General features: G+C 38.3%; 2 protein-coding genes across 3 annotated transcripts; one reads left to right on the forward strand and one right to left on the reverse strand.

The window, feature by feature from the left end:
• The first annotated feature begins 4,693 nt into the window (after nucleotides 1-4,693).
• On the forward strand, nucleotides 4,694-20,477 carry BNIP3 (BCL2 interacting protein 3). Its single transcript, XM_026670704.2, has 6 exons — nucleotides 4,694-5,356; nucleotides 8,748-8,925; nucleotides 13,100-13,184; nucleotides 14,817-14,923; nucleotides 15,575-15,724; nucleotides 17,334-20,477. Exons 1-6 carry the CDS (start codon nucleotides 5,311-5,313, stop codon nucleotides 17,383-17,385), a joined length of 618 nt encoding a protein of 205 aa, XP_026526489.1. The 5' UTR covers nucleotides 4,694-5,310; the 3' UTR covers nucleotides 17,386-20,477.
• A 900-nt stretch (nucleotides 20,478-21,377) lies between these two features.
• On the reverse strand, nucleotides 21,378-60,781 carry PPP2R2D (protein phosphatase 2 regulatory subunit Bdelta). Of its 2 annotated transcripts, none has more exons than XM_026670702.2 (10): nucleotides 60,287-60,781; nucleotides 59,946-60,038; nucleotides 39,937-40,034; nucleotides 39,050-39,215; nucleotides 36,260-36,372; nucleotides 34,535-34,712; nucleotides 32,594-32,758; nucleotides 28,302-28,471; nucleotides 28,119-28,210; nucleotides 21,378-23,479 (listed from the first exon to the last, which is right to left on the reverse strand). In XM_026670702.2, the coding sequence occupies exons 1-10, from the start codon at nucleotides 60,291-60,293 to the stop codon at nucleotides 23,200-23,202; spliced, it is 1,362 nt and encodes a 453-aa protein (XP_026526487.1). In that variant the 5' UTR covers nucleotides 60,294-60,781; the 3' UTR covers nucleotides 21,378-23,199. The 2 variants fall into 2 exon arrangements, with proteins under 2 accessions (XP_026526487.1, XP_026526488.1); XM_026670703.2 differs by having other exon boundaries at nucleotides 59,946-60,035; nucleotides 60,287-60,779.
• Between the last annotated feature and the right edge of the window lie 83,398 nt (nucleotides 60,782-144,179).

Raw genomic sequence — 144,179 nt, forward strand, 5'->3', positions numbered from 1 at the left:
AGCTTTTCCATGCTTAGAATGGGTGTGTAACCATGTAACCTATGGCTTATCAAATGTTGCTGAAACTTAATCAGCAAATTAATCAGCAAATTAAAGCCAAGAGGTGCTGAGACCACAGTTCAATAATACTGGAGAGCTATAACCGTAGATTCTCATCCTGAGAGCAGAAATACAATCGGAATGCAGCATTCATGTTGGACTAAACTCCTGGTTGAGATCCTACTGTTACATGTACTGTTTATGCACACAAACAACCATATCAAAAAGAAAAAAATGTTTTATTTGCATTTTTCATCAAATCACCCTAGACGCTTATTAGTCTTTTTGATGGAAATACATTCATTCTGTGTTTTAGGAACATATGAAGAATGGTTGCAGGATTTGAGTTTGGCTAGTGTAGAGAAAAGAAGGACTAGGGGTGGGTATATGATAGTAATATTACAGTATTTGAAGGACTGCCACGAAGAGGAGGGTATCAATTTATTTTCCATAATATCAGAAGGCAGGACAAGAAGCAATGGATGGAAACTAATCAAGGAGAGAAGCAACCTGGATTTAATGAGAAACTTCCTAAGTGAGGACAATTAACCAGGGGAACAGCTTGCCTTCAGAAGTTGTGGGTGCTTCATCGCTGGAAGTTTTTAGGAAAAGACTGGAAATGGTAAAAGACTGGAAAAGACTTATCTGAAGTGGTATAGGGTCTCCTGCATGAGCAGGGGTTGGACTAGAAGATCTCCAGTGTCCCTTCCAGCTCTATTCTGATTAAATTGCCATCTTTAGAAATCAGCATGTTAGTGATTTTAGTTAACCCTGAGCCATGTGGCTTTGATCAAATCTGGAGTTAAACAGTCTCTTGAAACAGCTTCAGGCTTTGCGCATCACACTTCTCTCTTCCTCTCCTGTAACAGGCTTCTGAGCATGTATCTGGTGAATATTTAAAATATTCTGGCCGAGTTTGCAAGAGACAAAGCTCCTTTGTCAAAGCAAATCCCTTCATCTCTTTATCTCCGTGAAGACTCAAACCACTCCCTGTCCACAATATTATTGAACTCCAACAAAGAATAATAGCCAAAGCTCTTCATTTATGTTTGTTCAAACCATCTTATGCATGCCCAGCCATTACATCCAATCTTGCATGTTGCAGAATAGCTTTTACCAGTGGCATTCATTCCTGCTATTGTCAGCCTGGTTTACCCTTCTAGGACATCCTGACATTCAAATGGCTGCTAACATCAAAATAGCATTGCCCTACTTTGTAAGTGATGTGCAGATCTCCTCCGCAATAAACAAGAGACTATTTTTGCCTCCAGCTATCCCCACCAGTTTAGAAACGATTGCAAAATTTCCTTCTTGGTTGTTTATGCAGCTGGTTCAAGCAGGCGATTGGGAAATCTTCGAGGCTAGAGTTCGGTCTGTGACTCAACTTTTCGGTGCTAATGACTGACAGAAAACTTTGTTCCTACAGCTGATTGTGTTTACATATGGTCCATCGATGGAGTGGCATTTTTGTTTTCGCATGGGAAGAACTTTCTTAAAATTCAGCAAAAGCGTAAAAATAAAAAATAAAATATAAGAAGCCCACATGCTAGGCAGTATAGGTAGTGTTGTGGTTAGCTGGTAGCAGGTACGGACAACTGAGGAGAGAGAGGACTCAGATGAGAGGCCAGAACCATTAGGGAGTGGACTGCTGCCTTCAGAGATTGTGGGGGATGACAGCAGTGATGAGGAGGTTCCCAAGGAGCCTGTGCCAAGTGCTCACGTGCACAGGATTGCTTGGAGGAAAGAGCAGCTACAACAGCATGGGCGACTTGGGAGTAAGACTGCAAGGTAATGGCCCTCCTTCAAGAAGATAAAAGGCAGCTGTGCAGCAAACATTCTTTGTAGGAAGCAAAGATATTTTGAAACTCAGCCTCGTGGACATTACAGTTGGTATTTGAAGACTCTTGTGTTGTAAACTATTTATTCTGATAAACTTATTCTATTCAGTGAAACTATTTATTCTGGTTTTTTTTGGCAGCCTTGCAAAAACTTAGCAAGGCTCTTTCTTGTCGGAGCTAATTAGCTAGAAGCAGCCTTTTAACTGTGAAGAAACAGGATTCATAGATGAAACATTAAAAGGTTGTGCTACTGCCTTTGTCTTGTGTCTGCTCTCTTGGAACCAGGTTTGGGTCAGAACAGGTAGTCCTCAACTTATGACCACAATTGAGCCCAACACTTTTGTTGAGTTTTGCCCCATTTTTCAACTTTTCTTGGCACAAGTGCTAATCAGTGAAATTCTTAAGTTAGTAACACGGTTATTAAGTGAATCTGGCTTCCCCATTGATTTTGCTTGTCAGAAGGCCGCAAAAGGTAATCATGTGACCCCAGGACATGCAACCATCATAAATATGAGTCTGTTGCCAAGCGCCTGAATTTTCATCACATGATTATGGGGATGCAACAACGGTCATGTGAAAAACAGTCATAAATCATGTTTTTCGATTCCTGTTGTAACTTTGGTCACTAAATGAACTATTGTGAGGACTATCTGTATTATGTCATGGCGGTTACCATTGGGGATAGTTAGTCTTGTAGTTTGAAGCTAATGCTGTATTTTTCCAATGAAAACATACTAATCTTGATGCTGTGCTGGTGGATAACAAACCTGACTTTCTGATACACATCTATTCTTGTGTGAATTTCAGATGTTTTGAACTATTTCCCAAAACACCACTGTGGTGGCACAGTGGTTAGAATGCAGTACTGCAGACTATTTCTGCTGACTCCCAGCTTCCAGAAGTTTGGCAGTTCGAATCTCACCAGGCTCAAGGTTGACTCAGCCTTCCATCCTTCGGTGGTCGGTAAAATGAGGACCCAGATTGTTGGGGGCAAAAGGCTGATTCTGTAAACTGCTTAGAGAGGGCTGAAAAGCACTGTAAAGCGGTGTAGAAGTCTAAGTAAAATTGCTAGTGCTATACAGGTTTCTGCAAAGCACACACACACATAGGAAAAAGCTAGTTATGGAGTTGAGCTGTTCTATGTTCTTTATTTTCATTTAATAACACTGAGCGCAGTGTAGTTTATTAGATGAGGTTATTATACAAACATAATTATCACAGGAGAAATCCTCATTATTTAATTGTATCCATGTTATAGTTAGGTGTAACTATTATGTGTAGCTCACCTTCATGGCCATTGCAACATTCTGTTGCAATGTTTTTGCCTATTTCTAGCATTTTGTTCCAGTTTCAGGCAAAAAAAATGTTCATTTGGATGAAATATATTCTCTTAATGACAAAAAATGTTGTAAAATCGGCTTCAGTCTCATGGTGATCTGCTTAACATACTGTAATTCTGGATCAATGATGGACATAAGTTGAGCGCTATCTGTATAACTATGAAGAGGCATTGGGATAGTCTGAACTTTGTCATGTTTCGTAGAGAACTGAAGTCACTGCTGCACAATAGCATTCAGAGTGGCTTTTCCAAGAGATTAATGAACTTCAGCACAAATGGAACAAGTTTACAGTATTCTCTTATCTTTGGTCTTCAAAGGGTTGGAAAAGGCCATATGCTTTAGCGACTTTGCAGGATTGTAACTGGCAGGAAATGGAAATCCTCTGAATGTCTTTTAGACCTTTGATTTTGTCAGTTACTTAGTTGTTTTGTATCTCTTCGCAGAGCTGTTATTAGTTACTTGCAGCCCATTTCTAATATACCTACTTTTAGTCTGGTGGTGAGCAACGTGCAGCGTTGGTCTGATTTCTAAACACTATGCAAACAATCCATTCAGACCTCTGGAAGATGCAACTTCTCTTGCCTACTGAGTAGAAATTAAAAGGGGCAGCAGTGCTGAGAAAAATGCATGATCAAAAGGAAAAAGGCAACCAAAAAAGAAATCGGGGATAGCGAGAACTTATCCGTTTCCTCAGTTTAGCGGAGAATTGTAAATACGATCCATTTATATATAACAGAATATCAGAGTTGGAAGAGACCATGCAGATCATCTAGTCCAACCCCCCCACTTGGCCAAGAAGGAGCCCCTACACCATTTCTGACAGATGGCTGTCCAGTCTCCTCTTGAAAGCCTCCAGTGATGAAGCTACCACAACTTCTGAAGGCAACTTCTGTTCCATGGGTTTTTTTCTGTCAGAAAAAAAAAATTCTCCTTATTTCCAGGTTGAATCTCTCCTTGATCAGTTTCCATCCATTATTCCTTGTCTGGCCTTCAGGTGCTTTGAAAAATAGCTTAACCCTCTCCTCTCTGTGGCAGCCCCTCAAATATTGGAATATTGCTATCATGTCTCCCCTGGTCCTTCTTTTCACTCCTGCAACTGAAAGGCATCCATCTATCTCTACGTGAGGCAATCGGGTAGGCCCTATTCGAAAATACGGCAAGCCGTCAGCAACTAGAGCCGACCCCAAATTTAGATATTTAACCGCGACAATCAAAAAGACTCTGCTTGGCCTGTCAATCACCGCCTCCGCGATAGGGAAGCGGAACCACAGCTCACAAAAGGTTAATGTTCCCTGAGAGCCAAAATGGGTAAACAACTCAGGCTGGGGGCGCGCACGAGAAGAGCAGCGCGCGGCGGATTAGACGTGGAACACCAAATCCATACTGAGCACCTTAAAGTTTAACCAGAGCCGAGGCGGGATTCCTTAGCCTTCGTCCAATCGAGAACGGCTAAGCTACGCCCCACCGACCAATCCCGATCTTTTGCCGACCCACTTCAGCTAATCCCGCAGAAAGCGAGAAGACGCTAACTGCAAAGCGGGCGCGCGGGCGGGCGCTTCTTTGTTTTTTTTTTAGATCCCGCAACTGAGTCCTCCCCCCCTCCCCCATGCGTGGTCGGGATGGGGAAAGTCCTGTTGCTTTCTCGAGAGCGCGATCCTTCTCGCGGCTCGATCGGGTAGACAGATCGATCGATCGATCCGATCACTGGCAGCGGCCGAGGCACCGATCTCCACAGCCGCTTAAAAAGACACCCCTTCCCGCCCCTGTTGGCTTTCAGCAAAGCGGGGAGAGGAGGAGGAGGAGGAAGAGGAGGGGGCGTGCCGAAGCTTGGTTTCGCCAGCCAATCGGGGCGTCCCGTTCCTTTTGACGTCACAATCCCGAGAACCTGCAGCGGCGACAACAATAACAATAGCAGGCAGGGATTGTTCCCCGGAGCCGAGCGGCCGAGGGGGAGCGTCGAGCGGAGCCAGCCGCCAAAACAGCTCGTCGCGTGTCCGGCAGTAGCGCTTGCTGCTGGCCGGAGCCGGACAGGAACAACCCAGCCAGCAACTCAGGAGGGACCCCGAAATAGAAACGCCTCTGTCCCGCCAGCTATGGCCTCGGGCGAGTCTTCGGGAGTGCAAGAAGAGAATTTGCAGGGTAAGAGAACCTCCCTCCTTTCAAACACACAGCAGATGGGGAAAATACAAGGACAGAAAAACTTGGGACTCCTTTAAATACTGGGCCTTTTATAGAAGGGGCCTCTGAAGTTATACTTTCCCGGACTGATCAGAAACAAGGCTTCCTAGGTCAACCTAGTTTTGAAACTCTTCCCCCGCCCCCCAAAGGCTTGGAATTAATATTAATATTCCCTCTAGGACAGGTGGTCCTCGATTTACAACCTCTCATTTAGTGACCGGTGAAAGTTACCAATGGCACTGAAAAAAGAGACCTGGGATCGTTTTTTTTCACTCTTACAACAGGAAAAAGGGACTTCAGTGACCATTTTTCACGCTTACGACCGTTGAAGCATCCCCATGGTTCATGTGATTTAGATTTGGATGCTTTTGATAACTGACTCGTATTTAGGACGGGTCGCCCATGTCCCGGGATCATGCAATCCCCTTTTACCATCTTTTGACCAGCAAAGTCAATGGGGGGGGGGGCGAAACCAGATTCACTTAAAGGACTGTGTCACTACTATAGCAACTGCGGAGACTGAGTTAACAAACAGGATAGAAAAAGTCGTAAAATGGGGCAAAACTCACTTAACAGAGATGTCTCACTTGGCAACAGAAATGTGAGGGCTCAGTTGTGGTCGTAAGTCGAGGACTACGTGTAATTAAAATTTCTCTAGAATTATTTCTGGAGGGCAAGAGAAACAAAGGATGAGGAAATACCGAATGACCTGGGGTTACCTTTGCGTCATTCAGGGTTTCCTCTGTTTCTTGGAGCTATCAAACTCTTATAAGAGTTTTCTCTAGTTTGGACTTTTTCTTGCCATTGAGTTGATTTTTACCTTGGCCGGCTCAGAACCAGCAAGGGGGAATGGTTTTAAAATAGCCCGTGTTCTTTGGAAGGGGAGAAAAGACAGCTCTGTTGTAACTTAGCAGCTATGTTCCCTGGCTGTGTGGTATAGTATCCTTGCCTATGTGACTCAGCCCTTTACTAATAGCTTTTACTGTTGTAAATAATTGGCCTTGGAACTTATTGACACATTGTGCTGGTTCAGAGCTGACATCATGGGATTTATAGCCCCACGTAGAAAAACTTGGAAGTAGAATGCAACATAAAAGGGACTTCTTCCTGTTTTTAGATTGGGTTTGTAATCAAATAATGTTAGAGGTTATCTTTTCCTGGGGTTTGGTCACATAATGTGCCAAAGGAAAAGTGAGCACAGAATTATTGTTTTTATGTTTTATTGCTATTGTTCGTGAAGGAAAGTATCAGTATTTTGTCCAACTTGAGAAAAGTTCAGTAAACATTTCCAGAAAAGCTTTCCAAATATTTGGTCTTGCTTACTTTCACTTGATACAAATACTTCCTTGGGAATCATTCTAATTGATTTTGCTTGGAACTTTTAAATAGGCTGGTACAATGTGTTGATAGGTTGATGTATATCCCATAGGAAGTATACTTCATCCCTGAGTATACATGCACAATAGATATAATACAACACACAATGTCACTTTCCCTTCCCACTCCCCAGACACTAAAAGAAATTTAAATTGAATCTTTCCTATTGGACAGTTAGGATTATAGAAACAAATGTACATTCTTCAGAGAAACTTAAATGGGAGAATAAATTAATCATACACGCAGGGTTGTGTAAGATGTAAAATCTAGCACTTTTGCCACCACATTGTATATTTTATATTTTGTGAATTATGCAGTTTTAGTTCTTAGCCTTGTTTTTTTGGTGTACAGAGTAGATAAGGTACGAATCTGGCTTTTAAACATTATCTCTTTTTTTAATGAATACTCTTATACAAAGAGCATATATTATTCTCTTTTCCAATTTTCTTATTCCAAGTTAACTGGACATAGGTACATGTCTTCCATTCTCTTCTCTTGCAGTTTTGTTAGTTAATTCCTCATGAGATTCCAAAAATAGGCTGGAAGAGAAATTCAGCGGCTGTGGCTTTTCTCAAGATGAAATTAGGCCTGTGAAAAGCATTGTCTGTTAATTTGCAGTCTGCCACATTCAGATCAAAGTACCAGAGAGCTTTTATTTGCCTAAGCCTTGTGAGCAAGAACTACTGTAGCTTTTTATAATATCAGTTTGGTTTTTGTGAGGGAATGTTTCACAAGACTTAGACTGTTTATTCTTCAGGTTAGCCTAGGCAGGAATTTCTTTGGGTAACGTTCTGCAGTAATTAAATGAGATATGTTGTGTGAATGCAATCTATATCTAAAGATCTGATACCAAAGAAGCCCCATACTGCCTATTTCCTGTCAGCGGATTGTCCTTTCTTTCTGCTCATTTGACTTCCTGTTTTCACCTTCTGTATCCTGAGCATCCTGAGAATTGCAGTCCATAGAAACAGGCCAGTGAATGGCACTGTAAAATATACAATTGGGACAGAAAACTGTCCATAAAAAAATAAGGAAGACAGATGTTTGGATAGAGGAATGTTTTCTGATAGTTCGATTCTCTTATGTCATTTCATTATAGTTCCACACAAACCCATTTTTCAGCATGATTTCGCTCCACTTACCTTAAAGTTAGCTTACTCTCATTTAAATCATGTGGATTCCAGTTTGCTACCTTTCCAATAACTAAAGACCCTTACATGTTTTTTAAACTAGTGGTATAGCCAATTATTCCTCACAATGATAATTAATATCAGTCTGTTATGGTTACAACTTTTTATTTGTGGACTGCATCATGTTTTCTTTTAAAATGCATAAGCCTTTTAAGTAAACTTGAAAAAATTAAAAATGAGAATAGTCACATCGTGGAAAATGAGCTTGCTGTACAATTAAAATGAGCACCTTGCAGAATTATAGTTTGGTCTACTGATTTAAGGCACCAGGCTAGAAACCAGGAGACTGAGTTCTAGCCCCACATGAGTGACCTTGGGCCAGTCAGTCAACCCACCCTTCACTGGGTGTTTTGTTGTGGGGAAAATAGAGGGAAAGAGCATTAGATATGTTCCCCCCTTCAAGTTATTTATAAGAGAAATAAAGGCAAGTTAAAAAATCTTTTTAAAAAAACCATTTTATACTGTATAGTCATTAGAGTGCTTGTATAGTAAATATAGAAGCATAGCTTTTGTTTTGAGCAATAGAGCCATGAGATACCGTAGATATAAAATGCTTATGCACTGCTGGGGGGGGGGGGTAGGGGAAGGAGACGCCATATACCATTGCCACTGCAACAGAGTTTTATTATTAACAGGCAATAAGCTGAGTATTCTTTGTGCCTCCTAAAAACGCAAGCCGAGGAGGCGGTGAAGTCGGACTTGAAGCAGAATGTCAACAAACGAAAGTGGCTGGTTTCCTAATAAATCCTTGTGGTTTTTGTTCTTTCTCAATGTTTGCCAAGCAGGTTCCTGGGTAGAACTGCACTTTAGCAGCAATGGGAACGGGAACGGTGGCCAGCCGGCCAGCCAGGAACAAGTTCCTGCTTCAGTTTCTATTTATAATGGTGACATGGAGAAAATTCTTCTAGATGCCCAGCATGAGTCTGGAAGAAGTAGCTCGCGCGAGAGCTCTCACTGTGACAGGTACTCTGACAAACACACACACACACTGAGGCAGCACAGGCTGCTCACACAATGCATTACCTCCTCTTTCAGTTAAATGTTCAGGTAGTCCTCGACTTACGACCACAGTGATGCCCAACATTTCAGCTGCTAAAGGGGACATGCTGCTAAGGACCCCATTTTACGATCTTTCTTGCCATGTTTGTTAAGTGAATCTGGCTTCCCCATTGTTTGTTCCAAACCCCAGGACACTGCAATGGTCAGAAATATGAGTCAGTTGGTCACAAGTATGAAAAAGGGTCGTGAGTCACTTCTTTCAGTGCCGTTGTAACTTTGAACGGTCACTAAAAAGGAATGGTTGTAGGTTGAGGACTACCTTTACCTTCTGGCTGACTTTCAGATATTTCAACGATGTTTTTAACCAGCCATAGGCAATGCTTCTCCATGGGTGTTATCGAGGATAATGGGAGTTATAGTCTTAAAAACATGGAAAGGTACCGGACTGGGGAAGTAAATGCATGGCCCAATGTTATGCGTGGCCTCTTTGGATTCTTGAAAGCAGTGGGACCTAATTTAAGCAAAGCTAAACGTATGTTTTGTTTTTGATTTGTCTGGGTGAAAGTGTTTTAAATCAGGGCTCTCCAACCTTGGCAACGTTACGACTTGTGGACTTCACCTCCCAGAATTCCTCAGCCAGCGCATGTGCTGCCTGAGGAATTCTGGGAGTTGAAGTCCATAAGTCGCAAAGGTTGGAGACCCCTGTTCTAAATAGCTCTATTAGAAGTCTGATCCGGATGATGCAATTATCCCTGGCCTTGCAGCTGATGCCCTTTCTACTGATTGGAGACATGGTCATCTTGCCCTCATGGTGTGATCCGTTCTTTTTTGTTTTTAAGTTCAGCTTTTTATTTAAACAAAACTGGACTTGTCTATTAAGTGAGACATTCCAAAGCTAACAAGAGGCATGGCTTGGGAGAATGAAGTGATCTTTCATTGTGAAACTAAGCAAATATTAGATTAGGGTTGTATGCCACTTTTGGGACCAGTTCCAGACCTGATTAACTTGGAGATGATGTTGGCTTTTGAGAAAAACTCTGGGGAAAGCCTCTTTTGGGAAAATCTGGGCTTTGAATTGTAATTCCTTTGAGGGCTTTGCGAGTGGGCTGTCTTTCCGTTTGTAGGAATTTTGCTCCATTTCCTGAGCTCCGACCAGTTTTTACTCTCATCTCTATCCCCATCAAAGAGGTTCAGCCTCATGTTCCTAGAACTTATGTCTTCCTGCACAAATGGATGAGAACTAATCTGCTTCCACCCAGAGGTGGTATTCAGCAGGTTCTGACCAGTTCTGGAGAATGGTTAGTGGAAATTTTGAACAGAGAACAGTCAAATACCACTTCTGACTGGCCCTGCCCCCATCTATTCTCTGCCTCCTGAGTCCCATCTGATCGGCTGGGTCTTCTTTTGTTGCCCTGCCCAGGAGAACGGAGCTGGAAACCAGGTTAGTGGGATGGGGAGGGAATGGGATTTTGCAGTATCCTTCCCCTGCCACGCCCACCAAGCCACGCCCACCAAGCCACGCCCACCAAACCATGCCCACTAAGCCACCCTCACAGAACCAGTAGTAAAAACATTTGAATTTTACCACTGCCTTAACCCCAATCCCGCCCGTACACCCTGGCCACACTGATCAGGGGAAATACCAAGTTGCAAAGCTCTCCCTATGCTTTCATTTTGTCTTCACAGCTGCTAGGGAATGGTGGTACAATGGATAAGAAACATTTGGAAGTTTCCTATATTTTTCTTTATACTCCACCTCTCTCGATAGACTTTCCATCATAGCAAATTTTCTGATATTTTTTGCAAATTTATTTGGCACACGCACAGAAAGGTATGTGGTTAGAAATGCCTATAAGACGGGTGTCCTTGCAATTTTATTTCCGTTTTGTATGGAGAATGCTATGGGGACTTTTTTGGGTTATAGGTTGTTCTCATTTAGCAACTACCTTGTACAACCATCATCAAGTTACGATGACAATGAAACTTTGTGGCCAATCCTCACATTTATGACCTTTGCAGGTCTGCACAACAAAATAAAATTGAAGTAAGATCGTAAGTACAGTCATGTTGGTGACTGGTTCACTTAATGATTGAATTGCTGGTACCAATTTTGGTTGCTAAATGAGACCTACCTGTGCCCCCATCATCAGGAATGAGGATAGCGGGACTGTAGCTGGGAGAATGGACATTGATGGATTATATTATAGTCTTTCACTGGTCCCCCGGACGGGAGGAGATGGAGTCTGATTGGCTTATGATATTTTCTGTGTTTTAAAATTCAGTAGAAGTAAAGATGATTGCAATCCATTGCATGTTTCTTGGTGAATGATTGAAAGGTTAGAGAGATTGCGGTTGTGTTAGGATCCTCAGTACTTAAAGAGTCAGGTGAAAGATGGGAAGTAGCATTATGCCATTGGCTAAAGCTATTGTCTTTGAAATGTTTATCTATTGACTTTGTCCTAATTGATACCTACATTTCCCTAGGCCAAGGGTCTTCAAACTTGGCAAGGTTAAGACTTGTGGACTTCAACTCCCAGAATTCCTGAGCTAACATGACTGGAGGAGGAATTCTGGGAGTTGGTCCACAAGTCTTAAAGCTGTCAAGTTTGAAGACCCTTGCCCGAGGCCCACGATAGCGAACCTATGGCACGTGTGCCACAAGTGGCACGCAGAACTATTTGTGCTGGCATGCGAGCCGCAGGCAAACTTACCTCACTGTGCATGCGTGTGCCTCACAGCTGATTTTTTTTGGTTGGTTTGAGGTCTTTTTCGGCTTCCCAGAGTCTTGGAAAAAGCCTCTGCAAGGCTTTTCAGGCTGAATTATAGGCCTGTTTCATCACTTCCTGTCAAACCAAAAATCAGCTGTGAGGCGCAATGCAGGTAAGGGGGTGGCGGGGGGGGGGGAATTGTGCATGCATGCACAGGGGGCAAGGGGAGGGGATGCACATTGCATTCTGGGTGGTGGTGCGCGCACAATTTTTGGCACAGGAGCCCAAAAAGGTTAGCCACTACTGTCCTAGGTGATTGTATACTGGTGCTGCATTTCTTAAGCTTAGATTGCATTTCTTCCTCTTCTTTTCTCTGGAGTATCTTTTAAAGCGTATTCCTGAAGACAGAGCCTGTCAGTCATGAGTTGCTTTGGGTGCCTTTCTGGCCATGTAAAAATGCTTTAAATAAATTAACAAAAAGAGGGAGCCCAGACAAACAACTCTTTGCATTCCAAAGCTTGTGAGTTATAAGTGCATAATTTTAAATCACACAACCACTATATACAGTAGTGTTGATGTACCTGACCACTTATCTGCCATTGGGCAAGATACTTATCCATGGCTAATTGAACTCTGGCGTAAGTTAATTTGAGTGCAGTGGGATTGCTCAACACCTGGAACCATAAAATAACCACAGGGATAGCATTTCCACAGTGGATTAGGTGATTAGCTAGTTTGTGGTTCAGTGTGTTTTGCAAACACAGCCACAAAAAGATTGAGATATTCAGGATTAGAGAACTGGATCAGACTAAACTTAACTAAAGTGCCTTTTTATATATTAAAGTTACATGTAAATTAAAATGCATTTAAAGTCAAAACAGGATTATTTTGTAATGGGGCTGATAATTAATTGGGAAGGGAAAGCTTAAGCCTTTTCTATGTAGTTATTAGTGCTGATGACATTAGAAGCTACCTACTCTTAATTGACACTATGAGGGATTCCAGGAACAATTAAATAGTAATTAATTTTTTGCATTTTTGGATGATTGTGCAAGTACTAAACAGATTGTGGTATTTGCTCACTCAGACTCCCTTTACATAGGTTGGACCCACTAAACATTTTGTGAAGAAAGCTATTACTTTTTTCACAAAACCAGAATTGCTATCCAATTTACCGTGAGAAGATGTCCCTACTTTTAAAAAAACAAAAAAAAACATTCTGTCCGTTTTACCAAGGTGCTCCAGAATGCATAACATACTTTTTCCTATTTCTGTTCTTATCACAATAAAGAGGCAGGCTTGGCTGCAAGATCTTAAGTAGCCTTGTGAACTTTATTGGGATTTGAAGTTAGCTTTCTATGGTCCTGATAAAACATGAATCAGTAAGTCTTGTTCTTGGTTGGTTATTCTCATTTTTTTCCCCCCCAAAGTCCACCACGTTCCCAGACACCTCAGGACGTTCACAGAACTTCAGAAGTGGAGAGTCGTGCCAGCGGAGAAAAGAATAGTTCTCAGGTAAACTGCTCACAAAGACACTCAGATAAGAATTGATTTGTGTGTGTGTGTGTGTGTAGTGTTTTTCTTTAAGAGAAGAAAATCCCTTCTTCCCGGGAGATTGTATTTTCTGCGGAGTCTCATTTATAGATGGGAAATGTGCTTTGTAGTTTTTTTAGCAGACCCATTTCAGTTTTGGCACACAGTTTGGAAAATCACTGCATGAATGACACAGTTGTATTGGAAACTATCTAAACACTAATGCTACTTGAAGGAAAATGCAGCTGCTGGAACTTTTATTTGTTCCAAGCATGTAACTCCGGCTTAGTAAAATTGGCTTCAATACTCTTTGAACTTCTCTGCAGTATTTCTGTTGCTATCAGAAATCCAGTTAGCTAGTATGTAGGAAGCCAGTTGATCCTCTTTAACAAGGAATCTTTTCATGCTGGAAAAGCTTTCCATTTGTGAAGTGGCTTTGTCAGGATTTTGCTATTTCTCAGTTGTGACTAGTTTACCTTAATTCAGACACCAGAGAATCTCTCTTGTCAAAATTCGGCCTCATCTAACCTCAGACTTGGTTGAGTTAGCTTGGCTTGATTTGAATTTCACAGAGCAGTAGACTATTGTCGGATTGTGAAAGCTGGCTTCCAAATTCCTAGTGATTTAACTTCAGATAGAAAATGTGAGCTCATTGTATGGATGAGTGGAAGTATAGAGAAGGGTTGCTGTACAGCCCAGAGCCCCTCTCTGAATGAAATGGGCAGTTAAGAAAAAGAAAGAGATGAGAGAAAGAAAGAAAAGTAGATAGATAGATAGATAGATAGATAGATAGATAGATAGATAGATAGATAGATAGATAGATAGATAGATAGATAGATAGATAGATAGATAGGAGAAAGATAGATGATAGATAGATATATGGTTAAATAAGAGGTCTCCAAACTTGGCAACTTTAAGTCTTGTGGATTTCAAGCTATGCTGGCTGGAGAATTCTGGAAGTTGAAGTCCAGAAGTCTTAAAGTTGTCAAGTTTGGGGACCCCTGAGATAGATGATAGATAGATAGATAGATAGATAGATAGATAGATAGATAGATAGATAGATAGATAGATAGATAGATAGATAGATGATAGGAGAAAGATAGATGATAGATATATAATTAAATAAGAGGTCTCCAAGCTTGGCAACTTTAAGACTTGTGGATTTCAAGCTAGGCTGGCTGGAGAATTCTGGAAGTTGAAGTCCAGAAGCCTTAAAGTTGTCAAGTTTGGGGACCCCTGAGATAGATGATAGATAGATAGATAGATAGATAGATGATAGATAGATAGATAGATAGATAGATAGATAGATAGATAATAGAGACAGATAGATAGATGATAGATAGACAGGCAGACAGAGAGACAGAAGGATAGATCCATGTGACACTCTCATTTATTTGTGGCTTCTCAAGCTGCATCTCTCCTGAGACTTTGTGCCTCTTTAGTACCTCCTTCACGCAAACTGTGTACTTGGACTTATATTTCTACTATGAAACTCCAGGAAAAGCCACAACGCCTTTAAGGAGCAAACAAGTGGTACCCTGGATCCAAAGTCCTTAGATATTTCTATTCTGAGAATGGACCCAGGTCACTTGATTGTACCTATCTTTGTTTTAGTCTGAAGAAGATTTTCTGGAAAGAAGGAAAGAAGTTGAACGGCTTCTGAAGAAAAATTCAGATTGGATGTGGGACTGGTCGAGTAGGCCTGAGAATATTCCCCCCAAGTGAGTGATCTTGATAATGAACAATGCAGATTTGTTTGTTTCCATTATTATAAATATACTAGCTCGATACCCGTGTTTCGCTACAAAACTATGTGGTCGGCCTTAGTTTTTGGGGAGGAAAATAAAGGGGAAAAATTCTGCTTCTGCCTACCAGCATCCATCGATATTCATCTGGCTAGAGTCCTGTCAGTGTGTGAGAGAGTTGAGGGCTGTTTGGAAACTGAAACAGTATTTGCTGTGTGAGCAAGAAGACAGCAAGGAGCCTGCACATGGCTTAACTCAACTGTTCTGTACTAAAGCTGCTTGGTGCTGTGAAACTAAAACTGAAACTCCTCTCTGCTGCTTGTGTTTTACATTTGGAAGATATTTCTTTTCAGGTGGGGAGGAGGAGCAGAACTCCTTAGCATCAGAGCGTGTTAATAATAATATACAAAATACTAATGCTCTGATGGTCATTTCGAAAAATCCTTTCTTAGTGAGCACCTAGAAGCCAAGAGGAACTTACATGCCAAATTTCAAGTGTGTAGGCTTTATGATTCTGGACATTTTGTGATGATGTGTGAGTGGTATTTTGCTTTTATATATATAGATAAATGGGATTGCAAACTGTTCCGAATAAAAAAAAAATGTTTTTATCTTCTCATAAACCAGGGAATTTCTCTTTAAACACCCAAAGCGCGCAGCTACACTCAGCATGAGAAACACAAGTGTGATGAAGAAGGGAGGCATATTTTCTGCAGAATTCTTGAAGATTTTCTTGCCATCTCTGCTGCTCTCCCATCTGCTTGCCATTGGACTAGGGTAAGGATTCATTTTAGATCATCTACTCTGACAGCCAGAAATCTAGTGGGCTGCATCAACAAGACCTTCTTGACTCCTCATAGTAGTACTATTGGAGAGAGGGAGAGACCACTGCTTACCAGCACAGCACGTTCCTTAGCTGCAAAAGGTGTGGCATTCACTCCCTGACTATTCCAGGTAGGATTGAAAAAGCTGCTGCTCACAATCCTGGAAAGCTTGAGGCTGGGTTCACAAATGCTAAGATGTCATGTGGGAGCTCGGTCACTAATATTTCATAATTTACAGAGTGCACCAAAAGAGGGGAATCCAGTTTAGGCCATTGATGGTAGTCCAGATGTTGATGAAAAGCAACTTCTAGCATCCACAGGAAGCCAAGTTAATGATGAAAGATGTTGGGAATTGTACTCAACATCTGAATGGCATCAGGTGCCTGCTTCTGAGAAGACCACATATTGGCCTTACAATTTTGCAGCAGATTGCCTTCTGCTTTTTTTTAAAAGCATTTTATAAAAATACCCTGATTTTATAAATGTTAATGTGCGGAAAATATTTAGCTGGCAGGTTATCTGTACCCTACCTTGCATATACTTGTAGTCCATATGTACACATAGTCTTAAGTCCTAAAATCCTAACTGCATTATGGCTTCAAGTGTGGTGAGAATCCACTCAATGACTTCCTAGTGACTCCTCTCAGATATCAATCACATCATTTGCTGCATTGTACAACCTGACAAATATGCCTCCTATTGTTTATAAGACCAATCATTGGGGTCTTATGTTATACACTGTTGTTGCAAAAGTAGTTGTTACTCATAAATTCGCAGGTTTATGAAATGATCTAATTCATTTGTTCATAATTAAACTATGGAATGAGCATACAAATGAATGTGAAATCAGTGGAAAACATGTTTTGATACAGGTAAACCTCAACTTACAACCACAATTACATCTGGAATTATAGTTACAACTATAATTTCACCTGGAATTATAGTTTTAGGTCATGTTGGTTGCTGAACGGGTCATGGGACCATGCCCAATTTTATGGTCTTTTTTTGCCACGGTTGTTAAATGAACATCATAATCGCTAACAAATGCAATGGTTGTTAAGAAAATGTGGCAGCAAAAACTATACATTGCATTGAAGTGACCATGAGGCACTGCAAATGGCTATAAACTCAGGCCAGAAGTCAAGCATCCAAAATGCAATCATGTGATTGCAGCCATTGGAACTTCCATAATATATATCTTTTGGGGGGATCTATCATACCTTCGAATGATCATTAAGTGGTCATCATAAGTCAAGGACTACCTGTAGTATCACCTGGACTGATAATGTTATTTTCATTTTATGCTTCTAATGTATGTCAAGAATATTTTTGAACAATTACATTTGAAAATAAAATCTAGAATCTGGGAATGCCAGCTGGGCAAATGAAGTCCACACATCTTAAAGCTACCAAAATTGAAAAAAAAAGCTGCACAGATTAGTCCATTTTTGAGTGATTTGTGTCTATAGCTGACTTACATTCACAAGAAAAGAGGTGAGTTTGAAAATGCAATTGCAGTTCAAATTCATCAGAATTCTTACTTGGTTGTTTTTGTGTTTCAGGGTTTATATTGGAAAACGGTTGACAATCACAGCTTCCAGCAGCTCCTTGTAAAAAGAAATGAATTTGTCTCTTTTGCAAATTGTCACAAACTTCATCCAGGCATCATAAAGCGGTGAACTGAAGAAATTTTCAAATTGTATAATCATAATATGGGGGTGTATGTTTTATTGCATAAAAGGCTCTTGCAAAAGGAAATGAAGAATGTCCAACTACCCAACTGCTCTTATATGTAAATTCCTATTTGCATGATTTAATAATAGTGTAGCTTAGATCAGGAGTGGGGAAACCAGAACTACAACTTCCAGGAAACTCCAACTTTGGGCCAGTAGCAAAGGATATTGGGATATGTTGTTCAGCATGCACAGTGGCCCACATTTCATTTTCCTTGCTGAAGATTTTTCTTCGTTACTATTATTGCAAGAATAAACAGTGTAGGAAAAAAAAAAACCACCCCCAAATATTCTGTGAATATTCCTGGGAAGGAATTAATGTACAATTTGTTTTTGTCCAGTTGCGAAAAGACTCGTGTTGATTAGTTGTGAAAAAGACACCACTGTAATTTCAAAAAAAAAGGAAGCTATGGACAACAAAAGTAGAATGGCCTAACATTTCTTAAAGAGTACACTTTTCCTACTTGAGATGAAATGAATTAGTAAGGCGCTTTGAAATGTATACATGAATCAGTGCAGTGTTTTGATATGTGTATGTCTTAATGTGGAACCTTTTCTTTCTGTTTCCAGCGAAAGTTTGTATGCAGCTGTCGAGATAATGGTTTAGTAATACATAATCTGATTTTTCTCAGTCAGCCCAAAATTGTGTGGTCAGAAAACTTATAAGAAAGAAAGCCCTTAGGAATTTCTTCCAAGAAGTTCATTGTGGGAAAATAGCATTACCCATTCCGTTTTCCCCTCTTGACTGATAAACAGAAATCTCTTGTCTCTGATTTCAAGGCATTGCTTAATGTTCTAAGTCATCACCAGTGAGTCATATTGGGGTAGCTGGGTCTGCCTTTTTAATCACAAATGCTGTAGCTGTTAGCCACTGGTCTGTTCTGTGTGAATAAATAGGAATTTGCTCAGGGTGAATGATGGCAGTTATAGAAGAAGTATCCATTTGTCAGAAGCTGCTTTGCCGTCTTCGCTTTTCCATGTTGGTTTTCTTCTTTCTTTCTGCTGTAGATGCGCAAGGAGCTGGGAATATATAGATAGATCGAGAGACGGAGGAAGGGAGGGAGGGGAAGAGAGAGAGAGAATGGTTTTTTTCCCCTCCTGCATATTGCTGTTTTTATTCTAGATGTACAACAGACCAGATCCCTGTTAATATAGAATGGAAACACAATGAGCATGAAGACAAGGCATAGATGGCTTGACATTCACACACGTTCTTTCCACATGTTCAACATTGAGTCATAGTATCTGATAGAAATGTTAAGGAAGATTCATTTCTAGTCTGAAAAATGTCTTCTGTGGTTTCCATGTTCTATTCATAAGGAAGATTTACAAAGTATGAGTGGTGGTGAGGGCAATCCAGGCTTCCCCATTCCTTACAAAAATTGGGGACTAAAGGTATAGGGCCTATGCTAGGTTCTGGACATAGTTTCAATAACCCCTAAAAGAAAATGATATTTTAAGGGAGGATATCCTTATGCTGAAAACTATGAGCAAAGGCCACAATTAAACCTGCAAGCTCAGCATTGAACTGGCATTGTTTTAAGGCCTCCCATTATACATTTTAGCTGCCTGGCTTCTAGCCTAGTAAGACTTGAGATTTTCTCGTACAAAAAAACAATGCATTGTAGCCTCTTGTTACTTTTATTTAAAGGTCTTATTGTTCATCGGTTACAATAAAGGATGAGATTCATTTAGGATTTACACGATGTATAAACCAGACAGTACAACTTATTTAATAAAGTGTCATTTAAAAAAAATTGCCTTAGCTTTATGTGTGAAGGCAGCTTCTGGGTTACAGCATGCATAGCATTGCCGAAAGGTTGGCTTGATTAAGTACTTTCATAGCTATTCTCTCAAGAGGGTTTAATTTAAAAGTGTGGGAGAGGGTAGAATATCAGTCAAGATGGCAGCTGCACCCATGAAAACAAAGTCCCATCCCCTTTTTATGTGCGTTGGGATAAGGAGGTGGGATTTCAGTCATGCAATACCAGCTGCTGGTTTTTTTTTTTTTTTTTTGATTCCCTGAATATTCTGCCATTATGGACTCCCTAATGAAAATTTGTTTTGCTCTTTTTTGGGGGGTGGGGGACATGATTAAGATCTATCTATATTATGCTTGTGTAGTATTGGTGTGATTTTTTTTTTCTTACACCAATTTTGATCTTATTTGGCATGTGATTTATTTTATGCTTGAGTTAGAACTGGAATGAATAACTGATACTGTGCCCCTCAGATCATCCTATTGCAATGCTGCTCAACTTTGGCAGCGTTAAATGTGTGCACTTCAATTTCCAAAATGCATGGCTGGCTGGGGAATTCTGAGAAATGAAGTCCACGCATTTTTCACAAGCTTGCATCATTTGCAGTAAATGCAATTTATCAACTGAATAACTTTTAATTTATCTAGTTGCTATATATTTATACAGGTGGAGGCACCACAGGTTTTATAGTTTGTCTTGAACAGATTCTTTTTGGAAAAAAACAGATAGCAGCTGTGTTGATGGGTTGACTTAACAGGTTTAGCGACCAGATGGTTTTTTTTAGACCATAGTTCATTATTATAAGATCATTATCTTGGTGATTGCAAATTAAATAAATACACCATCATCTGAAAAGAGAAACTTTGTTCTTTTAAATTTCATTTATTGGAAGCCGTCATAGATTTTATGAAATGGGGATTTGCCTTGATCTAGTAAATTAGCCAATATTATTCAAAAATTGCTTGTTCTTCAATTAGCTACCGTGTGATCACATTTGTACTGCTGATTTCACTTTTTTTTTTAAAAAATGAATCGAAGTATGTACAATAGTTGTATGACAATGTCACTACTGGCTATCATGTCAGATAAATGGTGAGCATATAAAATGTTTATTTTCCAGCTTTTTATCAAATCAGTAAGCTGTGAAATAGTGCATCAGATGTCCATATTTTTGTTTGCTCTGTGCTAAACCAATAAAGAAAGAGTAAACTTATATGTTGCTTTTGAATTCTCTAGTGCACTAATGTATGATGAAACTAAATAAACATAAATAAAGATCTTGTGTTCTAAATAAACATCTTGTGTTCACAAGAATGCAGTAAAAAAGCTGGAACACACTTCCTCATTAGTCCAACACATGAAAGCCACAGGTCATAGCATCGACTTCAATGGCACCAAAAGCCTAGCCACTATAGAAAACCCCAGCTACAGAATCATCAGAGAAGCCATAGAAATTGATAAAAGACCTAATAGTATGAATAGAAGAGACTCCACCAGACTATCAATCATCTGGAAGCCTGCACTCACAAACAAAAAATCTCTATACCACAATCCAGGCAAGCACCTGGACACAAACAGACCCCCCCTAATACCTTCAGCCCAAACACGCCCCAGCCAGCTACCCAAATAAAACCTAGCTTCCTATTAATTAATTATTGGCCATTCACAAGAAACCAAGCTGCACTAAGAAACCCCAATGCACAAAACACAAGGTTGCCAACCAATCAAGAACACAGCAACTCAAAGACCAATAAAAACAGACCTAGACTCCCAGCCAATCAGGATGAGGAAAAAACCAGATAAAGCAGAAAGCCAGCACCAAATTCAAACCAAAAAAAACGCTGCCAAGCCTGACACACAAGATTAAAAAGAACCCAATACACAAGCCTGGGGATGGCAGAGGAGATTCTGCCCAAACTATAATAATAAAAGCACAAATATTAAGACGTGGGAAAATACCCGAAGAAACCTTAATACCATACATGTAAATACTGGCGAAAACATATACACACACACACATATATACATATATATATATACATACATATATATATATAGCGTTTAATGCAAATTTAGAAAAAAAATGAAAAAGTTTTAAAGTACACAGTACAAATTCAGGTAAACATTTAAAATTTATTAAACCTTTTGATCAAAATAATAGAACAATTATATACAAACCCATTGTATTTGTTTTGCAGGAAGGCCGGGGGGGGGGGGGGGAACAAAGTCAATCTAATGGTTAAATGACCTATTGGTTCCACATTTCAAGATTTGCAAATAGTGTCACAACTGATATACAGTATATGATTTTTATTTTTAGATCCACCAAATTGGTGTTAGATTCTGAGGACGAGTGGCACTCCATGAACATTGACAGGATAAGATCAGAGACACATTCCTCTTGCACACTCACACTTTTAATAATCATATTAAACCTTCATTTAATTTAGAACATTAACAAATCACCCTATCTTATCTTCAGGAAGCTCAAAGGGCCTGAATTTTAAGGGGCATTTCATAGGCACATTCAGCAGTTAACTTTACAGAAAGTGGAAGATACGTAATTTATCAAAATTGTGCCCATTGCTATTTCTTAGGTTCACTCCCAGAGATGTTTACAGTGAAATACTGGGGAGTTATTCCTACTTCTATTAAAAAAAAATCATAAAAGAGATGTATTTTTCTTTACCCCTGTTTCTAGTGGAAACTTAGCATTCTATAAATACATTTCCACATCAGCCTTAAGACAACCAGGTCTAGGTCTCCTAGTGTCACAGGCCCAGATTAAGAGTTGAAATATATCTAAATGTGCTCCTGTTTGGCATAATTACTTTTAATAACATACAAGGTTGAGCTTCAGGGGCAATATACTTGCATCTGCTTATGCTTAGTTTAGTATTTTTTTTAAAAAAATATTGAAAACAAAGAACTAAGGGTAAAAAATGTAATGCACATTAATATATGCACATTACCATTAATTGTAAAGCATATTTACTATTAACCAAAACAATGATTATTGAAGGTTCTGATGTACATGGCCCATTGTGTTTAAGGCTACATGTAAGTAATTGGGCTGTTTTTCATATCACCTCTTTTGTGCATACCATATATCTTCTTTTAAACATAGAAAAGCAATACAAACTAGGGTAAAGACAACAGCTGGATACAAATTTAGAGTTTGAAGCAGTAGGACACCACCCAAAACTGCTCATTTTGTATAATAAATATTTTTTGGGACAAACTATTTTCAAATCTTTCCATCGGATATCTTGCACAATCTCAATACATGCAATAAAAAAGACTGAATACATACTTTCAGATTTAAAAACACTTTTTTATAGTTCGTTATTTTTATTAAGTGGTTTACACCAGAAGGTGTGGTTATAGATACAGTTGGTGAGTAAATATACATGAAAAACCTGTCTACACACCTGACTCTAGACTTACCTATATGCTCCAAGGTAGAAACACCTAAAGCTTAGATGAAGGCCAGAGAAAGAATGCTTACAGGCATAAAGCACAAATATATGTTCTGAAAGGCCCAAATATTACAGCAGATAAAGAGCATGTGAGATAGAAATTACATTTTTATGACAATTTGTTTCTTGGGTGTTAGATTTTTGGTCTATCAACTGGAAAGGAAGGCTCAGACTTAAATAAATACATTTTTTTGAATATTGACTTTTATTAAGTATTGTCCATCAATTCTGCTTCCAGTGGGCTTTCCTTGTTTACAAAAATCAATTCCATGTTCCCCCCTCACTGAAGGCAGAAATACACCACGAACAAGTCCAGGCCAGTTTCTCTCCTTTGCCTATAAAGGGAAATAAGTGCATCAATGTTCTTTACTGGAAGGACAACAAGGCCATCTCTGACAGATAAACAACAGAGCTTAACTATTCAAGACGACAACTCTGTCCTCAAATAAGCCGTCTTTAATTAATTTTGTCTTGGAATATATACAAGTTATTGGTTGCAGCTACAGCAATGATGTTCTCTGCTGGGTGCCACGCTGTATGAAGGATCTTCTTATTGAAGTCCAGACTGTCAACACTTATTTCATCTTTCTTTCTTTTGCCACCTGTACACACTTTCCGGGGTTTTAAGATGGCTCGAGGTTTGCTACTTTCTCTTGAGGCCTCTAGTGTAATATCTCGCCGTGTGTTCCGATCAAACATCCTAAAGAAGTTGTTATAGGAGCCAGTCATAATGGCACTGTAGGAAAGGAAGAACAATATTTTACTCATTTGTTTCATCTGGATGAAAATAATTGCTATAAATGTCCACCTAAATAATCACTCAATTTCCCTCTCTTCGCTGTTCACTAAGTCAGATAAGGATTGATACTTTTTATCTTATTTTTAAATAAGAACTTTACCACACACACACACACTTTAAGTAAATTGTTAATGCAATTACGAGAGAGAATTGCAAACAATACAAACTAAGGGAAATAATCTACTTTTTTATTTCATATTTATTTAATAGTCACTAATTTGCTAATACACTATAATAGTTCATATAAAATATTATGATAGAATATCACAAAATCCAGGAATGACCATGCAAATGTGCCTGACTATTGTAATGGGATTGGACTTTATTGTGACTGGCTCAATTATTCAGCTAAGCATTATTTCACTTGTTCTAGTAAGTGGATTGTTGACTCAAAGATCAGATTTGTAGATTGATGTTATTCACTCATCATTTGTGTCACCAAATGTATAGCTGATGTCTGTCACGTTAAATATATACTATCAACATATCTAGCTAATTATGCCAATTACAACTTTTTAAGAGCATTTTATGGGTACAGACATCAGGATTGGAAAGATTACCAACATTACATGTGTCTTGAGATAGAATCAGTTGAGGGTATCCTTTCCCCTGCCCCCCAAAATGCAGTTTTGGCTCCCCCGCTCCCCCCACCCCCCTGGGGCCATAACTGTAGAATGCCAGTTCCTGGGAGATTTAATGTAAACTGAACTCTAGTTAAATGTTTTATACAGTTTCTGGTGAAGACCACTTTTTATTCTCCAGGCTTTATAAGCTTTATCATTATACTGCAGTTCAGCATTACTTTATCTGTCGGATCAGCTCTCTCTCTCTCTCCCCCTCAAAATCAGCTGTTTTGTCATAGTGCTGCAATTTTTAAACATTCCGCTTGTTTTTAAAGGATGTTCAATTTTATGGCTGCATTTTCTTCAGTTTAAATTGAATTTTATGCAATTATGCTGTTACCTAAATGCGGTCAATCTTTAATATATCATTGCCATACTTCATGCTGTCCTCAATTTATAGGCTATTTTATACGACAGCATTTTTAAAAATAATGTAGGCAGAAGAGACCGGATTCAACAGTATAGTCATCTATACTCTGTTTTGAATGGCTGGCGGTAAGTCTTAAAAACTAAAGTAATCTCCAGAATCCTTTTATGGCTTATCACTATTTTCTTTATAAAACAGATTTGAGAAATCATGCCACTGTTATTTAATGATTTGCTGTGGCATTTCTTTAATGCCAGTTTGGGTGGTTGAGGTATTAAAAGTATCTAGAATGGTGTGCTTAAAATGGAATTCATTAAATAAATGGTTAAACAAGTGGTCTGCTGCATACATTGTTTTCAAATATTGATTTCTAAAAACCTCTTTATGGCTTATCTGGGACAATACTGTCCATTCTGGCTACCAGCAGTTCTCTGGGTTAACAGGGAGAGGTTATTTTTGGCCCAGTATTTTTCAATTTTTTAAACAGTAGGTAGATGCAGAAATTTTATATGCAGTAACTATCATTTGCCATGTATATATACAATATTTAAAGCCGTTGCCTTTAAAATTCCACTCCATTAATATATACAATATTAATTGGTCCACTAACAGGAACTGACCCTGGCATTTATTTCATGCTATGTGAAGAACTTGTCTCATCACTTAACAATAATTCTGCTTATGGCAGTGTTATTATTATTTTTTGAATTATATTTATATTAGGCCCTTTAGGCCCATTGTTGAGATGCCTTGCAGTGGAACATTAAAAACACTTAAAGTTGCATAGATTTTTAATAAGGCAATTTGATTTACGGAAAATTCATTAAAATCACTTTACACAAGTAGATCACTTATCAGAAACACTGAACCATTTCAACACATAGAAGTGAGCTGAACGGTTTGAAAAGGGCCAGTTATTCAGTGAAATCCCTCCATGCTTCTGACTTTGGGAGGATCTGAAACAAGGCTGCAACTTTGTTCTCAGATGTTTATAACGCAAAGGAGTTTAGTGGTGCCATAGGTCCTCTCATACCAAAAATCTTTATGAACTTTGAAAACTCTATACCTATTGGAATTCCTAGGGTGGGAAAGTACCCTGATTTTTGTTTCTGCTCTATTGTTTGTATCTTGCTTTGCTGCTAGAATCTAAACAGGTTTATGGGGATGGAGGAGAGAGAAGTAGTTTTTTTTTAAAAAAAAGTCTTTTCTTTCTTTGAATTCACCCAAATCTTATTTAAATTTTTGCAGTAGAGCATTTATCATATCAGCATAGTCAGTCTCTGTTTTCATTCTTCCCAGGAGGACAATCCCTGTTTTCTGTGTGTTTACTTCTGTTTAAGCCTTGCACAATGGGATTTGAGGTAGTTTCTACTTTATATGCTGTATCTTAAAAGCGAACGTAACATCACCTTATATTATTACAATGTATCAAATACACAACTGTGAAAATAAACTCATAAGTAATGCAGAAGCACCAAGAAGCTCATAGCTTGTGTTTTAACAAACTAAGTATGAATAACAACATGAAGTGGGGCACTGATTGCAGTGCAAGCATGGAAGATAATAGTTGAGTGGATTTTGGAACAGTAAGGGAACTCCCTCTAGTTTCCAAATGTGTGGGAAGTATTATTGTGGCAGGATAAAACAGAAGGAAAACATATCAACAGAAGGAAAACCTAGAGGTTGAAGCATGATAGTTTAAGCTGCACCGATAGCAGCAAATGTGGCTCTTCCTTAGCCCAGAGAAAGGAAGAGATGCTTTTTACAAGGCAATGGTACAGCATCCTTCAATATCCTCTGAACTCTTTCCTCTTTATCATGATCAACAGTGTCACCCTTTCTATTCAGTCTGCAGCATGAAACAGGAATTCGTGTGACAACTGCACCTTCCTCTCCTGGTACTTCCATAAACCCCTAGCGATAAAAGCAACCCAAAGAAGCTCTCCTCTTTACTAGCCCAAATCTCATTTCTGGTGAGATTCAGCCAGAGGAATGGCAAAGGTAAATTAGGCTTGTCCTCAACTCTTTTTTTCTTGATATTACTAAGCCCAGAAATCCTGCCACTATATTCTAAAACTGAACAACTTCTTTCTTAAAGTCTTTTTAGCCACAACTTCATTGGTTCCAGAACTGGAAAAGCCATTGGAGCGCATAGTCAACAGGGTCTATCAGGAGGTAGCTATAGTTAAGAGAGGATCTATGCATTTGTCTAGCATGTAAAACCCTTCATGGGAATTAAGCAACCCCTCTCCTTGAGGGGTGTCTGTTCAGTTTAAGATCAATTGTAGAAGGAAGAGGCAGGCCGAAGTAGCTCTGGTTTTGGAAGAAATTCTCCCAGCAGCTTTTCAGCCAGTGTTATATGATTGGCAGAAACGCTAAGTTATAGACTGCTTTTTAGCAGCAATTGACAAATTCTTGCCCTTATCATTTCCAAGTTTGAGTAGTGCACACTTTGGGCAACATTTAATTGTTATTTGCTTTGGGTTAATTTCACACTCAACACTGAATAAAAACGTGTAAGCCTATAAACAGTCCTTGTTCCTAACTGCTGTTAAGAGTAGGTAGCAAGGGCATGAATAGATGTTGGCTACAGAAGCATTTTCTACTTACTGCTTTTAAGAGAAAAGCTAGAAATAGAGAAGCAGGGCTAACATTGGTTTGAGACATGCTTTAAATCAGGGGTCTTCAAACTTGACAGCTTTAAGTCTTGTGGACTTCAACTCCCAGAATTCCTCCTCCAGTCATGTTAACTCAGGAATTCTGGGAGTTGAAGTCCACAAGTCTTAAACTTGCCAAGTTTGAAGGCCTTTGCTTTAGTTGCAATTCTCCAGTTCTTTAATAGGCCTTGGCCACAAATATTCATTTTAAAGAGCTCGCAAATAATGAGGCTAAAAGTAAGCGTTTTTCTTGATAATTTAGAGACAGCCACAGGGTCCTTAACTCATCCCTATCTTTGACTTAAAAGAGATACAAATAAGTCTTTCAAAAAATTATTATGCTGAATCCCTTAAAGTTGTTTGGCAGATATTTTGCAAACTTAATAATTGCTAGAAGGCGGTTTGGCAAACTACAACCCATGGACCGGATGTGGTTCACCACCTAAAATCATCTAGCTCACATCCCCAAAAGAAAGAGGGAGCAAAACAGGAAGAGGTGCTTGTGGCTCCTTAAGTTTATTTTGGCAATGGGTTCACTAACTCTCAGGGTATAGATGGGAAGTCACATCCCCTGGAAATGGTGGCAGTAGTGAAATGTCTCTGTTCCCTTCTCATAAGAAATCTGCTGACCCTTCCTTTAGAACGTCTACCATACTTCAATTTTCATCTCATAAAAAAGGTAAGTTTAAACATTTTTATACCTCCAAATTTCAAAGGATGAGTTCAGATCCAATCAAACAATCTGCAAAGTATCAGGATTATGAATAAACATCTGGAGGCACCTTTATTAATCTATTATACATTCTGATTATATGTCGTCATACTGTAAATATGTTAAAGTGAACTGTATCTCTTTATTTTTGCTGCAGTTAAACAATATAACCATTTTCAATATTCAGGAAAACTTCTGAAGTATATAACCCACTTACCTATCAGAACCATTCCAGCAGCATTCAAATTTGTCAAAGATGCAGTCATTCTCATACAGTGAACAGAGTTTGCTTCGAAGATATTCATGAACCTTAAAATATACAAGTGTGGAACAGCATGAGAAGGTTTTCCATTGCAGATTATTTATCTATTTTCCTTTTTTTAAAGCATGAGCACTATACCTGATAGGTCTCTACTGGCCTGTTTTCCATATTTAGATCCCATACTTTAACTGAAAGATAGTCTCTGGTCATCATATATCGACCACTGTGACTGAATTTTACATCTGATATTGAAGATATTATTTCTGAAAAGAATGATCTGCTGCTGGGATCTTCAGGCTCCTCAAAGACTGAAAATTACAAGATAGGGATGAAAACAGTTAATAATTATGTAGATGAACATTGTTACCTTTTCAATAAATTTAGGCTTAGCTAAAGCAGTTAGATAGTCCTTGACTTACAACAGTTCATTTAGTGACCGTTCAAAGTTATAACGGCACTGAAAAAAGTGACTTATGACCGTTTTTCAAACTTACAACCATTGCAGCATTCTCATGGTCATGTGATCAAATTTCAGACACTTGGCAACTGGTTCATACTTATGACCGTTGCTGTCTCCTAAGGTCAAGTTTATGACCTTGTGTATAAGCAAAGTCAATGGGAAAGCCAGATTCGCTTAACAACCAGGTTAGTAACTTAACAACCTCAGTGATTCATTTAACAACTGTGGCAAGGTCATAAAACGGGGCAAACTTGACAAATGTCTCACTTAACAACAGGAATTCTGGGTTCAATTGTGATAATAAGTCGAGGACTATCTGTTTTTCCAGACAGTATGCCTTGAGAGTGACTGAAATATAGCTTGAAAGCCCAGAGTAGGTTCACAATGAGATAGGCGGCATATACATTTACTATGATAAATTAAAGAAATGTCCATTCTGTGCCTGTTAGAATGGCTACCAAAGTGACTTTGGATACACATATACACTTATATGATGCTCTACATTAATATTTCTTAAAATGTGGTGCTAAGATCTTGGGAGTCCCTCAACACTCAGGGTTTCATGAAATGAATATTAATCACTAACTTAAGTTGAAAAAGAACACAATACTGAAATCCCATCAAATAATTCTGAGAAGAGGCAGCAGCAACGGTGTCAATTTTAATTTTTAATATAATAAATATAGTTAAATGTAACCTGTACAAACAAAAACTCTTTTGGATCCACCATAATTTTTTAAAGTGGCAAAGGGTCCTAAGATAAAAACATTTTAAGGAACTCAGCTCTACAGTGGCGGTCCCCAACCTTTCTGGCTAGGCTGACCAGAGGGGGCGGGGAGGGAGGAGAGATGGTTCTATTGTGCAGGTGTTCGCGCATGTGCAAATAGAGCTTACTGAGTGTCCACTGGTCATGCAAGTGGTGCTGCACACACACTCTCACCTGCCACTTGCACGGCCCGGTTTCAAACAGGCCACAGCCTGGGAGTTTGGGACCCTTGCTCTACGGGATGCTCTCTATCATACCAAGTTGACTGCCATAACTTTTGAGTAGGATGGCACTCTTCCACATTTGTATTTTCTAATAACTTATATTAAGATCAGAACATACTCCAAAGATAAAAGATCTGATTACCTGCAACATTCCAGTTTCTTATTTATTCATTTTATTAATCTAAGACAACCAATCAAACCAAATTGGATGGGGCATGATAGAAACTCTACAGGTACCATAGCAGGTGCTTATGAATAACTATTTGTGCTCAAAAAAACCAGTAAATAAATTCAAGTTTTAATCTGCTTCTTGCTAATGCTAATGTGGCTTAATTTCTGAGTTTTATTGGCATTTCCTTAATCATACAGAAATAATGTTACTTTTGTTAATCTCTGATCTACAATTTATAAACTTTATATTTAAATATTCAACAAACAATATTCTTCCCAAGCTTCAGGCTTCAGGCTCTTGAACAATGTAAAACTAATCAACAGTAAGATACATTTCACCAATTGGAAGTACACAACAGTGATATTATTTTATCTTTTAAATTGTTTGCTACCCTGAATCACAAGGTTGAGGTGGTAGCCATATAAATGGAAACAAATAAAAACGAACATAAGGACAGGTCTAAATATCTTGGAAAAAATTGTAAATTTTAAGTCCCCTTCTAAACTAGAAATGGTCTACATTTAATTTAAAATGTTCTGTATCACAATTCCCCATGATAAAGGAAAGTAACAGTTCTTGATATTAAACATATACAAGATGGGATCTGCAAGGATTCCTCTGCTAACAATCTAATAGCTCAGGGTATAGTTTATGGGAAGAAAACTTCTAGCAATCAGTGTAGAAAAAAAAGTCTTCGTACAATGTAAGCATCTTGGACCTGAAAATCGACTAGTACAATCAGGGAAACTGCATAAAATCCTAAGAATTCTTCTTGTTTGCTCACATGATTTATTCTAAAACAGTTGTAATCAGAAAATAAATTATTTTCAAAATGTGAGCTCCTAAACTTAATATTAAAGGTATTAAAGCGCTATTAAAAATGATCAATATATAATCATGAAATATTTTATTTCTGGAAACTACGTTGAACCACAGTTTTGAGAAGTCTAGCTTTTTATTTATTTGCATTTACTAATGAAAGCAGTTGTTTCAGGCTTTCATAAGCAGAGTTATCTAATAATAAGAAAACAATTTGAAATGCTTCAAGATACTACCTGGCAAACCAATCCAATAAGGTGGGGAAAGAGAATCTTTCCCGGAGGATCCTCCACTTCCTGCGTTCTGCTGTGCTCATGCCAGCTAGGGCAGAAGAGAGGGTTGCAGCTTTTACCTTTGTAAAAATATCTTGCCAATTTGGTCTTTTTAAAAAAACAAAAACCCTCTTCCCATTACATTCCCATTACAAGAGCCGCGGTGGCGCAGTGGTTAGAGTGCAGTACTGCAGGCCACTTCTGCTGACTGCCTGCAATTTGGCAGATTGAATCTCACCAGGCTCAAGGTTGGCTCAGCCTTCCATCCTTCCAAGGTGCGTAAAATGAGGACCCAAATTGTTGGGGGGAAAAGGCTGACTCTGTAAACCGCTTAGAGGGCTGTAAAAGCACTGTGAAGCGGTATACAAGTCTATGTGCTATTACTATTCCCCAAGGGAAAGCAGACAACTACATCAGCTCCAGGGGCTGATATAGTTTCCCATTCGCTCCAGAAGTACGCCTGGAAAATATAGGGAATTTGGATCACAATTGGATCCAAAGCCTTCCCCAGTCCAGCCCTAACACTCCCCCAGAACCTTACTGCAGAAGCAGTCATGACATACTATTCATGACAGGACAATTTTCCGTTGACCCATCCATGAAACCACTGAATTTGGCCTAAATCATTCCAAAGATAGATAACCTTCTCTAATTTCTCATATTGTTCATGTGTCAATTAATTTTACATCATAATTGTTAACAGCTTTGTTATTTAATTTGCATTTTATTCCTCGCCACACTGAGTACTGTTTCTTGGGGGCGAGATGAATGCATATTAAAATACTTCATAGTTCTATATTTGTACAAGCTTCTTAGGAGCCTATTTCCACATTTTTAAAAATGGCACCAGATTAGGAGCAACAATATTTACTATGCATAAGCATTAAGCTGAAAAAATGTCCAACCCCAAAACAAATGGCTATCATTATTTTCTCTCTCAATATCTAATTACAAATTGCAACAGAGTATTAGTATTTTTCAAACATAATTACAATTGCAGCCTTAACAACTGAATTCTTTTAAAAAATATATTATGGAGAGTTTCCAATTGAATATTAATTTTTTTTTTAGCAGACTCAAAACAAGACCGTGACCTTGAGACATCCCTTCAATATGTAGGATGTTTAATTTTGACTTTAGAAATGTTTACACACGATTTCAAATCCAAGACATTAAAAAACAGATTTGTAATAGAAGATTTTGTTCTGTCAGCTTAATTAACTTAATTACTAAAAGAAGCTATTTTCTACCAATCCAACTGATGTAGCAAAAATATACTGAAACTTCTTAAAACAGCTTTTTTTCTAACCAACTAGTTAAGATAGGATTGCCAAAAACTGAGAAGCTATATTTTATAAATGGGCAAACTAAATTATATTAGTCATGTCTCACACTTTAGCCTTGCTTAAGAACTATCTAAAACACAACTGTCAAACTTGATGTGTCACATTGCCGTTACATGACATTTCACGACGTTTTTCCCATTCGCGGAGCTGGGGTGGGTGTGGCCTGCATGTGATGCACCTGGCCTGCGGGCCGCCAGTTTGACATCCCTGATCTAAAACAATAGGTTGATTTCCTATTCTTTAAAATGCAATTCTTTCACTGTAGGAATGATATTGAAAACTTCTTTACTGGCAATTATTTAGTACTTATTCACAAAAATGAACATACCCATTTCATTTCCAAATATGCTTTATAAAATCTAACTACTTACATTTTGAATGTCTATCACAAAGGGCTGAAGAACGCATATCACAGAGCCGAATAGTTCCTTTGCTACTGCTGTAGACAAACACATTACAATGATGAGGATGAAACTCCGCTGCAGTTATCACCTCTGTTAATTCCTCCATATTAGCAGGCTTTATGTCTACAATATCTGAAAGTTGCTTGTGAAGGTTAATATTGATTTGGTTATCCCAAAAATCCAACTTTACAGAGGAGAAACGTTATGAAATCTTTAAATAAAATTATGTTGCTACATTCAGAACTTTTATCTGTGGCATTTAATGTAGTTTCTAAAACAGTCACTTAAATTTCAGAACAGCTTTATGAAAATGTTTACTGTTTATTGACATAATTTTAACTGTTTTAGCATTTCAGATATGCAAGATTCAAGGACATGGTAACAAAACTATGCTGTTCTGCAATTTCACTTTCACTGTGCAATTACATTAAATGAACTTGATATTTTATGAGACTTGTAATTTATGAACAAGCCAAGAGGCACTTTATGTTCAAGGGATCAGAAGAATTCATACTATCTTTGAGTGTAGTCAAGCCATTGAATTTTCAGGAACATATTTAAAGAGTCATGATTATGTGCTGTCCAGTGTTGACTCCGTTAGCAATCACAAAGGAAGGTTAATTTCATAATGATGTGTCTTTAATCTGGTCCTTTAGGTCTTCCAGTTTTTCATTTGTTGCTACTGTAACTAAGTCCACCCATCTTGCTGTTGCCATCGTCTTCTTTTCCTTCCAAGATTAGAACCTTTTCAGGAAGCTCTAGGTCTTTGCATAATATGGTCAAATGATGATTCAATTCTGGTCATGTGTGTCATGCTCAAGTGAGAACTCTAGATTGATTAGTTTGATGATCCATTTGTTTTCTTGGCTCTCTGGTATCCATACGAGTCTTCCATAAAGCCAAATTTCATAACTGTCAATAACCTTTGTCTTCAAAGTGCAACTTTAGTTTCCAGTGTCACAGGGAAAACCTGCACAATTCTGACCTTTGTAAGTATAAAACATCACACCATCTGAATAACTTTTCCAAGGTTTTGCTCTACCAAGTGCTAGTTGGTGTCTCAATTCTTCACTTTTTCTTTTACAAATGATCCTAAAAGGCAGAAGATTTCTTACACTTTGATATCTTCATTGTCAACTCTAAGGTTGGTTTTTCAACCTATTGTCAAGTTTGGTCTTCTTTATATTTTAGTACCATCTTTTTCATTATTTCCCTGGACATTTATTACTAGAACTTGTAGATCCTTTGCATCTTTGGCTATTAGAGTAGGATATAAGCATAATGTTGGCTACTGATGTTTCTTTCTCCAATTTTAAGCCGCCTTGTTCTTTTAATATTTTAATTAAACTTTCTTTAATGAATAGTCAGCCTATAGGCGGAAAAAATACGGGGAAAATATACAGCCTTGCTTCAGTCCTTTGCCAAACCTCAAACTGTTTTAACATGCTCTGTTCATGTTTTTTTCATGAGGACCATAAGATCGCCTTAGATTTCCATTCTTCTAAACACATCCCACAGCTTGACACGACTGAAGGCTTTCTGTAATCAATGAGACAGATACTGACTTCTCAGTGGTATTCTTTGGCTCTCTCAATGATCTAGTGTGCATCAGCTATAAAGAGAAACAGTACACCCAGTGAAGTCAATAAGAATTGTCACTTTTCTTGGCAGGATCATAAAAAAGATATGTCACTGCCTTTTAGGATGTACTTTGATTTTCTGCTCTAGTCTACACATCCGAATTCTTTGGTGGTCTAATTTAATTTAAATACTAACAAGTTCTGCTTAGATTCTGTGACAAGGCAAGATCAGTCAGGTGCTGCCACCTGCTGAGACTTAACCAAGTATTAAACAGTAACTATTTCACTCTATTATATTTATACATTTTTCTTTACTTAAAAAGGATACTAAAACTTCTATCTGTGATTTCTAAATGCCACAGGTTGATTCTTAGGTCATCTGCAGAAAGGTATGTTTCATGATCACTATTTACTGAAATAGAGTTTATGTGATATGTGTGTGCATTTGCAAATATCCTTCGGGGACTTGCTTCTACCATGAGATCCATGGGTTTCAATATTGGCACCTAAAAATTGAGAAAAAGATATTAATTTGAAACTTCAAATTAGCCTGATTGCTTTAAATGTTATTCCCCCCCCCCAAAAAAAAACCATTTAGGTGGTTTGCTCAAACTGAACAATCTATGCCCCCATTGAAATAAATTGAATGGAATTACTTCCAGGGAAGTGAGCATACAATTTTAACCTGGGTTATTATTACAAAGATGATACTGCCACAAACTACTTTTGCCTTATCCATATTATATTTTTTTTTTTGCAAATACTTCCCTAGTTACCCAATGAGTTCTATGCTATCATTCCAGAGAAGTTTCAGAAAATACCTCATAATCACATCTTATTAAAATTAGTAACAAGTGTCTGAAGTATCAATAGCATTTAGAAAGAAGCAAGCGTGCTAACACTCTGCTAAAAAGGTGTATCTGTTTTTGTACTTTATAAATCAAGATTTAACGCTGTGCATAATTACATTAATATACTTTGTAAAACTGCATCATCTGGGCTTTTCACATGCTCAACATCTAGCATCCGACTTAGTGTAATATTGCAAGCATCATCATCTCAAAAACATTGGATATAATAAATAGAAGACAATCCTGAATTTAAGATGATCTACCTCACCACCTCCTTGCTGCAAATTAAAGAAGAAACTTGTCTTTCTTCCTCCCTTTACCTTGTCAGGGAATCCAAGACATCCCTATCACTTTACAGGTAAATTATTATTTTTGGGGGAGCCCAGAGGTGTCTTTTTTTCAGATAGACCCTGCTAACACAGTAAAAATCTTCCAAAATAATTACATTAACTGACATACACTACACAAACTAAAATGAAACCTAACTTTCATTTAGCATTAAAACGTTCTGCATCAAGCAGCAGATATTCAATATAGAAGATCAGTTATTTCAAATACTATTTTTCTTTAGTCTTTTTATGCAGGACAGCGAATTTCAGAAGTCCTATATTAAAGGAATATAGGAAAACAAAATCAGACCATCCGGATTATGATTGTCTATACTAGGCAGTGACAACCTGTTAGTGACCTAAGGGCATATGTATGTAATACCGGGATTGGGGGACAGATAAGGCAATAATGGGAAGCTAGGTTTTTCTTCTCCTAGATTGGGAGAGGGGATGGTAGAATATTCTTTTTAAACTATTGAATCTAATTTAGGATTTATGCTTTCATTTGTTTTCCACCCAAGAGAGCAGAACTACTGCCAATTTCTACTTGTGGTTGGAATCCATATGATAGGATTTAAAGGCCAAATGTAGCTGAGAGAGCTTAAAATGCCTATGCCTGATTTTCTTGATAATGATTCTCCAAATAGCAGCTTTTCTTACATTTATGTTTGTGGGCACTGATTCTGTGACTCTTTACAATACATCCAAAAAAATCTGCCAAAAATTACTTCGGTAATTGAGGTACTACCCAGGATAATAAATAAATAAAATATATTCTAGCACTCTTGCTCAGAAATGAATATTTTATGGCTTAAATGCAACGTAACAGGTTCAGACATTATTCAGATTTTATTATTAATGTTAAAGAAATACCCGTAGCGCTGTGATTCTAAATGGATCCCGAAGTCGTCCATCTTCATCTTTCAAGTTATAACCTTCAGCTCTTTTATCCCTTTCACTGATTTTCCATAATTTAATAGTTTTATCTGAAAGGAGAAAGGTTTCAAGCTAATAATACATTACTAAAAATATCTGAATATATCACTTATTATTCACTTCTTAGAAATAACACAGTATTTTGCAATCTGGAGCAAGTGCCTCTTGCTTCTTCCCCAAATTTAGGGGAGAGATGCTTCTTTTTCTGCAGGACTGCCATATATACTTTGCACTCTTTGAGAACTTGGGGTTGGGGTGCGGTTGGGCAGGGCTTTCATTGAAAACCTGACAGAGTGCTTGGATTCCAATCCAACATTTACTTTAGATTTGATAAAAACAGAGGACACTGAAGCTTTGCTTACAACCGGTGCATAATTGTATTTTGACAGTGATTATCCATACATTTGCAAGCACATGTATAAAGCCATACAAGTTATTTATTTGTTAAGTGAAACCTGTAACTCTGCTTTTGTCCAGAATTATGGCATATGATAAATAAAATAAAAATAAAATAAAAATAAAATAAATAAATAAAATAACTGTTTGATAGATTAGATAGGAATTAGGATAGGATACATACAATTTCAAGTGCAGCAGGGGACAGACAATTCCTGGAAAACAGGACTATCAATAGGCACTAATCTCTGCACAAACAATGTAACTTAAAGGACAACTGCCAGAGAATAACAGGGAAAAGGGCTTCAGGTAATCCTTGACTCTCGACCATTTGTTGCCCTGTGATGCATTATTTCATTCAATTGAAGGTTATAGATGAGAGTTTTATGCAGAGATGAATGGTATATATCATTTTCAATCTTTTGGCGCCATTTTGTGGCTAAAGAGGACAATGGGGAAGAATGCCTCTAACAAAGGAATAATAAGGTAACTGAACAAGTGGCAGCTTAGCTGTTAGTTAGAAGCTTCAAGCCAAGCCAGGTGGGCTCCTGGCCACACTGTGAATGGAAATTAAATTGATGAACTGGCAACCACAAACACCAGAAAAATGTCAGGGTTTGCAGAATAAGTTGTAGATGACATGCAGCTAGAATATCCATTATCTCCAGTACCACGCCAATTAAATGATAAAAATTCTGCAATAGTATAAGACAGGGGTGTCAAACTCGATTTCCATTGAGGGTTGCATCAGGGTTGTGTTTGACCTTGGGGGCCTGAGGAGGCGTGGCCAAGGGGGCATGGCCAGCTGGATGTCACTCATCGAAGCAACATTTTAAGCTGCAACGGCCTCCTGCAAGCCTTTGCCAGCGAAAATGGAGCCTGGAGGGCTGCATGCAGCCTCCCCGAGTTCTGTTTTTTCTCGCAGAAGGCTGCAGGAGACCGTCATGGCAAAAAACGGAGTCCAGACAGGCTGCGCACTGCCTCCCTGAGCTCCATTTTCACTGGCAGAGGCACTGTGGGCCATCCTTTGTTGTTTCCAGGGCAGGCCAAAGGGCCAGATCTAAGCACCCCACGGGCCGGATCCAGCCCACAAGTCTTGAGTTTGACACCCCTGGTAAAAGATGAAGAATTTTGATACAACAGAGACGTACAAAATAGCACTAGTTGTGAACATGAAATGGAATGATCCTGCAAAAGAGGATTGGAATCCGTAAGCATCAGAGAAGCTATAGGAGCATTAGAGCAAGTTACAAGTGGAGTACAGGACATACCTCACCTCATACACCATACAACATTAGGGAGCACAGAGGTGAGGCCCTGGTAACCCATGCCCTCACAAAGACTTTTTCTTTGCACCTAAACATTATGGATGGAGGGGGTATTAGGTTACCAAAAACATAAATAATAAAGTCAATCTCATCCTTTCTCCTGCAGTACTCACATGACATTCAAAATATACTAGGAGCTACAAAGAATGCTTTGGTTTGTGTTATTTGTAGGAGTATGTATTCCATTAGTGCTGTAGTGCTTTGTTTAAGGACAGAAGCTTTTTAAAGATACACTTGTAATCTATTTTAAATGTGGGATATATGTTTCTAGATTTCCTTAGTGATTTGATATGTGACTTTTTTCTGCGAAACAGTTTCCTTCTTGGGTGTGGATTTGTGAATAAAGAGAACTTAAAGAGAATTTTTATTACAGGGTATATACTTTGTCATTAATTTCTTTTCTGTAAAATAGACATTTTGTTGTAAAGATTTGAAATTTCAAATTTAGCTATTCATTCTGCTTTTGATGAGGGGATGTTATTTGGTACAGAAATGAAATTGTTACAAGGGACAACGGGCTTCTGAGAAAAAGAATAAAATATATTAGCTTGAAAGAAGTTTTTTAGTTGCTTTCTTTCAAATTCCATGGCTTGGGAAGTGCACAAAACCAAAACAATAGAGCCATCAGAATAATTTAAGCACATATGGAAATTTGACTGGGAGCAAGATACTTCATGAACCATTAAGGGAAAAATAAAAGCCTACAGTCAAGAACTGCCACAAGGAATATGTTTATTTTCAACATATTATTCTGAATGTTTAAGAACAGTAGAAAAATCTAGAGTTCAAACTGTTAAGTCCATCAAACATTAACCTGATGTTCTATTTAGGCTTACAGTCATTTATTGGGAAACATGCTCTGCTGAAGGCTTACGAGCAGATACAAATATATATGTTTATTACAATTACATTAGAAATTCAAAAATGAGGAAGTACCAATATGGAAGTCATCAGATGCAATTAAAGCAACTACAGCACTATTATGTAAATAAAATATATTTACCATTTGTAGATAATAAGAAGTGAGCAGCATTCTGTTGTGGTAACCACCTAATTTTATTAATTTTTTCCTCAATTTCTAGACTTTTCAAGTAGTCAAACTCAGGTTCATGACTCTGAAAGGTACTGTAAACATTATATTCTCCCCTTGAATGAGGACGGCTTTTATTCTGCAAGGAAACAAATGTGTGAACAGAAAAAAAATAATATACATTCTAATGAATGAAACATTATAATGAATCAGATGGAGCAAAAACTCTTAATTCTTAATTTCTATGGTATTAACAAATTGGGGATAGGGAACTGAAAGCTTTTCTAGTTATCACTGAACTACAATATCACCACAATCTGTAGTGATAGGAAATACTGTCAAAACAATATTTCAGCAACATCTGGATGACCACATATTTTTTTTTATCCAGTAATAAAGATGGCTCCAGTGAGGCGCAAAGCAAAGTATTCTTGTATGACACAGAGGCAAAGGCAAATGCATGCATAGTAAATGTCACAATCATATGACATTATAGAAGATCCTTGTGCATGCTTATTCTTTACAACATTTCTTGCAACATATGACATTATAGGAAGTCTACATGCATGCTGATTCTTTAATACATTTTTAATTACTCTATTATTCCCAGTCTTCTATTTGCTATTAAACACAAATTTTATGTATGCAATATCTGTTTAAAAAGAATAATCTGACAAATAATTATGTATAAATGATGTTCATAGAAAAAAATGTTACTGGTTTGCCTAGTTCATTATCAATTTAAATTTTAAATAAAAATACCTTTAAAATTTTTAATATGTGTCAGCATAAACAATGACATTTGATTATGATGTAACATCATTACATTATAAAATAATTTTAAACACTTTTTCACTGACCTCTGGTTCCCTTTGAAATATAACCACTCTGCCACCTTTGTCTCCTGTTGCCAGAAGATCTCCAGAGTAATTAAATTCAACCGTTGAGATAATGTCAGCTGTAAAAATAAAATATAGATCATTTTATAATTTATAATTGAGGATAAACTAATATATTACAACCATTCTACACTGTTACGAAAGAAAATCAATGACTTTAACTTTTTTCAAACTCTGATCTTCTTGTTATTACCAGTCCTTTGTCATGGACAGACTTCTTGGTGACTGGAGTTTCCATGGTTCTCTACATTCATGTTTAGTCACTCCCAATTGGGATTAAATATCTTTTGTCAATGAGTTTTACTGCTGTACCCCAAGAGCTGCCTTTGTAGTTTTTAACAATGACGGATGCAATATCCAATTTCGTTGTCATTTTAGCTGCTCTGTTAAGAGGGACAATTTTTAAAATAAGCACTCGGGCTTATTTTTAGGAAGGTCTTACTTTTTTTAAGTGCAGGAGGTGACGAGTGTGGGGGCCCACGGGAGTGCGAGTGCAGCTACCGCTGACCTCACTCTCTCTGTCCCACTGTCTGCTTGCCCACGGTTGCAACAGGCCAAGCTCTTGGCATGCCCCAGCCTCTACCCACCTGCCTGCTGGCCCAGCTATTGCTGGGACACTTGTCAGCTGCGGTGCCTTGCAGATGCTTTTTGCCCTCCTAGTAGGACAGGTGGAGGCCCGGGCATGCCGAGAGTTTGTGTGATGACCCGGGGTGTGGCACAAAGGCAACACAGTCAAATAAGAAATAAAAGTCCATTTATTATCTCCAACTTTACCCCCAATGTCCAGGTTACCTTCGGTTGGAGAAAAATTCTCCCAGGAACAGCCTTTAATTGTAGAAAATTCAGTCCAAAACAAGGTACATACAGACTATAACTAAAAATCCAAACAAACAAAGCTGCAGTAATTAACTTGACAGGGCAGGAGAAAGACTTTCAGATTTGAAAGCACAGTAACACTCACACAGTTGGGAAGATGCCAGGAACACAGATAAGTCACGACGATACCAGATACATTCACGATTTGCTCCCAACAACTTTCTGTACACAGCTTCCCTTTATAAACACTGTGTTCCCAGCTGCAGCTAATGAAGGGACTCAGGGCCCTTTCCTGCCCCGTAAGCCACGCAACTCACATTGCTCCCTTCATGCCCTAGGATGAAGAGGGGGTGGCCCTGGGTCTTTCTCTGAATTCCCTCTCCCTTGCTCTACCTCTCCCCTGCTCTGCCCAGCCGGACTGTGCCCTTCCCCAGTTTCTTCCACAGGCAACTGAGCCACACTCACACTCCTTGTCAGCTGTTCAGCCTTCCCCTCCGAATCAGATTCTGACAGGGGCATGAGAGTTTGGTTCCAATTGAGGCCGTGGGCAGACAGTGGGAGGGGAGGGGAGGGCCAGTGGTAACTGCTCAAACACTTATCGCACACAGGGAGATGAAGCTGTGTCTGCTTGCAAAGGGGACGCTTTGAAATGGAACTAATTTGCTCCACTCTCAAGCACCCCACAGGCGACCAAACACTTTTGCAAGCAGATGGAGCTTTGTCTCCCTCTGGGCAAAAAGTTTGCAGCAGAACCAGGTAGAGGCAGACGCAATCCCAACATGCCGCCCACTCCATCCCACTGTCTCTTGGCTTGCCTGTGGCCGCACCAAACACACACCTGTGCAGGGCATCGGGATCACCTGCCTCCATCCTTCACTTGGTGCTGCTGCCACGCAAGCCTCCAGCGAGTCATGCAACCGCGCAGCATGTCTGGATCGCCTATCTTTCTCCTTGCCTCCACGCTTGGACTTATTGGTATTTGTGCTGTGCCAAGGGGCCAGAGGGCCGCGGCTGCTGCCGGATACCATCGACCCAGCATGCTTGACGCATCTTGTGCTGGCCACGCCCATCCCCCAGGCTTATTTTTGGAGTATGGCTTATATTAGGCCCACCCCAAAAAATCAGGCTGGGGCTTGTTTTCAGGGTGGGTATTATTTTTGGAGAAATACAGTATATAGTATTGTTCACATAGCTTTATATATTTATATATTTGTATACTAGTGATTGCATGGCTTCTGCAGATGTCATATGCTAAATAAATAAATAAATCTCTCCATTGGATCATTACAGGAATTGTGCATGGGGCTGCCTTGAACACCAGCAATAGTTGGTCTAGAATACAGCAATACAGGTAATTATAGTAATTTTTGCTATACTCACATAATACCATTCCTCAACGCATGTATTGCCTAGCAGCTTCTGGGTATAAATCGAAATGCTAGCTATCACCTTTAAAGCCCTACTTGAGAAACCACCTTCTCTTCAGGATATCTGGTTCTCTCACATGCTCTCACAGGAAAGGTGTTATCTGGGTTCCTTCACTCAAACAATGCCATCTTTGGATGCATGTAGCCTGCCTTCTACATAGTGGAAACTATCTTCTGGAATAACCTTTGTTTCAACATATGATTGGTCCCAATTCTGCCAGCCATTAGAAAGGATGTGAGGATCAGAGCTGAAGAAGCTTCTTAGATGAGAAGCGAAATGTCTTCAGATAAAAACAAAAAAGTCCAGTTGCCTCTTGAAAAAGCACCTATGACCTGGATGACTGAGAATCTCCACAGACACTGTGAGGATCTGGCTTTTTCCTGAAAAGTGTTGGGAATGTGTTGTTGTATGTTGGGGACTTACTGGATGATGGTTTTACTTCTGTCTGGACTCCTACTTTATTATTATTTTTCTATTTATGAATTGTGGTCTGCATTCTTTTTGTTAGGTTATTGACCTTTGTGTAAGTTGCCTAGAATTACCTTGAGTTGATCACTTAATCAAGTCTTATTTTTATTTGAGAGTAATAGCATATAATAAAGTAGTTTTTCATTAAAAAATTAAAAGTATTCAAGAAATTTTAACCTGAAAAGCTATTTACTTGTAGATTTTGTAAAGTTGAAAATGTTAACTATATTTTCAGTAAGTGCTTTCTATTTTACTAAATTTATGTCATGGTTTTTTTTTTTTAAAAATAAATCTACTTAATGCTATATAGAAGAATGGATTTAAGGATTAACAGTTTCACTAGAATTGTAATGTTGTTACAACACTGAGTGCTTAGGAAAAAAAATTATTTAATGTCCATTGAGAAAGAATGTAGCAGAAAAGACCCCGATGAACTTAACGTTTTCACTGTTATAGAGTGAACAAAATGAAAAGGGGGAGGGACCCACATAAACACACAGATGGCAGCATCACAAAGATGCTTACATTATTTTTATAATTTAGGGAGAGAAAGTATATAATCGGATTAAGGGAACTAAAAGAAATTATAATGTAACATTATTCTTTTACTGCTATAAGGGAAAAAAAATTAAAAGCACTATAAATGTCTTCCTTGTTTGACTGGTGCTTTGTTTAAATCCTCCAAAATCTTCATGTACGAAAATTTTTAAGGAAAAAGAAAAAAACCATCCTGATTCTCTAATCGGTTCTGCTGCTGCCCTAGCATTTAAGATTTGTTTATTATTATTAACCCATTATTCTTGGTTATTATTAATCAAAAAGCTAAAAATATTAGAACTGTCAATATAACAGTGATCCTACTTATCTAACAGAATATAATAAAGGAATAGGGTGAGAGAGAGAAGAAGGGATTATACACAGAGATTAGATAATGTTCAAGGGTTTTATAGTTATGATTTTGCTTCCTGATTGGCCTTGAATTTTTCCCTTCCCCATAGTCAGTTTCTGGCTCTAAACCTTAACATAGCAACTCCTTAATCTATGTTTTATTACCTCTCAGATAAAGTAAGGTCAAAACTAGCACAGTCAAAATGCAAAATCGCCTACTTCACAGAAAATGCTATGCTTTATTATCACAAAGAAAACCACAACAAAAAGAACATTTTACAATGACAATTAAATCCAAGAAAAGTTTAATATCAAAAATACTGAAATTCTATACAAACATCCTGGATTTGTGAAATAAAATGCTTGATTGTTTTAGAAAGACAGCAATATTAACTGCGGATATAATAATAGTTTCTGCCAAGCATAAATCATCATGTTGTATCTATAGCAAGGATCTAAACAGTTAGATACACTGGAAGGCTTATATTGAATGAATATAAAAAGATAAAGGATTACAAGAAAAAAAAAAAAAGAAAACTTTCCTCTCCCCTCAGGTTTTCTATATCTTTAGTATCTAACTTTGTACAACCAATGCAGCTGGGTAGCAAACTTGTGACCATCTCAGAGTTATCTGAATTTTGGCAGCCCAGATAAATTAAGGGGAAAATGATGCCACTTGAGGGGGCATCATTATTACAGAACTGTTACCCAAGTTTACCCAGCAAATGGTAAACATATGAAAAACGTATCTCGACTGGGTCTGTGTTTCATCTAACAGGCTCTCAGATTTGATTTAGATTATGCTATCCTGTTTGAACAATCCCCATCTTTGCTGCTTCACTAGTTTCAGTTAATGACTAGCTCTTACCATTTGACAGCTTATTCAGACACACTATTTCTCTTTTTTTACCCATCTTATCAAGATGTTTAGTTAACAGTATCTATAATTTGCCCAGACCAGTGGTTGCCAACTGGTGGGCCATGGCCTACTGGTGGGCTGCAAGAAAATTTTGGTGGGCCACAGAGAAATCTCACCCCCAGAGCACCTCCCCAAAGCAATTAATCCAGGCTGCGCAGAAACACAAAGCTGCGCTGCCCACATGGCTCACGGGAATCCTCCCCGCCCACTCACTTCTTACCCAGCAAACTTGCCTGCTAAATTGATATTTTTCCTTTTTCCGACCATCACCTGTTCTGCTATGCCGGGAGATTTAGATTAGCTAGAAAGCAGGAAATGATTGCATTTCTTGCTTTCTAGCTAGTCTTTAGATCTTCGGCTCTGCTTTTAAGCACAGCTGAACCTTCCTTAGGACTGAAAGTTCTATTATTCAATGCAGACTCACGGCAAGCAAATTTTATGTAACAGACTCAGGTAGCCAATGGCAGATAGATAGATCACTAAATGAATCTGTGATTCTGTGAGCAACTCAATCTGCCTGCCTGCTATGCCTGATTTTGGGTAAAAGTTGCTCTTTTTTATAAAAAAATTCAATATTTATATAAATATTTATAATTATTTATATGCAAGCCATGCCCAGCCAGTCACATGACCACCAAGCCACACCCACAAATTAGACCATGCCCACAGAACCGGTTAGTGGTCCCTTGGATTTAAAATGATGAGTTTGGTGGTCCCTGAGGTCCAAAAGGTTGGTGACCCCTGGCCCAGACCATATGACTCTGGATAACAAACTAACGCAAACCAAAATAGAAATGAATATGTCCTATGCCTTAAAAAATCCAACCAAGTTATGACAAGAAATCAAGAGGCTTATACTTCTGAGGATGTTTAGACCAACGTTTCCCAACTGTGTCAATTTAAGATTTGTGGACTTTTAATTCCAGAATTTCCCGGCCAAAATGAGAAATTATGATTTAAGGTTTGGATAGAGCAGAAAACTAACCACAATACATCGGAAACAAAAAAACCACTTTCCATTTGCTTACAACCAGTAATTTAACAAATAATCATGTTTTTATATTGTGGCTTATAACCTTAACAGAAACCAAAGTCTATTCAGTGACTTTATTCATATAATCTGTAAACAAGCCAACCAAATTATACTTATTTGTTTAGAAAGATGGAGGGAGGGAGGGAAGGAGAGAGTGAGAGAGCCCGCTCCTTTAGTTTTGTATCCAATCTAATCAGTAAATATGTTGATATATCAAAATTACCTCCATTTTCTGAGCAAATCAACTATCCCAACTATTGTTGACTATAAGATCTTATTCTTTTTCTTGCTCTTTCTTTTAAGCATTAAAGATGTATGCGTTTTTTGTGATGAATCATCTGAATACCTGCAACTATCTCTATGTTTTTCTTTATCATATTCTATTTACTTTTTTGTATCCTCATGGGATAAGGATAGGATAGGATAAGATTTTTGCCTCCTTGCTCTATATTTGTGGTCTGCATGTCCCAAAGACTTCAGGAAGTGAAAGTATGTGTCCTAGGTAAAAAAAGTATTGATAGATCACTCGCCCAAGAGAATAAATTATTCTTAAATGTAAGGAACTGGAGAAATGGCCAAGAACAGAATAACACTGGTGAAAAGAGCAAAAGTTTAAATCAACTGTCATTAAGACAGTTTTTAAACTCCTGTATATAACAAACTAAAAAGATAAAAGGAATGGACTACACATTAAAGTCTTAGGCATCTGAAAATTGACATGGACTTGAATAAGACATCTTGAATAAGATCATACCTCAGGGTAGAGTAAAAGTATGCAAAACAAACAAAAATAGAAAGTAAAGAAAAAGTGGAGAAAAAGCATAGAGTTTAACTTTCACCCTTCTTTCTATCAAGTAACTATGATACAATCTTTATCTTTTCCCCTTTTTCTTCATTCTTCTAAAACAGTGGTTCCCAACCTTTTTTTCGCCCCGCACCCCTAAAGAAATTTCACTCGAACCTCGCACCCCCTGAAATAAATAATAAATAAAAATGCCAACATATAGCCAATATCCTATTATTTACCTGGACTTTTCTCGCACCCCCTGGAATATCGTCTCGCACCCCAGGTTGGGAACCCCTGTTCTAAAACATCCAACTGTCCCAACTATTGTTGACTATAAGATCTTATTCTTTTCTTGCTCTTTCTTTTAAGTATTAAAGATGTATGGGTTTTTTGTGATGAATCATCTGAATACCTGCAACTATCTCTATGTTTTTCTTTATCATATTCTATTTACTTTTTTGTATCCTCATGGGATAAGGATAGGATAGGATAAGATTTCTGCCTCCTTGCTCTATATTTGTGGTCTGCATGTCCCAAAGACTTCAGGAAGTGAACTTACTAAAACATCCAATTTGATGTATTCTTGTATCAACAAAAATTCATGTAAGGTTTCCGATTTTTCAAAACAGACTTTATCCCAGGGTCATGTAATCAGCTTTTGCGACCTTCTGACAAGCAAAGTCAATGCGGAAGCCAGATTCACTTAACATCCGTGGTATTAATTGAACAACTGCAATGATTCACTTAACAAATGTGGCAAGAAAAATCATAAAATGGGGAAAAACTCACTTTCTCACTAAGCAACATGAACTTTTAGGATCAATTGTGATCGAAAGTCGAGGATTACCTGCAATGTTTTTTTTTTAAAACAATAAATACTGGAGGTCTGCTCTAAACTCATACCAGACATCATCTCATTGCTTGAAACGTAAGACCCAGCTTCTTTACGAGAGCTGATTATTCTAGAGGCCTTACATTTTTTTCCAACAAAGATGGTAAATGTTGAATCAATGTGTAAATGACTCATATCTTTTGAGTATTGTCCATTTAATCAGAATTTCAATATCTATTAATAACACTTAAATTAAACTCCGATCATGTTGTAAATTGCAGTAGGATTACAGATAGTTTCAAGTGTTAACAATCTTCTCTCAGCAAGAGTTTTGGCCATAAGACTAAAATTATATGGGCCTGTGGTTTTTTAAGTCTCAGAAAAAGGTAGAATATAAATGCAATCAGTAAGCATGCTTCAACAAAAAAACTGATTGGCAGAATCACCTCATACAGGGCAGACTTTTAAAGGATTTATATCTGTTTCACTGTATGTTAATATTTAAGAGATGTTAATTTATGCTCCTGAACTATGCTACAAAAATGCAACATTATTTTTTTAAAGTTTATTTTTGTGCATGTTATGTGTTGATTATTAAAAAACTCAAAAAAACAGAATGCTTGCATTTCCCCTCCACCAACATTACTAATTCTAAAAATAACTATACTGAATCATTATTTTCCTCATTTCTGGTTACCATTTTGGTAGATATTTTTTTTTTCAAAAAAATCAAGATATTAATATGTGACCTATATACCTATAGTGTATGCTATTTATACATATTAATAAAAAATAACAATGGTCCACCCTGCATTTTGTTGATAGCCAGCAAAAGGACTCATGGCACCCATAAGCGGATGGCTGGTACTTAGCAAATCAATTTAAGAAACTAGATAGTCTCAGCATAGGAGGACAGGACAAAGCTTGAATTCAGGCTAGATTCCCACTTAGTTTATACTCTTACCCCCAGAAACTTCCAGCGTGTATATAATTGTTTGTCTTTTTTAAAAATAATAAAAATAAATTTTATTAATTTTCTATTAATAACTGTTTCTGTCTTTGATGCTATAAGCTAGCCTGCCTTCTGTAACAGGAATCCCCATCCCTGGGCTGCACAAGCTATGGGTAAGCGTGTGTGCGTGCAGCCCCACCCGTGCAAGTGCTTGCAGGGAGGCATACACCTGCTGCTCAAATGAAGCTGTGCACACGCACCTCTCCCTTAGGCAACCCCCCCCCACCATCTGCCAACCCAGAACGGTTGAAGATCTCTGTTCTATAGGATAAGACCCTGGAATTTTGGTGGTAATACACCTTGGGAGTCTTAGTCTTTAGCTGACAGTCTTGTGTATTCTTAGTCGATGCAGGTGTGGCATGAGAAATATTCCTTCTGGCAGAATTTATACTGTTAAGTTTCATAAGAATACAATGTATTTCTAGCACAAAAGGAAGAAGAGATTGCTTAAATTGGGTGTGTCATGAGTGAAAGGAGATATAATAGGAGATAGAATATAAACTGCTCAAGAAGAACGGAGAATATCACATTGTGGTGATTCCCTCATCTGCTCCCCCCCGACTCATTTGTCACTGCAAGTTGAAAATACTTATTTGATCAAGTAGTCGATCAATAATATTTGATCAACTAAAATCTAATCCTGAATGAGTCTGCCAAAGAACTGTTTACATAAAACAGTGTGTGCACCTCTAACTTAATTTTGATTTCAGGTTTCAAAACGTCTTAAGAGGCAACCCTGAACAACCACAGTTGCAATTGTCTTTCATTTGTCCACTTATCTCTTCATTATGATTTTTTTTACTGCTAAGGGCATGTGGGTGAGATAAGAGATGCAACTAGTGTGTCTGCTGCCTTATTACCCAATAGCCAACCCACTAAATCAGGGGTCACCAACCTTTTGGACCTCAGGGACCACCAAACTCATAATTTTAGATCCCAGGGACCACTAACCGGTTCTGTGGGCGTGGCCTAATTTGTGGGTGTGGCTTGGTGGTCATGTGACTGGCTGGGCACGGCTTGTATGTAAATATTTTTTTTTATAAAAAAGAGCAACTTTTACCCAAAAGCAGGCAAAGCAGGCAGGCAGATTGAGTTGCTCACAGAATCACAGATTCATTCAGAAATCTATCTATCTGCCATTGGCTAGCTCAGTCTGTCACATAAAATTTGCTTGCAAGTAAACTCACAAAATTAACTCACAACATATCATGTATGTAAATATTGATTTTTTTTTTTATAAAAAAAGCAATTTTTACCCCAAAATCAGGCAAAGCAGGCAGACTGACTTGCTCACAGAATCATTCAGTGATCTATCTATCTGCCATCAGCTAGTTCAGTCTCTCAAATTTGCTTGCTGTGAGTCTGCACTGAATTTGCTTGCAAGCAAACCTTCAATATTTGACTGATTAAATATCTCTGGATTGGACTGTATTCCCTGTAAAGGAGCTGTATTTAAGGTTATTCCTTAATTTAGTTTTGCTACCGGATACACAGATGGCTATAGTATGAGAAGCATTTTTTTTAACTTCAGTAAGCACACAGTCTCTAATTATTTCTGAATTTGCCATGTTCTTGCTGCCTCTCAATTTTCTTTTTATTTGGGAATGCCCATGAAAACCTTAAGACCCTATGCAAGCTATACCAACTTCAAAAATTTGAGAGCTACCAGTTATGTCTGCCTCTAAAAAATCCAGAAAACGTAACATCATTTTAATGCCTGGTGGTCTGCTTTACAATTCATTTCCAAATTCTAGATCTAATTCTAGCTATGACCTTTAAAGCTGTAAAACTGCTGTTCCCAAAGTGCACGAGGGGTGGGGGTGGGAGTGGGGAATCTCATCTTTTTAACTGGTATGTTAAACGTGTACTTTTAATTGTGGTGATGAATGATGCTTGTCACCAAAATTCCTATATCAAGCCTTAACAATTTATGAGTATTGTTTGATATTTTATTTTAAAACCAATTCTGTGTATGAATGTATTTGCTTCTAGGATATTTGTGAGAAAATATAGAATGTGCCAAGAAATTGTGAAAATAATTGCTGCAGGTGATGGGCAAGCAGATAAGATTTGCCTTTGAGATGTCTTAACATGGTTGAACTGTACTTGAAAGTAGACTAACAGTATATACATGCTACACTTCAGAGACTTTATTAATAATTTTATCCATAAGTAATAACTAAAAACATCATTAGATGTAAAGATAGCATTGTTTATGTTATACTTTTGACTACTTCAAATTTGCAAATCATATATAAATTAGACCAAAAGTAAGATATAATTAGGAATCATGCTTTAGGAAATATATTGTTAAACTGCATCTTTAAGCACATTCAACTTCACGTTATGTAAACTACACGTAGTCCTCAACTTACGATCACAATTGAGCCCAACATTTCTGTTCCTAAGTGAAACATTTGTTAAGTGAATTTTGCTCCCTTTTACGACCATTCTTGCTACAGGTGTTAAGTGAATCACTGCAGTTGTTAAGTTAGTGTCATGGTTGTTAAATGAATCTGGTTTTCCCATTGACTTTGCTTGTCAGGTCGCAAAAGGGGATCCCATAATCCTGGGAGCTGCAACCGTCATAAATATGAGCCAGCTGCCAAGCATCTGAATTTTGACCACATGACCATGGGGATGCTGCAATATGTCACTTTTTTCAGCGCTGTTGTAACTTTGAACGGTCAACTAAATGGACTGTTGTAAGTCGAGGATTACCTGTACTTATGGACTAAATTCAGTGAGGCACTACTTATTTAGATCAATTAAGGAAAATAGGTAGTGCCCCAATAGCAAACTAACTAGTCAATCTAGTCAATATTAACAATCATTCACTTAGTAACCATTTGAATCTATGGTGCTTAACAAAAGGCATTAACATCTGGCCGCCAAAATTGCAGCTGTTGCAGTGCCCCCATGGTCACATGCTCAAAATTTGGGCGCTTGGCAGCCTGCTTGTACTTACAACTACAAGGAATGCTTCAACTGGATACACCCACCCATCTATCTTCCTGCTTTTGGTGCCCTGCATATTGGCACTCTTCAGCAGCAGCGGCACTGAATCAGAGGCCCAGGGTCTTCAGCAGTCTCAGTCGGTTGCTATGGCTCCCAGACCTCTACTCCCGCCTCAGTGCCACCACACAGTATCGCCACCACCTCTGTGGCCATCCATCCATCCCAATACCAGAGTGTAAACCTCCACAGGCCCTGCTATGCCCAGCTGACCTTCAGTGTCTTCATCCCACTGATAAGGTGCACCCAGCCTGGCCCTATGTAAGCCAACTGCTGACCATGTCAACCTTTCTTCTCGAGGCTGCTCACATTGTTCTCCAAATGCCGCACTTCGTTTTTGCGATGTTTCATAAAGTTTCAGAGGCCTTTGGAAACTTTGCAAGAAGGCCACTCCCACCATTCTCCAAACTGTGAATATACACTTCTCACAACGCTTTGCAAAGCCTAAGAAATGCCTATAAGTAGTAGGATTCAGAAGCTTCAGAAGACTAACAACTGGCAGAATTCGGTTAACAATAACAATGGGCACTACTAAGGTTGCAGTTGCTAAGCGATGATGTAATGCCATGCTTTATGACTGCATCAGTTACCCATGGAAATTCTAGTTCCAATTATCATTTTAATTTGAGGACTACCTGTATGCTCTTTAAATACAGTTCTTTTCAGTTTGTGAATCCTTGGTGCCCTCTGGGCTTGGTTGTTTTTTCACAGACGTTTCATTACCAAACTAGGTAATGCACAATCTTTTCAATTTGTTAGTTTACTTAGTAGTTTGCTTATATTTAAGATTTATTCTATGAACAATCTGAGATACCGAACTTAGAAATGGTAAACTGAAAACGGCTCTGTCAAAAGCAGAGCTGATTGTGGTAGAATGAAAGACAGAGTAGAATGGCTCTTCGTAATTCCTCTCCAGACAAGGAGGGGGCTTGTGATAGCCCACAAGTGCTTCCGACAGTTGGTCCCCATGAAGAGACTGCCAGACAGTGGTCCCTGGCAAGTTTAGAATTCTTAAAGATTAGGGAAAACCATCTTGCTGAAATCGTGGTTGGCACCTTTAAAAAGGACACTAGGTTTGCCTATTTCTTTCACTAATCACTTTTTATTGTTTAATTGGTTTCTATTAACAATCTTTGGATTGACAAGTCTGAAAAAACTGTGTGACCTTTTGTCAATTCTTGGCAAAAAAAGGAAGTTGTAAATACAATGACTTATAAATTTCTTTTTCTGCAATGAACAGGGTGATTAGAATATTGTTTGGAAATTATAAATGGATTAAAGCCCCAGATGGTGTTTAAATAAGATTTGGAAATTAATTATAAGAATTCTCTGTGTGAAAAAACGCTGGTGTTTTGAATTCTTTAAAAAAAATGTAGGGACTTGGAAGGCTGGACGCTAGAAGGGACAAGAAACAACCAAAATTTTCATTTTAAATTAAGGATTCAATTTAATTTCAATTAAAATTTGACTAACATAGTTTTTATCCTTTTAATTGTAATATTTAATAAGCTTAAATAACCTGAGATGCCAAACTGATACCTTACCATTTCATAGGATGCTTTTATTAACTCTGTTAGCAAGAGATCGAGATGAAAACAATGGACTTATGCTTTATGCTCAGTTTGGACTTTGGTAGACAGTATTGTTGGTCTAGGAGTACTATAGGTTGGGGTGGGCTAGCAACAGAAGCAGGTAATAACATTAAAGTGGTGTTGGGAAGAAGGCAGTTATCAAAGGGGTTGGGGCTCATGGAGATCACTTACTATGGATTTCTGTAGAAATTTGGATAGAAGATAATATACACCTTCTCTTATTGCATTATTCTAAAAGAAAACAATTCAATAGTGTTGAATATTTGTTGTCTTATTGTCATCTGTGCAAAGCCCTTAATTGAAGTTTTTAAAATGCATTTCTGTATGTGTTCCTCACTCTTGGGTCCTCTACCAGAGGCCTGGGATTAGCTGTTCCTAACCCTGCACTCTTCTGGACAGAGCTCTGATTTAGTTCCGGGGATCTGTCAGAGCCACTCCCCCAGTTAGCAGTCATAGGCCCAAGTGCTCCTATCACCACTGGGACCACTTTGGCCTTTTACTTTCCACATCCTTTCAAGTTCCTCCTTCAGGCTCTGGCAGTTCTCCAGTTTTTTACCACCTCTTCTTGATGTTGCTATCATTTGGCCCTGCTAGAATCAATCACCCACATTGTATTTTGGTCAACTGCTATGTTGTCTGGCTGATTGGCTAGTACTTGCTTGTCTGCCCTTACCTATGTACCCTCCTAACTGACGTAGGAGGATCTAGCGCATATTCTGTGCTGATGTTCCTAGGAACAATGCCAGCTACTTGATTATCTTTTAGAATGTGTGCCTCCTGCCTGTATCTTATACCCTCACACTATGTGTTGGACTGTCTCTGAGGCCTGCAGTCTGTACCTTGGACTAATGTGGTAGAACTCTGCTTCCATGGATCTGGTACTTAGTGCCTGTTCTTGATCTGCTATGATCATAGCCTCAATGCTATTTTTTTTAGTCCAACTCTCCCTCCCCCTCTTTCATTTAAATGGAACACATACCACTATGCTGAATAGTAAACAGCTTAGGCCATCAGTACTAGCCTTATTTTTTATTAGTTCTTGCAAATGTTTTAACAGAATTACTGTGACTGTTTAGCTTTGCAGAGAACGTCTTATTACTGTTGATGGCTTTTACTGATGTTATTTGCTGTTTGTATTGTTATTCTGTGAGTCCGAGAGAGATTTACACACCAAATAATTAGTAACCTTTTATTTATTTGTATGAAATAATGTGCAGGCTTCCTAGTCCTAAATTGCAGGTAGATAAGCTACTTGTGGAAACACTTGAAATACTGAGGAAACATTAAGAACACTGACACATCAAGATTACTATAGGAGTGACATATTCACAAAATGGCTGCATGATGGTTGTAACTAAGCACACTATGTAAATTCACCAGAAAGCAAAGAGTTTAATTTGCTCCCTAACATCTTTTCCTAAACTCACAGGATGATAAAACTTCAAACAGTTTTATCTGTGTCTTTCCTGGCAAGTAAGCACACTTCCTTTTATTTTTTATTAATCTGCTTGGGGGTTATGTAGGACCCATGGGCATTCTTGAGATGGCACTTTGGAACATTCTAATTTAATTATTAGAATTTTTAATTTCAAATAAAGTTAAGTGTGTGAGTCAGTACAATAGGTACTTAAGAAAATAATCATCCAGCTACTGGTACTCACAGAGACATACAATAAAATCTATTTTGAACGCATATGTTGAAATCAATTAACACATTAGATAAGTTGGGCCTGATATGAGCAAGATATGTGGCAAAATAAAAATTCCCTCCTTAAAGCACTCAATTATTCTGCAGCTTGAGAAACAAAAGCAGCTTTCTCCAAGATGCCCATTTATCAAAGTACAGAGGAAGATGTAATGCTTAGAAAAAAATGTCTTTTTAGTAAAGTCATTTATGTTCAGAACATGTGTAGGCAATCCATACATATATGCTCCTCAAAGCACCTAACAACCCCCACCCCCACATTATGATACTGGAATGCATGCAGCAACCCTTATCTATGCGTATGTGGAGGGAGCAAATGTAGCCTTCAGCATTAAAAATTTGCTGGACTGTGAACTAGATAATGGATTGCCAAGCAGTTGGGAAACTTCTTTATAACTGAATGAAAGATGAATAATTCTTATTAACTATAAACTAATGTACAGAACTTAAAGAATCTTTTTGTTACCAAAGGAATGAGATTACTTAATCTGAAAATATTTCATACTGGGACATTTTTATATAAGAGATGATATACTTATATGATTATTAGATCTGCTGTTGGTTTAGAATAATTTACATCTTTCCTTTCTGTTGGTAGATACATAAAAGCAAGCTTTAAATTTAGAATGTAAAGTGATAGTAGGAATGAGCATATAACTGGGCAGCCTGAAATGTCTTACTATGTTATCCTGTATATTGATCATAATGATGGTTCCATACTTGACAGGAAGGTTTATAATTTATGTTAAACAATTGCACAATACATGAACATGTGGCCAATATTTTCTAACATATATACACCTGGCACAGCCACCATTCTCATTCCACATGCAGGTCACAATATAGCATCGTTAGTGTTTATAGGGCAGTGGTCCTTAAATTTTGCAGATCTGCAATACTCTAAAATGGAAATTGAGCTTTTATGACTACCTCAATAAATGAAATAATTGGTCATATTGGTGTTGGGATTGGGCAACAGTATTTTTTAAATTTTTAGTCTATATACCATAGGATTATCATACTCTGAAATACAACTGTCCCTTGCAGGTTTGCACAAACAAAATGACAGCCAAAGATCAAAGTGACTCTTGACAATGCTCTTGCTTTGCTTGCCCTGGCAAAGAAGGAGCATTGTCAAAACTTGCCCCTGTTCTGGTCGGGCAAACATGCAGCTGGATTGCAAAGGCAAAGCCCATAGGGAGTTTTAACAGTGCTTGAACTTTACCTGCACAAGTCTGAACAGGTAATGAACATTCTGACATCTTTCTAAGTTGCTTTTGACCTGCTGGGGAAACAGTTTGAGAATTTCTGCTATAAGATACAACAGGACTTCTCTGCACTAACAAATGTTGAATGCCTTCAAATACTAGAACAGCAATCAGCAGTCAAAGGAGTCTGTCTTAAGTTTGGCAGAACCAAAATAATCCTGGTTGACATCCTGAAACTTGCCTTTGTGGTCTCAGTCCTCTCTTTCCCACACTAGAACACCTAAATGGAGCTTGAATCAGATACAAACAGATCCCACTGCAAACTTATTTTATGGGAAAGACAAATTAAAATATGCAAAAATTTTTGAAGATTACAAACTTCAAAAAAACAAAAAAAAAAAACCTAACATTTTTTGAAAGATAAATTGTTTACATTCTTTGGAAACTGCATATACATAAATAACTGAAGCCAGTTAAATGCACATAATACTTTCTATGACTAGAGCAAGGCTTAGCAAGTGGGTAATTTTTCAATACACCATGCACTTATGGCACAGAGATAGCACTGTAAGCTGTTTAGCAGAAGTTATATTTCATGACAACAGTTAATAAAGCAATAAAACTTGCTTTAAAATACTTTATATTTTATTAGGATACTATTCTATATTCTTATTTTAATTTCACTTAGAACTCATTTGGATTTATTGCAGACTGAACATGCATAATGTCCTTACATTCCTACAGCCCAATATTAACTGCAGTTTAACACTAATTACTTCAGTGTAAGCCCCTTTAAGAAGCACAGTACTTCAGTATGAGTAAGGAAGCTTAGGATGTGGATCCACAAATCAGAAATAAACACGAGAGTAATTTCATAAATATCCATATATAATTTAACCCTGAATAAACTCACTATTTATGTGATGTACTTGATCTGGTTCTTAAACATAATACTTGCATTGTAATTTCATTTTTCATATCTAGGGTGACTTTTGCTCATGCTGAAAATAATATACTTCTTGCATGATTTCTTATGTTGGCTTAAGAAAAAACAACACAAAACTGCAAGAGTTTATGAATATATTATGGAACCAAACATGACTTCCTTATGAAGCCCCATGAATAAACATTTCAATTTTTAACAAAAAAATCCTATACAGGTAGTCCTCAAATGACGCCCAGAATTGGACCAAAAATTATGTTGTTTAGATATTTGTTGTGAGTTTTGTCCCACTTTACCACCTTTCTTGCCATAGTTGTTAAATGAATCACTGCAATTGATAAGTTAGTAATCCAGTTGTTAAATGAATCTGGCTCTCCATTGACTTTGCTTGTCAAAAGGTTGCAAAAGGTGATCACATAACATTGGGACACAGCAATGGTCATAAGTATGAATCAGTTGTCAAGCATCTGAATTTTGATCACATCACCATGGGGATGCTACAAATGTCGTAACTGTGAAAACTGGTCATAACTCACTTTTTCAGTCCCACTGTAACTTTGAATGGTCACTAAACTGTTATAAGTCAAAGACTACCTGTACTGTTTATTTTCAAATATGAACAATTTAGGATCAAAACATCAATTAAATGCACAACAGGCCATTTTTCGTTGAATGGTACCTCTTACTGTAAGTTGCAGCTTTGTCTCTCTAATTGCACCTCTGTATATTCTGAAAGCAGGTCTATTGCTCCCCAAATGTATAAGCAAGAGGCATCACACATGAACCTAAGTCTAATACAGTAAACAGAAGCACCAATCACTTTTAATATATTCCCTCAAAATTATATAATCATCACCAAAGGCAAAGTATAAGAAGTTCTTTCCAAAGGTGCATTTCTGAATATCATAAAAACAGCCCACATTACAATGTATTATCATTTAACTCATACCTAGTGCCCATAAATCAGAAATATCAGTAAACCTTTGGGAGGGCTCAAAGAAGTTTCAAAATGCTGACCATCTTCTCTCCAACCCACCCACCTCCCAAACCCAGTGTGTTTCAGTGGCCTAGATTCTTCCTTTAAATACAAGGAACAACTGGAGATAGAGCAAGTTCTGTGGCCCCACTACTACAGAAAACACAACAGCACTTAATATTCTTAATAGTATGGATATCTAGTACAATAAGACCAGGTGCTTATACATATAATTCTGACCTCTTATGCAACATAGCTGGAATTGAACAAATATGGGTGGGGCTATTTTTTTCCTCTATAAATAGAACTCCAAATACTACTCTCCACATAAATATTAGCTATGCTCAATAGGAAAGCATGTAGACAGTTTGTTACTAGCATTACATGGCTGTCTGCTATTCAATTACAGAACTGAGTAAAGCCTATCAAACGTCATTGCAGTGTCTAAAAACAATGCAAGTACATGTATAGGAATGCTGTACTACTTTCTTTCCTATGAAGCACTCTCCTCTCAGAGATAGCTAATGGGAACAGTTCTTTTACACTTACCATGTTATAAATCGCAGTATGCACACCCTAATGATTCACAGAAAAGTTTTTTTTTAAATTATGCATAAACAGTAAGAAAAAAAAACCAAGCATTGCTCAAATGAACTTTTTTGGACTACTTGTCACATTTGAAAAACGTAAATGTTCAACGAAGTATAAAACCCCCTTACCTACAGACTTGTTTATAAAATACTAAATAATTCAATTCTATTTGGAAAAAAATAAAATATAGTAATTTGAAAAGGACACTATTTTCACTGTTAGTATTTAAAGTTGTTTCAGTACTTCATCCAGTCCACAGCCTGCATTAATCTCTCCTGCAATAGGTCTAAACTCTTGCAAAGTACAAAATTAACATCTTTCAGACAATATAATTTTAAAGATACCTATTTTCAAAAGTACATTTGAATATATCATAAAGATAACCTGAACAATTACAATTCCAAGAAGTGATGCAAAGAAAATTAATCAGCAATGTAGAACCTAAAGCAGTAATTTGCCTCCTATTCTAAGTAAATTTGCCAGGTAATAAATCCCAGTGAATTTAGCTAATGATGTATCTCAATTATGTTAGAGGCTAAACTATTAATACGGGTAAAGGTTACTGTTGTTCCAAACTGATCAGCTTAATCAACATATTAAGAGTAAAAGTTTTGCATTGCCAGAAAGGCTCATGTTTTAATTATTTAAATTAAGACAAAAGAGCTGCATTATTAGAACCAGGAAATACTGACAGCTATTCTAATCACTCCTGCATTCCTCTTTCCTTCCATTATCCAATTCTAGTATTTCTCCAGAACATAAAGTTTTTGTTTTTTTGTTTTTTGAGAGAGAGAGAGAGAGAGAGAGAGATGGCAGCAGCTTAGTCAGACCCAGCATCTCGCACTCTTTTCCCAAGGACCAGAGGTATGGGGTAAAGAATTATACAGATTACTGATAGATTGATAAAGTTTTCAAAAGCTTAAAGTGGCCTTTAAGCTTTTGAAAATACATGGCCTCCAACTTGGGTCATGAAGCTACTGGACAGCATCTACCATAATCCCTGCAATTTTAGTAATAAAAAAAAACAGGGTCCCAATACCCTGCAAATGTCTTGGGCATAGCTTTTTTTAAAAAAAATTACAGGTAGGATTGTATAAATCATGCTGCATCCATCATGAATGGCCTTTAAGCCTTTGAAAAATTCATGGCTTCCAATTCGGATATGAAGCTACAAGACAGCATCTCTCATCATCATGTCAGTTTAGTAATCTGGAAAAAAGGAGGGTCTCAATACTCTGCAAATATCTTGGGGTTAATTTTTATTGTATCAATCATGCTGCATTCATCCTAAAGGCACCCAATCATCAAAGCCAAGACTTTCTGCATCTTCACACCCGACCCCTGCCTTCAACAAACAGCACCGGTACTTTAAATAAGGAGAATATTTGTAGCTTGGGGGTTGACATGAGGGGGGTCCTTGGCATTTCATTACCCAAACTAGGTAACATCTTCAATGCTAGTGAAACAGCACCGTCTTTCTTACTTGCTCAACAAATAAAGGAACCATCCCTCCAGCCCCATCATGTGGTCCGGGTTTAAGCCCATCCCAAAGGTGCAAGGAAGGAAAAGGCATTCGGGGCTTTAAAAAAAAAAAAAGCCACTGTTTCAGCCACCTCCCTTGAAAACTCAAGGGGCCGCACCAAAGATGCCACCGCTTGCGGGAGGTGGAGAGCCAGCTTGGGACGGAGGGAGAAGGGAAGCAAAGGCCCGGGACGGCCTCTTAAGAGCCAGGGGTCATTCGCCACGCCGCATTTTACCTTCCGCCACGTCCTCGTCGATCGCCCCCTTCACCTGCGAGAAGCACCACTGGAAATCGTTGCCGACGCCTCCTCCTCCGCCGGCCACCCCTGCTGGAGAGGAAAAGCGGCGTGAGCAGGGACCGTGCCCGCCAAACCTCAGCTTCTCCGGTCGCCGAGGCGGCCCGGATGCCGCCCAGGCCTGGCGAGCTATCCCCGGGGCCGTTCGGACTCCGCTTAGCCCTCCAAAGGCTACCCTGCGGGCCCCGGGCCTGCCTCCGTCCGACGCCGCTGCCTCCGTGACCACCACCACCACCAGCAGCAGCAGCGCCGCCGCCGCCGCCACCACGCGTGCCCCTTACCTGCCATGTTGCGCGGCGTCTGGCTGGCGGAGACCGCCGGCTGCAAAAGCCCGCGGAGCGGAAGAATCAACGGGGACGGATGGGGAAGCCGCTACAAGCGCCTCCTTCGCTGCTGGTGGACCTGCTGGTGCTGCGGCTGCAGCCACAGCCAGCGCCGACGCCGCCGGAGGTTCGGGGGTTTCAAAATCGCCCATTGCCGGTCAGCCTGATCCGGTGACGTCATCCTCCTGCCAGCCTCCGCCGGCCGGGAAAGGACGAGCCCCGGGATGAAGCTCTCGGGAAGTTTTCACGCCGGCCCAGGTGGCCGGTTGGCGGGCGAAAGGGGTGGGGTGGGGAGAGAGGTCAGGGCTTTGAGGCTGTGGCTGCCAGCCTTGCCGTCCCGCGCGGGCTGAGGCGGCTTCCCCGCGGAGCCACGGAAGGAAGCTCCGGCGCCCTGTCGCCAACCTCGAGGACGCCGACTTCACGCCCGGCAAATCTCGCCTGCCCGGAGTCCACGGGACTTGGGATCGGCCAGGGGCGGGGCTGCCTTTCGGCCCCGCCCCCTAGAGCTCAAACAGGTCTTATTGCCGTAGGAGGGTCGGCTGTGCGGAGGCTCTTCTGTTGCTATGGATTGGCCGCGCCCCCCCTTCAACACAGGGCTTCAGCTTTTTAAAGCTTGCGGGGCTGCCGGAAAGGGACAACCCCCACTCGCCCCCAGAGCTGGAGAATGGCCTTTATTAATCGATTCCGGGTAACTTATGAGCCTCTCTCTCTTCCTGGCAACGCTTCTTAGCCACCTTTGCCTTCCTGAGTGATATTTTGGACAGAGAGGACCGCTGGATTGAAAGAGGGGTCAAAGAGGCCACCGATGTCACAAATTGAATAGCCCTCTCTCAACAGAGAGGGAGGGATACGGCTGATATCCACCCCTCAGATGACCTTGATAACACAGATAAACCTCCAGGTGACCTCAATGACCCTCTAAAAAGAATGCAAATGACCAGCTGTCTGCAAGGAGTGTAAATCCTTCCATTCCCCACCATCCAGTCAGAGCTGAAGAAGCTTCTTGGATGAGAAGCAAAAAAACGACTTCAAGGGAAAAAAAACAAGGAAGTCCAATTTGCCTCTTGGGGGGGTGGGGGGAAGCACCTTTGGGATTAGCTTCATGGATGCTTCCTTCCCCCAATTTCCCAGCCCAACCTAAACCTTGTGATTCCCTGGATCTCTTCCATAATCTCTGATTTTGCTCTGTTTCTGAGACTAAAGTTTGCCAGGTGCTGCCATCTGCTGAGGCTTGCCTTTTTTAAAAAAAAAATAGCAACGAGCAAAATACAAATGTCTATTGAGATTCTCAGTTATCCAAGTCATGGTTGTCCCAAAGGTGGGGACAGACCTGGATGACCTGGATGACTGAGAATCTTGTATTTTGCTTGTTGCTAATAGAATCTCCCTATCCAGAGGAGGGATATGACACCATCTATCTCCAGTCTACAACACAGTTCCAAGAAGGCTCCACCATCCATTTGCACTATTCAGGTGACCCTGAGGACACAGATAAACCTGCAATGACTCTAAAGGATGCAAATGACCAGTTGTCTGCAAGGAGTGTAAATCCTTCCATTCCTCACCATTGAGTCAGAGTTGAAGAAGCTTCTTGGATGAGAAGCGAAACATCTTCAAAGAAAAGAGTTGCCTCTTGAAAAAAAAAAGCATCTTTGGGACAAGCAAAATACAAGATCTTCAAAGATGCTGCTTTAAATCCAAATGCTGCCACTCTTGGCGATTACATGGCTGCATCTGTATGGTTTTCTGGGCAATAATATGAAAGGGTTTTGCAGCATTTTTTATAACTTACAAATCTTTTCTTTGTGTGTGTGTGTGTCTTCAGATTAGTCCTAGACACTTGCGGGCAAGTCCATGTGGTTTCTGTTCAGAAGTGCTTTGCCATTCTTCTAGGATCCAAGTGCTTAGACATTTCAATCAATCTTGCTTTAGCATTTGAGCAGCATAAGCTGAAAATAGAAAATTAATCACAAAGTTATATTTCTGTATTATAAAACCGCATCCTTAATAACTGAGTATGCATTTGCTATAAAACATCTGAGTTTAAGATTTGTGAAGTACGAGGTATACATAATGTCTTTACCAGAAAATATCTGTCATTAAGATCTGTAAACTAAAAATTAATTACCCTGTTTCTCACAAAATAAGGCCGGGCCTTATTTTTTTTTGAGCCCTGAAAAAACGGCTAGGACGTCTTTTTGGGGGTGAATTAATTTCTCCCCCCCCCCCCCCGCGCACCAGCGCCGTCTCCAACAATAGCATCTGAGTCGCTCCCGCTTTCCTCTCGTCCCCGTAACAACAGGAAAAAAAAAGATTTTGAGGTACCTGGGAGTGCCGCGCACTGCATTTTGGTTCAATCCCGACTGGCTGGGTGGGCGTCTCTGCTGCTGCTACCCTTGGTACTCCAGCCTCGGGCTCTGCAAGTTTGCAAAAGTCCCAGTGCAGCAGCCCGTTCCTGCATTCCAAGCACCCAGGCTGAGCTGCAGCTGTCCCTCTCTCGCCAGTGCCATCTCCAATAACAGCGGCAGTAGTGGCGGAACTGTAGAAGTTACGGAGGTGGCTCCGCCACCCGAGAAGCAGCTGAAATGCTTCCATGGTTCCCGCCGCTGCTGCCGCTGTTATTGGAGACGACGCTGGTGAGAGAGGGACAGCTGCAGCTCGGCCTGGGTGCTTGGAATGCAGGAATGGGCTGCTGCACCAGGACTTTTGCAAACTTGCAGAGCCCGAGGTTGGAGCACCAAGGGTAGCAGCAGCAGAGACGCTCGCTCGGCTCTTCTCACGCCCATCCAGCCACTCAGGATTAAACCAAAACGCAGCGCACAACGCTCCCAGGTACCTCAAAATGTTTTTTTTTTCCTGTTGTTACGGGGACGGGGGAAAAGCGGGAGCGACTCAGATGCTGTTGTTGGAGATGGTGCTGGCGAGAGAGGCACCAGCACCGGTGGGAACTGTGGAAGCTACGGAGGCCTGAGAAGCGGCTGAAATGCTGCCGGACATCCACGCTGACACCGCCCGCCTGCTGACCTGGGTAAAGGAGCCCTCTGTGCTCCACCATGGTGTTAGGAGCGGCCGATGGTAAAGCGTAGCTGCCCACGGGGCACTCCTAATGGCAAGTTCCCCCCTGCCTCCCCCCCCCCAATTTCGCATGTTTTAAACTAGGCCTAAATTTGGGGGGAGGGGCTTAATTTCATTTTATGCCTAGAAAACATGCTGGGTCTTCCTATTGGGGGGGGGCGTATTGTTGGAGAAACACGGTAGTATTTAATGTTCATAGACTTACATTTACATTGTACTATAAAATAGCCACATGCTTAAAGTTGATAAAACTAAGAGTTACAAATAAATAGGTCAATAGCTTTATAAAAGTAAGAACTATATACAGGTAGTCCTTGATGTGCGACCACAATTGAGTCCAACATTTCTGTTGCTAAGGAGACATTTGCTAAGTCAGTTTTGCCCCTATTTTATGATCTTTCTTGCCACAGTTGTTACTGCCACTGCAGTAGATAAGTTAGTAACACGGTTGTTAAGTGAGTCTGGCTTCCCATTGACTTTGCTTCCCAGGTGATCACATGATTCTGGGACACTGCAATTGTCATAAATATGAAACAGTTACAAGTATCTCAGTTTTGAACACGTGATCAGGGGGTAGTGGTAATGGCTGTAAGTGTGAAAAATGGTTGTAAGTCATTTTTTTTCAGTGTTATTGTAAGCAAACTGTTGTATGTGGAGGACTACCTGTATAAATAGACCTATACCTCTAAAATATGTTAGTTGTCCAGTTCATCTGTGGACAAGGAGGCAGAACCTAGCATGATAGGGAAGTCCATTGTTATTGTTATAGTAACTGTGGGTGTTATTCTCCCTCATGGGTTTTTGTCACTATTTGGTAGTGCCTGTCTTCAAAGCCAATGAAGATAATATAGGACTCACCAAAGGGTTCTTTCAGCAGCTGCATCTTACCTTGACTGGATGTCACAGTGGGTTAGGGTTTCTTTCATTGCATCTTTGTAGTGCTTGTGTGCTCAATCTTGGGTTTCTTCTCAGACTGCAGTGTACTATAGAGCATTGGTGTCACACTTGCCTCATCATGTTGCCGTCACGTGATGTTTTGTGACATTTTTCTCATTTGCGGAGTGGGGTGGGCGTGTCTTGCATGTGATGCATCTGGCTTGTGGGCTGCCAGTTTCATACCCCTGCTATAGAGTACCTGGCAAGTCATACAGTGTTTATCCATTCTGATAACATGTGTCAACCATCTCCTCTGGGCTCCTAACATTTATTAGCCTAATCAAAGCCCTAAAGTAATATTTAAACAAAGTAATAACTATCATTTCCCTGAAAATTATGACCTACTCAGAAAATAAGTCCTATCTTGATTTTTACATGTGTACCCAATAATAAGCCCCACCTCCAAAATAAGCCCTAATTAAGACCCCACCCACTCCAGGGTGCATGGGTAAAAATTAAGCTAGGGTGGGGATGACGGGGTGGAGCTGTCCTACTTACTTACCTTCGGATAGTTGCAGCCAGGCCTCGCACCCCTTGGCCATTTCTTCTGCAGCCAGCAAGGCTTTCTTGAAGGCCTCTCTAGCCAATAACAGAGCTCTGGATCGATCCAAAGCTCTGTTATCAGCTACAGAGGCCTTCAGGAAAGCCTTGCTGGCTGCAGAAGAAATGGGCCAAGGGCTGCGAGGCCTGGCTGCAACTATTTGAAGCTGAAGAAGTTCCTGAAGGCCTCTAACAGCAAAAAGGAGGCTGGGGGAGATGCACACAAGTGAAGTGAGTCAGTGGATGACACCCCCAAAATAAGACCTGGTGCCTTTTTTGTGGGGGAAAATATAAGACAGGGTCTTATTTTTGGGGAAACACGGGTATGTCTTACTTAGGTTTTATACTATAAATGTAAATATCCAGGAACTAAGTTTAAAATGGAAATACAGGTAGTCCTCAAATTACAACAGTTATTGTAGTGACTCTTCAAAGTTACGATGACTTTTCACACAGCCCTTGCAGCATCCTCATAATCACATGATCAAAATTCAGTTGCTTGGCAACTGGTTCATATTTATGATGATTGCAGTGTCCTGGGGTCAAGTGATTACCTGGGAAGCAAAGTCAATGGGGAAGCCAGATTCACTTAGCAACCATGTTATTAACAATGATTCACTTAACAACTGTGGCTGGAAAGGTCATAAAAAGGGGCAAAACTCACTTAGCGAATGTCTCATTTAACAACATAAAATTTGGGCTCAACTGTGGTTGTAACTAGAAAACTATCTGTACTGAGTATTTCTGATTCAATTTATGCTTCTGGGCTATCAGGTTCCAGTGTATTTTATGTGCTGCTTCAAAGAGCTTAGTTGCATTGTGGGTAATGGAAAAGTCCTAGTTCAGAAGTTGGCATTAAAATGTGTCGACATGCACACCCCTTTGCAGTCAGTTTTAGTGTAGTGTTTATAGGAAACACTAATTCTAATCCTACTTTAGACACAAAACCAGATGGTTGACTTTCAGTTTGTCACTGTTTCTCAGTCTTAGAAAGAAGGCAAGGGTTAACTGCCTGTGAAGAATGCTGCTAAGAAAACTGTATGGACAATTGTATCTGGAGTCAAGACTGACTCACCTCCACCACTCCAAAAACAAAAACAAGTTAGCTAGAAAGCAGATACTATTATAAATCTGACTGGACCCTAAATGAATGTACAACTGAAATCATACACACAACCTTCTACAATGCTATTACAAATCTGGGACTGGAACAACTAGTAACCAACAACACTAGACTAAACAACTGCCTCGATCTCATCTTCTGCAATAGTTTGAATTTAATTTACGGAATACAAACTAAAGAACCCTTTTCCAGCAGTGACCACAATATGATTGACTTTTGTCTCAACATACGCCCACACAAAAATCACCACAATGATGTAATCCCCAATTGTAACTTCAAAAAAGGCAACTGTGATCTTATAGACAACGATCTCTCATCCCTTGATTGGCAATCTCTATTCACTGGATGCAATATTGTTGAAGACCATTACAACATATTTTTACTTGAAGTCAAAAGAGTCATCAAACTATATGTACCAACAACAACTCCCAAAACAAAACAAAAAAGCAGATTACCCATAACAATAAGGAAACTTCAATCCAAAAAGAGATCACTCTGGCGGAGAAACAAATCTGGTCACGTTGCCAATTTCAAAAGCCGATAACAAAAATTTATGCCACCAGATAAAGACCAAATGCACCAATTATCACATTAAACAAGAGGAAAACCTTCTAAGCACCAATTCCACCCGTGCTTTTTACAATTTTGTAAACAACAAACTAAAAGACTCAAGGTCCATCCCACCCTTGATAGGACCTGATGGTAAAGACTGCAACGACGACACCATTAAAGCCAACCTCTTTAACACATTCTTCGGCTCAGTATTTGTAAACAGCAATGGATCATGCCCAGTATTTCCTAGCCGTACCACAGATAACAACAATGATCTAATACATATCGATTTTACAGAAGACAATGTTGAAAAAGCACTACGCAATCTAAAACCATCTCTATCTATTGGACCGGATGGAATATGTGCCTACTTCTTAAGAAAGCTATCCACTGCCATAGCCAAACCTCTAAGCATAATCTTTGAAAAATCTTTCAGGACCAGCTCCTTGCCTAACCTATGGTCACAAGCCACAGTCATCCCCATCTTCAAAAAGGGAGACCCAAGCCTAGTTGAAAATTACAGACCAATCTCCTTATGCTGCGTCACCTGTAAAGTCATGGAATCAATTATTAACCAATCCATCATCCTCCACTTAGAGACAAACAACCTACTCTCCAATAAACAATTTGGTTTCAGAAAAAAACTATCCTGTAATCTGCAACTCTTACACTGCAAAAACATATGGATGACACAACTTGACCAGGGCAAAGCAATAGACGCAATCTACATAAACTTCTGTAAAGCCTTTGATTCAGTGGTACACGACAAACTACTCCTAAAAATAAAATCCTATGGTATCTCTGGACAACTGAATAACTGGATAGAAGCATTCCTGGCAAACAGACAACAAATGGTCAAAATTGGCAGCGTCCTATCAAATTCTGTACCTGTCAATAGTGGTGTCCCCCAAGGCAGTGTTCTAGGACCAACTCTCTTCATACTCTACATAAATAACCTCTGTGATCATATTAAGAGCAATTGCGTTCTTTTCACTGATGATGTAAAGCTGTTCAATACCACAGACAATACTGCTACCCTACAAAAAGATCTTGACTATGTATCAGAATGGTCAAACAAATGGCAACTTCAAATCTCAACAAATAAATGCTCTGTCTTACATATTGGCAAAAAAATCAGAAAATAAAATACAAGCTGAATAGTCAAGATCTTGTTGATGACCCAAGCTCTGTAAAGGACGTTGGAATACTCACCTCGAATGATCTAAGTGCTAGAGCCCACTGCAACTACATAGCCAAAAAGGCATTAAGAGTTGTTAACCTAATCCTACGTAGCTTTTTCTCTGGTAATATCACACTACTAACCAGAGCATACAAAACATTTGCTAGACCAATACTCGAATACAGTTCATCAGTCTGGAACCCACATTACATATCTGATATTAGCACAATTGAGAAAGTCCAGAAATATTTCACAAGAAGAGTTCTCCATTCCTCTACTCGTTGTAGAATACCTTATGCCACCAGACTTGAAATTCTAGAACTAGAAAACCTTGAATTACGCCGTCTTCGGTCTGATTTAAGCATGGTATATAAAATCATACATTGCAATGTCCTACCTGTCAAGGAATACTTCAGCTTCAACCATAACAATACAAGAGCACACAATAGATACAAACTCAAAGTTAACCGCACCAAACTTGATTGCAGGAAATACGACTTCAGCAATAGAGTGGTCAATGTCTGGAATACTCTACCCGACTCTGTAGTTTCTTCCCCAAACCCCAAAAACTTTAACCTTAGACTGTCTACTATTGACCTCACCCCTTTCCTAAGAGGTCTGTAGGGGCGTGCATAAGCGCACCAACGTGCCTACCGTCCCTGTCCTATTGTTTCTCTTATTCTTCTTTTATTTTTCTTATATGTACCCATTTCATGTATTCTCAACTATGTATACACTTATACTTATTATCTTGTAAACAATTGGCAAATCAAATAAATAAATAAAACTCTCACTCTTAAAACAGTTTGGGCCTCCGATCAATCTCTGTTCATTTTGCATTGCTTTATGGCAATTTTAATCTGACTATATCCTATACCCTATTATCCTAAAGTCAATAGATAGGAGATAATCCCTTTAAAGATTTTTGTTTTCCTCTGAAATTTTCTTTCATGTTGGTAATGTCCACTAGCAATTAGTGGGGCTAATTCTATTGGCAAAAAGATAATCTGAATCTAAGTATGGATTTCCAGACCCCAGCCTCCATCACCTTCTGTAGGCCTGCCTCCTTATTTCAACATTTAAACTGTTGCAAGGTATTTAAAAACAACATCATGATGTAAAGATGATGATTATACCTTAGCCTTTTCAAGGTCAACTAAGTTCTATTGCCAATGAAAAGAAAAGTAGACCAGATGTTATGCCAATAAGCTCTGCAGTTCGGAATCAAGATGAAATGGTTTTTTTAAAAAAAATAAATTAGTCATAGGTGTGGGATGACATCTGGATAAAGAAGCAAAGGGACAAAGAGTGGCATTATCCCTCATTTTAAAAAACAAATCCCAGCTATTACTAGACCTGCTTCTTACTTGTATGACGCTTAATGGTTGCTGATTAAGAAGAGGGAAGAAAGCAAAGCCGAATAAGTCTGTCACAATATGGTTGAGTCTTAACACCCATTTGTCCCACCTAGTACTGAGTGATGCTACAATGAAGATCACAATTTTCCCCTTCATTTTACAGACTTTATAGTTACAAAATCAGAAATTAATTTTGGGGTGGGGGAGGTGCATTAAGCAAAAGCAAAGTTGTATAGTACTGACTACTAGAGACTTGGAATTCTCCTGAGTTGTAATCCCGCCATGAAAGCACCCTGGGTGACTTGGGCCTTGTCACTGTCTCTCAGCCCAACCTACCTCATAGGGTGGTTGTTGTGGAGAAAATATGAGGAGACAGAATTATTAGGTTTGTTAGCTGCCTTGAGTTATTTGTTGAACTAATAAAAAGCAGGAACTAAATAAAATTATCTTTCTTTTGAGAAAGTTTCCTCTTTGAATTAATAAATATTCTATTTTCCAGGATGCCAGATGAAATGGGACTCAGAGGTACATTAGAAACATGTTTCTATACCACACCCATGGTTGAAGCAACCTACTTTTCAGGTTTTGCACATGTTGAACCATGAATGAATCTTATGAACTAAATTTGAACAATGGTACTAGGCTAAAACATATTTTCCTTTATTGTGTTTCAGTATGTCATGAAAATATATTTTCAGCTCCCTAAGAAGTATATGAAGCTGATTAGACTGAGATTATAGCCTAGGGATAGATATGTGTTGGCTTCCAATTACTACTGCATTTTCATTCTCATCAACCATAATCAGCATGACCTTGGGTGTGTGTGACACGGCTACAGTTTCCCACTCTTGCTTTAATTTAAGCAAATCAACCATATTTGAAAACAATGAGATTTAATTCAGATCATATTTTAAATTATGTGCTTTAGAGAGATATTAGTAAGGGTAAGAATAAATCTCCAGAGCATGTACAAAGAACCTATGCCTGTTGAGAAGTATAAGGGCTTATCAGGTGAGTTTTTGAGTAATAGCTCTCAAAATGGATTTAAACCACACACTTTTCCATAAAAGTGTTGCCCTTTTACCTTTTAAAATCCCAAAGTAGTTAGTACCTCTAGTCCTAGTAAAGTGCCTTGTGGTAGAAAGAACCAAGAGTAGATGCAGTATATTTATGATGTATTCTTATATACCAAGACCATTTCTTTTAATGTAATAAAGGATAACCCTTGATGTTTGGTGAAAATGATATTCATTAGTATATCAGAGAGCTGCTTGGATCAGGACATTTTTAATAGTGTCTCAGGGGTAATAAAATGTACATGAATGTGATAGAACAAGCTCATGTTTAAAATATAATGTATTATCGTGGAGGAAAATTGTCTCCTGTATACTAATAGATAGGTGCAAGCATAAAATCAAACCCCAATTTTCCCTGCTTGCTGTCACACTGGCATTATAAATAGCTTGTGTGAAACTGCCCCAGGCTTTGCCTTCCTTTCCTTAGTGTAAGGCTTATATAATGTTGGCTGTATAACGTATATTTATTGTTATGTCAAAGCTCTCTATACCAACCCCAGCGTTAATATATCAAGAAAACATAACATTTGCTATAAAATAAATAAATTACAAGATTTGATGAAGTTGTCTCACTACAGTAGATAAAGGGTAAGCACATCATTACTGACTAATTGTTACGGGGAATTCTTCAAAGGTTATGAGATGGTGCTAGAAGCACAACAATTTTAAAAGAATTTTCCAATCAAACCAAATTCTTTTTCCTAGGGTGACAGCTGGCATTAAAATTGTCTGGCATGCTGTAAGTCTTCTGTACTGCTATTTAAATATTGCTTATGATTCAGTGTCACTTGAAACATCTTTGTTCACCATTCCAGCAATGTGTGTGTGTATATATGCATCATCTGATGATAGCAGATGAGATTCTGCCGAAACGTTGCTACAACTTTAAAAGCACAACTACAATGACGTGGGAAAATACCCGAACAAAGCTGAATAACATTATATATACACACACACACACACACACACACACACACACACACACATTTTTTTTTTACTACCGGTTCTGTGGGCATATTATACTGATGTCATGTATTTGGGGTTTCCTTGATATAATAAGGGCTTTCTCAAAATGTTACGGCTGTTGTATCTTGAACCTGAAGTTATTCATAAAATCTCATCGCTTATTCATCTTCAAAAATGAAAAAAAACCAGACCCAGGAAACTATAGACAAATCAGCCTAATATCAATACCCGGGAAGATACTGGAAAAGATAATAAAAATACAGATATGCCAACATCTAGAAACAAGTAATAATTAGCAGTCAGCACAGGTTTGTTAAAAACAGATCATGCCAAACCAATCTTATTTCATTCTTCAACACAGTGACTAAATTAGTAGACCAGAAAAATACTGTGGACATAATATATTTAGATTTCAGCAAGGCATTCAACAAAGTAGACAACAACCTACTTCTAGTAAGCTAGAAAAAAAAGTGGAATAGATAGCACCACCATTAGATGGATTCGCAACTGGCTGGCAAACTGTACTCAATGAGTAGTCCTTAATGGGTCTAAGTCTACATAGAGGGAAGTAAGCAGTGGGGTGCCACAAGGTTCCGTCTTAGGCCCAGTACTCTTCAATATCTTCATTAACGACTTAGATGAGAGAATAGAAGGGGAACTTGCCCAATTTGCAGATGATACTAAGCTGGCAGGAATAGCTAACACCCAAGAAGATAGGCTTAAGATCCAGATGGATCTTGACAGACTAGAACACTGGGCCATATCTAATCAAATGAAATTCAATATAGAGAAAAGTAAAGTCCTACACTTAGGCAAGAAAAACCAAAAGTACACATATAGACTGGGTGAAAGCAGGCTCAATAGCAGTAACTGTGAGAGGGATCTTGGAGTCTTAGTGGACAACCAGATAAATATGAGCCAGCAGTGTGCAGCAACCGCCAAAAAAACTAATGCAATCCTAAGTTGTATTAACAGAGGGATACAGTCAAGATCAAGGGAAGTACTAATACCACTCTATAAAGCCTTAGTAAGACCACACCTAGAGTACTGCATCGAGTTTTGTTCCCCACAATATAAAAAAGATGTTGAGACTCTAGAAAAAGTACAGAGAAGAACAACCAGGATGATTAGGGGACTGGAGGCTAAAACATACAACGAACGGTTTCAGGAACTGGGCTTGGCTAGTCTAGTAAAGAGAAGGACCAGGGGAGACATGATAGCGGTCTTCCAATATTTGAGGGGCTGCCACAGGGAGGAAGGGATCAAGCTATTTTCTAAAGCTCCTGTAGGCCAGACAAGGAATAATGGATGGAAACTGAACAAGGAGAGATTTAACCTGGAGATAAGGAGAAACTTTCTGACAGTGAGAACAATCAACCAATGGAACAGCTTGCCCTCGGAAGTTGTGGGAGCACCATCAGTTGAGACTTTCAAGAAGAGATTGGACTGCCATTTGTCAGAAATGGTGTAGGGTCTCCTGCTTGGATGGGGGGTTGGCCTAGATGACCTACAAGGTCCCTTCCAACTCTGATTATCTGTTATCTGTTATTTTATGTAAACGATCTTAGAGGCCCCCTGTTGTGGAAAATATGCTATTACTTAAAGCTGTCAGGTATAACTGATGTTCATGAGAACAAAAGGTATCAGTTATTTTTTTTTTTTGCATGCTACATTTCTTAAATTATATGCCACCCTACTGGTGAACTGTGAAAATCAGAGGAACGAAAGTGGCTGTGAGGACAGCGGAACCACAGTGCAGAATAACCAGTTCACCTGGAGATTTTTTTGGGGGTGGGGTGGGGGGGAGGCAATGAAATAAAGGACACCAGTTCAACTGGACACAATTGCTTGTGCCAGTCAGAAGACACTATTTTTGATATGTAGCAAGAAGCAGTGGGCAAAAGTTGCTTTTCTAGTGAGTTGCAACCAGACAGAGAGTTGCACCATGTCTTCTCATGCCTTCATGAGAAGTGATCAGGGTCCTGTACTCATGCTGGTACAACCTGTTTTACAAGCCCAGCACTGCCAAGTTTCTTTCCATCTTCAAATGCAGCAACCCTGCTTTTCTTCATTACAATGTCCATAAAATGATAAGGGATGGTGAACTCGATGTTTCTTTGCCACTTTCCCTGTTTTGGGTTAAATTTAATCAATCCCCACTGCCCCAAGTAAGATACGGTTTTTTGCTACTTATCAGTATTGAACACTCTACAGAAAATTGGTAGGGTTAAAGGGATGCTCAAATGTAGTATATGAGGAAGGTCAAACTATCCAGACAAGAAAAGCCAGACACTGAGTCCCTAATTCAACCCACCCATTGATGATTCAACACACCCAGGGATGGATGTTTTCTTTACAAGTTATTGATGCACTGAAGACAGATAGCATAGCCAATGGATAAACCAGTCACTTTACCTATAATGACTAGCACATTTGCAAATCCCCAGATACAATAATGCAATTTGGCAGGGATTCAAAATATAGGCAATAGGGATAGGTTAGGGATTAGCAAATTTTAGGCAGGCATTGTTTGGTGCCAATTCAAAGATAGGTGGATAGCACTCAGTAGTAGAGAAGAACCCAAAGAAAAAAGAGATGAAAATCTAATAAGAAATCAGGAGTTTGGAATTATAATAGTTTTGATGACCGTACTAGTAGGGTAACATAGGCAGAATAAAAAGCTGACTGATAAATTTAGAAATTGAAAATTTTCTGTGAGTGATTTTGATCTACAATTTCTCAAGTACATGATATTTGGAAAGGTTTAATAACCTTTTGGCAAAGTTGAGGTGAATAAGCTTTTGGCATGAGTTGTTTATTTAGAGGACTCCACCTTCTCTGACATTTATAAAAGTACTTGTCTTGTTTTCTAGCTAATTCCAATATGCCAGAAGGGCACAGCCCCAGTTATGTTGTATTTCAGATAAATGCATTTCCACAGTTGGTTTCAGTTGCTTCGTAATGATCTTTGTCTAATTCCTGCGTACTCTTAGTTCGCAGCTGGAGTGGGCCAACATATGGTCACTCATTATGCTGAATCTGCACAGTGCTTTGTAAGTTTTCTATTGCATTTTATTTTTCATTTATTATTGCACATTCTATTAGCATGAAACTCCCAAAGTTCTGAGTCAGTATGATAGTGTACATTTGCTGAGCTTAAGAATGATTTAATTAAAAATCAATCATCACTAGTAATTAGAGTCTTTCTGTCTTGCATATGGAAGTTTTACTGGAAAAAATGATTTCTGTATTTATGCAGTGATTTACAGCCTCTGTGGGGAGATTTCAGAATGAAATTCATTGGATTTGTTTTTTAAGATATGGAAGCAGGGGACACTGAAGATGCCACAAAATAATAGATGAGTAATAGAACAGTAAAAAAAACTCTGCAACTTTTTACCCTTCTACAGCAAAAATAACATCAATAGAGTCTAAAGAAAATACAAAGAACTTGAAAATGAGGTGGAAAAACACAGATCTCTTTGCAGAGCAATTACAAAAGAAAAGATATACAAAATAGTAATTTGATTTTTTTTTCATAAAGAAGTCAACTTTTAGGAAATTACAGCTGAAATTTCAATTCAGTGTTGATCACATTACCAATTCTTATTAAGTTAATGTAGGATGTTCATTGAATAATCCTATATACTAATTAAATTGTACTTGCTGAATGAAGAAGTTTCTATCATAGTTCCTTTCATGGCCAAAGCATCAGAGAAGTCTTTCCATTATTAAAATTCATCTAGGGCAATTCACAACACATTTATGAACTTCTGCCAGCATGTCCATACTTCTGAAGAGGGTGTTACTAAGAATAACCTATTCTCTAAGCAATGATGAAATTACGATATATGTGCAATGTTATCAAATTATGGCAAAAGGTCTACTGTTTTGGTTACTCTTTGTAAGAAAACAGTTGCACATTCATAAACATATTTGTATAACTATGGATAGAAACATGAAATCTCTTCATAAAAATTCTCCAAATTGCCAAGTTTCATCAGAAGATAACCTAAAGATAACATTACATGCTCTCAAGAGCCAAGATTAAAAATAGCTTAATTTAAAATTTGGAAAGATGTGAAGGATGATCACAATAAAAGAATATAAGGACAGTCAGCCTATATAGGCTTTTGAAAATAATTGGTTGGCTGGTTAATACAGTACTGAAAATTCAGATTTTTTGCTTGACCTTTTTGAAACACTGCCAGATTCTTTTTTTGACTTCTTCAGATTCAAGATTTATATTATACATTTTAACATCTGAAGAAGTATATATCCTATTATTATTGTTTGCAAGAGGGGCCGTCCTGACTTGATATTAAGAAAAACATGGAATTAAAAGAGCATACCTTCCAAAGCTTCCCAGATATAGTAGTCCTCTACTTAAAACCACAGTTGGCATCACACTTTTGGTTGTAACTCATGACAGTCAGAAATTGGGGTAATCATGTTACTGGATCCATTTTATAGCAGTCATTAAGTGAACCCTGTGTTGTAAGTCAGGATCACACAAGTGTTAAGCAAATCATATATTTGTAAGTCTGACTCTAATTTCCTAAATGGGCATATTTTTCTGGAAACGGGTAAAAAAATACCAGAAACCAGTAAAAAAGTTGCAAATCACAGTTATGTGACTCCACGGGATGCTGCAGCCAGTGGTAAATGTGACCTGTTGCTAAGCACCTGAAAAGCAGTCATTTGACCACAGGAGGGAATGGTGTGACATTTTACAATGTCTGGAAGTGCTTTATGGGCTGGAAAGCATCCTTTCCAATGCTATCATAACACCAGATGGTCATTAAACAACAGGTCATAAGTTGAGGGTTTCCTATATACTATTTTCAATGAATGGTTTGATTTACCATGTATTTTAGCAAAAGAGAAATCTGTTAAGTTTTTTGTTGTTGCCCATTTCCTGCAATTTTTTTTTTTTTTTGCATTACTATTTCTGGCCAGAAATTTTATAGCCCTAAAAAGGCTCTAGAATATCCTGATATTTAATGTGGGGAAAAAAAACCCTACTCCAAGCAATCCTCAATCTGAAGTACTGAATAACTGGTAATTCTCGTTTTCAAGTTCTATCCTGCTGCTGTCAATCTCTTCAGCAGGGCTTTTTGTCAAGGTGATTGACAGCAGCTTGACTATCTCTGATTATTATGCTAAAAAAAATCTTACACATTCTTCCTTTGCTTGAGAAAAAGAAGGAAAAGCAGGCCTAATGTGGCTGCTCAGATCCTGAAAAGAAGAAGAACAGAATGAGTAATTCTTCTCTTTATCAAAATCAAAACATCTTTTGTCATACCAAGCCAGCAAGTAGCTCAGGGTGCAAAAGGGAGTGTTTCTTCTCCATCTTCAGTCTAAAAATCTTGGTTTTTCCCAAAGAATGTAAAGTTCTATTTTGTTCTCACTTCCAAATAAAAGGTTGCTTACCCAGAAAAGATTTAGCATATGTTTACATGAATAAATACTACATTTTTCACCGCTGCTGTAGCAAGAAGCTTCTACATCGCATCTCTTATCTCTGGCCTTGAGTGTAGTAAGACTCCTTTGCTTTTATTTTTGTTTTGTCTATTACTTTTAATGTTTTATTAAAATGAATCATTTTCAAAATTCATGGTTTCCTGCATATTACTTTGACAGGGGTGGGATGCAAATATTTTTACTACCGGTTCTGTGGGTGTGGTTAGGTGGGCATGGCCGTGTGATTGGATGGGTGTGGCTTTTTTTGCAGCATCCCCCCACACTCTGTTCTTCCCTGAGGCCCAGGAGGCGAAAAACAGAGCATGGGGGGGGGGGGCGCATGCAGTACATCCTCTCACATGCCCCTTTTTGCCTCTTGGGCCTCAGGGAAGCCTCCTGGGCGAGGCAGTAAGACAATGAGGGAGATCCTAGCACAGCTGATCATCGGAACTGCTTATCATCAGGAGGAAAAAAATATAGGTTGGGCTGAGCTGGTAGCTGTTTTTTCAGCTGTTTGGCTTAACCGGGCCAAACCGGTAGAATGCCACCACTGTATTTTGACTATGGACGTCTCCCTCCCTCTCCCCCCTCTGTCTCTCTTCCCCTCCCTCCCTCCCTCCTTCCCCCCTCTCTCAACATAATTTACTCCATAGGGTGGTTGTTATGGGAAAAATATTTCCTATTATCTTTATTGCATTAAATTTGACTTTAGGTGTATGAGAACCAAAATCCCTACTGTCACAAGTCCTTCCTGTGATTAAGGCATAGACAAATAGTTCCAATAAAGGACACTATTTGTAGCTCAGAGTTGAAACAAGGGGTCCTTGGTGCTCTCTGAGCTTGCTTGTTCTCTTGCAGATGTTTCATTACCCAAACTTTTCGCTGATGATGTAAAGCTGTTCAATAGCACAGACAATACTGCTAGCCTTCAAAAAGATCTTGACTATGTATCAGAATGGTCAAACAAATGGCAACTTCAAATCTCAACAAATAAATGCTCTGTCTTACATATTGGCAAAAAAAAATCAGAAAATAAAATACAAGCTGAATAGTCAAGATCTTGTTGATGATCCAAGCTCTGTAAAGGAACCTGGAATACTCATCTCTAATGACCTAAGTGCTAGAGCCCACTGTAACTACATAGCCAAAAAGGCATTAAGAGTTGTTAACCTAATCCTACGCAGCTTTTTCTCTGGTAATATCACACTACTAACTAGAGCATACAAAACATTTGCTAGACCAATACTCGAATACAGCTCATCAGTCTGGAACCCACATTACGTATCTGATATTAGCACAGTTGAGAAAGTCCAGAAATATTTCACAAGAAGAGTTCTCCACTCCTCTACTCGTTGTAGAATACCTTATGCCACCAGACTTGAAATTCTAGAACTAGAAAACCATGAATTACGCTGTCTTCGGTCTGATCTAAGTATGGCATATAAAATCATACATTGCAATGTCCTACATGTCAATGAATACTTCAGCTTCAACCATAACAACACAAGAGCACACAATAGATACAAACTCAAGGTTAACCGCACCAAACTTGATTGCAGGAAATACGACTTCAGCAACAGAGTGATCAATGTCTGGAATACTCTACCTGACTCTGTAGTTTCTTCCCCAAACCCCAAAAACTTTAACCTTAGACTGTCTCCTATTGACCTCACCCCTTTCCTAAGAGGTCTGTAGGGGGCGTGCATAAGCGCACCAACGTGCCTACCGTCCCTGTCCTATTGTTTCTTTTATTTTTCTTAAATGTACCCATTTCATGTATTCATAACTATGTATATACTTATACTTATTATCTTGTAAACAATTGACAAATCAAATAAATAAATAAATAAAAATAAAATAAAACTAGGTAACAACATCATGTTTCCTACTGTAGTTTGGGTAATGAAATACTTGCAAGAAAACAAGTAAGCCGAGACAAATAGTATTTTAGTTCTGACTTACAGTCCCTTTTGTATTTTAGATTCTGGGTATAGGTGGGGTATTAGCAGATTCAAGCTAGAGATGTTTAGGATTTTGAAGGGGTAATCCAATAATGATGATGTTTTCCCCCAACAGAAAACACTTATCTTGGAAAAGGTTGCTAAGAAAATTTAGTTATAGGAAGAAAAGATCTGGAGAGAATAATGAGAAAAAGTGTGGGAAGGACTTAATGTACAAAGAATGAATATCAGCTGGAAGGGAAATGGAAGGCATTTGCAGATTTTACATAATGATTCACTTGTAGCATCATCTGGTTGTTATTAGAATTCACAGGTATATATATAAGATGCATATAGTAGGAGAGAGAGAAAAAAATCTTCTTATCTCTGAAAGTCAAAATGGGTAGCCTGTAAAAGCTTAAAAAAAACTAGGAAAGGAATTTGGAAACATAATATATTGACTTCATTTTGAGGAGGATAGCTTTAGAAATGACTGAGTTTTAAAGGGTGTTCTACATGGCAGCAAAATAGGTAGTTTTTCCTCATTTAATTTGTAAGTTTCCTTCCCCTCCCCCAACTAATGGTGGGAATGGAAATAGGAGGTCTCTAAAAGACAGGTTTCTTCCAGCTCCAAACTTAACCCATATAAATGCTCCTGAAATGCTATTACCAACATTTGGTGACAAAAAGGCTCCCTGATATTCTGAAAGTAGAGGGTTTTTTGTGATTGTGTTGTCATAGACCGACCGACCATTCATTCTCAAGTTTTAGATCAATAGAATTTAAAAGGTCTATAGAGCCATCCATATTGTAGTCACAAATCTAGACGGTGCACAAAACAGGAACAGAAATGCCCAAATCAAAAAAAATAAAAATAAGTAAAAAGTCAGTGAAATTAGTTTTAGACAAATGAGTAATAAAACCTTTGAAGGGGCAGAGGGTAAATTAAAATGGACCTGACATAAACGTTGGATGGATCCAGAGGTGGTATTCAGCAGGTTCTGACCAGTTTGGGACAACTGGTAGCGGAAATTTGTGGATAACCAGCAAATACCACCTCTGACTGGCCCCGTCCCATCTATTCTCTACCTCCCGAGTCCCAGCTGATCAGCTGGATCTTATTTTGTTGCCCTGCACAGGAGAATGGAGCTGGAAAACAGGTTAGTGGGATGGGGAGGGAATGGGATTTTGCAGTAACCTTCCTCCAGGAGTGGGGTGGGAATGGAGATTTTACAGTATCCTTCCCCTGCCACACCCACCAAGCCATGCCACACTCACCAAGCCACACCCACAGAACTGGTAGTAAAAAAAAATGAGTCCCACCACTGGATGGATCCAGATGATTTGTTGAGTAAGCTTGAGAAATTTCCTAGATCATTTGTTCGTAATGCAGTCAATATTTTAGTGAAGCAGAGGAATGTTGAGTCAACCCAAGTGATCAATACCCAAGATCACTTTTTGTTCTAATCAAATCAAATTGTCCCTTGATTTACAAGAAAACTCAGAATTCTGAAGCAGAGATGTCAGCTGGAACCCATGTAGAAAAACTCCCTGGCCAAATTAGATTGTCCATAGAGTGAGGCTCAGTTGAATTATTCTATATCAAAAGACGCAGCCCATGGGGTTTTTTATCCTCTGCCACATTCCATCTGCAGTGAATGACATCACCCTACCAACACATTGGAAAGAAGAAGTCAGAATATTCACTGGTGCATACTGAACAAATTGCACTGCCTAGTGGCACAGTGGTTAGAATGCAATATTGCAGGCTAACTCACTGCTCTCTGCCAGGAGTTCAATTCTGACTGGCTCAAAGTTGACTCAGCCTTCCATCCTTCCACAGATAAAATGAAGACCCAGATTGCTGGGGGCAATATGCTGACATTTGTAGACCACCTAGAGAATGCTGTGCCCTATGGGGAGGCATATAAACCTAAATGTTATTACTATTGGCAATTTGACCAGACTCTTGCCTTATCTGTCTTGTGATTTTGGCATTCTTTTCAGCTTTCATATTTCAAAGGTGCAGATAGTATATGGATAGAAGAGTATTGAAACCTTGCTTTCCTGCCTGATTAAATTAGCCTCACAGTAAGCTCTGAGCAAAGAAGGAGAGTGTTTGGAGCCACATCTCTTAGGAATATAAATACAGATTTCTTGTACTTTAGTTCCCTCAAAAGTTGCTGCCCACAAAATACAAGAAGTGTGTGCGTGTGCGTGGGGGAGAGGGAGATTGGAGCTCATTAATACAGTCTAAAAGTTATGGAAGAGATTTTCGTGTGTGTATAAAATGAGGTTTGGAAATACTAGGATTCTAAAGGATAAGCACTTGGAATGAAGTCCTGTCTTAAGGAGTTGATAATATTGTAGAATAAGCACGAGAATGCAGAAGCTTTCATACTTCTCCAAGTATCAGTAAAGGAGAATATTTGTAGCTGAAGGTTGAAACGAGGGGCCCTTGGTACTTGGCACCAGCATTGTTTGGATAATGGGACATCTGCAGAGGTGGGATTCAAAAATCCCAGCATCCGGTTTGCTGCCTGGTTGCTGAGTGGGCATGGCCATGATGGGTGTGGCCTACCGGAAGTTCCAGAAGGGCCATTTTTCACCTTCCCCAGGATCCGGAGGCTCCCCCCAGGGTCCGGAGGGCCTGTTTTCGGACTTCTAGAACTTCAGTTTGGCCATTTTTCACCTTCCCCAGAGTCTGGAGGCTTCCCTCGGGTCTCTGGGAGGGCAAAAATGGCCTCCCCTGGGCTCCAGAGGGCCTCCAGAAGCCAGAAATAGGACCGTTTCCAGACTTCTGAAATTCTGGAACTTCCAGTTCGACTGTTTTTCACCTTCCCCAGAGTCTGGAGGCTTCTATCGGGCCTCTGGGAGGGCATAAACGGTCTCCCCTGGGCTCTAGAGGGCCTCCAGAAGCCGGAAACAGGCCCATTTCCGGAATTCCAAATCTTCTGGTTGGGCCCATTTTTCGTCCTCCCAGAGCCTCCGCATGGACCCTGCACTTATCCAAAATGGGCGACGTGGAGATTCCTGGGAGGGGTGGAGTGGGTGGGGCCAGCTGGTCATTTCAACTACCAGTTTGTTGAACCAGATGTAAATTTAACATCCGGTTTGCTCGAACCGGTCTGAACTGGTTAGAATCTCACCCCTTGATGTCTGCAAGAAAGCAACCTAGCTTAGAGAGCCCCAAGGACCTCTTCTCCAGATTGTTTTGTTTTTTTTTGAAAATTTTATTTGGGTTTTCACAAAAAAACCCACAATACAAATAAAACATCTTTTTTTGAAAATAGCATGGTCCCGGGTTACACTTCTTCATACAGACACAAACTCAATTTCACGCTCACTTTTATGTTCTATTCCATATCTTATTACTGTTTTACATTTTCTACATAGTTTTTCTCCTTTCTTAATTTTCTCAGTTTTATTTTAATTATCTCATATCAATTCAAATCATTATATTTATACTTTTGTCTGTCCTGTTTCAATTTCATATTTTCTTTTCTCATTAAACAAATTTTCTCCTGTAGTTACTAATTGCAGTATGACACTTATATCTTTTAATTTTATCCATTCAACTCTTATTTAAGCTTCAATATATACCTTGAGGTTATAACATTCAATATAATACACAACTTCCAATCGAATTCTGCTTGGTACATTCTTAAAATACACACTATCTTAAAAAGTGATTATAAATATATGTAATTAAAACACTCATTCCATTCCAATTCAATTCTATCATTAATATTCATTAAAGTCTTAACATCTTTAACACTACTTTTCAATTAAATATCATACTTCTTTGGGAACACTTATAAGCTTTCCCGTAATTAATCCCCCCCCCCATTTCTCTTCCCTTATATTTTATAAAACATTAAATAATTAAAATGTTCCCATCCTTTCCTAATTCAATTCTCTCATTCATTTTATTTCCTTTATTTATTAACAAACATTTCACTAGATTACAATAACTATTTTATCCATCATTTTAATCATACATTGTTTCAAATTTTCTAAAATTATTTCTATTTCTAATATAACAATACTATCTTATGTACCTTTGCAGAATCCCTTTTTCAATTAATTTTTCACCCATTATCTCTAAACAGGCCCTGTTTCTCCATATCTTGTTTCTGTCCTTTATAACTTCTTTTCCTTTCCTTCTTCCCTCTCTTCTTCTCCCTCCCCTTTTTACCCCCTTGTCTCTCTAGGTCTAATTCTCTCTTCTGTATTCCTCTCTTCTGTTGCTTTCTAATATTACACTTATTTTTCAAGTTATTATTCCTTTTCTTAGTTGTTTTTTCAAATCTTAAACTTTTCATTCTATTTTTATTTATTTATTTGATTTGTCAATTGTTTACAAGATAATAAGTACAAGTGTATACATAGTTGTGAATATATGAAATGGGTACATATAAGAAAAATAAAAGAATAAGAGAAACAATAGGACAGGGACGGTAGGCACGTTGTGCGCTTATGCATTCTCTTTCCCCCTTTTCTCCCCCCATAAAATTACTTGTTCATTAAAGATGGCTTCTTCTTTGTCCCAGTCTTCTTGTTCTGCAGGCATTTCTTGTTGTTTCTCATAGTTCCAGGTCTCCATTTCTAAGAATTGAAATATGAAGCCAAAAGAACCTCTCCCTTTTTGTGCATCTTCTTTGTACTTTTTAAGTTCCATTTTCAGTTCTTCTAAAAGTAGTGCCATAAAACACTTTTAAACAACCACCCGATTGAGTTTAGTCATTCAAATGCAATAACCAAAAATCAAGAGATCACCAAATAATCCAAATACTCCCAAGATGTTTCTTCATGCTTCTTTTTTCCACTTTCTCTTCCTGGGGTTCTACTATTTTGTAGCCAAGTTTCAGTTAAAATGTATCTTTTAGAAGTCTTGTTGAGGTTTTACTGTAAATTCCTTTTAATTCCAGGCAGTCTCCTCCCTTTTTTCCAGATCCTGCCCTTTTATTCTTTTTCTCTCCTTTCCTGCTTTTAAAAGGTTTTAAGTATCCAGAAATCTTTATTATCCCTTTGACATTTTATTTTCAGCTTAAATGCCTATTGATGTCAAAGTGAATTTTTTTTCCAATTTCTTATTTAGATCTCTTAGCTGTCAGTATAGGGAAAAGGAGAGAAGAAGAAAAAACCAAACCCTTTCCCTTTTCTCTCTCCTTCGCTGCTTCAAAATCTTCTTTAGGAACGATGTTACTTTTTTTGTTTAAATTCCAGGGTACCTTAGTTGTTGCTTTTGCAGTTTAACCCAGTCAACCAAAACTTTCTCTTCTTATCTTTCTCCTGCACATTCTTTTCCGGTCGAGTTCTTCTTTGAGATAGCCATTTCTGACCACCGCTGCAAACGCCTTCGGGAAAGGGAGTAATGGCCAGCTGAGGAGGAGAGATGCGGCTCTCCTCAACCCTGCTGGCAGTCTCACCCCTCTTCACCACCTCTCCGGGGTGGCTTAGCCCCGAAACCAGCCGGCTCGGGGCGCTTCAGCGGCGAGCACGGATCAAAACCGCGCACGATTGCAGTTTTGGTCTGTCCATGAAGAGGCTCAAACCGGGAGTCTTCTCTAGATTGTTAAGGGAGCAGAAGGAAGAAAGCCAGTGCAGTTGGACGTTAAAGGGAAATGATTCTTTTTTTTTTTCCCCATTAAAAGCACCTTTATAAATTTAGTGGGTTCTGATGTTGCAAACATGGGAGGAGTGGAAGTTGAAAAGGTGCAAGGGTTTATTTATTTAATTTATTTAACATGTGGCACCTACTGAGGTCATGCAATTACTGATATACAAATTTAGCTTAAATAAAGCATCAAAATACACACACACAGACACTATGTGGCCAATACAATCTAGGAGATAATAAATTAATATAAAACCATAATACAAATCACTATAATTTGGAGTCATAGAATTGCAGTGGGATAGATGTTATAATTTGGTTATCTAAGGAAGCTACCAGTGGTGGTATTCTACCGGTTTGGCCCAATTCTGTTTAGCCGGTAGCAGCGATGAGCAGCAGAGACCGAACCAATTCTCTCTGCCACTCTGCTGTTGGGCCCACCCACCTGTCCAGGCTCCCCAACTCACCTTTATCCAGGGGTGGGATTCTACCAGTTCACACCTATTCGCTAGAACCGGTTGTTAAACATTCTAAGCAGTTCGGAGAACTGATTGTTAGAAGAAATTACTGGTCTAATCCTGTAAGGAAGGCAGGAAGGAAACATTCTGGTGTTGCTTACAGAAACTGCCTCTCCGTTAACCCTTATGACATTGTTGGCAGGATTAGACTTCCTGTCTCAGGAACATCTCTGGAGTTTTTTCCCCCTCCTTTGCTGGTACTTTGCTTGTGTGGAGTGACCATTCAAAGTTACAATGGCACTGAAAAAAGTGACATGACCATTTTTCACACTTACGACTGTTGCAGCATCCATACAGTTATGAGAGGCCAGGCGAGGAGATGTGTGCCTCGATGTGAGTGATATTGAGTTGGCCATACCCAGCCAATAACATGACCACCAAGCCATGTCCACCCAGTCACATGACCACCAAGCCATGCCCACCCCCTAAGCCACACCCACAGAACTGGTTGTTAAAAATTTTGAATCCCACCCCTGCCTTTATCCCCTGAATTTGAAGCATAGCTGCTTTAGAAGAGTGCCATGCGGCTGCTACTGAAGCAACTGGGATCATGCAGGCTTGCAGGAGGTGAGTTAGAATGACTCTGCACCTGTGCAAAATGCACATTTGGCATGCACGCACATGCAAAGTGTGTGCATGTGCGCAAGGCACACCTGCCAAGCTACACCCACCGAACTGGTGGTAAAAATATTTGAATCCCACCACTGGAAGCTACCCATCTAGTTGCCTCTGGTGTGAACTGCAGTGAGATCATCTCAGGTGCCTTGAAATTTCCTGAGGGACATTCTTGAACTAAAAAGACCTTGACCAGCCCTTTCTAGCACACATTCTAAAATGCTAAAAATCAACTGCATACATAGAGGCAGTTATAGAGACAGCATTTATTTAAAATGTGTAATAGTGACATCTTCTGTCTACCGATGTATAGACTAGAAGCTTTTAGATGTCAGTTTAATCTATGAATGCTATTTTTTTTCCCTGAGACCACAAAGCAATTTATATGCTCACTTGCCAGATGACACCTCTTATTATTAGATTTGACAAGGAATACTTGATATTTCCATTCACCTTAACAGAGTAATAATATTACAACAGTTGGCATCCCAGCATGTTCCATGATATCATACAATTAGGGATAACTGGACCTAATGCTTCCTTGTCAGGTTAATATCTAGAAGGGAGGAGGGTGAACATACTTAGATACAGTTACATAGCTGTATAAGAAAAGGCATTTGGAAACAGCCTCTGCTGTTTATTTTAGTTTTGATTGTCTTCCTTGTTAGCAACCCTATTTAGGAAAAAAAAATCAAAGGCAGAACCAGGATTTAAGTTAATTACAGGTAGCCCTCAACTTATGACCACAATTGAGCCCCAAATTTATGCTGCTAAGTGAAACATTTGTTAAGTGAGTTTTGCCCCATTTTATGATCTTTCTTTTTAAGTGAATCACTGCAGTGGCTAAGTTAGTAACACGGTTATTAAGTGAATCTTCCCTATTGACTTTGTTTGTCAGAAGTTCTCAAAAGATAATCATGTGACTCTGGGACACTCCAACCATTATAAATATGAGTCAGTTGCCAAGCATCCGAATTTTGGTCATATGACCATGGGGATGCTGCAATGGTTATAAGAGTGAAAAATAGTCATAAATCACTTTTTCAGTTCTGCTGTAACTTTGAATGGTCATTAAATGAACTGTTGTAAGTCAAGGACTACCTATATAAACATGAGCTCCAGAGGAGAACATAAGGAAGGGGACAAGGAGTTATATCTAAATAATAGTGCAAAATGAGACTATCGAACTGTTTGTTTAAAACGATTACAGAAAACAAAGGAAAGTTTTAAGCAAAGAGAGGCACATCAAAAAAGTCAAATATAGGCTTACTTGAACCCAAGGCAGCCATAACTCAGAGATAGTCCTGAAGATATGGGTGTCCCTTTCTTGCACTGAAAAAGAATTGGGAGTGACTAAACGGTCAAAATGTGAATGATTAAAGGGGACATTGGCTGCTTTGGGACTTTTGGAGAATGCATTTTGGATCATTGGGGAGAGTTGGAATTCGAACTCAGGTGAACCAGTGGTGGGATTCAGCCGGTTCACACCAGTTTGGGTGAACCAGTTGTTAAATTACCCACCCGGCCCTATCAAAGTGGATCCTGGGGGCTGTGTTGCACTGCAGTGGAGAAACAGGCAATGGAGCAGCCAATGTGAAGGAAGGAGAAGGCCGCTTTCCCTCTTTCTTCTCCCTGCTCCTCCTCCTCCTTCCCTTATGCTGGCCGGTCCGTTGCCCATTTCTTCATTGCAGCTCAGCGTAGCACCCAGGATCCACTTTGATGGATGGAATTTAACAACCGGTTATCCCAGGGTCAGGTTGGGCCACACCTCCCACAACAGCCAGCCTGACCCTGGATGAACCGGTTGTTAAATTATTTGAATCCTACCACTGAAGGTGAAGTAATTATGCAATCATGTATTTCCTTATACGAACATTGCATTCGTATGAGATTTGTGTATCTCTCATGTAACACTTTTGCAAATGCAATTTCTTGCTCTGCAAGTTTTGTTAGTGACTAATTGATTACAGAGTTCATGCCTTGAGAAAATGCAATATATGTACTGCTATGCTTCCTTATCTGTCTCTGCAGTGAAGTTCACAGACTACTTGTTAGAATATCAATTAGAAGCCTGGCAGAAGCTGTATATCAAAGCTACTACAGTGTGTTGCCGTTCTAGGAATATGTCTGCAATGTTTTCACACCATGAAGGGTTCCTCTCCTTTTCCTGTGTGGTTATCTTGCTTTCTTATCAGTTGTAAAGAAATTCCTTCTTTGCTAAATCCTTTGCACGTTCTACAATTGTGATCTACTTTCTATATTATGCATCCCAGTAGCTCTTGTCTTATCTCAGTGCAAAAGACTAATGAATCACTATAATCTGATATCAGTAGGAATAAACAATGCTTGGTTCCTCTCCAGAAGTTGGTGTTTATCAGGTGAATTTTCTATCACAGAGGATGTCACATAGACCCATAAATTATTTCACTCCAGGGATTCTTTTCAGCAAATCATTATAAAAAATAGATTTCCTTCTACATCCATCTCTCTCACACTCCAGTCCCTAACCCATCACCAGAACACATCAATGTGAATGCATGAAATACATTCATGGTGGAGGGTTGGTTGGGAAGAGAATAGGAAGGAGCAAATGGCAAAACATGTAATGTTACAGTACTCCAGGGGTGGGATTCTACCAGTTCGCACCTATTCGCTAGAACCGGTTGTTAACATTCTAAGCAGTTTGGAGAACCCGTTGTTAGAAGAAATTACTGGCCTAATCCTGTAAGGAAGGCAGGAAGGAAACATTCTGGTGTTGCTCTCCATTAACCCTTATTACATTGTTGGCAGGATTAGACTTCCTGTCTCAGGAACTTCTCTGGAGTTTTTCCCCCTCTTTGCTGGTACTTTGCTTGTGTGGAGTGACCATTCAAAGTTACAATGGCATGGAAAAAAGTGACTTGTGACCATCTTTCACACTTACGACTGTTGCAGCATCCCCACAGTCATGAGAGACCAGGCGAGGAGAAGCGTGCCTCAATGTGAGTGATATTGAGTTGGCCACGCCCAGCCAATAACATGACCACCAAGCCACGTCCACCCAGTCACATGACCACCAAGCCACGCCCACCACCTAAGCCATGCCCACAGAACCGGTTGTTAAAAAATTTGAATCCCACCCCTGTAGTACTCCATTCACTCCAGATATGATGGAAGTACACCAAGGTGTTAGCTTGCATTAGAACGTCTTGATGCTCATTTCATCATTTTGGTGTTATCATGGTTATAAATGGGAAGCTATGTTTAGGCAACATTGAGAGGATGGTAACCGGGTCTTTAAGAATAGGGCAAACAGGATAATAGTTTCTGGCTAATGGTGTGTCTGAGATAAGTCCTCAAACAATTATTGATTAGAAAGGAAACTGATAAAAATACTTGCAATAGAACTTCACTCCCAACAGATTGTTCTCTCCCAACAGAAGAAGACAGCTTGCCCTTTTTGGTAGTTGCTTGGAAATACTTACAAAGCATTGGGTTGAAACCACATGCCATTTCTATTCCCCAGGAATCCAGTCACTGAATGTGGTAATTCATCAAAATGACAACATGGTTGTTGCAACATTGTGGTGCAAGCTCTGCTCCTGTTGTATATGTATGTGACGACACAATATTTAAAAGGAACAGAGTTTGCATTATGATGGCATGCTTGTTTTGCAGGCTCCCGCAATTTAGTCATAACGAGCATCAGTTTCTTCATACATGTGTGTAGGATTATGCTGCACAAACAAAAGAGGCACAGTTTGCATTGTGGCACCATGACATCTTGTTGAAGTTATGGGAGCTTCATCACTGGAAGCTTTTAAGAAGAGACTGGACTGCCATCTGTCAGAAATGGTGTTGAGTCTCCTGCTTGGGCAAGGGGTTGGACTAGACCAGGGGTCGCCAATCTTTTGGACCTCAGGGACCACCAAACTCATAATTTTAAATCCCAGAGACCACTAATATGAATTTTGACTGATAGTGGCTTGCTGACATTGGTGAGAGAGAGAGAGAGAGAGAGAGAGAGAGAGAGATCTGATCTAACCTCTCCCCCCCCTCTCTCACACACAAACACACAGAGGCAGGGGTGGGATTCAAAATTTCTGTGGGTGTGGCCTATTTTGTGGGTGTGGCTTGGTAGTCATTTGATTGGCTGGGCATGGCTTGTATGTAAATATTATAAATATTTATGTAAATATTGGATTTTTTATAAAAAAAGAGATCAACTTTTGCACAAAATCAGGCAAAGCAGGCAGGCAGATTGAGTTGCTCACAGAATCACAGATTCATTCAGAGATCTATCTTTCTGCTATTGGCTACCTGAGTCTGCACTGAATAATAGAAGCGTCAGTCCTAAGGAAGGTTTGGCTCTGATTTAAAGCACAGCCGAAGATCTAAAGATAATCTAGAAAACAAGATTATCTAGCTAATCTAAATCTCCCGGCACAGCAGAACAGCTGATGGTCGGGGAAAAAAAAAAGGAAAAATAGCAATTTAGCAGGCAAGTTTGGCAGGTAAGGAGTGAGTGGGCGGGGAGGGTTCCCACAGGCCATGTGGGCGGTACAGCCTTGTGTTCCCATGCAGCCTGGATTAATTGTTTTGGGGTTGCTCTGGGGGTGACATTTCTCTGCAGCCCACCAAAATTTTCTCGCAGACTACCAGTGGGCTGCGGCCCATCAGTTGGTGATGGACTAGATGACCTACAAGGTTCTATTCTATTCTATTCTATTCTATTCTATTCTATTCTATTCTATTCTATTCTATTCTATTCTATTCTAATTCCACTGTGCTGCCTGCATCCCACAGATGGGCAATCGTTCCTCTGCCTCTGCTGGTCTGGGCTGCTTCCGCATGCCTTTCTCCTCCTGGGCGGAGCATAAAGATGGGCGGAACGCTTCAGTAAAGTTGGGAGTCTCTGAGCGTGTTCAGAGTACCTCCCCTTGCTTGGACCTTGAAGCAAAGAGGGTGAGCTCGGCTGCATTGCTGCCCTGGGGAGGTTGGCATTGCAAAATTGGATGCCAAAGGGGGCTGGAGAAGGGGCAGAGGGCAGCTGCAGGGGCTGGAAAAGGGGCAGAGGGGCAGCTGCAGGGGCTGGAGAAAGGGGCAGAGGGGCAGCTGCATTAAGGAGCAGGAAGATCTTAGCCATGGTTTATTCATTGACTAAGCCAGAATCAAACAGCATGCTAAACTCTAAACCAGAATGGCTGGGTTGATATATTCAGCCCGGGTTTCTCAACTTTGGCAACTTGTGTGGACTTCAATTCCCACTCTGGCTTTGCTTTACTTTCTCAAAGTGCCACTGCTGTTGCATTCTTTCTTTCTGTCTGTCTGTCCATCCATCCATCCATCCATCCATCCATCCATCCATCCATCCATCCATCCATCCATCCATCCATCCATCCATCCATCCATCCATCCATCCATCCATCCATCCAAAGGTCTGCCTGTCTGTCTGCCTGCCTTCCTGCCTACCTACCTACCTGCCTGCCTACCTGTCTGTCTACCTACACACCTACCTACCTACTTACCTACCTACTAAGATAGATCTACCTACCTACCTACCTACTTATCTACCAATCTATTTACCTACCTACCTACTTACCTATCCATACATTCATCCAAAAGGTCTGCCTGCCTGCCTATCTACCTATCTATCTACCAATCTATCTACCTACCTACCTACCTGTCTCTGCTGTCTGTCTGTCTGTCTGTCTGTCTGTCTGTCTCTCTCTCTCTCTCTCTATCCATCCATCCATCCATCTATCCATGTTCAAAGCGCCAGCCCATGCAGGCACATTGAGAAAGTAGAGCAAAGCCAGTCTGGGAGGGAGGGAGGGAGGGAGGAGGAGGAGGAGGAGGAGAGAGAGAGAGAGAGAGAGAGAGAGAGCTGATGCATCAGATTGAAATGAGGCCTAGTTTAGACTGAGGCCCTTTTCCACATTGAAACATCTTTGCCAGCACATTGAAACCTCTTTGGCTTCTATTAAAGGTTTTGTGGACAAAACATGGTCAAGACTATCAGGAAGCTCTCACATTTTGTTGAGGCTTTAAACAGGATCCATTGACCAGATCTCCACCCTAAAAATTACTTTTCCCCAATGTATTACAGTGCCAATTCTGAAGAAGACAAAACCAAAATGTACTGGTAAATTACAAGGAGAACACACACACACACACACACACACACATTCCTCCTTCTAACCCTGCTGGAGCAAGTAATTGGACTAGAATAGATATCTCATTATCTTTCTCCTCCCTCCCTCCCTCCTCCTTTATTTCTTTTTCTTTCTGTCCCTTCCTTCCACCCCTTCTTTCTTTGTCCCTTTTTCTTTCTTTCCTTTTTCTTTTCTTTTCTTTTCTTTTCTTTTCTTTTTTTCTTTTCTTTTTTTCTTTTCTTTTCTTTTCTTTTCTTTTCTTTTCTTTTCTTTTCTTTCTTCTCTTCTCTTCTCTTCTCTTCTCTTCTCTTCTCTTCTCTTCTCTTCTCTTCTCTTCTCTCTCTCTCTCTCAGGCTCACTCCATTGACTTGCTTGGGCAGGTCCTTCCAATGCAGTGGGCTCAAGGGGGGCACCTAGAACGCGGCAGTGTCGGCATGTTTGAAAAGTAGAGCAAAACCAGAGGTCGGTAATTTTTACTGCAAAGTCAAGTATCTCTAGGTACAAGAGGCCAGTCATAAATTAGAACACTTGCTAAACAACCGGCCATTAAGTGAGAACCACTTGTATTTTGGTTTGCCAGTCATCTGGCCACGCCACCCAGTCACATCTCTGACCACCAAATCACACCTACCCCCATCATGTGACCAGCAAGCCATGCCCAGCCAGCAAGCCACGCACAACCAGTCACGTGACCAGCAAGCCATGCCCACCCAGTCACATGGCCAGCAAGCCACGCCCTCAAATTAGGTCATGCCCACAGAAATTTGAATCCCACCCCTGGGTGGGGGGCACAGAGGATGAATTTGTAGCACCAAGGGGGCAGTGGACTGAAAAAGTTTGGGAACCACTGCACTAAAGGGTTATTCCTGGATTACACTTTTTTTTTTTGCTCTGTCCTTGATGGGATATCTGTGTAGAGTAGGATGATCTTCCTTATTATCAGTTCCAAAACCTTGGGAAACAGACAGTTCTTAACCTTGAAATGGTTTCATTGCCATCTGACCAAAACAAATATTTCTTAAGTTTTAATATTTCTCCCACTCTCTCTTTCGGTAGAATTGGATAGAGCATTCCAAGCACATGATAAGATTAATTTGTCCTTGGCAAACTCTGATGTGAGGAGACCTTCAAAAAGGGCTGTGAGTAATGGTGGTTTGGAGCCTAGTCAAGTTAGTCAAAAAAGAAAGAAAGAAAGAAAGAAAGAAAGAAAGAAGGAAAGAAAGAAAGAAAGAAAGAAAGAAAGAAGGAAGGAAGGAAGGAAGGAAGGAAGGAAGGAAGGAAGGAAGGAAGGAAGGAAGGAAGGAAGGAAGGAAGGAAAGAAAGAAAGAAAAACCCATGGTAGGGAATTTCAGTGCAGACCTAATCTGGAGGGTAATGGGTGTTTCTTGACCTGGAAGAGCTTCACGTGCTATCATCTCTTGAGGAATTCTCTGACTGACAGAATTACTGTGTCAGGGCAGTGATCAGATGCCCAGGTAATTGACTCTTTTAGGTTGGATCCTTTATCCACTGAATACAGATATTTTAAGGATTATTAATATTACATACTTTATTCATTTAAACCTGAAAGTCAGTCAACTGAACATTCAAAAATGTATCACAAATACCATTGACTGGTGCTAATGATTGATACTGGTTGTTGCCAGCATCCTAGGTATCAACCAAATACCTTCTTAAGATGTATGATGTTCCGAGTAGCACAGTTTTTTGCAGATCTACTGGTGTTATTGCAGGAAGCTGCAATTTCTTGATATATTTATAAAATTCCTGGACATGGTACCAAGTGCCCCGATGACAATGGGTATCACTGTTACATGTTTCATCCATAATTGTGTAGTTTTGATGGCCAGGTCATGACATTTCGTGATTTTTTCCAGTTCTTTTTCTTCGACTCTGGCATCTTGTGGTACCACAATGTCAATAAATTGTATGTTTCGGTTTTTGACAACTGTGATATCTGGCGTGTTTTGTGTTCCAAATGACGATCCATCTGTATTCGAAAGTCCCACAAGATCTTCACCTTCTCATTTTAGATAACTTTTTCCACTTTATGTTCTCAAGACTTTTCGGATACAGGTAAGTTGTATTTTTTACATAATGACCAGTGAATTAATTTAGCAACTTGGTCGTGTCTAGCTTTGTAATCAGTTGGTGCAGTTTTACTGCATTCACATATTACTTGTGGAACAGTTTCGACTTTGTCATTGCAAAGTCAGCAGTTTGGATTGTCAGTGGATTTTTGTATCTTCATTTTCATGGCATTAGTTTGTAGTGCTTGTCCTTGAGCAGCAAGTATTAAACCTTCCATTCCTTTCTTGATGGTTCCCATCTTAAGCCAATCAATCAATCAATCATCAATCAATCAATCAATCAATCAGAAAAGAGTAGAAGAGACCTTGGAGATCTTCTATTCCAATGCTCTGCTCAAACAGGAGGCCCTCTACCATTTCAGGTAAGTGACTATCCAGTCTCTTAAAAGTCTTCAGTGATGAAGCACAGACAACTTCTGAAGGCAATATTATACACTCAAGGATAGGTCTCTGGCTTTGCACAACTATAACAACTCTAAGGTGTTTATCAAAACTTGTCACTATGACCTTCATGGCCTTCTTATGGTCAGGAGAATCAGAGATGGGAATCAAAAGTCTGAGCTTTTCACAGCAAGGGAAGCTTTGAAGCTACTTGAAGATTTCCCTTCCCCTTCTCTATTCAGGAAACAAGAATACAAAAACTATAAGGTTAGCTCAAAATGAGCTCTAAATTTCTAGACTTTCCTTAATATGGAGGAGAAATCAAAATACATCTCTAAAGTCTTCAAAATGGGCTTCTGCATCAGCACTATGCTTATGTTATGCTATTTTATTATTTAGCTCCTACTGCCTTGAAATAAAGTCTTAAATACAGTACTCATAATACTGGGAAGGGGTCATTGCTTCCAAATCCACAAGGACCTTTTACACAAACTTGCTGGGCTGTGGGCAAAGGAATACATTTGAGCCATGGAGGCACAGTGGTTAGAGTGCTCAATGTTGAGGTAATTCCCCATTAGGAGAATGAGCGCATACAGGGAGACGTATTTGAGAGAAGTGTTTGAATAATACACACACAGTACACAGATACACTGTACAGTAAATGTAGGTTTTTACTTCCAGAAAGTTTAAGCAAAGTTCAAGATAAGCAGTCCAAAAGTCATTCACAGGTAAATCGGTCAGTTTTTCAATCCAGGGATAATCCAAATATCAAAGTCCAGTGTCAAAAAACAGTTCAGTATCAGACTTACATTAAATCCAGGAATATCAGTCAATTAGGAAAAATGGAGAAACTGCAATATTTTCCAACAGAAGGAAACAGAGATACACTCTCTTCTGAGACTCAGACTAAACAACCCAGGTTTCTGGCTCCATCTTATGGCCGTTTGAGAAACCACACCTAATTACAGTTTTACATTTTCTTAAAGATACAGTTTTAAAATGTTTATCCTGGTTTATATATTTCTAACCCGAATACCTGTTAGGTGACTTATATTCCTAACACACAGTACTGCAAACTACTTCTGCTACCTGCCGGTTGCATGTAATTTGGCAGTTCAAATCTCACCAGGCTCAAAGTTGACTCAGCCTTCCATCCTTCCGAGGTGGGTAAAATGAGGACCCAGATTATTTGGGGGCAATATGTTGACTCTGTAAACCACTTAGAGACGGCTGTAGAGCACTGTGAAGTGGTATATAAGTCTAAGTGCTATTGTTAAATGCTATTGTTATTGAAGAAAATTCATTCATGGAGGTATTACTTCTGGATTAACAAAATTTGTATGGGGCAATTGCCCTGTCTTCTGTAAATTAGGTAAATAATTTTATACGGAGTCAATTTATGAATACATAAATTGTTGCCCTTATTTTCTGTCTTACCCAGGAGAAGTCCATGTAATTTTCTTGACAACATTATCCAGGAGTGCCTTTTTTTTGTAGGGCTGAGAGAGAGGGGCTGAGTCAAAGTCATCTGGCTGGCTTTGTGCCTAAGGCAGGACTAGAACTCATAGTCTCCTGGTTTCTATCCTGGAGCTTTACACCAAACTGGTTCTCATCCAGCACAAAAAAAAGTGCAGAGTTTTTCCATTCCCCTGTGGCGATATAGAGAAAGCGTGCCTGCTTGTTTCATTTGTGGTTTGCATACCTGAAACTTGTTTAGTTTGTAGTGTGCTAATATTCAGTACAAGGAAGATACTTCATTTTTACCTCAAGCATCTGCATAACACACAAGCATATTCACTTCTATGATAGAATTGTAAATTGGAAGGGGCCTCTCTTCAATATAAGAATACAAAAATATTGTCTTAAAAAGAAATGCTGAAATCCATTAGAATCAGATTTTATTCCATCAATGAGATAAATGGTCAGTAAGAAAAAGGAATGATCAAACAGATCTGAAACAAAACATAACTATTTTTTTTAAATTGCCCAAGATTTATACTAGCTGTTAATTTTTTTTTACCATAACCAATCACTGGGTGGTGCTCTCGTTCCTTCCTTGCATTCTCCTAAAGGGAGAATTCTTTAGCATTAGAAATGTATGAGAACTATTTGAACTTTGAGGTCTGTTAGAGAATCAGTGTCAGCCGATGAATCAACACCCAGACATGAAATAACTTAAATACTTAAAATATTGGGGAGATTTATCATTCTAGTCTAGATTCTTTTCATCGGATTTCCCCCCCCCTTCCCTACTGCTTCTTTTAAAGGGGCAGGGGGAGGGGGTGTACGAGGTCTGTAAAACACAAGGAAACATCACTGCATCTATTTTCACGTGGTCACAGGTTCTGGGCAGCGAGCTGAATACTAATGCTGCACACCCGTGCTTTGAATGAAAAGACTTTGCTGACCTGTTAAAAGGTTAAGGATTCATTTTTACTCTTGGTGAGAAGGCATACTTAACTGCTACCTGCTAATTTGGAAAACTCAGTGATGGATTAGTAACTACAAAAGCCCAGGAGGTCTGTGATAAAGAATACAGATAAGCAACTTGGTGCAAAAATGGGTTTTGATTAGCATTTCTTTTTTCTATATCAAGTCAAGGACAGCTCAGGGAAAGGATTGTCAGTTGGCAGGGCTAAAACCTGAGCCAGCATTTAACTCCAGAATTTCTCTTGGAACCAGTCTCAGACCTAATGCATGTAATGCAAGGCTCTTTCTTGTTGGAGCTAATTAGTTGGAAGGAGCCTTTTATCTGTGAAGAAACAGGATTCGTGAATGAAACAGTAAAAGGTTGTGCGGTTACCTTTGTCTTGTGTTTACCCTCTTGGAACCAGGTTTGGGTCAGAACAACAGGTAAACTTATGACCACAATTGAGCCCAAAATGTATGCTGTTAAGTGAAAAAATATTAAGTGATTTTTTTCTTTCCATTTTACGACTTTCCTTGCCACGTTTGTTAAGGGAATCATTGCAGTTGTTAAATTAGTAAGATGGTTGTTATGTGAATCTGGGTTCTCCGTTGACTTTGCTTGTCGGAAGGTTGCAAAATGATTCCCGAACACTGCAACTATCATAAATGCAAGTCAGTTGTCAAACATCCGAATGTAAATCACTGTGACTGTGGCGAATGCTGCAATGGTCGGAAGTGTGAAAAATGGTAATAAGTCACTATTTTCAGTGCTGTTATAACTTTGAACAGTCACTTAGTGAACTATTGTAAGTTGAGGACTACCTGTAAACAAATCAATAAACAACAGTCTTGTGCCACAGCAGTTGTAAGATTAGAAACCATCCATTTGTTTTCCTTTCCTCCAGTTCTCCAGAATGGCTCTGGCCCAGAATGTCTCTTGCCTGTTCTGTTCTGTTCTGTTCTGTTCTGTACTATTCAGTCAGTCTATTCTATTCAGTCAGTCCTATTCTATTCTATTCTATTCTATTCTATTCTATTCTATTCTATTCTATTCTATTCTATTCTATTCTATTGTATTGTATTGTATTCTATTGTCAGTCAGTCAGTCAGTCAATTTATTGGCCACCCATCTTACCATAGGGTAACTTTGGGTGGTTTACAGTTACATACATCTAAGTTAAAACATAAAACATAAAATGTTAAAATCAAATCTTACAGCCAAAGGGGGAGGGTGGAGGAGGGGAGAGAGGCAGGATCTGTTATTACTCAATCAACCAACCATTGCACTGTTCCCCCAATGGGAACCCAAGTCGATTGGCAGAGCCATGTCTTTAAGCTCTTACGAAAAGATGCCTGTCTTTACCTATTCCCTACAATTGTACAAGATTCAGAAATGGACATTTCTTTTAAAAATGTTGTTTATTCAATTGTATAATATTTGTCCTTTATTGCTGCATACAGTATATCTAACCCATACTCTGTCTCTGAGTTTATGTTCAGTGCTGCTGAATTTCATACGACTGCATCCTGACTCCAAAGCTGTATCTCTGAAATGCCGACAATTTATTCATACGTATATCTTTATTAAAATTCTTGTATTGAGAGTGGGCTTAAAAAAGAAAAACTGTCAGGAGGAATGGTTAAGAGCAGAAGAAAGAATAATAAGAGATGGGAAGGCCTAAGGAGGGGTTTCAGCTACCCAGATGTTCTAAAAGAAACAAAAATAGCAGGATTCTGAGCAAGGAGATAAAAATTAATAATAAGTAGAAATATCTTGGGGAAGCAGCAAGTGGGAGGAATAGACAGTTAATATCCTACCCACCTTTGATGAGAATCCTAGGTCATATGGAATAAACCCAGGCCTGATTTAAGAGGAGGTTTAGAACACTCCAGTGGGTAGAATAATGAGGAATTTCCTTTTGCTTACAAAGATGTTCCACTTCTTATTCACCTCACGATATCTGGGAGAAATAGGCAGTTTTGTTCTCTACACGGATGGTTATTGTTAGAACAAACACCCACAGCCACACACATACACCCACACCCACTTGCATGTTGCACACACATAAATATAACCTGTCATTTCATATAGTCTCATAAATGTGCCAAATGTATGAAGAGTCTTGTTTGGCTATTTCATTTATATTTTGGTTAGCTCTGTAACCTCTGAAGAAAATCTGGGTTAATTCAAAGCAATGTCAGATTAAGACATGAGACATAATGTGCAATGGATAAAGGGCTGCTGAGGGATTTTCTTAGCAAATCTTACAGGTAGCCTTAATATTTTTTTTTTGATAATTTCACACACCAATACTTAAGAATCTCCTTTCAGGACACATTGTCAGGGAAATATGTGTGAAGAATTAAATGTGGAACTTTACAGTGCAATTTATGAGATGCTTTTGAAAGACATGGCCTTTTCTCCTGAAATGTTGAATAAAACCCAATTGCCTTAAGGTACCTGTGCACAGCAAGTTGATTTTCTATTCCGTGCTTACATATGCAGGAATATGTTCATATTCTGTCTTCAGACTTACAGTTTGGAGCTGTTTTTTATGAACAAAGAATGCTAGCTGAAAACAATTACCAATCCTATCTTCTTTTTTTTAAAAAAAAGACTAATATCCTCAAATGCTGGTTTCCTGCGTTATTAAGCTGCAAAGGATCAAATTGTATTTGTATGATACCTTTATAAAATTAAACTACGTTTAAGTCTAATTATAACAGACAACATACTAATAATACAAACAGGGCTTGCCACATTGTTGCATTGTGGCAATCAGTTATATTTGATTCTTGTTTCTGCATAAATGTGTTTTTTAAAACCTTTCTGTCCTAGTACATCCTTTTCTTTGCTGTTTTATTTATTTATTTATTTATTTATTTATTTATTTATTTATTTATTTGTTTATTTATTTATCAAGTGATTATAAGATAACAGGTATAAGTATAAACATGGTTATGAATACATGAAATTGATACATATAAGAAAAATAAAAAGATACAATAGGACAGGGACGGTAGGCACGTTGGTGCGCTTATGCACGCCCCCTACAGACCTCTTAGGAAAGGGGTGAGATCAATAGTAGACAGTCTAAGGTTAAAGTTTTTGGGGTTTGGGGAAGAAACCACAGAGTCAGGTAGAGTATTCCAGACATTGACCACTCTGTTGCTGAAGTCGTATTTCCTGCAATCAAGTTTGGTGCAATTAACCTTGAGTTTGTATCTATTGTTTGCTCTTGTGTTGTTATGGTTGAAGCTGAAGTATTCATTGACAGGTAGGACATTGCAATGTATGATTTTATGTACTATACTTAGATCGGACTGAAGGCGGCGTAGTTCTAGGTTTTCTAGGTCTAGAATTTCAAGTCTGGTGGCATAAGGTATTCTGCAACAAGTAGAGGAGTGGAGAACTCTTCTTGTGAAATTTCTTGTGAAGTTTCTGAACTGACATTTTATATCACAAACTATTTGAAATGCATCACAGTAATAATTATCAGAAAAGGTCACAATCCTGCTATTATCTATAATAGGTTTGTTGACTTTCATCCATTACAGCCAAGTATAAGTTCTACTCAATTTCATTCCTAGGAGGAGGGGAGGAAATATTAGAAAAAGATAATTAGGCTTATTGGAAGTTGGGTGATTTCTTGTTGTTATTGTTGTTCTTGCTGCTGCTGCTGTTGTTATAGTTGGTCATATAGTCAGCCAGATGCTTAGATGGGATTTAGCATTTTTATTCACCTATCGAGTCCTTCCCAAGGAGCTGGGATAGGCACATGTTGTTTGATGGTATCAAAAGCATTGTTGCAGGATGTAAGCTGTTCCAAGTAGAGCTGCCTTTTGCAATTGACTGATATGACATTATTAACACTGATGGTGTTCAAGTGGTGCTCCAGTTGCTTTGGGATTGCACCCAAATCCCCTGTTCCAATTGGTACTTCTTTTGCCATAGTTGTTCTACTTCTATTTGCCTGTCTTTATATTTTGTGACTTTCTCCAGTTGCTTTCTCTTTTATTCTGCAACACCCACTATCCAGGTTTTTGTTGGTCTTATCAATAATTGTTAAGTCTGGGGTATTATGTGGCAGGTGCCTGTCTGTATGAATTCTAAAGTTCCAGAGCACTTTAGCTTCTTCGTTTTCTATTATTTTGCCTACTTTGTGGTTCCCACTAGATCTTGCTTGCAAGCAGAGGGTGATTTTTGCAAATATTCCAGTATATCATTGCTGCTACTTTTGTCATAGTGCTATTTGTAGTCAGTCTGTGTGATCTTTATATAGGAACTAACTCATTGGTCCACTGTTTGTCTAGCTTCTTTGCAGAGGTGGCAATTGCTGTCTGCTGCTGTCTTATGAATTTTGACTTTGTATGCATTTGTCTTAAGGCTTGGTGAATTACTTACTTTCAATATGTTGGCAAAGTCAAAGTGAGGAGAGTGATTTATTATAGGTAATTTAGTTACCTATAATGCTTTGGGGTGAAGAATATGTATTATGGCTATGAAATTAGGCTACATTCTAAAATAAAGGCTACTTTAAGCTCTGTTTTTAAAACTATCTCAATTTGCATTTATGATATTCAGAAGCAAGGATCTAATCAAAGTCTCAAAAAGCATTACTTAATTAGGGTCAAAATATGCTAATGAGAAGGTCAGAAAATACTGAACAATCATATGAAATATTTAATAAATCCTGTTGTTCCTGTTGAGATATGACCTAGAAAATTTAATTTTTTTTCTCTAAACTGGACAATTCTGTCTACAAAGCCATGTGCATTTTGCACTAAGCCAAAATTTTGTAGAATTTATTAGGTCATCATTCTCCAAATATTTACAGATAACAGATAATCAGAGTTGGAAGGAACCTTGTAAGTCATCTAGTCCAACTCAAGCAGGAGACCCTACACCATTTCTGACAAATGGCAGTCCAATCTCTTCTTGAAAGTCTCAAGTGATGACAGTCCCACAACTTCCAAGGGTAAGCTGTTCCATTATTCAAGCTATCAAAACACAAGTGGAAAAAGCAGCAGTTAAGTTTTAAATTATGTAGGACTTATGGTTCGCAAGGCTTCGGCGGCAGCAGGGATTCGCGATACTGCGCGATCCCTGCTGCGCTCGCTGCCAAGGTTCCCCCCGATCCGCTTGGATTTGGGGGATATAGCTGCCCCGTAGAGGCAGCTGAAGACAGGGGGGATCCGGATAGGGGTTTGGGGGTGTCGCAGACCCCCTCCCCAGCCGGCAAAACCCCCTTTTCCCAAGGTGGAGGAGCGGCGGTCAGCAATGGCCGCCACGAAGAAACCTGCAGCCGGACAAGATTGTGCAGGAGGAAGAAAGTCGGAAGAGCTGTGAAAGTTGTTTTTGACTGGGACAAAGCAAGTGAAAGTACCCTGGAATTTTGAAAGTTGCTAAAAATACATTGTTTCCAGAGAGAGTTACAAGCGGCGAATGGAACTCTAAAAGGGAAAGTTTTTTTTTTCTTTTCACTCTCCTTCCTAACGTGACAGCGGATGGAACCATAAGAGAAATCGGAAAACCTGCATTGGAGGTAATTAAATGCTGAAGGGATAAGGATTTCTGAACATTTTTTTAAAAAAAGAATCTTTTTTGCTGTGAGTGGGAAGGGAGAGGAAAAAAAAATTGGAGCAGAACTTGAAAATAAGGAGAAGATTGCCTAGAACTCTAAAGAGTTATTAAACATTAATAAGACTTCTAAAAGATATATTTTAAATGAAACTTTGTGACTAAACTTTAACCCCAGAAAGAGAAAGTGAAGAAGGAGAAAGTATTTAAAAGAAACAGCTTGTTTGGATTGTTAGGTGATTTTGGAACTTCTGAGAATTATCTCTGATTAAAAGCACTTGGGTGGTTGTTGGGAAAACCTTTTTCTCTCTACAATGGCATCACTTGTGGATGGATTGAAACTTGTATACCAAAAATATGAAAAAGAAAAGCAAGAAGGGAAGAATTCTCTTGGCACTCTTTTTCAATTTTTAGAAATGGCGGTTTGTACTTATGTAAAGCTGAATGCGCAACAGGATGACTGGGACAAAGAAGAAGCCATTTTTGATGAACAAGTGACTTTGGTTGGGGAAGGAAAGGAGAAAGAGAAAAAGGAAAAGAAGACTTTAAGACTTGGAAAAATAACCAAAAAAGAGAAGAATAAGGTGAAAAGGGGATACTATGCTAGAAAACAACAGAAAGGAGGAAAGCAGAATAAAAGGGAGGTGGAGAGACAAGGGGGTAAAGAGGACAAGGAGAAGAATAAGCAAGGGAGAAAGGAAGGGACGAGAAGCCTCAATGGTGGGGAGCAAGATGCAAAGAAACAAAAGTTTTTTAGAGATAATGGGTAAAATTTATTGAAAAAGGATTCTGGAAAGGTACACAAGATTGTATTTTTACATTTGTACCTAGAAATAATCATAGAAAATTGGAAACAATATGCAATTTAAAATGTGATAAAATATTTAGTATAATTTAGTGAAATTTTTGTCAAGAAAAGGGGAACACTTTAATGAAACAATGATTTAAGATATGTGTGTGTGGGGGGGGGGGATAATTATGGAAAGCATAAGTGTTCCCATAAAGGCATGATATTTAATTGAAATGGGTAAAATGTTTAAGATATAAATGATTGTTAATATTAATGATTAGACTATGTTACCCTAGTGAATTTTTTTGTGAAATGAGAGATTTGGAGTAGGAGAAGGGGGAACATTCTAATGAAATAATGATTTAAAATATGTGATGTGGGGGGGGGGATAACTATGGAAAGTAGGTGCTCCCATAAAAGTATGCGATTTAATTGAAAAGTAATGTGCTAAGTGTTTAAGATATAAATGAATATTAATATTAATGAATAGATTTGTATTGGTATTGATAATATTGTATAATTTTAGAATGTACCAAACAGAATCCCAATGTAAGCTATGTATTCTATATTAAGTATTATAAATGTAGGGGAAAGAGATAAAGGCGTCATACTCCAATTAGTGTACAGGAGAAGTTTTCTTCAAAGAAGAAAGATAAATGGATAGCTGGAAATAGAACAGACAAAGAATAATAAATATTATGATTTGAATTGAGATGAGATAAATAAAATAAAATTAAGAAAATTTAAAAGAGATGAGAAGCTATATAGAAAATTGAAAATGCTAATAAGATATGGAATGGTATATATAATGAATATGAATTTGAACTTGTGTCTGTACGAAGAGTTTTAACCCGGGACTAAGCAACTTTCAGAAAAGAGGTTTTTTTATGTTTCTATGTTTTGTGTTTTTGTGTGTTTATGATTGATTGAGCTAATAAAACCTTGGAGGAATGTTAGAAAAGGACAATGGAGAATAAAAGATAGAAGAGAATAAAGCAAGCCAGAAAGGGAAAATAAGTATAGTGAATAAAAACATATAAAATAGATAAATATAGAAAAGAAATATAATTGAATAAAAGTATAGGGAGAAATAAATATCTGAAAGGATATTTATGTGTTTATAAGGAGATGTGTTAATGATGTATAAAATGTTTTATTTGTTTAAAATTTACAAATAACTTTCAAAAAAAAAAGTTTTAAATTATGTCTTTAAATGTACAAACTGAGTAACTGAGTGGAGATTTGAACACAGTTTTTCCACATCTTCTCAAATATATTTTCAGCAACATTGTGTTGCTACTGCTAAGAAAGATTTATAGAAATTTCTTATGATTTGATTACACTAAATGAAAATTGTATTAGTAAGCTAGAAAAAAGTGGAATAGATAGCACCACCACTAGATGAACTCACAACTGGCTGGCAAACTGTACTCAACCATACTCAACGAGTAGTCCTTAATGGGTCTAAGTCTACATGGAGGGAAGTAAGGAGTGGGGTGCCACCAATCTTATTTCATTCTTCAACACAGTGACTAAATTAGTAGACCAGCAAAATACTGTGGACATAATATATTTAGATTTCAGCAAGGCATTTGATAAAGTAGACCACAACCTACTTCTTAGTAAGCTAGAAAAAAGTGGAATAGATAGCACCACCACTAGATGGATTCGCAACTGGCTGGCAAACCGTACTCAATGAGTAGTCCTTACTGGGTCTAAGTCTACATAGAGGGAAGTAAGCAGTGGGGTGCCACAAGGTTCCGTCTTAGGCCCAGTACTCTTCAATATCTTCATTAACGACTTAGATGAGGAAATAGAAGGGGAACTTACCAAATTTGCAGATGATAATAAGCTGGCAGGAATAGCTAACACCCAAGAAGATAGGCTCAAGATCCAGATGGATCTTGACAGACTAGAACACTGGGCCATATCTAATAAAATGAAATTCAATATAGAGAAAAGTAAAGTCCTACACTTAGGCAAGAAAAACCAAAAGTACACATATAGACTGGGTGAAAACAGGCTCAATAGCAGTAACTGTGAGAGGGAATTTGGAGTCTTAGTGGACAACCAGCTAAATATGAGCCAGCAGTGTGCAGCAGCCGCCAAAAAAGCTAATGCAATCCTAAGTTGTATTAACAGAAGGATACAGTCAAGATCAAGGGAAGTATTCTATAAAGCCTTAGTAAGACCACACCTAGAGTACTGCATCCAGTTTTGTTCACCACATTATAAAAAAGATGTTGAGACTAGAAAAAGTACAGAGAAGAGCAACCAGGATGATTAGGGGACTGGAGGCTAAAACATACAATGAATGGTTGCAGGAACTGGGCTTGGCTAGTCTAGTAAAGAGAAGGACCAGGGGAGACATGATAGTGGTCTTCCAATATTTGAGGGGCTGCCACAGGGAGGAAGGGGTCAAGCTATTTTATAAAGCACCTGTAGGCCAGACAAGGAATAATGGATGGAAACTGAACAAGGAGAGATTTAACCTGGAAATAAGGAGGAACTTTCTGACAGTGAGAACAATCAACCAATGGAACAGCTTGCCCTTGGAAGTTGTGGGAGCGCCATCACTTGAGACTTTCAAGAAGAGATTGGACCGCCATTTGTCAGAAATGGTGTAGGGCCTCTCGCTTGGGTGAGGGGTTGGACTAGATGACCTACAAGGTCCCTTCCAACTCTGATTATCTGTTATCTGTAAGAGATTGTAGTGTTTTCTCCTTAGTACCCATTCCTAGATCCTGGTATGTTAATAATTCTTGATGACCTCAGGATTATTCTTTCAAATCTCTGAGGTTTCATTAGTATGTTTTCTTGTTATAACAACTTGAAAAAGTTTCTCATGAGATAAAACTAGCTGACACAATAATTTCTATGTTCTTATTTATTTATTTCTCTGTCACACACATACTCTTTCTTTTTTCTTTTCTTTATTCTTTTAGGCACAGAAAAAAAATCATATGAATCATGCCACAGCATAAAATTCAAAATATAATATAGATGGTTTACAAAAGAAAGAAGGCATCATAAAGAGATTAAAATAATGAATATTTGCCAATGCAAATGTTTCAGTTCAGTTATTTTCTTTTTTATTTCGTAACAATTTTATTAAAATTTAGTGATTTTTTAAAAAATTAAAAATAGCTTCTCAAAATCGGTATTTTAAAGTTTTGATCTTACTACTTCAGTATAGCGCATTATCAACAAACTGTATTGTAGCATCCAAGAGCAATTCCAGGTTTGCAATTTACTCATTTGAAAAGGTTAACGTGCAGATATTTCAAACCATAGGTAAACCATGAGCTAGTCACATAATGGAATTATCATTCAAAATCTCAGTCATCTGATTGTTCCAAATACATTCTATCTTGGGGTACACATACAACCAACAGATGAATTTTAATAAAACACAATACTTCACAAAGATTTATTTTATTTTATTATTTATTTGTTTGTTTGTTTGTTTATTTATTTGTCAATCGCTTACAAGATAATAGGTATAAGTCTATACATAGTTATGAATACATGAAATGGGTACATATCAGAAAAATAATAGAAACAATAAAACAGGGACGGTAGGCATGTTGGTGCGCTTATGCACGCCCCCTACAGACCCCCTACAGTTAAAGTTTTTGGGGTTTGGGGAAGAAACCACAGAGTCAGGTAGAGTATTCCAGACATTGACCACTCTGTTGCTGAAGTCGTATTTCCTGCAATTAAGTTTGGTGTGGTTAACTTTGAGTTTGTATCTATTGTGTGCTCTTGTGTTGTTATGGTTGAAGCTGAAGTATTCATTGACAGGTAGGACATTGCAATGTATTATTTTATATACCATACTTAGATCAGACCAAAGACGGCGTAATTCAGTTTTGTAGGTCTAGAATTTCAAGTCTGGTGGCATAAGGTATTCTGCAACGAGTAGAGGAGTGGAGAACTCTTCTTGTGAAATATTTCTGGACTTTCTCAACTGTGCTAATATCAGATACGTAATGTGGGTTCCAGACTGATGAGCTGTATTCGAGTATTGGTCTAGCAAATGTTTTGTATGCTCTAGTTAGTAGTGTGATATTAGCAGAGAAAAAGCTACGTAGGATTAGGTTAACAACTCTTAATGCCTTTTTGGCTATGTAGTTACAGTGGGCTCTAGCACTTAGATCATTAGAGATGAGTATTCCAAGGTCCTTTACAGAGCTTGGATCATCAACAAGGTCTTGACTATTCAGCTTGTGTTTTATTTTCTGATTTGTTTTGCCAATATGTAAGACAGAGCATTTATTTGTTGAGATTTGAAGTTGCCATTTGATTGACCATTCTGATACATAGTCAAGATCTTTTTGAAGGGTAGTAGTATTGTCTGTGGTATTGAACAGCTTTACATCATCAGCGAAGAGAATGCAGTTGCTCTTAATATGATCACAGAGGTCATTTAGAGTATGAAGAGAGTTGGTCCTAGAACACTGCCTTGAGGGACACCACTGTTGACAGGTACAGAATTTTATAGGACGCTCCCAAATTTGACCATTTGTTGTCTGTTATTATGTAATTATGTTATTATTATTATGATGTTATTATGGAACACCTATTCTAAAATGATCAATGTATACCCAAGGAAATGAGTTAATCTTCCACTAATTCCTGTACAATGAAAACAGGATGATCCTTTATAATAAGAAGCTCCTTTAGTGGAAATGGTGCTTTGGAAGTCCAATTATTTCTTTGTTTTGCTTTTAACATGTTCAGATTCTTATTTTTTTATTCCACAAGCCCCTTTTGTTTGTTGTTAGACAACAGGAGTGTTTTAATTTAGTAGGTAATTCATAATCTTCCCCATACTGTTTCTTTCCTACTGGAGTGTTTGAAGAGCTAAGAGGAAGGAACAGATTATGTCCATAAAATATCAATCAAGCAGTCATAACTTTTCCTGCTTATGTACAGTATCGCTGGGCTTGTAACCAACATAATTGGATATATTGTACCACCAATTATGTAATCGACTTATGAATTTCCTGCACAGCAATCAAGCAGATTGCCAAGGAACCGCAAGTATAAGGGGTATAGGCAAGCATGAGACTTATCTAAACTATTGCCCATGGATGCTTATATTCCTTCACCAGCTGTTAAATGCTGTTGTGATGTTACATACCACATAGCTGTGGGAGGGCAACAAAATTACTTTATTACCAAGTAAATCCAGTCAAGATTAAGCACATTTTAATCCTTTTTATTGAAGATACACTTTTTAATGCACACTCATCTCTCCCCTATTAATTTCAATTTGTCTTAAAGTATTTAGATCTGACTGAATATGCACATTGTTATCCTTCTTCTACACATAGAAGGCAAATGTTTTCATTTCAAACATTTAATTCCAAGCCAAAATTCTGATTGTGTGTGACATGTATGTAAAGGGTTGGAGGAGAGTTTCTCCTGCGTCAAAAAACAAAACCCAAGACCTTTGTGGAATTAAAAGTTTGATGTTAAATTTACTGGGAAGGAAGATAATCTAAAGAATGCTATGTAATAATTTATCTGAAATCAAGTCCCATTTAATACATGAGTTCTGAATTGCCTCATGTCCTGCTGGAACATCTACAATAAATATCATAACAAAGCTTCTTTCCGTTTAAACATTCATGGCCTGAGTCCCTAGTCTTGTATTGGTGGGTATGTCTAAAATTCTCATCAAACTTTATATTATACTTAAATTCCAGTTTCTAACAATGTTTTAATTTAATTCATAAAGTAAATAGAGATGGTGTAATATGAAGAATCAGACTCTTTTTAATCATTCATCCAGGTCTTATATAGATTTTGGTATTCTTGGAAAATAAGAACACTGAATATCTGTAGCCAGGTGCTTTGTTTGGACAAGTGTTCCTTACCTCCACATACATACACCTCCACAACTACAAGGAACAATTGTAACACTTCATTTAGCAGTGTTGTAACTCTGAATGGTTGCTAAACAGGTTGTCACTGAACAAGGACTGTTTGTATAATTCACCTTCCCTTAAGCTCTCAGAGCACAGAGATTCAGATATATGATGTCACGCTGTCATCTACGCCCTTTTCTTTTGGAGGACGTTAGGAATGACTCTATTTTGTATATAGTAAACATCCTGTGTGGTATTTTTCATGCTGGTTTCATGTCAGGATCTGGATAGTTCCTAAGCTAAACCATGGTATGTACCCGTGTTTCCCAGAAAATAAGACTGGGTCTTATTTTTCTTTTGGGTCCCAAAATAATAGGGCTTATTTTGGGGGGTGGGGGGGGGTTGTCTTGTTTTTTTCCCCCTTGTATGGCAGACCCATTTCTGCTTGCTTGCAGCAGGGCAGAAGACTGCACGATGTGCCAGCACCAGTCTCATGTTGTTTTCAGGGAAACAGGGTAGGAACCAAAGTGTGCAGCTCGGCTAATTCAATTCTGAATAGAAGGTTTGAACTCCACTGAATAACTTCAGACTACTTGTCTCTGAAGAGTCCCAATAAAAGATGAAACTGATCACATAGTACTTTCCGGTGGTCAATCTAAGCCAATCATAAACATTGAAATAACCTTGGTTTTAGATTTATATCCACTCCTTTACTATGTGCATGAATGCACTTATTCTTGAATTGGATGTTTGGAACAGATGCTCACTAAAGAATTCTCATTCTCATTTGTTCATGGCTATCTGAATAGCCCAATATTTTTATTTATATTGTCTCATCTCATCTGGTTCTCAATTCGCTCTTCAGATCACCTACGAGAGTAATTTTTCCTGGATTACATTCACTTAGGATGTTGCACAATTTTCCCCCAAGCATATTTGATTCTTCCATTTTCACCATTCCCAGGAGGATAAGATGTCAGTATCACCAGCCTGTGGATAATATACACACTGAAGATAACATCCTTCCTACTTTTTGACATGCATTTTAACCTTTTACTTACACACATGCTTTCAATTTTATTCCACAAAATCAAATTATTTCCAGTTAGAGCTATTATACCCCCTCCTTTCTCTTAGCTTCATAGATTCCTTTCCTTTCCTTTCCTTTCCTTTCCTTTCCTTTCCTTTCCTTTCCTTTCCTTTCCTTTCCTTTCCTTTCCTTTCCTTTCCTTTCCTTCCTTCCCTTCCCTTCCTTCCTTCCTTCCTTCCCTTTCCTTTCCCTTCCTTCCCTTCCTTCCTTCCTTTCCTTCCCTTCCTTCCTTCCTTCCTTCCTTTCCTTTCCTTTCCTTTCCTTTCCTTCCTTCCCTTCCTTCCTTCCTTTCCTTTCCTTTCCTTTCTTCCTTTCCTTTCCTTCCTTCCCTTCCCTTCCTTCCTTCCTTTCCTTTCTTTTCCTTTCCTTTCCTTCCCTTCCTTCCTTCCTTTCCTTTCCTTTCCTTCTTTCCTTCCTTCCTTCCTTCCTTCCTTCCTTCCTTTCTTTCTTTCTTTTCTTTCCTTTCCTTTGCTTTCCTTCCTTCCTTCCTTCCTTCCTTCCTTCCTTCCTTTCCTTTCCTTTCCTTCCTTCCTTCCTTCCTTCCTTCCTTCCCTTCCTTCCTTCCCTTTCCTTTCTTTCCTTTCCTTTCTTTCCTTTCCCTTCCCTTCCCTATTAGTTATTTTATTTTCAAATATAAAATCTTCCATTTGCTATGGTAATCCTGTCCACTGTGCCTTTGATGATTTGAAGTTTCACATACACCTTTTACTAAGATAGAAAGAGTAGCTTTGGCTATACCCACAACATAGGCAGCATTCTTTTCTTAGAATAAGGTTACAATACTATTTGGGGTACATTTTGGTCAGTATCCATATATATAGCTAACACCCAGTTTTATCATATGTTCATGATATACAATACAAGTCTGACCCAAGGGTATCATGCTATTTATGCAAGGTAGCATATGGATTATATTCAAGTCAACATGTTGCCTACATCAAGGATCACACTTGGAATACTGTGTCCAATTCTGGTCATCAAAATTCAAAAATGATGATGAGTCCCTAGAAAGAGTGCAGAGGAGAACAACTACTCAACACCACCGACAATGCTACTGTCCTTCAAAGTGACCTTGATTATGTGTTTGAATGGTCAAACAATTGGCAACTCCAAATCTTGACCAATAAATGCTCTGTTCTACATATTGGTAAAAAAAAAATCAGTACACCAAATACAAACTAGGCAGATATGACCTCATTGATGATCCTTACTCTGTCAAGGACCTTGGAGTTCTCATATCAAAACACCTAAGCGCCAGAGCTCACTGTAACAGCATTGCCAAAAAGGCATTAAAAGTTGTAAATCTAATCTTACGAAGCTTCTCCAGAAATATCCAATTGCTAACTAGAACATACAAAACATTTGCTAGATGAATACTTGAATACAGCTCATCAGTTTGGAGTCCGCATTGTATATCAGACAATTGAGTGAGTCCAGAAGTATTTCACGAGAAGAATACTACACTCCTCTGCTCGCAACAGAATACCCTATATCACCAGGCTTGAGATTTTGGGCTTGGACAACCTTAAACTACACCGCCTATGGTTAGACTTAAGCGTAGCACACAAAATTATCAGCTACAATGTCCTATCAGTCAATGACTACTTCAGCTTCAACCATAACAATACAAGAGCACACAACAGATACAAACTCAATGTAAACCATTTCAAACTTGATTGCAGAAAGTATGACTTCAGCAACAGAGTGGTCAATGCCTGGAATGAACTACCTGACTCTGTTATTACATCCTCAAACCCCCAAAACTTTAACCTCAAACTATCCACTATTGACCTCACCCCGTTCCTAAGAGGTCTGTAAGGGGCATGCATAAGTGCACCATCATGCCTACCGTCCCTGTCCTATTGTCCCCATTTATTCATTCCTGTATTTCTTACTCATGTTTATACTTATACCTATTATCTTGTAAGTGATTGATAAACCAAATAAAAATAAATAAATAAATAAATAAACTAAGCTGATAAGAGGAATAGCAGGATAAATTTTACAAGGAATGGTTAAAGGAATTAGGTATGTCTAGCCTAATGAAGAGAAGAATTAAGAGTGACATTATAGTTGTCTTCCAGTACATCAGGGACTACCACAGAGAGGAGGGGATCAACTTATTTTCCAAGCTCTTAAAAATAGGACAAGAAGCAATGGGTGGAAGCTTGTTAAAGAAAGATCCAATCTGGAATTAAGGAGAAGTTGCTTGACAGAACAATTAACCAATGGAACAGCTTGCCCCCCCAGAGTTATGGGTACTTTGTCACTGGAGGTTTTCAAGGAAAGATTGGACAATCATTTGTCTCGGATGATACAAGTTCTCCTGCCATGGGTAGGGGTTTGTACTAGAAGATGTCCAATGAGTCCTATGAGTTCTCTTCTCTTCTCTTCTCTTCTCTTCTCTTCTCTTCTCTTCTCTTCTCTTCTCTTCTCTTCTCTTCTCTTCTCTTCTCTCCTCTCCTCTTCTCCTCTCCTCATTTAAGATAAAACTAAACTTCAATAAATGCTTATTGTCTTCAATTTTCCTTTATGAATGAAGATATGATATTTGCAGTGAATTAATTTCTGACTTATGACCACTTTTCAAACTTATGACTGTTGCAACATCCCCATGGTCATGTGATCAAAATTCAGATGCTTGGCAACTGGTTCATATTTATGATAATTGCAGTGTCCTGGGTTCATGTGACCTTCAGACAAACAAAGTCACTGGGGAAGCCAGATACACTTAACAATTGTGTGACTTATTTAACAACTCAAATGGTTCACTTAACAACAATGGCAAGAAAGGTCTAAAATAGGGCAAAACTCACTTAACCAATGTCTCACTTAGCAACAGAAATGTGGGGCTCAATTGTGATTGTAAGCAGGGGAGGGATCCGACAGGGTTAACTACCAGTTCGGTCATTTACGAGGTTCGGTCATTTACGATGTGCTTCCCTGCACGCTGCCGTGCGTGCCTGTAAATCGTCATCAGCACGCTGCGTGCAGAGAAGCAGCCTTTCAAAAAGCCTTTTTTTCCTGCTTTTTAAACTGCAGCTGTGCCTCGCACGGCAGCTGAAGTTGAAAAAAAATCAGGAAATAAAGGTCAGGTAAGAGCCCAGGTGGGCCGGTGGGCAAAAACATCAGCAGACATAGAACCTATTCTGTCTGCTGCTCTTCAGAGCTACTGGTTCTACAGAGGTGGACAGAACTGGTAGAAACCCACCCCAGATTGTAAGTTGAGGACTACCTGTATAATGTTTGGTCTTTTTTAAAAAAATGGATTTCTCTATGAAATAAAAACAGAAAGATGACTTAGCCAGCTCCATAAACTATAAGAATTCCATTTTCTTTAACGTTATCAAAAGTTCACCTCAATATCGCCAGTCTTTCTCAATCTTTGGGAGGAAACTGATAGAAGCAGAAGGTGAGAGTAGCAGGACACATAATTGTCATCTCTTAGGAAACAGAGACTAAGAATTGTATATTTTTATTCTGAACAAATTTTGTCAGGCCACTTTTCTAAAGAGCAAATAGATGTTACTAAATGCTTTTAGCCTCACATCAAGTAGACATTTCTTCTGTGACATTTACCATATGGCCTTATAATTCAACATCATCTAGAAAGATGTGTGTATTTGTTTCCGAAGTTGGGGAGTGATACCTGCTTACAACTTCTTGCCTTTTCCTTTGGAAGCAGCTCCTATCTGTAAAGTTGCCGGAGACTGAACTACAGACTCTCAATCTCCAATCCAATCCAATCCAACTCTCAATCCAGACATAGAGAATTACTTTTCCTTCAACCCAGACTTTTGAGGCTCAAATGACCAGGTTTAAATTATCCTTCTTTTGACGCATTATGCAAAACCAAGCTCTCTGCAGAAGGCTGAGAATACTGGGAAAGGTAGAAGGAAAGAGAAGAAGAGGATGACCTGTAGCAAGGTGGTTGGGCTTAGGAAGATCTGAAGGACCTGATTAGGGACAGATCAGTATTGAGAAAATCGATGGGGTTACTAATGATTTGATGGCACATAATTAATTAATGCCATTCCCAGTTTCTCCCCCCTTGTAGAAATGCAAAAACTAATGCCAGCTGAAGGGAAGTGAAATGCCAAATAGGCCATGTGTTTTTCTATTGCCTTTGGATCTGAGCATTGACCGTATCAACTGTCCCGATGATGTAGTTGCAGCAACCCTTTTTTCCCAGAGTAATCTGACTACAGGGCTGGCTGCTGGATGATATATGGGAACTACTTTGAACTTTTCATAGGGCAGCATAACAGCCAAGTATTATAACATAAAATATGGCCAAGGCAATGAGTGACCTGACCTTTACTGGCCAAGGGGTAACTGCAGAAGCTTGTCCCTGTGAGTAAACTTATATATTCTAAGAGTGAAGTGTGTGCGAAGGGCATTTTTTCACTCACAATTTACTTCTTCTAAAAATTGGCATTTTTGCTGTTCATTTTTCAGTTCCAAAACAATAGCTCTAGCCCAATACATTTCAGCAAGGAAATGGATTCTGACATCTGCTTCATCAGGTAAGCATGAAAATCAGGAAGGATTTCTTATGACAGTATTTTCATCCACTGAAATTGACTTTATCAGATATATATGTTTGCAGGAATGGCTGTTGGATATTATTGTACACAGCTTAATCCTACATCTTCCATAATGATTATTTCCAGAATTGCAAAAAGAAAGAAAGAAAGAAAATTACATAGGAGTAAATCCCAGTTGAATGGAGAGCAAGTTAACCTTTTCAGTTAAATTATTAGTCTACAATATTATCATCATCTTCTTTTAACAACTCCATAATCCTTTGCAGGGTGGAGTCTGGGCAACTGAATGGAGCTGAGTGTTTACTGGTCGGATGCCCTTCCTGTCACCAATGTGGAGTTTTGTTCAGCAGATAAATTCTCATTGTGCCCAGAGAGGGAAATATCTGCCTCTACCTAGGATTGAACTCACAGTTTCCTGATTGTGAGGTGAGAGGTCCACCTCTAGTCTACAATATTATGATGCAATAAAATAACAGAAACTTACATCTTAAAAAGCAAGGCTGCTTGAGTTGGGTTATAACATTCCGAAGGATCATTAAGTCCTCAAGCATTCTGTCATGCCCTTGTTTGAGTCTGATTCTGAAGGGGAGATTGAGCAGCTGATAGGGAGTGGGAGTGTGGATCTGGTGGCTGTGGAAAAAACGGGGGAAGGGCACATTCCAGCTGGGCATTCAGAGGAAGACCCAGGGCCATTCCTTCTTCATCTTAGGGCACTCAGGGAGGAACGGAGAAGGGAGCAACCTGGCTTATAGAGAGGAAAAGGCCCTGATCCCCTTCATGGGCTGCAGCTGGGAAGACTGTTTAAAGGGAAAACTGCACATGGCAAAGTTGCTGGAAGCAAAATATGCATTATCTTTGTTGAGGCTTATCTGGGTTTTGCCACCCTTCCAACTGTGGGCTCTGCATTATCTTTTGGAAGTTTGCAATTTATCATCCTGGCCTGTCATGTTAATTACTTCAGCATGGTTTATGTTGATTTTTTTATTTCTAATTATTTTTATTTGGGGTTCGGACTGCATTTCTTCCCTTCATAGACTGTTTTTGGAAGTTTGATCTCTAGCTGTGGATAACTGGACATTGGGGGCCAAGTTGGAGGCATTGAAGGGAATTTATCTACTTTGGTGACTTTGTTATTTTTGTGCCACGCCCCAGGTCATCACACATTCTGTATCACTTGTCTGCTACTGTATGTAGTGGTTGTCCAGAATTCTGCAGTTCAAATCCAATATCCCCATTAGAGATACTTCTTGCCTTATGTGTTTCTTCATAATCAATAAACCTATATTGCTTTTTTTAGCTTTGAAAGTCCCAGAGAAATTCATTTTATTAGAGACAGAGCTGTGTTTTTCTATTCCTCCTTTTACTAAGCAAGATCACCCTTCATACTGCGCTCCCTCCTCACGATCTTGCAAGCGTTCGTAATGCTGACATTTACATGTTTTCAAAAGGAAAGCACTTTTTTTTGGAGCCAGTTATTTTGCATCTCAGATATTATGCACCATCCTGCCCAGCTGAGACAAGGAGTCAGCTTGGCGATATCAGTATAAAACAGCTGTGGGCAGCTAAACACCAGCAAAGGAATAGCGAACATCATTCACAGAATGCTTCTGGGAAAATCTTTATCACTTAAAGTAGCCCTTGCCCTAATCAAAATTCATAACAACCCTTTAATGGCCATTGTAAACCAAATCCATTCACAGTGAGTTATTGTCAGCCCTGAAAGGAGAGGGTAAAATAGTGGCGAATATTTTTTAACCACACTATAGGAAGTAATCAAAGTACATGAAACTTCTAATATCCTGAAAGCTGGTGAAGACAGGAAAGTCAAAAGGCCTGAATGACTGTGGAGGAAACTGCTGCCACAAACAGGTATTTCCATTTGCAAGAATGCAACAGGCATAATTTCTGTACATGGGTTATACTCACCTGTGCCTTTGCATAGTGACGATCTCCATGTATAAAAATAAATGCTAATTCTAAAATAGAAGCGAATTGTTCACAGCCGGGGAAGCACATGTGGCCCTTGGCTTTAATTATGTATTTTCATCTGATTTCTTGCTAGCTTATTGATTTCCCATATTTAGTTTTAAAGTGGAAGCTACCTTGCTTCCAGTGAGGTGTGTGTGTGTGTGTTTGTGTCCGTGTGTCTCTCTGTGTCTGTCTGTGTCTGTCTGTGTGTCTGTGTGTCTGTCTGTGTGTCTGTCTATCTATCTATCTATCTATCTATCTATCTATCTATCTATCTATCTATCTATCTATCTATCTATCCACACATACATATAGTACATGTATGTATCTATTTATCTATCTATATACAGTAGATAAATAGTTATAGGTATATAGTGTATATATTCTCTCTCTGTGTGTGTGTGTGTGTTGAATACAGGTAGTCCTCAACTTATAACAGTTCATTTAGTGACCATTCAATGTTATAACTGCACTGAAAAAAGTGTCTTATGACCGTTTTTCACAGCATCCCCATGGTCATGTGATCATCATTTGGACGCTTGGCAACTGACTCATATTTATGACGATTGCAATGTTCCGGGTTATTGAGATCATCCTTAGCAACCTTCCCCCAAGTCAGTGAGGGAGCCAAATTCACTTAACAACGATGTTAGTAACTTAACAACTGCAGTCACTTGCTTAAGGACTGTGGCAAGAAAGGTTGTAAAATGGAGTAAAATTCACTTAACAAATGTTTCACTTAGCAACAGAAATGTTGGGCTCAATTGTGGTCATAAGTCAAGGACTACCTGTACATCTGCACACAATTCCAGCACTCTTCTAACAATGTGTTGTGTAGGTTCACTCTCAGCTTCCCCAAAATTGTTTTCTCACTTCACTTTTATTGTTCAATCCATATAAATTGTGTGTGTGTCTTCTCCATCTAGCAATTAGGTCAAAAATTAATGTGAATGTTAAAAAAACTTTTTTTTTTAAAAAAAAAAGTCAGGTTAATCAGGCCTCCCACCCTCTCTTTCTCCTCTATAAAAATGAAATCATTGTCTGAAACCATGACAAATTTGCAGAATCAAAGAGCTATGAACAATACCTTTTCCAGCTTTGGTGGGAAAGGGCCCTCTGAAATTAGAAACTATTTGTCAGTGAGGCATTTGTCTCCCTTTTATCCCTTGTGTTATGGGAAGACTGGTGAGACAATTATTAAATGAAAGTGAAAAAGCTTTGATTTCTAGAGAAGGAAAGCTTGATAACAGTATGACCAAACTTAGAATAGTAGACAATGAATGCAATTGTTCCTCTCACCCAGGGGTGGGATTCTACCGGTTCGCACCTATTCGCTAGAACCAGTTGTTAACATTCTAAGCAGTTCGAAGAACTGGTTGTTAGAAGAAATTACTGGCCTAATCCTGTAAGGAAGGCAGGAAGGAAACATTCTGGTGTTGCTTACAGAAACTGCCTCTCCATTAACTCTTATTACATTCTTGGCAGGACTAGACTTCCTGTCTCAGGAACTTCTCTGGAGTTTTTTTCCCTCCTTTGCTGGTACTTTGCTTGTGTGGAGTGACCATTCAAAGTTACAATGGCACTGAAAAAAGTGACTTATGACCATTTTTCACACTTTTTCAATTTTTCAATTTTTCACACTGTTGCAGCATCCCCACAGTCACGGAGGCCAGGCGAGGAGATGTGTGTCTTGATGTGAGTTGTGTTTAGTTGGCCACACCCAGCCAGTCACATTACCACCAAGCCATGCCCACCAACTAAGCCACGCCCACAGAACCGGTTTTTTAAAAAATTGAATCCCACCCCTGCTCTCACCATTTGAGCAAACTACATTTTTCTGTGAACCAATGTCTACTTTGAAAAAAAAAAGTATCAGATGAAATAAGGAAAAAAAAACACACTTCTAAAATCTGCCATACCTCTGCTTTACAGTTGTCTGTATATTCTAAAACAGGGGTGTCAAACTAAAGGCTCACGGGTTGGATGCGGCTTGTAATGTGGTCAGATCCGGGCCACGGGGCCATCCCAGTCTACCCAATGTGAAGAGGAAACATCAGGCCAGTGTGGCTTTGGCCTGGTCTATCTGCATCGCTTTGGCCCAGTCTAAGCACTGTGAAGAGGGTATTGAACCAGCGTGGCTTCGGCCCGGTCTGCCCAATGAAAAGAGAAAACATGACAGCAATTTGGGGAGTGGCATCAAGCTGGCCATGCCTACCCAGTCAGCCCTTCCCCCGGCTCCCCCGAGGTCAACCACAGCCCTGATGTGGCTCTTAATAAAATTGAGTTTGACACCCATGTTCTAAAATATTCTAAAATAGATGAAAACCATGAACCCGTTTTTTTTGAAGAGACATGTAGCTGTTAAACGGATGAGACCAAATAACATTTGTAGACGGTTGAGATTCTAAGAGGAATTAGGGATTGTTTCCTTAGGTTCAGAATAAAAAAAAACAATTATATGATTGCTTTACATGATCATGGGTTTCCCATCTGTAAATGGCATGAAACACTGCTGTCATTTTTCAGTTTGTCATGTTCAGAGGGTTCAAGGGTCAGAAACAGGAGGGCTGTTAGCCACAGTTCATCCAATTCTTTTTTAAAATACAAGCTGTTTCCATCGTGATCTAGGTTCAGCTATGTGTTATGTGAAATTATCCTTTTAGGTCCTCTTCTTAACAGTTTTATTAGAGGAGATTAAAATGGGTCTTGGTGTATGCTTCTAGGAATATCTAGTATCTAGAATACCTAGATACTATTTAGGTACCTAGATACTATCTAGATACTAGAATATCTAGGAATACCTGTCAATGACTACTTCAGTTTCAACCACAATAACACATGGGTAAATAATAGATACAAAGTCAAAGTAAACTGCTCTAAACTCAATTGCAGAAAATATTACTTCGGCAACAGAGAGGTCAATGCCTGGAACTCACACAACCTGACTCAGTTGTTACATCCTCAAACCCCCAAAATTTAACATTAAATGGTCTACCGTGGACCTTACTCCATTCCAAAGAGGTCTGTAAGGGAGCGTACATAAGTGCACCAGCGTGCCTACTGTCCCTGTCCTTGTGTTCCCATTTATTCGTACTCATTTATTATGTATATACTTATACCAGTTTATACTTATATGTTTATATCAGTGTTGGGATTAAATCTTTTTTACTACCGCTTCTGTGTGTGTGGCAGGGGAAGGATACTGTAAAATCTCCAGTCAGAGGTGGTATTTGCCAGTTCTCTGAACTACTCAAAATTTCCGCTACCGGTTCTCCAGAACTGGTCAGAACCTGCTGAATATCACCTCTGGTTTATATGGTATGTTCATACTTATACTTGTTTTTTCATACATGCTTGACAAACTAAACTAAATAAATAAATATATAGTAATTGTGTGGAGGGATGATGAAGTGGGTATTTTGAATGACTGCACTTCTGTGTTTCCTGTTCTAATAATTCTGGAAACTACATACAAGGAGTAGTACATTAATTTGGAGTACTTAAACTTGCTCTTAAATAACCAGGCCAATAATTAAGAATATTTTATACCAGGTTCCTGTTTTAATGTGGAAGCTTAAATATGTCTGCTTCTCTTTAGATGCAGAAATTCTTCAGCTTGATTTAAATATTTCTTTTTCTATAGTATGCCAAAGGTGGCTGGGTGTACAAATCAATGTATAGTGATTGACTGCGATGACTCATGGCTTTTTTTTTTTTTTTTGCAAGGGAAGTACTATAAGTGAATGAAAACAAAAGAGAGGAATAGACACCCAAATGAATTAAAGACATATATTTCTCCATTCTCTATTCTAAAACAGGTAGTGAAGTAACCATCATTTTTAATAATTAGACTAACTAGAACAAAGGGTTGTTTCCCAAGTTGACCTGGGGGTTAGGTTCTATCAGAGATGCAAAAAATATAAATAGTTGATATGGAACCTTAGAAATTTAATACTTTAGTTTAATAAGTACACAACTGAGGCAATTAATAGAACACCATTTTAAGTCCTAAGAAGCTTTTGGCAAATAGATATTCTATGTCGTGGTCAATTTTTAAAAATTATATGCTCCTCAATATCTTCCCACCTTTACATTTTGTCCATTATTGTTACCGAAGTTATTATAATTCACTATTTTTTCTACTATTCTAGAATTTCTAAATTATGTGAACTATATGAGAATTGAGATGATTAATTAAACTAACTAATTATCTAGTAAATGAAAATAATCCATCCTCTGAAAATCCAAAGCTTCCTTCCTGGAATATGGAACAATAACTATAGAACTGTAATTCTCAAGCTATAGCATTATAGTGCTGCTTTCATAAAACACACATGTATGTAAAAACACACGTCATCTCTTTAATATATTCTGTTGTAGGGCTGTCAAACTCATGGCCCACGGGCCGGATTTGTCAACACTGGCCACACCCATGCCCGGTTTAGCGAAGGGAAAAAAAATATGATACGTCATGTGTGACGCCATGGCAACGCAAGTTTGCCACTTCTGTTCTATAACATATATCGTCACACATTTCATTGTTTGATTTACATAACCATTGATTCAGGGCATGACTCAATGTCTACATGTTATTAATTTAAAAAATAAATGTTAAAAGCAACAAATAAAATCGCTAGTCCGATTAGAGTTCTTTTGCACTTGAATATCAAACCTAAGAAGAACTGCAGTACCTAATTTGGTCACAAGCAGTAGTGGCACTACAGCGCAATAAACATTCCTCTGCCAGAGTAGTTCAGAGAGTAAGAATCTACCTTCCCAGTCCCGAATCCCAATTTCAACATACTTGTGGGCTTGCAGAAACTTGCTTTAATTTAGGAAATCACCTGGCTCTATCTATTTATCAGTAGCATCAACCTCCACATTAATAAACACCCACTTGTGAATGCTAATATCAAACATTCATTAATATGACAGTGCGTAGCCTTGGGAAAGTTAGGAGTAGCAGACAAGAGTCAAAAGAAAGAAGGATGAGTTTCATTGTTAGACATTCTGGGTATTCCTATTCATCCTTTCTATTTAAGACTTAAATGGATGTCACTGACAACTCCCCAGTGAAGTCTTTCTTCTCTGAGCCAGGAGGATATCAATAATGAAACATGGCAGTTCTACTTTAATTAGACTGTTTGCTAACAGTGTCAAGACCAAGAAATACTCTATGTTGTCACTACTGGTTTCTGTACTTGCCAGCTCCCTTATGTCTCAGTCATCATATCCTGCAGATGCAGTCTAGCCAGAGGGAAGGGTTGTGAAAATTCAGGAATCGTTATTGTACTAACTGCAATAATAGATTATTTGGGAGATGGGACTTAACAATAAGAAAAGCTTAAATCCAAGCCATGCTATCTTTCCACAACCTGCTTCTACAAGGTTGTTTTCACTTTTGAAATAGCATTAAGGCTTTGCGAGAAATCATCGCTGTCTCCCAAGAGCATTGCTTCATTTTCTGCTTTTCTTTTTTTTAAAAATCAATCCTGCCGTCTCTTTCATTGTCATGCCTCACACTATTTCCTGGTTCTTGCTATGCTACAATTAAGACCTTTTCATCTCAGGATTCCAAGCTGAATTGTATCTTTGTTATTATACCTTTCGGATACTAAGTAGTTGAATACCACATACCACATTATACTCAAATATTTTACCTTCAGTTTTCTCTGGGTGGATTTCAAAAGGCTACTATATTCATGTCATTTCCCCCCAAAAAATGTAGTACATGTCATTTTCTATTATATTCTTCATGACATGAAATTATATTTTATATAATAACAGTTTTAATAACAATAATAATAATATAATAACAATTTTTCAAATGATGCACTTTTAAGTTTCTTTTTTCCATTATTTCTTTTGGTCACTAAAAACATTTACTGATTATGTCTTTGAATTAGTCTCACTGATCATATCATCATATGGCCAAATCATATTTGCCTATGTAATTTTCCGATGATGCTTCCATTCTGGTATCTGTCATGCAAATATTTCAGAAAGAAGCAACAATTGAAATGAAGTGATGGAGCAACAATTGAAATGAAAAAGACTCTAAGGAAGGTAAATGTTTTTTGTTGACTTTGCATTCTTCTCTTGTGCTGAAACAAAATGAGTTAATATGTGATGTAGTCCAAGAAAGCATCCTCTCCAGGGGTGGGTTTCTACCAGTTCGCACCTATTTGCTAGAACCGGTTGTTAAGATTCTAAGCAGTTCGGAGGGTTGAGTCTGGCTTCCGTAGGAGGCAGGAAGGCCTGGTGTGCTTAAGAAACGCCTCTGTTAACCCTTATTACATTCTTGGCAGAACTAGACTTCTCGTCTCTGGAACTTCTCTGGAGCTTTTTTAACCTCCTTTGCTGGTACTTTGCTTGTGTGGGGTAACCATTTAAAGTTACAATGGCACTGAAAAAAGTGACTTATGACCATTTTTCACACTTACGACTGTTGCAGCATCCCCACAGTCATGAGAGGCCAGTCTAAGAGATGCGTGCCTCGATGTGAGTGATATTGAGTTGACCACCAAGCCATGTCCACCTGGTCACATGACCACCAAGCCACGCCCACCAACTAAGCCACACCCACAGAACCGGTTGTTAAAAAATTTGAATCCCACCACTGATCCTCTCATTTGACACTTGATGTTTCTGATGTAATTCATTGATTTTAAATCATTACATAAAGCACATTAGGTATGTGTTCATTGGTGCTAGTCACCCTATAGCCATGATGGTGAATCTATGGAATGCGTGCCGGAAGTGGCAGGCAGAGCTACTTCTGCCAGCACATGAGAGGTTGCCCAGAAGAGCCACACTGCACATGCACGCACGCTGCCCACCAGCCAGCTGATTGTTGGGTATCTGGCATGTATGCGTGGGGGGCGGGGGTGTGAGGGAGATGTGTGCACATGTGCAGAGATGCACGGGGTGTGCAGGGGGATGCATGCATGCACAGGAGGCATAGGGGGCTGCATTCATTGCCTTCTGGGTGCTGGCACATGAGTGCATGCATGCGAGCGCACAATTTTCGGCACGGAAACCCCAAAAGGTTAGCCACCATTGCACTATAGCATTGAATCTTACAACTTGAATTTCCATGTAGGAAATTAAGTGTTCAGTAGGAGTTCCTGTTCTTTCAGAAGTATATAACTTTTAGTGATTTGAGATCCAGAGCTTATTGAGGGTTGTACTCAAAAGGAGGAGGAAGAGGAGGAGGAGGAGGAAGAGAAGGCCAGAAATAATTCTAATCCCTTGTAGACTTGGTGGTTCAAAGAGTTAATAACCTTTCTTCAATCTCCCAAACTTTAAAATAAATTTCTTAAAAGTAAAATTTTTGATAATACCCTTTATTAAGAGCCAAAAGAGACCTGGAGGTTTTGTTTGTGTTGCTATCTGATAGCAAAAGGTTCCAGTACTTGGGTTTGATGTGGCATTTGAAGATCTGACTACTAAAGTCCAATACTTTCCATTACTCCTATTTTGACTATATGCTTTGATCAATATATTAAAAAGTTTAGTCATTAATCACACTCTCCAAAATATATGTGCTCAGATCTGTATTGCTGATTATTTCTTTGCACTGTTTTTTCTGTAGTAAAGTAGGGAAATGTGACTGGTTCTTATGTGAGAAGATCCCATAATTTTTTTTCTGTGGAAGAGAGATTTTTGTAAGGATAAAGGGAAAAAAGTCTAACACTATAATAGAAATGGTTTTACCTTTCTAAATATTTATTATTTAATTTTTTAAATGAAAATCAGAAAAAATAAATTTCTAAATGAAACAAGACTAAATGTAAATTTGAAATAAAAACAGATCACACTGAATTTTAGCAAACCTTACAGATATAAAACTCTTTTTTCCATAATAAGATATTTATATGGCTTGTGCTCTTCTTTAGGTTTCACAATTATTTTTTACACTGTAGATTATATACAACTTGTATACTTCCTACAAAGCTGATTTTTTAAAAATGTATTTTCCATGGGACGTTCACATTATAGGTGACCTTCTAAGATTTTGGATGCTGGTTTTTTTAGGAAATTTAAGCAAGATGGAAATGTTGCCTATTGAATTACACTATGCAGCAATTTGCAGTAATTTTCATAGGAGATCTAATAAATTATGTACAGATGCTGCTATTTCTTACTCTTAAACATTATCAAACACAGTTTTCTAATCTACAGTTCACAGATATTCTTTATAGTATTAGCTGTTCCTCAAGTTTGGACTTCAACTCCCAGAAATCTAAGTAGAAATGGAAAAGGAGAACAGCCAAGATCAAAATTCAGATTGCAGCTCAGCTGAATAGGTACTTTGATGACCTGGATCGGTTATTATTTCTCATCCCTAACCCACTTTGAAGATACAATACACGTTCTTATAGGAAAGATATAAATGTTACATAAATGCAATGATAAAAAGCAAACCATAGATAGCTCTTATATCAGGAAGATAGAGAAGACTGAACTCAAGTTTCTTTAAAATATTTTAGGACTTTTTTGGGGGGTAGGGCAGGGGAATTTGAATAAATGTTAAATATAACCCTATTTACTGTTAAACAAAGTTCACAATAGTAATTTCTTCCCTGGACTCATTACTAATGTTCAGTCATGTGTGTTTCCATTTGGACCCATACCAGTAATATTATGTATTCAGATCCATTTTATTGAATTTCACATTATTCAGGACCACGGATATTCTCTGTCTAGGCCATTTCAATGATGAGGCTGTATTTTCAAATATTCACATACTCTTATTAAAAAAAAAATCAGACAAGAGATTTTAGCTGGCTCAACTTCACATCTTGGAGGAAAAGTTACCAAGAAAAACAATTAAATATTTGTTGCAAAGATTTTTAATAAAGTACCTGTAATAATCTAGAGAGAATAATCCTATTTTTCCCCTAAGAAAACATTCCCCCCAACCTCCCAAATGGACATTTAAATTAGTTTTTATTCTGATGCCTGTGAACTGAAAGAAAAATTGCCATGATCTAAAATAATAAATTATCCTGAAATAAATCATACTTATGAGTTGGTTTGGAAGTTCAAATTATTTGCAATTGAGTCTGTGTATGTTTACATTTTTAAACTTTCAAAACTCTTGGTTTATTATGGAGAATGGTATATAAAATTTAGATGGGCTTTAAATATTTGTTAAAGACTTATTTATGGCAATTATTCTGAGGCTGGACAACTTGTTCTAAATGATGTATTGTGAATGTAGAATTGTTTCTGTGGGAATAATATTCATTTAAGAGCTGCGGTGGCGCAGAGGTTAGAGTGCAGTACTGCAGGCTACTTCTTCTGACTGTCGGCTGCCTGCAATTAGGTAGTTCAAATCTCACCAGGCTCAAGATTGACTCAGCCTTCCATCCTTCTGAGGTGGGTAAAATGAGGACCCAGATTGTTGGGGGTAATATGCTGACTCTGCAAACTGATTACAGAAGGTTGTAAAGCACTGTGAAGTGATATATAAGTCTAAGTGCTATTACTATTCATTCATCTATGTATTTATATAAGACATTAAAAAGATGGAGCAAGAAATACTTTAGAAGTATTTCTAAAGAATAAAGAAATACTTTAGTAGTATTTCTAGTATTAGAAATACTTTAATGTCCTGAATTACAGTTGATGCATTTTTTAAATAGTTTTGTCTATACAGTACATACTTCAGGAGCATATCTGAATTAATATAAACCTCTCATCACTTGAATTTGTTTCCTGTAGAGAATTCTGTACAGGTTTGTCTTTTTCTGGCTTTTCAGATAGCACAAATATGAACTGCCAGTTTCAAGAAACCTGTAATTTTGTTACCAACCATCAATTTATCTATTTCTCCAGATGAATTATAGTTGCAAAATGATTGCAAGAAGCTAATGAAACAAACAAACAAATAAAAAAAGATGAAGACAGACTGAGAGAGTGAACAAAACTGACTGAATCATCGCAGTGTAGGCTAAGAGCATGGTTGGATATAAATGTGATAAATATATAAACAAGCCAATAAGATGCTTAATCTTGGCTTAATAAGATGCAGAACCTTCTTGCAGGTTCATTATGCTCCACTTAAACTCAAAAAGCTTCAGCTAACTTCATTTTCCTCATTTAGTCAGAAAATATGGTTAAAGGGTTTAGAACATGGGCAATTGTACCCACATGAAGAAATGGGCAATTGTACCCACATGAAGCTCCACTTACACACAAAGCTCCATTCGCATGACTGGAGGCCACACTGTCAGGCCACTCTCACAAATGGAGCTGTGCAGGTTCATGTGCACCTGCCACTCCCACATCGTTCCCCCAACTGCCAGGCTGGGCCGGGCCACCAGGCTGGAAAGATTGGAGGCCGCTGGTTTAGAACAAGCCAAAATCATATGAAAACTTCAAGCTCTGATTTAAGATCTTAGAATACAAAAACATAAGGACAGTTCTGGTGAGTCAGGCCTTCAATTCATCTTAAATGTGCTGTTGTCAAAGTGATCAGACAAACATTTTTTGGTGCTGGTCCACAGGTACAAGAGAGAAAACCCTTTCCCCTCATTATTCCCCTGCAACTGGTATTTGGAGTATGATATTTCCAACCTGGAGGTAACATTAAATCTTCAAGAGTCTTAATGAGTATATTTCAAGGTGCTGGTGGCACTTAAAAAGACCTTGGGCTCAGAGTCTGTAGAGATTCTCAGTCATCCAGGTCATTGTTGCCCCAGAAATGCTTCTTCTGGAAGCAACTAGACTTTCTTGTTTTTTTTTTCTCATCCAAGAAGCTTCTTCAGCTCTGACAGGATTGCAGGAAATGGAATGACAGCTGGTCATTCGCATCCTTTTAGAGGGCCATTGAAGCACTTGGAGGTTTATCTGTGTTCTCAGGGTCACCTGAGTAGTGCTCCTGGTTCCTGTAGTTTGCAATTTTTCCTCTGGAAATCCATTCTTACTCCCACATCATTCAAAGGGTGTTCCTCCCAAATTGTATAGTTAAAAGTCTGTAGAGATTCTCAGTCCAGTTGCCTCCAGAATAAGCACCTTTGGGACACCTTGGGATCAGCTTATCTGAGGGACCATTTTCTCAGATGGAATCTTCCAATCCTGTTTAATCTACTTAGGAGGGAATGCTGCAGGTTCCCTTTCTCTGAAGTGAGACACCTTGTACACAAATGCATGCTGCAGTGGGCAGTTGGTGTGCTAGAATGTGCATCCGAAGGAGAAGAAAGGGGTACTTCTGGCAATACAGAGTTTTCCTAGAGAAAAGCTCAGATTAAGAATCCCAAACTGAATGAGAGAAGGGAGAAGGAGGTTCAGGGTAGCCACCTAGAATCAGCAACAGATACCAAATGCCACTTCTGCAAGAAACAGTGGGCCACCTAGTTAAGCTGCAGCAAGAAGATCGCATTACAAACAACGGCATGGCAAAGCAGCAAGAATGGTGCATGGGAATAACGGCAAGAAATATCACTTGCCTGCAAACAAAAAGCTGGTGGGACCACAATATAGACAAAAAAGAGGGGAAGAGAGGGAGACGGAGTGGGAGAGAAAGAGGGAGACAGAGAGGGAGAGAGGGAGAGGGAGAGAGAATGAAGAGGCCAAAGTATTTCTAGGACTTTGGAATGGCAACAGATAAGCATCTGCCACACAACACCCAAGACTTAATAACTGTTGATAAGCAAAACAAAAAATCTGGATAGAGGACACTGCAATATTTGGAGGCAGCAGAATAGAAAAGAAAGAGCTGGAGAAAATCACAAAATACAAACAAAACCATCATCATTGAATTGTAACAGGAAGCTTTATTTGGAACAGCTTACATCCTGTGACAATACCTTTAATACTATCAGAAAACAATATCTGGCTCTCCCAAGTTCTTGGAAAGGACAGGCCAAATCCAGTCTAAACATTTGGCTGACTGTGCAACCATCCTTAGTAATATATTACATGTATATGATTGCTAACTAGAGCATATAAAACCCTTGCTAGACCAATACTTGAATACAGCTCATCTGTCTGGAATCCTCACTGTATATCAGACATTAATACAATTGACCGAGTCCAAAAGTATTTCACGAGAAGAGTACTACACTCCTCTGCTTGCAACAGAATACCCTATACCATCAGACTTGAAATTTTGAGCTTGGACAATCTTGAACTACGCCGCCTACGGTTGGACTTAAGTGTAGTGTTACAATGTCCTACCAGTCAATGACTACTTCAGCTTCAACTGCAACAATACAAGAGCACACAATAGATACAAACTCAATGTTAACCACTCCAAACTTGATTGCAGAAAGTACAACTTCAGCAACAGAGTGGTCAATGCCTGGAATGCACTACCTGTCTCTGTTGTTACATCCTCTAACCCCCGCTCCTTTAACCTCAAACTATCCACTATTGACCTCACCCCATTCCTAAGAGGTCTGTAAGGGGTGTGCATAAGTGCACCATACGTGCCTCCCATCCCTGTCCTATTGTCCCCTTTTAATCATACCTATTTTCTGTATTCTTACTCATGTTTATACTTATACCTGTTATTTTTTAAGCAATTGACAAATCAAAACAAATAAAAAATAAAAAAATAACTTCCAATGACTCTGGGTCATTTATAATTGTTAAAATATATAAAAAGTAGAAAACTCCAAAACAGCACAAAACAAAGGCACAACAATGGCAAAACCCATTGTGAAAAATCTCAGCTGAGTATGATAAGTGGTGGAGGTCAATATATATGGTCCCATTTCTTGATAACTGTGGTACGGGAAGGAAATATGGCAGCCAGAGTTTATTAAATGAAAGAAAAAAAAAGTTTTGTTTCTATGAAACCAACAGGATTCGTTATAAATAAAAGGATTAAAATGGTAGTCACATGTATGAATTATTGCTATTTAGATCAGTGACTCCTCAACCTTCTGGGCATCATGGACCGGTTCAATGTAGAGAGGTTTTTCAACAGGCTGGAGGGGCATGGTTTTACATGCTGTCTGAATCCCGCAGATGGGGCTTTGTTTGTTTGCATGGCCCAGTTGCTGGCATGACATGGACCAGTGCTGGTCCATGGACCAGGAATTGGGGACCTCTGATCTACATTAATTATAAATCATCCTCCACTTAGAGACAAACAACCTACTCTCCAATAAACAATTTGGTTTCAGAAAAAAACTATCCTGTAATCTGCAACTCTTACACTGCAAAAACATATGGACGACACAACTCGACCAGGGCAAAGCAATAGATGCAATCTACATAGACTTCTGTAAAGCCTTTGATTCAGTGGTACACGACAAACTACTCCTAAAAATAAAATCCTATGGTATCTCTGGACAACTGCACAACTGGATAGAAGCATTCCTGGCAAACAGACAACAAATGGTCAAAATTGGGAGCGTCCTATCAAATTCTGTACCTGTCAATAGTGGTGTCCCCCAAGGCAGTGTTCTAGGACCAACTCTCTTCATACTCTACATAAATGACCTCTGTGATCATATTAAGAGCAATTGCATTCTTTTCGCTGATGATGTAAAGCTGTTCAATACCACAGACAATACTGCTACCCTACAAAAAGATCTTGACTATGTATCAGAATGGTCAAACAAATGGCAACTTCAAATCTCAACAAATAAATGCTCTGTCTTACTTATTGGCAAAAAAAATCAGAAAATAAAATACAAGCTGAATAGTCAAGATCTTGTTGATGACCCAAGCTCTGTAAAGGACCTTGGAATACTCACCTCTAATGATCTAAGTGCTAGAGCCCACTGCAACTACATAGCCAAAAAAGGCATTAAGAGTTGTTAACCTAATCCTACGTAGCTTTTTCTCTGGTAATATCACACTACTAACCAGAGCATACAAAACATTTGCTAGACCAATACTCGAATACAGCTCATCAGTCTGGAACCTACATTATGTATCTGATATTAACACAGTTGAGAAAATCCAGAAATATTTCACAAGAAGAGTTCTCCACTCCTCTACTCGTTTCAAAATACCTTATGCCACCAGACTTGAAATTCTAGACCTAGAAAACCTAGAACTACGCCGCCTTTGGTCCAATCTAAGTATAGGATATAAAATCATACATTGCAATGTCCTACCTGTCAATGAATACTTCAGCTTCAACCATAACAACACAAGAGCACACAATAGATACAAACTCAAAGTAAACCGCACCAAACTTGATTGCAGGAAATACGACTTCAGCAATAGACTGGTCAATGTCTGGAATACTCTACCCGACTCTGTAGTTTCTTCCCCAAACCCCAAAAACTTTAACCTTAGACTGTCTACTATTGACCTCACCCCTTTCCTAAGAGGTCTGTAGGGGGCGTGCATAAGCGCACCAACGTGCCTACCGTCCCTGTCCTATTGTTTCTCTTATTCTTCTTTTATTTTTCTTATATGTACCCATTTCATGTATTCACAACTATGTATACACTTATACTTATTATCTTGTAAACAATTGGCAAATCAAATAAATAAATAAATAAAAAAAATAAATAAATGCATATGAAAACAGGAATTCATAACTTGTGTTTTCCAGTGAACAATTATAATGAAAGACCAAGTATTGATATGGGAGAAATTGTATGATATTCTGAATGAATGCAATTCTATCAATTATTCTAATAATTACTCTATAAGTGGGATGAGTAGATAGGTGGGAGTAAGATAAGTGCATAGAGAAAAAGTGATAGGGCCATTGGAGACCCAAGAGTAAATGTCAGAGCTGATAGTTTGGTAAGCATTTGCTTAGAAAAAAAAAAAGTCTGTTTCAAACACATAATTTAAGCATCTCTAACTATGCACCCACATTTTGACAGACCAATCAATGTAAAAACATGACTGATGTACTCTTCTATAATGAAAGACTGAGGGAATTAGTCAAGGATACAAAGGTGATCAGAGGATCTAAATTGATGGCATATCATTATTTAATAGTGTAAAGAGTGAATGTTGGGAATAGAAACACAAGGGAAAAAAGTGGAAAGAATAAAAATAGTTGAACTTCAGGAAGATAAAGTATAGCTCCTATAGGAAAATATGTTAGAAAATTATTATTTGTTCCAAATTTGCCCCCCCCTGCCCCAATATGCCAATCAGAATCTCAACACTAAAGATTATTAATCAGTTTTATGTATTTTGGAACACAAATGATTATAAAATTAATAATCAACAAGAACAATTTCTTTTTCCTTTCTTTTTTCTTTGTAAATTTTATTTGAGTTTTCACAAAGAAATAAAAATAAAACATCTTTTTTGAAAGTAGCGTAATCCCGGGTTACATTTCTTCGTACAGACAGAAATTCAATTTCATGCTCATTTTTATGTTCTATTCCATATCTTATTACTGTTTTACATTTTCTACATAGCTTCTCCCCTCTTTTAATTTTATCAATTTTATTTTAATTATCTCATCTCAATTCAAATCATTATATTTATACTTTTTGTCTGTCCTGTTTCAATTTCATATTATCTTTTCTCATTAAGCAAAGTTTCTCCTGTAGTTGCTGATTGGAGTATGACACCTTTATATCTTTTAATTTTATCCATTTAACTCTTATTTAAGCTTCAATATATACCTTAAAGTTATAACATTCAATATAATACATAACTTCCATTCGGATTCTGCTTGGTACAGATAAGCTGAGCCCAAGAACAATTTCTTATATTGTATTTGAGTCTAACAGTACACATGGCAGTGAAATCATTCAAAGTTGAAAGTTCATGGGAAATTTAGCAGAAAAATATTTAAAGATAATGAGATATGAAACAATCAAATAAGAAATCAATTGAGAAATAAAACGTTGATAGGCTATGTAAGATTGTTGTATAGGAGGATTTGAGAAAGACATATCACTCTATCTATCTCATTGTTCCAAACTGGATTCCTTTTTCCAAATTAAATATATTGGATAGATTGGATAAACATCCTGGCAAAAGAATAATAGAAGTCCCAAATTTTGATTTCTAAATGTATTTGCTGCAGGTTTGACAACTTTCAATAAAAAGCAATAAACTTGAATATATTACCATAAACTAAAGCTTGAAAATTAAAACCTAAAACCTAAAGTGGTTGTATAAAGTCTCCCATAACTTATGGGACACTGAATTTCACTATTGCTACACAATTAAATTAACATCCCAATGTCAAGTCAGAAATTATACTTCGTTGTATTGACATTGCATAAGAAGTTATTTAGTCTTATCCATAGCAATAACAATAGCACTTAGACTTCACAATGCTTTACAGCCCTCTTTAAGCAATTTACAGAGTCAGCATATTGCCCCCAACAATTTGGCTCCTCATTTTACCAACTTTGGAAGAATGGATGGCTGAGTCAACCCTTGAATCTGGTCAGGATCGAACTCCAGACTGTGGGCAGAGTTAGTCTGTAATACTGCAGCCTAACGACTGTGCCACCAAGGCTGTTTGGTCTGTACTTGGTCTTATGCTATCAGTTTTCCACTTCATCTTTCAGAAAACTAAATAAAGATCATACTGCATAAAATATCCACAAATATCTTAACTAACCCACACCCTCCTTACATTGGTCTTTGTTCAAAATAAAGATTTGGTTGATATTTTAAATGCCATTATCAAAGCTCATATGCTTGACACATTTATTTGTAATGCAAAAGTGCAGTAACTGACAAAATTGTCAAGTACAAAAATGGATAACTATATTCAAGAAAAACACCCCCACACAAAGCTTATGTGTAATACGTTCTAACTAAATGTACGTAGAATTCAAAAGGTACAGTAATTATTTGTTATAGTTCTTAAGGATTTTAATTTTAAGTGAAGAAAAACAAAATTCGGCGATACATCACTTTTTAGGTTAGCAAGCATTAAATGCTTATTCAGGCCTTTTAAAAAGGGGGGAATTTTGGAAGTTGAAGTCCATAGTTTTTAAGATTGCCAAGGTTGGACATTACTGCTTTAAAGTCTCACTTGTTTCTGACTTGTTAAAAATTAAAAAACAAAAATGTTCTTTCCTTTCAAAAGATGTTTATTAACTGGCTTTAATCTGTGATAAAATACTTAAATGTGAAATTCATCTCTCTCTCTCCCCCCTCCCCCTCCCTCTATCTCTCTGTACTAATGTAATAGAAATTGCCTTTCCTATTGCATTTGTGTGTATTAATAATTTAATATGTGCCTGAAGATATCCTAGCTTAGCTGAAGTTATAAATATGGCTTTGGACCCTGGCGGCACATAAAACTTCTGGCAGTTTTACTTATTAAAGAAACACAACATATGTCACAAACCAAAAACCAGAAAATTATTGGCAGATGAGATGCAAATCTTTTTAAGGTTATTTGTTCCTCAATCCATACACACAGAAATACCCACACTCACATACTGTTAACTGCAATACACGCTTTGGGCCTATGTGTGTCTCTTGGCTCATAATGAGAAAAAAATGCAGAGGCAAAGTTTGTCAGAAACTTTTGAAGAAATTGTAATCTTGTAAATCACTAAGTCTAGGGGGCACTATTGGAGAATACCATTCAAGTGAGTCTCAAAGAACCAGGTTGTTTTTCTAACTGGTCCAAATGAGTGCCATGTTTCAATTCTTGGAGTGTATTTTGTTTTTTGTGCAGAATCAGCTTAAATAACATATTCTTGCTAACACTGGAGCCCAATTTCTCTATTACTCTTCACAACTGGCAACCCAGTGATAGGACTGCTGTTTATTAAAGGTCTCAATTTTAGGAATTAGAGTTTGGGGAGAATCAGCATTTAAGGTACATCCAAATGCTGGTTTGGCTTAAGATTTTATATGATTCCTATTGCTGATGTTTTAAATTTAGGTGATTTAAAAAAAAAAAAACATCCTGTCCATGGAGACTGTTTCTATCATTTAAATAATGCTCCAAATTGTTTCTATAATTCTGGGACCACTTTAGAGTAAACTTTATAGGATAGAAATTAGCCATTGCCATAAGGTTTGCCATCATGTACATTAAATCAGGGGTCCTAAAACCCTGGGCAGTGGCCCACTACTGGGCTGTGGCCTATCCAGAATTGGGCCATTCAACAGGCTGGCTGGAGTGTGTTTGTGTGTGCACGCAAGTCAACTCGTGCAAGCGGTGGGCTGGCAGGCATCATGTACGTGTGCGCTGGCCCATCGCTTGTGCAAGTAGAGCTGCATGCATGCGCACCAGCCCGCCACTCATGCGGCCCAGTTCCCCTCTGCCCCCCCCCCCAGCTAGAAGGTTGAGGACTGCTACATTAAATTATATTTTATTTACTTATATTCATTATAAAAATAGTATTACCAATACATTTTGCTATATAACTGTAATATGCTTGGTAGTGACCTTGCAAAATTATCAAATCTCATCATAATACCATTGCATATAAGAATATTTATATTTATAAACATATTTGGTATAAATATTCTTAGACATAATTGTGCTAGTTTAGTCTCTTTAATATAAACAAGAATAAAGCCATGCATACACAGATGGTTTTCTTGCTGTATGACCCAGAAGTCAAAATGTTTATATACTATAGGTCTAATATATCTAATAATAGGGCTTAAATTCTAAGCCTTTTCCTCCTAATTTTCTGAGTCAATGAAGACACAGTCTTTCTCTTGGCAGCTTGGGAAAGGGCCCGATCTACTCTGACATAATGGTTCCCTCTAGTTTGGCCCCATTGGCTTTAATCTTTAGATCTTTACACTGTTCAAGGTTACTTTCTTCCTTCTATATTTCTGTATTTCTGAAAGTGCCATGTTAAATTATTATGTGAGAGTAAGGAAGATATATTTTACGGAACATTTTCAATCAGAGCGTAAAGTAATCAATATTTTCTATTTACCACTAAGCTTGTATTTCTTAATCATCTACTGAATATGTTTTTCTCCTTACAACTCTAATATCAAATGATTTTGACTTCATAACTGTAGGAAAGCAAGTCAGAAAATGGTGCTACTTTTGAGCCACTGTGTCATTCCAAAGTGCATTGTTCTTTCTGGACAGTAGAAGGAAAAGCGGGGGGAAATACTTTCATTCTTGCAAGATTCTGTTAATACAACCTTACAATAAAGATGGACTGACTAACCATAGTTCTGCTTCTATCTTAAAGGTTTAACAGTCTGTTACAAGATATCTAGCAATTATTAAAAGCACTTGCACATTATCTATTGTTTATTGTAGAAGGGTGAAATAATATGACTTGTTAAACAAACTTAATGTACTTGTAATTTACTGTCCTCTGTAAATCTTGAAAAAAGATCCCAGCAATACAATGCTGGTGGGTATTAATGAGGGTGAAAACCCATGTTTATTTTGCAGCCTGTGGGTCTTCTTCAGAGAAATGGTCAGAAGAACTGGAGATTATATAGAGATCTAAGCTCTTTTTTTATGGGCTTCATTCTAAATACTGTATATAATTGTTCAGATGTCTATTCATTTAAATGAGTAAGAAATACTGCAAACAAAGTCATAACCAAAAGCCAACATGAGTTTGTTGAAAACAAATCATGCCAGACAAATCTTACTGCATTCTTCAGTAAGGCATTTGATAAATTAGACCACAACCTACTACTTGATGAAATAGAAAAATGTGGGTTAGACATATAAATTTGTACTGGTTGACCAACTACATTCAACATGTAGTCCTCAATGGAACTACATCTACATGGAGGAAAGTATGCAGTGGGGTATTCCAAGGCTCGGTTTTAGGCCCAATATTCTTTGACATCTTCATCAATGAGAATGAAGGGATAGATAGGGAACTCATCAAATCTGCAGATGACACCAAGCTGGCAGGAATAACCAACACTCCAGAAGATAGGCTTAAGATACAGATGGATCGTGACAGATTTGAACATTGGGCACTATCTAACAAAATGAAATTCAATGGTGAAAAAAGTAAGGTTCTACATTTAGGCAAGAAAAACTAAATGCACAGGTATAGTTTAGGTCAGGGGTGTAAAACTCATGGCCGGTGGCCCAGATGCATCATGTGCTGGTCTGCCCCTGCCCAGTTTAGCGAAGGGAAAAAAAGTCCAAATAGGTCACGTGACGCTGCCGTGAATGAAGTGAGTTTGACATGTCTGGTTTAGATGGTACCTGGCTCAATAGTAGTAACTGTGAGAGGGATCTTAGAGTCCTAGTGGACAATCACTTAAATATGAGCCAGCAGTCTGGTGGAGCTGCCCAAAAAGTCAACACAGTTCTAGGCTGTATTAACAGAGGGATAGAATCAAGATCATGTGAAATGTTAATACCACTTTATAAAGTTTTGGTAAAACCATACTTGGAATACTGAGCCAGTAAAAAAAAAAAAGATGTAAAAAAGATGTTGAGATTCTAGAAAGAGTGCAGAGAAGAGCAACAAAGATGATTAGTGGACCGAAACATATGAAGAACAGTTGCTGGAACTGGGTATGTCTAGTCTAATGAAAAGAAGGACTAGGGGTGACAACTCCAGTATCTCCGGAGTTGCCAGAGAAGGAGGAGTCAAGCTGTTCTCCAAAGCACCTGAGGGTAGGACAAGAAGCAATGGGTGGAAACTAATCAAGGAGAGATTCAACCTAAAAATAAGGGAGAAATTTCCTGAACAATTAATCAATGGAACAACTTGCCTCCAGAAGTTTGAATGTTCCAACACTGGAAGTTTTTAAGAAGAGATTGGACAACCATCTGTCTGAAATTGTATAGGGTTTTCTGTCTGAGCAGGGGGTTGGACTAGAAGACCTCCAAGGTCCCTTCCAACTCTGTTATTCTGTTACTCTACAGGACAGGGACTAAATCAGTGTTTTTTAACCTTGGCACACTTTAAGAAGTGTGGACTTCAACTTCCAGAATTCCCAGCTGGCTGGAAAATTCTGGGAATTGAAGTCCATGCATCCTAAAGTTGGCAAGGTTGAGAAATATTGGACAAAATGATTAGAGTCTCTTCTAACTCTTAAATTCTATGATTATCTTATATATTATTCATGATCCATCTTTATTCTGTTTGTCATATTGATTTTATTCACAAGATATCTTTTCATTCACTGTAAATAATTTTTCCCACTTTAAACATTAGAAACTGAGAAGAAAAGATACAGATTGCCAAGGTTAGTCTTGAAAATGAAGAGGATTCTACCCACCTCTAACATTCTATTCAATTCTCTCTATATTGATTGTAATTACCTTTCTTAATATGCAGCCATCAAAACAGCAGCTTGAAAGAAAATGGCATCATTTTAAGTGAAAATTGGTTTTAAGGAATGGATCCAAGTAAAAATTTGTTATAATTAAATCCAACTGTCATTTTTACAATAAAACTTTATTTTATGCTAGATTGAAGTTTGCTTCAGATTATATATCACTAAAGAACTATGAAGAAAGGATATTGATCCAAACGAGCATTCAAAATCCCAGTCTATCCTGGACTACTTAAATTCTATTTCAAGAGAATACACATATGAAACTAAATCAAATGGCATGCCAAAAAATATTTAAAAAGTGGGAATGTTTCAGCTTCCTCTAATTTTTAAAATACATTCTTGCTCTAAATATTTTGGCAAATTTATTTTTTTGAACAATAGTATTGTTCCAGTAGTATTATTTTTGGGATCAATACATATTATGTTTTCTATAACTTTCTTTGCATTATATGTGAGTTGGGAAATATATACTATAGGGTTAAAAGTTAACTACATCATTATTTGATAGCTTAATGAATCCTGCAAAGTTTAATTCAGATTTTGTGATTTTTGATAATAGAATGGTGCTTAAGGTTTCTCCAACATGTTTAACAAACTTAGGTGTTTATTATGAATGGTGTGAAAAGTTACTTATGCAATGCATAACTGTTTACCACGTGTATTGCAACTTTTATTTAAAAATAATAAATATTGCAAACATGTATATATATTTAAAGGTGAATCTATTGAGATAAGTACAGGACTGCTAACCTCAGTATTTATATAGGGAAAATAACATTTTAAAGGATGTTTGTGGAAAGCCAACTTCTCTGAAATAGCACAAACAAAGTGTGACTGATATCTGAGAAAGCCAAACCAAGTACTGTTCACCTTCCCTGTGTAGTTTAATAAAGGCATCCAGCAATCTTATAGCACTTGCATGTAAAACTATTGGTTACCAAGATAGCTGTTGACCAGACAATCTTGGTAATGTGTCTTTCAGTCCTTTTCCTCCTGAGTTACAGTCTCAAGGCTGCTGACAAAGAAAAATGAGTATTTATGCTAGTGGTCACCATGGGCACTTCGTCTATTTGGACCAGAGCTACCTGGGGAATTCTGGGATTTGAAGTCCACACATGTAAAAGTTGGTAGGTTTGAAAAGCACTGTGCTAGCTAGAGGAACAATTCTTCTCCCTCCCTAACCTTCATTCACAACCCATCTGATGTTACTTTTACTTCTGCATCTTAGACAATTCTAGCCTTGATTTAAAATTAAAGATGTCTATTTAATATCCGTTTGCGTGGAAAAGTTGGCAGTTTTGCTATTAGTCTAATCAGCAAACTGAATAATTAATTTCTCAATAAATAAGCATGCCGTACCAGGAGCGCTGGAGGGAATAAAGCGTTTTTTAATTTAAAAAAAAAAAACCAAGCTGATCAGGTATTGCAGCTGAACTGTAAGTTTGAAAAAGAGTGGATGGAGAGCTCTCCTTTCTTCCTACCAGTCCCTACTTTGCTTTATATCTGAAACAGAAGTGCATTGCTATTAATAAAAGGAAAACATGAAGCTGGTTTAGTAAAACAGATGAAGGCTGCAATCCAGTAACAATATTCCCATTGCAATTGGCACATCCTGGTGCTCTCCTGAGCAGAGAATAAAGGGATCCTGTTCATTATGTGCTATTTCAACCCAGCATCTGAGTCACACCTATTCTCAGCCCAAATCAGTAGAAATGGAACTGATCCCTGCCCCTGTATGGGCTACACTGAAAATAATTTGGAAAGAAACACAACATGACACAATAATCCATGTGACAAAAGCAGAGCATTCAGAACGGAGAGAACACTCATGCCAACACTTCCTCAAAGCAGCTCTGTGTTATTCCAAGGATGTACTTCCTTTCAAGGCAGGAAAAAGATATTTCATATTTGATATGTTTTTTTATGTTCTTTTTTGAATAAGTGGGGTGAAGAAGTCCAACCTTCCAAGTCTATACCAATTGTGCTTAAATTCATAGCCTAGTAAAGAGAGATGGTTGGTGTATTTTAATATTATCCTGAAAATAAAAAGCAACTACTTATTTGTCATATTAAATCCAGGCATGAAAGAATAAAGTCTAAAATAAGCTGTTGGAGGCACAACTTCTTTGGGGCTAGAAGGTAAAGGTAAAGGTTTCCCTTGCACATACATGCTAGTCACTTCCGGCTCTAGGGGGTGATGTTCATCTCTGTTACAAAGCCAAAGAGCCAGCGCTGTCTGAAGACACCGTGGTCATGTGGCCAGCATGACTAAATGCCGAAGGCGCACGGAACACTGTTACCTTCCCACCAAAGCAGGAATCCCTATTTTTCTACTTGCATTTTTACATGCTTTCGCACTGCTAGGTTGGCAGAAGCTGGGACAAGTAACGACAGCTGAACTGCTGGCCTTTCTGAGCTACAAGCTCAGCATCTTAGCCTCTGAGCCACTGCGTCCCATTTCTTTGGGGCTATTCAGGGCCAAAATACAGTCTTCTATATATCAGGCTTTTACAACTGTTTAAAGGTCTTCCCCAAATGCTCTTCTTTGCCAATATAAATATACTGGCTGGTTTGCACTAATATATATTATGTCAGAGGAAGAAAATGGAACACTTACTCCTTAAAACTACATGTTACAAAGTTTTTTTTTTAGTATCTCTGGGAAAGTGAAGTTTAGAATCAAACAATGTGCTTATAAGTAAGTTATTCTTGGTTATTCTTATATCTGTAATTTGTATGCAGTCACAAATTACAATCCAGAATTGCAGTTTGAGGATGGTTAATTCTCCACTCAGCTTTAGAGTGTTCTTACTGCATGTAGGGAAAAATAAAATTACTTCCATGAAGCAAATGCAGAATTTCCTTTCCTTTCTTTCTCTTAATCACACATAGAGAAACACATATCCTATCCAGCATGGAAAATAAGAATATTCAAAAGGGTCTTTATTTATTCATTAAACTTTTAAACTTCATTTTTGGAACATAAAACTGTTCTCTGTACTATGAAAGGCATATTAAGTTATTTACTATAAAAACTGTGAATCTGAGAAAATTTTATAGGGTCATAAGTGACAAAAATTACATATAACAACAAATGGGGACTTTAAATATTTTAAAACTAATATTGCCTTGCGATGTTTGCAGGGATTAAATTAATATTTTCAATACATCTTATCTATTCAAGTTCTAATTTGTTCAATGGACTTACTGCTAAGTAAATGTTTTAAGAATGCAATTTGTGAATATACAAGTGGAGTATATGAATGGTAAATATTATTTCATATTGCAATTCATTTCATATTGTGCTGGAATAAGACAATTCCATTCCAAATCAATAATTGTATTACTTCCAGATCAAGTGGGGTGGAATGAAGCTAATGTTATCACATTAGTTATGCACATGTAAAAGGAATGTTCTATCTAAAAGAAAACAATAAGACTCAGAATGAGATATTCCAGGAATTTAATAATGAATGTGCAAATTCATCTTCTGTACAATCTGGTTTGAACTGCTCCTCCTCCTCTAGATTAAGATGGATATCTTCTCATTAAATAAATAATAAATGTTGATATTTTTTTCCACTGAAATTTTATCTTCTTCCCTAATTACTATTACATTATCTTTAGGGTCATTTTCTTCACCTGAACATGCAAGGGTTTTAATCCTTAAATTAAAAAAGGTATTAACAACTCTTACATAATCTTATCCCGTCTGTAGTAATCCTGATGAGAAGTTCAGCCATGGAACTGTAACCAGCAAACTTGCATTTTGTATGATTCCAAAGCCAGCATACCCTAATTTATGATCTTGGTCTCAATAAAACCATGTGATGCATTAATCCCATTAAGTTCATTTATGCACCAATCATATTAAAGAACTGTCTTAAATCTTAAACAAAGCTGGTGTCTGCCTAAAAGACTCTCATATAACACTTTGCAGCTTAAATTTTGAGCTAGATTTTTCTTCTTTTCTAGCAGCTTTGCAACATTGAATTTAAAGAAAACCAATAATTGGGGGGAAGGATTGGGAAATTAGTCTCTGGTCCAGGTTTTACTCTTTAAACAATTTTAAGTTTCATCCAGTCTTTTCTGTTGCAAAGAATTATCAGTGACTTTTGTCAATAGTCAGGATGTGCAGTGAATGTAGGATTCTATGCTATCTGCCTATCATTCACTGTTGAACAGCACTAATCCAATGTGATCAAAACTTAAATGATATGAAGATATGATAGCACATATTTCGACATAAAACATCTCCATATCACAAATATTTTGCTCTCCTCCTTAGCAAGCATCTGATTAAAGAACTACAACAACTTCGTTTTGTTGCTTTTCTTTAAATGCAGCTCTCAATTTTTGTAACTTTTAAGCAATATTACTACAAAAGTTGTGAACACAATCTATGGTCTCCTGAGAAAACTTTGAACTGAAATATTCTGAATGAAAAACATCAATGCTGGGTTTTAATGGGTACTTCTAATATGATTTGATCCTCCATCTATTAACTGCTGAAACATCTTTTAAGAAAAGTTGTTAAAAAGAACAACTTCTATGCTGTACATTAGAAAATGATGTATTTTCAACGATGATCATATTTGTTCTTTCCTTATAGATTTCCATAGCTTTCTAATTATAAATCAATTTAGCACATCTATCATCACTTTCTGTGTTTGTCATTTGGCTTATTCTTTTTTTCAGACACTAAAGACAACTGAGAAAAAAACAAAAACAAGAAAAAGGAACAGTAATTACATTGCTAAATATGAACTATTGGGCACAATTCAGAGGTTTTATCGAAATAACACTACATGAGCTTGATCTTTATTGATTTCAGCAGGATTTTGGGTATAATACGTGCTGCTACATACAGCCTTTATGCATAATGCCAGCAGGAGATTAGAGTGAATGGCAAAAAAGAGAGTAAAATTATAATTTTCAACTGATCTCTTGGCATTTCTTTATGTATTTCATAATTTCTATTTGCACAAGCAAAAATTATGACTTTTTCTCTTAGTATTTCCTAAGCCCAGTAACTTCTGAAGCTATCTCTGTGGTTCTGTCTACCATTCCATGATGGGACTGATAATGAGTTGGGCTTATTTCTCTCCCACCCACCCGCCCTCACACAAAGGTGAGTGGAGACAATACTTGTAGATCAGAGTTTCTTAAACTTAGGAACTTTAAGATGAGTGGGCTTCAACTCCCAGAATGCCTTGGGAGCATTGGAAATGACAATCATGTGACTATATCTGATTGTGGCAGTATGGAGGCATTGCAGCATTGAATTGGCCACAAATTTGCCAAATTTCAATCCCATGGGAGTCATGGATTTTGGATGCATTCTCTAATTATGTATGTTGAATAAAAAATTGTTGCCCTATGATGCACTGTTTTGCCCAACTGATGGTTACAAACAAACATGAGACTTTTAATAATATATATATATTAAGTTATTATGAAGTGATTTCATTGAAAAGGAAACAAATTGACAGTGAATTCTTTCATGACCTTAGAGCTATTAAACTTTTTTTTTCCATGCAGGAAAGAAGTATCTAATTATTTATGACCATAAGCAAATAACAGAGGTATATTGAATCTACCCTTTCTGATCAGAAAGGCAATACTTGTAAAACATTGTGAAGAGGGAAAGGACATCTGTGTGAAAGGTAACATCCCAGGTTAAAGAGGTTATAGGGAAGATCAAGATGACAAAGTTGAGAACATACCCTTAGTTTTGCACAACAATGTGAAAAATGCTATTTACAGGTTTTTTTTTTTGATGGTGTGTGTGTGTGTGTGTGTGTGTGTGTGTGTGTAGGGGACCTAATGGCCTGTGAGAGAAGAATCAGTACATTGGTAATCTAAATTTCCTATTTCCTTTAATTGCTTAAAGAAGCTCAAAAACATTCAAACACATAATGTACCTTGTTCCATACATTTGGGAATAGAGTAAAAATGAGGATTTCCCCTCCCTTCCCATTTTTTTCATGCAAAGTCAGGATTGATGCATTTCATAGGATGCATACATTTCTTTCAAAACTGAAATACATGAGGTGTTTTTTTTAAATTTCCTTTGTTGAATATCAGGACATTTGGAGAAATAGAAGAGAACATGTGGAGAATGATGATGGTAAGAGAGTTGCAACAATAAATTGAACTATTTATTGAAAACATCTTGTTTTGGGTTCAGTCTAGGGTTGGCATCTGTTAGGTTAATAAGTAGTAGATAAGTGAAGTAAAGACACAACAATAAATAGTGTGATGAAGTGAAGAAGATAAAAGAATAAAATCTGGCCTGCAGTGATACTGAAAATAACAAGAAAGCTATATTAAAAAAAAGAGGAAAGAGATAAGGCTTCCACCAGAAACGGAGCCAATTTGTTATGAAGAATAATGTAAGTATGTTTGTGCAGTGAAGTAAAGCATCAAAAGAATGACCTTTCTTTTTTGAAGGCTTTTAAGAGAGGGCGTAGCTGGTTTAATAAAAGGAAATCTACTAATAGGAAAAGAATCCCACTTCTGAATTTCTGTTTTTATAGCAGAAAAAGCAAGATCTGCTTAATGATCAGATGTTCAGCTCAAATAATTTCTGTAAGAGCGAAAAGAGCTGCAGCACAGAGTAATCAATATTACTTTATTAGCCACCAAAATTTAGTTCTGAAAACTATGAATATTTCTTCTATGGCTTCTTGAACAATATTGCCTCAAATTTCTTATATGTATATACTCAGAACATATTATAACCCTTCTTCTTTTTTAATTCCAGAAACTTTGGACCTAGGTAATTCTTATGTGTAGGCTGAAATGTCAGAGGGGAAATTCAAAAGTAATGTTAAAAAGTGTTACTTCACAGAACAGCAATGG

This window comes from Notechis scutatus, chromosome 4 (assembly GCF_049901735.1).
Source record: "Notechis scutatus isolate UNSWTSFEM ecotype Mainland chromosome 4, rNotScu1.2, whole genome shotgun sequence".
NCBI classification, from domain to species: Eukaryota; Metazoa; Chordata; class Lepidosauria; order Squamata; family Elapidae; genus Notechis; species Notechis scutatus.

Excerpts from the sequence above, each read along its gene's own strand:
- BNIP3 (XM_026670704.2), top strand. The coding sequence starts at position 5,311 with ATGGCCTCGGGCGAGTCTTCGGGAGTGCAAGAAGAGAATTTGCAGG. Across the intron at positions 8,926-13,099 it reads GAGAGCTCTCACTGTGACAG|TCCACCACGTTCCCAGACAC; the intron begins GTACTCTGACAA and ends TCCCCCCCAAAG. Across the intron at positions 14,924-15,574 it reads CCTGAGAATATTCCCCCCAA|GGAATTTCTCTTTAAACACC; the intron begins GTGAGTGATCTT and ends CTCATAAACCAG.
- PPP2R2D (XM_026670702.2), bottom strand. Across the intron at positions 39,216-39,936 it reads TATTTCAAAGGGAACCAGAG|AATAAAAGCCGTCCTCATTC; the intron begins GTCAGTGAAAAA and ends GTTTCCTTGCAG. Across the intron at positions 23,480-28,118 it reads TGCTGGAATGGTTCTGATAG|TGCCATTATGACTGGCTCCT; the intron begins GTAAGTGGGTTA and ends CCTTTCCTACAG.